Source organism: Protopterus annectens, chromosome 3.part1, assembly GCF_019279795.1.
Source record: "Protopterus annectens isolate FY-2018-M chromosome 3.part1, PAN1.0, whole genome shotgun sequence".
Lineage (NCBI taxonomy): Eukaryota > Metazoa > Chordata > Ceratodontiformes > Protopteridae > Protopterus > Protopterus annectens.
In genome coordinates, this window is record NC_056732.1 from 253,522,579 (window position 1) to 253,666,757 (window position 144,179).

The window sequence follows — 144,179 nt, forward strand, 5'->3', positions numbered from 1 at the left end:
CATAGTGGATACATGGGAAGGGTGACATGCCCTGTATTACACACTGTTAACACTTCATATTTCCTATCGGTCTCCAGTATGCATTTTACTACACATATGTTACGACTCGGGTACACATGTGTGTATGACATAGTTTGACACTATGCTGTGGGTGATACTGTTTATATCGGTCATTGTTTTGCATTCTGGTAGTATACATAACCTCAACAGCCTGATTTTACCCAATCATTAGATGATGTCTTGACAACTGACACACAGATGTAGGATACACAGTAGCATTTGAGTCCTTCCAGTACTATACTATACCAGTAACCAGTGGTATTGCCCGCCACTCATTCCTGGGACCACTCCAGTTTGGCATGTAGCCGTCCCAGGTACAAGCAAACACACTAGGGATATGTCCGTCCAGATCTGGTAATACATAGAGTGGCCTACAATGCATTCTCCGGATGAGACACTTATTCTCCACAAGGGTATCATACAGACAGATACCTGTTGACTAACCCATATTGTAAAGCTATAAGCCAACTATAGCATAGTCATCCACATTTACTATAAATAGTATCCTGACTGTACCACATTGTTAGCAGCCCACAACATGTAGCAGGGGTACCGATGTGTACATACAGCCACATGTTATGTCATCTGTCCTTTGGTATTCACATTTCCAAAGGTATGCTGATGTCCCTCAGTGCATCACATAAGCATGAAGAGGTCTGTATGCATATCCACGGAGGTGTTGTACACCTGTAATGAATGGCCATTATTGACAGACTGTGTTGTGTTTGAACATGTCTGACATATACCCCAGGCATGAACCCTCTCTCACACTATTCTATAGAAACTGTCATAGGTATGTGTGACACAGATGACCTAGGCCACAGATCACTACAGTGGCTGGCCTTGCCACATACATACATATGTGACCTAAGGTCTGAGAAGCAGCAGCACAGACTGTCAATGTTAACAGATGTATTTGTGTAGAAAGCAGGCTTCACACCTATGAACTAATTGAGGTCACATGTACATATATGTATTTGCCACACAGATAACAATTGAGGTCACGTGTACATATATGTATGTGCCACACAGATACCTGAAGTGTGCAATGCACATAGTTGTTTTACTGATTTGTCATGCAGTTGTAAAAGCAAAACCCACAACACATTGACCAACAGTATCACACACATGCACTCAGCAATCGCAGGATTCAAACCCCTACCTAACCTTTTATGATACTAGACATAGCTGCATTAACACAATGTGCTATATGCTACACTGAAAGGTTTCCTTTCCACTGCTGTATTTCTGGGATACTGACATCATCAGACTTGCCAAAGAGGAGATTACCTCTTTGAATGTGTTTTCCCAGGCTTCAAAAAGGGCACTCCTCTCAAAGGAAACCAAACACAACCCCCACACATACACTCAGCAATTGTAAGATTCAAACCCCTCCCTAACTATGTTACAACACTACAGAGATACACATTAACATGACGCGCTATATGCTTCACTGGGATTTCTTATCTCCACTGCTGTATTTGTGGGATACTGACATCATCAGACTTGCCAAAGAAGAATCTACCTCTTTAAATTTGTTTTCCTAGTCTCCAAAAATGGAACTCCTCTCACAGAAAATCACACACATACAACCCCCCACACACACATTAAGCAATTGTAGGATTCAAACCCCTACCTAACTATACTACAATACTACAGAGATATGCATTAACACAATGCACCATATGCTTTAGCGTTTGTTTCTCCTGCTATATTTGTAGGATGCTGACATCATCAGACTGTACATGGTAATGTATGAGCACTTTGTGTTATGCAATCCCAGGAATGAACCATGTGGGTCAGCAGGTGTTAACAGCTTGAACAGGACTCCACAATTCTTAGCTTGTGTGATCTCTCTGTGGACAAATTGCCATTCCTTCATATGACAATACATATTTATGCACAGGCTGTTGATTTTGTGGATAAAACATGTGTCTGTGATGTTGATAAAGGGTTATTCAGAGTCTATGTGAGACATGTGTAGCTCCCTTCAGTGATGTGTGTCCTGGGTGGCTGCCTTGCAAAAAGTCTAGCAGGTTTGGGAACCATGATCTGCCCATGATCATACCACAGTTGGTAGGGCTGTGTGTTTGTCGGCTTCCAATAGCTCTGTTTATGACTTCAATTATGATGGACTCAATGGCCTTGCAGATCAGACATCATAGGCTTATAGGACTATAGTTCCCATGGTCTGTTGTGCACCAACACTTGTGGGGTGTGCCATATGTTGCTGTAACACATTCAACAGTTTCAGATCCTGTACAGATGGTGAAGCTCAACAGACTGTTCAGGTGAAGGGTCTGTTTGTTCTGTAGTTCACTTATGACACATATAGGGAAACAATGTCATCCAATTGATGCCATGTTTTCAGCTTTGGAAGGAGCTGTTTACCCATTCTACATGTGATATCTCCTGGTATGATGATAGGGACATTTGTCAGTGGGAGGTGGGTATGTATGTAAGGGCATGTCTGACAGGATGTCGGCATTGTCAGTCAGGTACAGTTGGCCCTGACTCAGGACATATATGAGTGTACATTACTGTGCATGACATAGCTGAAGGAAGTGTTATGGTTCTGTCTGGACTCCTTCGCAGATAATCTTTCAAAAACACCAACAAACCTGAGCACTAAACCCCTGTTATACTCTTTTACACACTTAACACCCTGCTGATCCCTTGTGATCAGTCAACAGAGAGTATGTCATCATAATATCCTGGCATGTCCAACAGTTAGTTTCTTGTGTACTCTCCAGTCCAGCTGGTGAATATGGGACTTTTGAGGCAATGTTACAACTGCCTTATAAACACAGACAACACTCACCTCCTCCCAACAAACTCATATATATGTGAGAGATGCAACTATACAGACAAACAGGAGGCTGAGCTCTCTCGACCCATGACTGGCACAGTCTTTCAGGTGGTGAAGGTAACCACACAAACCAAAAATCCAGTCTCATATAGACCTATAGCGACAGCAAACAAAATACATGACCACACAAATACATACTCGGAGGCCCTAAATAATATCTGCCTAAGCAGCAGACACCTCCTAAACAGACACCCAAACAACTGCTACCCCACAATAATACCCACATATCACATGGTTCACAAAGTCAGTGTGCCACACAGTCACTGCCCTTAGGGCTAGACAACACACCTACTACACTTGTAATAGGTGACTCTATTGTCAGACACAGTGATGTCACACTCACCAGGCTGAACAAGGAGAAGGACACTTTGGGCTGTCTGTCGGGTAGCAGGTTCAGCCACATTACACATGCACTCAGGTCACTCCAAAGCAAGTACAAATATGGCTCCATCATTGTCCATGCTGGTGTGAATGACCTCAGATGCTCCTCCCTGGACTACATGACAAGAGACATAGAGGAGCTCTCTTATCATGTAACCCAGGCCAGTATGACCCTGACCTTGTGTAGCATCTTACCCTCACCAAGAATGATGGCATAGTATACAGACAAGCTGATCAATTGTAACAGCTGGATAACATATTAGTGTCATTCAAAGGGGATCCAGTGTCTGTCAGCGTGGGATGACAATCCCGATATGCCACGTAGCTTTGCTTTTGACAGCTTGCACCTGTCACCCCTGGACTTTCAAATAATGGCTAAGGCTGTTGCCACCCCCACAGTGACTTTCATGGGCAAGGCTCAAAAGACAAACCCACCTCCATAGACAATACAATGTAAAAGACACTATGGGTAATGCTGCTCAACACCTGATCTACACCTCAGAATGCACACACTCAAGACTCTCCTCAGTATGGGGAATGTTGATATCTGTGCAGTAACTGACACCTGTTTCAGGCTCCCAAAAGCACACCAGCACTACCAGGTTATACTTCATACCATGCTTTTTGGCCACAAGACTCAGACCAACCAACAAATTTAGGGGGGGGGATCCGTATACATCACAGATACACACACCGCCAGGTTAGTAGCATCACAGGCCATACATGTGCAACTAACAGTGGGCAAAACTGCCTTAAAGTTTGTAGCCTGCTACAGACCACCCTCCCAAACTCAGGAACCCCACTCAGCTTTCCTGGGAACACTGGAGAATATGACGGTCTCTACAGACACCATTATATGGGGTGACTTCAACTACCAAACGTTGACTGGGAATCCTACTCAAGCCCCAACACCCTCACCCAACGGTTGCTAGGATTTCTAAACCCAAATGCTATGTCACAACTGGTCACCACACCCACAAGAGGGGAAAACATCTTGGACTTGATCATCACCAGCATGGGGACTCCATGTTCCACACCAGAGGTATGCCCCTCATTGGTAAGGTCAGACCATACATTTATCTCAATGGACATCCATATCCCATCCCCACCCCCATCCTTGGTTCTCTCGGTGAAGAACTTACCAAAAGCAAACGTCATACTTCTCAAAACCGAGGTGGTATCATTCAATGACCCTTGGATAGAGGTGAATATGGCTCAGACCGCTGAATCCTTTACAAACACATTCTATTGACACCTACTGAAATGTATGGATCGTGCTATCCAAAATAAAAACAAGACTCACTCCTCCAAAGGCAGGGGACCTGTCTGCTGGACCCCAGCCATAAATAAGCTATACAACTAAAGGAGGGGGCTACTACATGATAGAGCACAATCCCAAAAAGGGAAGGCATCTCTGATCAGTACTAGCAAGAAGCTATGTTCACTCATAAATTCATCTAAGACCCGCTTCAAAAGGTAAATTGCACCAGACAGTAAGGACAATCACAAGGCCTTCTTTAGTTATGTCATGAACCTGGGTGCCAACTCCCAGATATGCTGTGAGTTACTGTAAAATGACAATACATACACTGAACCCACAGACATTGCCAACATCCTGGCAAACAGGTTCAGTGCAAATGTCACCCCCATCCCCCCTAATGAGCAGATGTCCATCCCAACAAAGTGTAGCCTCCCTGACATCACAGATGATCAGGTGAGTGCTGCCCTCTCCAAAGCAGACAACACAACATCAATGGGACTGGATGGTGTCCTAGCTTGCATCTTACCCAAGCTTCATGACGAACGTAACCCTCACATGAAGTCACTGTTCAATATCAGACTTATTACAGGATATGTACCCAAGGAATGATGTACAGCAACACTTGTCCCACTCCACAATAGTGGTGCCACAACAGACCCCAGACACTATCGCCCTATAAGCCTATCTAGCCTGGTCTGCAAAGCTATGGAGCGTATCATCATGGAACTCATACACACAGACATTGGGAACCTACAGACACTGGATCCTACACAATTTGGCTTTGTTGTGGGCAGATCTTGCCTCTTGAACATGGTCGACTTCTTCAAACAGTTACCAGGTCCATAGATGTAGGGAAGGTAGTCCACACAGCCTACCTGGACCTCGCAAGAACCTTCAAAACAATACCCCACTCGGGCATCATACATAAGCTCACCAGCTTAGATATCGACACATATGTCACAAGATGGATTGCTAACTGGATCAGAGATAGCGCCCACATGGTAAGTATTGCTGGTGCCATGTCTGACTCTACACCAGTTACACGTGGTGTCCCACAAGGCTCAGTCCTGGGACCTCTCTTGTTCAGTATATCTTTCTCTGACGTACAGGCTAACACAGGAGGAATATGGCTGACCATGTTCGCAGATGACTGCAAACTGGGTGCCATATTTGACTCTCCAGCTGGCACAAGCATCCTCCAAAAGGGTCTCACAGAGATGGATAACTGGTTCCAGAGCCATGGACTATGGCTAACTTCCATTAAATGCATAGTCATCCCCTTTGGGAATAACAAAGTGCCCACACATTACCACATAGGTGTTAATACATTAAGTACGGTAGACGTTGTTAGGGATTTGGGGACACGAGTAGTTAGTAATCTTGCCTTTGACAATCACATTGCCAAAGTGGTTAGACAGTCCTTCTATATAGCCCACCTTATCCCAAAAGGTTTCACATCTAGATCAAGTAAAGTTATTGTGCCCCTATACTCATCAGGCCCATGATTGGATACAATTCCCCATTTGGGATGCACCTTACCTGACACCTGCAGCAACTGTAATGCCCACAAAAGTACCTCACCAAGTGGATCTGGGGACTCACACAGATGCCCTGTGTAGTTCGGCTAAAGGAACTCCAGCTCTACTCAGTCTCTTACCAACTACTCAGATGCAATCTGTGCCTGTTATTTACAGCCATGTCCAACACAGTATTAATGGACATGCTCCACCTCAGGATATCCAGATCCCTTAGACCTACATGCTCCAGGGACTTACACCTCAGCACAGATATTAATAGGACATGCTGGAGGGACACATTCATATCCCATAGGCTCCCCTCACTCTGGAATGGGATCCCAGTCCCACATAGGCAGACCCCCCCCCACTGACCCCTACAGGAGACATCTTGATGAGTGGATGGGTGATTGTATGTTTACCCTGGGATCTCTTCTGGGTCCCTGCTAAACAGAGGCATGATAAACTAAACGTAAAAGGCCTATCTTGTGTGACCTACTATTCACAGGCACAGTCTACTAATCTAACAGGGCTGGAAAAGCCAAACACACTCTGGCTAAGCTTATAAATGCCTTAGGGCAGATAGCCTAGTATCAACCTATACACCTATGGTAATGTTTGGGATGCACATTATTTATTGATGATGCAAATTGCACGTTTTCTATCTTCTTTGCTTTCCCACTTTCTACGAACAACCTAAGTATCTGCAGATCATATTTTATTATGACAGGGTTCCAATATATTATATATGTATCTGTTGTCATATAAATGTGTGCACAAGGCGGATTGGTGAATAGTGAGAGGTTCCTGGGTTAACACATGCAACTGCCGGATATGTGTGGCCCACTGCTGTACTCAGACATGGCCTAAGTGTGTGAGCGTGCCCAGTGTGACCTTTCAGTATGTTGCTGTCTGAAGTCCACTACATTTGTTGATGTGTGTGAACATGACCAATATTAACATTTATACTATATGTGTGTTGAAAATCAGGTTTGATTCTTACTGCAGGGCTCACCTTTGTGTCATAACTCGACAGGGATTATGCTGTGCCTGCAGGGTTTCCATGAGATACTTTGCATAGACTTATCAACATTTCTTCATACAAGCTGACCTGTGCAATGCTGTCATGGTTTAGTGGTTCAGTACTGTGACTGTAGTGCACAGTATCCTGAGTTCGAGACCTAGCACTGCTTTATATTTTCATACTGAGCAGACCAGACTGTTTAAGGGCCAGTAGAGCAAATATGAGCATGTTGGATTTTGTTCAGCTATGCCCAATGTAGACCACGCTTGTCCAGCATTGCTCAATGTTAAACAGCATTGCTGAACGTTGCCCAATATTGCACAACATTGACCACAGTTGTGCTAGTGTTAGTGTGTGCAATTGCTTACATATACAAAATGGTGGTGAAAGCTGTTTAGCACTGCTTTATATTGCTTAACACATGACAATCATGCCTCAGGGGGTGCTGCAGGGATGCCTGTGTCGGATGCCCATACTGCACTCACTATACATGTCTGGAAACAGGTAGTGTCAAGTTAGGCATCCCTTTTACTATATGTACGAGTCAAAGAGAGGTATCATTTCCAGGGTTCCTACTGAGCCAGTGTATGTTCTATGCATTGCCTCTTTGCCAAGGCCAAAGCATACTGGGCATGCCTCCTTCTGCCTACTGGGGCAGGCTCAGGTTGTTCCTCTTCCGAGTCACGCTCTGCCTGTGATGGCCTTGGCAATGGTGGGGGGCTGTTTGGCCCAGCCCTATGCTGCTCCTGCTGCAGCTGTTTTCACAGGATCGTATTATGTAGCATAGCACATACCATGACAATTTGTGTACATATAGTTGGTGAGTACTGCAAGGCTCCACCAGATGTGTCCAGGCACCAGAAGTGTGACTTGAGCAGGCCAAACACGTGCTCTATTACATTTTGTGTTTGTGCGTGTACCTCATTATGGCATTCCTGTTCAGGTGTGTGTGCGTATCTGATGGGTGTCATCAGTCATGGCTCCAGTGCATAGCCAGCATCCCCCTCTAAGTGACCATGAGGGATGTCCCCATTGGCAAATGTCTGGTACAGCTGTGTCAGATGCCAGATATGGGAATCATTGTAGCTTCCAGGGCAGCCAGCATACACATTCAGTATTATGCCCTGGGCATCACACTTGACCTGGCAGTTGATGGAGGGGAAGCCCTTGTGGTTGAAGTAGACCCTACCCCGCTCACCGGCTGGTACTTTGATGCATATGTGCATGCAGTCTATTGCACCCACTACCTCAGGGTATTCTGCTATTTGCTGGAAGAGACGCATATGGCTGGCCAATACCTCACGGGAATTGGGGAAATATACATGATCACCGACATGCGCTGACATGGCATCCAGGAACTGGTGCAGTACCCTGGATGCTGATACCTGTGATATCCCCATCATATCACCAGTTGGTCTCTGGAAGATACCTGTTGCTAATATTCTTAGGCCAACACATACCTTGGTTTCCACTGGGATGGGTTCCCCTCTGTTGGTTCTGTGTGTGAGGCGTGGCCTGCACAGCTCAACAATTTGCTGCAAAAGGTCTCTGTCCACTCTATAGCGCTCCACTGTCTCCAGCTCATGTAGCCCCTGATAGGTTACCCTGGGCCTGTACACTCTTATCTGTCTCCTCACTGTGGGTTGTCCAGCAGCATTTGCATTGTCACCATCCTCAGCATGTTGCATATGTCACCTTATAACAGCAATGGCAGCCCCTAACATTTCTTTGTCTCAGTAAAGCTTTTTCAGTTTTCATTTCTATTAGCTTACTGTAGTGTTGCAGTGTCTCTTGAGAGAAACATAGTGGAATGTTGTTTGCAGAGTTTTAAGTGCTGGGCTGGGTTGGGCTAGTGTACTGCCTGTGTAATTGCCTGATTCTGATTGTTTTCACCTGCTAGCTCTGCTAGTACTCCCTGATTAACTTCCTACTATTTGTTGTGCTTCCTTTTTCCTTTCTGTTTCCTCAGGGGGGTTTCCTCAAGGGGGCAGCACCACACACACAAATGCAAACATGCACACACCAGCTCACACGCATGCACATATGCTTACACGGGCTAAAACATGCTTATTCTTGGTAAAACACACGCACACCAGCGCAAATGCACTTACACAACTTTACACAGCCTTAGACATGCTTATTCCAGCATAAAAGTGCACACACAGGCTTACACGCGTGCAGACAGTCTTACTTGGATGTACAGGCACGCACCCACTCGGATACACATTCATCAAGAAACTTTAGTGCTATCCACGGCATACACCTTCAATTTCTTGCCTTTAGCTAGCCTACCTGTTGACACACCTCTTCCAGTGATGTGTAACTGACAGCTGATGCATGCCACTCTGCTCCAATGAGCTTCACTTCTTTCATACATACCCCCTCGTGATGTCACCTATCTTCTACTCTGTTACTCCCCTTATCCTACTCATACATTCCACTGACTGTGGTCATTTGCTATGTAAACTTGCGATTCACTATCCTAACCCTCATTTGCATAGGATTGCCTACTAATGCTTGGTTACATCTCTTAGACTGAGCTTCCCCCCTTAGCAACCTCTACTTGGTAGCCATCTTGTCTTCAGCCTGCCATTCCCTTGCATTGTAAATTAAGAATAACAATAAAATCCACATTTGTGGCTTTTAATTATTGATTTTCTGGTTTTTAGAGAGCAGCGCGTTTGTGCAGCACTGCGCTATGCTTAAATACCTGAGATCGGGATAAAAAAAATTTATTTTATTTTTATTTTGCATCAGTGAACATTGCCAATGGCTGTATTTTTGGCCATTGGCATGCTTCCTCAACTGGATACATCCTTTTTTGGAGCTGTCACGGCTCCGTTTTGCTATTTGCAGAACCATACTCAGTTGTCAATGGAGTACATTTCTGCAAATAACACTACTCTTACTCAGACAGGTTCAGGTTTCCTGGATCACAAATTCACCTCATTTGCATAGCTTTTGCCTGCAATTGAGGTAATTTGCATATCCAAGCCCTGTCTGTGTAAGACTCGTTTAGGAGCTCTGTTGCACGCCCCTACCGGCTGTTCCTGGATCACTCAGCGGACATGTTGGCTGCATGGAGTCTTACTCTACTCTTAGACTCCATGCAATCCTTCGTGAATCTGGCCCATTATCTTTAGTTAAATCTCTGTCCTTATTAGTTAAAATATATACACATAACTAGCAGTTTGGTAATAATTTAACTATGAAATGCATTTCCATTAATGTAAATGGTTTGAATAATAATTGTAAAAGGAGAAGTCTCTTAAAATATTTGAAGATATTTAATGCACAGATTATTTTTTTGCAAGAAACACACCTTATACAAGAAGACAGAAATAAAATTAACACAAATAACTATACAGTTTTAGTAAGTTTGCACTGTAAACAAAAGAAGAGTAAAGTAGCAGTCTTATGGAAAAACTCAGTCTTAATGCCAAAAAGTTTAATTACATATTATGACAAAACAGGGATGATATATTTAATAATGACATCCAAAAATGAAGATATATACTCTACTAAACATTTATTGGATACCTAGATTAAGTGTCAAAGCAGCCAAGCAGCATTTAGAAGACACTGTACACCATGTCTGACCCAGCTATGTTAGAAATGCTACATCTAAAGAAATCCCAATTCCTCTGCACCACATACCCCAGAGACCTCAACCTCATTACCACAATCAACAGAACATGCTGAAGGGACAGTTTCATAACCCAGAGACTGTCCATGCTCTGAAATAGACTTCCCATACATGTCAAGCAGAGCACCTCACTAGCCCTCTTCAAGAGAAATCTTGATGAGTGGTTGGGAAATAGAAAGTTCACCCGGGAATCACTCCAGTGTCTTTACTTGATAGAGGCACTGGGAACAAATGATGGGTGGCACAATTCCAGGGCACTTCTATGGGATAGGCTTGTATATACCCCAGGGCCATCAGCCTAGTACACGCTTATGAACCTATGTTAAAGGGGAAATAATCATAGCAGGAGACTTTAGTTGCCTAATGAATGATGATTACACAGATGCTAGAAGCACATGAAATAAAACAGCAATTTCTAGGGTGCTATCTGATTTTACTGAAACTTTAAATATTGTAGATATTAATGAATATGCTGATCCTTATGCATTATTCTTTACATTACTCTCATCGACATGGCACACATTCAAGACTAGATAGAGTATACAGATCAAGAGATCTAACTACAAAATTTGATAAAGTCAATGTAGTCACATGCCCATTGCCAGAACATAATCCAATTATTTTTTATTTAGATTTAAATACAAAACAAAGAATAACTGTAAATAGAATTCCTTCATACATAACAAATTTAAAGGAGTTTAAGGAATTTTATGTTAAAGAGATACAAACATTTTTAAAAATAAATCTTACTGAAGACATGTCAGAGATATATATTTTGGACTCTTCGAGGTCATATTTATATGGTAAAACATTAACATGGTTTAAAAACAAAAAAGGCAATTGGACAAAACTTACTGGAATTCCAAGCAAGAACTGATACACTAAAGCTAGACATTCAGAGGGGAAACACACATTTAATAAGTGGATTCCATTATTAATAGATGAATATCAAAGTGGATTTATTAAAGACAGAAATAGACATGACAACATTAAAAGAACAATATATTTAATTGATTACACGAATCATACAAAAAATAACATGAATATAGTCAGTTTAGAAAAATAGTGCCTTTGATTCTGCCCACTGGGATTAACTAGGATCAGTTCTAAAAGAATACTGATTTTCTCAAAAAATCATACTATTAATTAAATCATTTTATAAAAAATCCTTAGCATATATAAAGATCGAATCATGCATTTCTAAATCTTTAGAAATCACTAAAGGTACAAAACAGGGATGCTCCTTGTCTCCATTATTATTTGCCTTAGTAATTGAACCTTTTGCAAATTAGATTCAAATGGATAAGAACATTAAGGGTATACAAACTGACAATAGTCAGAAAAAGAAGGTTCAAGTTGTTTGTAGATGATACTTTGTTAACCTTAAAGGATGATAACACCTCTCTAAAGACTCTATTGAATTTAATTGAACACTTTCAGAAACTCTCAGGCTTTAAATTTAATGAAAAAAAGACACAGAAATGACTTCTAAATTCTAATAAGAAAGACATACATAAGGGTTTTTCAAAATATATAGCTGCTCACAATAAAATAAAATACTTGGGGGCTATAGTAACAGATGAAGTAGATAAAACAATAACAATAAACTACTCTAATATTCTAAATAACATTAAAACATGCATTCAAAAATGGAATAAATGCTTTTTTACAATGGCATTATATAATTAAAATGATTATTTTTCCAAAAATATTATACTTCATACAAGTCTTTTCTATACCTCCTCCTAAATTTCACATAAAACAATATAATAGACTAATGCTAAGCTTCTTATGGTATCCAAAACAACCCAGGATAGCTCTGAAACATCACTTAAATGACTGGGAATCAAAAAGAATACGTCTTCCAGATATAAGAAATACATGTGCTGTCATCTAATTTAAAAACAATGGCATTGTGGGTAAATAATGCTTAGTCTGCCAGATGGAAATACATATATGAAAAGATATGGCTAAAATCAGGTGTTCTATTACCATCACAATATACTGAGTTTGTATCAAATAATTTTCTTTGGATGATGAGAGAACATATTAAAAAGATATAAAACCCATATGTATATGAATTCCAACATAAAAGATTGGTCATTATTGTTATATCCTATTGCATGCACACAAAATAACATTCCCCTGGATTCACGAATCCTCTGTGTAGGACTAAATAAGTCTTACTCGGAGACTGCAGTTGAACGGTATGACATCAGCATGCCATGCATATTCATGAGGGCATGCTGACTCCACTCCAAGTCTAACATGGACCGTGCAGGAAGGTAGGGGGCATGTCTGACTGCCGAGCAGTCCAAAGGTCCACGCCCCTGCAAGTGTCTGAATTGTGAAATGTCAACACACGGGAGCAAGTCCGTACAAATGTCTACGTATCCAACACTACACTCCCTCACATTGTAAACCCCCAGTACAGTTATAAAAAGTAAAACTTTTATTTTTTTTTCTAATTCCCGATATAGCTGCCCTTATTTGCGCATGTTTGCGCAGGTGTGCCCATTGCTAAGCTGCAGTTAGCAATTTCGACATTAAAGAGCATAATAAGGAATGTTTATGCAAATTACACCAAATAGCAATAGCGTAGTGGTAGAACCTTCACACAAAGAAGAGGCATGCATGGTTCGAGTTCCACCCCTCCCCTTTCTATTTTATGTTTTAAATTAGTATATGAAATAATTCCTGACATATATGAATAAACTTTTACTAAAAAGCATTGAAATGGCCTATGTATCAGTGAACAAAAAATGCATATTTATAAATATAAGAAGGATCCTGACATGTAATTGCCCATACTTAAGCAGCGCTTTACCCAGCACAATATAGTTTCCCATAGCTAAATTGCGCTTTACCCAGCGCAATATAGTTGCCCGTAGTTAAGCAGCGCTTTACCCAGGGCAATATAGTTGCCCACAGCTAAATAGCGCTTTACCCAGTGCAATCGGTTTGTGTGGAGGTGCGCACCGTGGGGTAACGTGGAGCAACGTAGAGCAAAGTTGCCTAAACACAGCCACACCCCCTAGCTTGTCTAGACAGTAGTAAAATAAAAAGCAATGACAAGGTTCGAACCCAGAACACTGTGCACCATAATCAAAGCAATGAACCACTAAGCCATGACAGCTTAGGGTAAAGCGCCACTGTTAACATACATATACTTATAAATGGTAGATTAACCATTGCTAAGCAGGTCTGCAGTCAGTTTAGAATTTTCAAAAATGGCCAATCACAAAAAAGTGCGGGAAATGTGGCATATTTAAGCTCCATAGGCGGGAATACTTGCCATAACTGATTGTAGCTCCCATCTGCAGTCAGAATGGCTGGTGCTGGAGAGGGTACACACTTTCGAGCGCAATGTTGGGGCATCGAGGAGTCAAAATACATGGTTTGGCTCCTTGTCCACTGTCATGAGTCAAGACTCCTGCAGGGCCAGTTTCAAGGGATGGAGTACAAAGCAGAGGCTTGGAACCAGTTAGCTCATGATCTCACCAGTGCCACAAGCGTCCCTCAGACTGGTGAGCAGGTCCATCACCACCATGCAGACCTGAAGAGATGGAAGCAGGACCTACTGAACCGATGGATACAGGAGGCCCGTGGGATGCAAGATGCCCTACTACTGGGTAGGTAGCCATGGAATGCATATGTAAGACATGCTAATTTAGCCTATATAATGGATAGGTATGTCTCAATATCTCTTCATATACTTCACAGCTGCAGGTGTCCATGCTGCGAATCAGCAAGCCTATACAGATAGGCTGCTAAGGCTGCGCCACCAGACAGGTTAGTAATAATTCTGCATGTATTGTTATATAAAATAGTTGAGAGAGTCTGAAAAAAGTGTTGTAGCCCAATAATAAAGGCATAAAATGCCCTGAATCATTTTACTGCATGTAGTGTTATATAAAATAAGTCAGAGAGACAGAAAAAGAGTGAGGTAACCCATTAATAAAGGTAAAATAAATCCGACTAATATCTCTGCATGTACTGTTATATAAAATAAGTGAGCGATCCTGAAAAAGAGTGTTGTAACCTATTAATAAAGGTATAATACGTCTTGAATAAGTCTTCTGTATGCACTGTAATATCAAATAAATGAGAGAGCCTGTAGCAAAGTGTGTAATGTAGTTAATAAAGGTATAATACTTACAGTGTGTCTGTGTCACTTACTTTGAAATGTTGTTGTACCCTTGCATTAAATAAATAGTACTGTTGTATTAAGTGCTGTAAACCCACAGTTGGGCAGTCCCATATAAAGTGGATGATGGAAGTGCCAGTAGCTGGGAAGCATATATACAGTCCTCAATAGTCAGTTAATGGCTGGCATGCATAGGTAAATCTGGCACACGAGTAGCTTGTTAATGTGTTCCCCAGAAATGTGAGTGTGCTACATGAAATTTAGGTTTCTGTAGAAATGTAACTGAAAATGTCACGGGAACACATCCAGATATGTAGATATATAAATATAAATAAAATAAATAACTATGTAGCAGTAACATCTGCATCTTGGACAGTTAGTATGTCAGATATAGGTCAGGTATATAATGAACTAGCCAAAGCCATTACTCAACCTAATGCATGTTGCCAAGTGTAATAATACATGCAGGGGATATACACCTGCAGTCAATAGGAATGTAGTGTAGACTAAAATTACTTATAAGATGTTAATTGAGGTTTCTTTCTACACCCTACTGTATGTGCATAAACAATGCAATTCCACACCTCAATGGGTATGTCTAATCTCAAAACATTTGTTGGGACATATGTCCTATTGTTCTATAAATATCTGCATTTACTTTGATGCATGTGCCCTGTTCAAACACCACAATCTTGGTGGCCTGTTGCCACCAGTCATGCCTGCATGCCGCTGGAATGTCCACTGTCATTCAATATATGCATGTGTTATGCTCGCTGTTCAACTGTTGGAACCTTGGTGTGTTGGGTTAATGGGAATATTACTGCATGCTGTTACAACTAATTTGGAATGCTGTTGTTTATGTTGTAATTAAACACACCTAATCACAGAACGTATGGGAAGGCCGGTCCCAGCGGACCCACCTGTCCCTCCTCAGCTGGCGATTGCACCTGGCACCAGCAGGTCTGGTGCCCAGCCCGGGCACCCCTCCTCCATTGGTCCTGTGCCACCTTTGGGTGGAAGAGCTGCAGGCGATGGGGCTCATCCCCCCCCGTGCAAGTGTGTGCGGAGAAGGGCAACCTGTCACCCTCCAAAGGGTTTGGGTTGCGGTGTGTAGGGAGATCCAGCGTTCAGTCGCTGATCCCCTACGCCTGTTTGAGGTAAGAGTGGCGTGACTCATGGGTGAGCCTGCCCCTCCTACACATCCCCCAGCACAGCCACCCTCGGGGCTGTGAAGGTGCAGTGGTGACTGCCCATGGGTGGGGATCTCAGTTCCACTGTTACCATCTGTGGGAACATGGGCTTGCGATTTCCAAACATCCGTCCCCGTAAATTGTGTTCACCCACCCCATGTGTCATACTCCACCCCTGTATGCATCTTGTTTGTCTTGTCTGTTTACCTCCCCAACCTACCTCCTGAAATATACCTACTTCCTCTACCTCACTCTCCACTCTCACCTGAAAAAAAGGGCAATCTGTTCCCACAAAAAAATTACGCCCCATACATAGCTGCCCATTTCGCACACATGTCCGCTGGACATGTAAACTGATAAATATAATTGGCAGTACAACATACTTTGTGTTCCTCAACCCTCTCTCAGGGGTGGAAGGTTTCAAATTTCACTCCAAATTTATTGCATATGCACAGCTGTTGCTGGTAAAGAAATGGGCAGCTATGGACCTTCCCTACATCCATCCTGCACATCCTGAGCTGGTTTCCCTACTGTCTTTCCCTCTTTGTGCCCCCCTTTTTCACCACTTTCCTATCTCCCCATTTTCTTTTCTTTCAAAGAAATTAGCGCGGGGGTTATCGGGAGTAAGCACTTTTAATCAGTAGTCAGCGGGTTTAAGCAAGTGTGCGCATGTGTGCACTTAGCTAAGTATTGATAAGCATTGCGCAAACCCGCTTGCAACTGCTTAAAAGTGCCTTAGTCACTCTGCATGGCAGGGCCCTTGTTCTGCTGAGCAGCAAAATAAAACACCTCTGTCAGTCTCAAACCTTGGACACACTACACTGCATGAAGTACCACTAGACCACAGTAGATTTGCAACAAGTTGGTGCTGTAATAAATATATCATGCATTACAATGAGTGAATGTAAAGGGAAAATAGGAATGTCATAAAACAAGTCTTGTTCTGTGGATCTTTACCAGCAGTTGTTGTGGAATTGCATGACATGACTGTGAAAAGAGAACCAGCCATCCTATCAGGAAATAATGTTACAGTAGCACTTTACAAACCCCACACAGTATCAGAGCAGGATAAACACCGGCATATTTGAATAGGGCAGAGGCCATACTTCCCAACTGTGACTGCTTTTCAGGGATATCCCTGATTTATAAACAAATGTTAGCTTTGTCCCTCAGAATCCCTCTGAAAAGTACTGAGAGTAGGCCGAAGAGTGGGGAATTACACTTAATGAATAATGTCAATAAGTAATAGTACACACTGCATGCACGTCAGAAATGGTGTATTAATACATATGCTCTGATTCTCTCACAGTCTCAACTTAATGTCTGTAATATATTACAGGTGTACTCCACTTATATGCACCTTTCCCTGAGGCTGTTCAAATATATACCTGAGTGTATCAGAGGCCTGGCAGAGGCAGAAACACACAGGCATTTCAGCTTGTCTGCATTTACATACTCTGCAAATAGCTTTGGAATGAGTCCCACAAGCATACCCTTATGTAGGAGTACAACACAGAAATATCAAAGGATGTAGCCATGTACTGTTAGCAACCAACTGTGACAATGCCATTGTTCCAGTGCAGAAAAGACTGGTGTTGTGCACAGACATTGAATAATAGGCTAACCTCTGGCTACCATCTGGATATGTCCACAAGTGAGAGCTATGCAGACAGACTACTTGCCTTGTTAGACTAACAGGTGCACAGCAACCCTGTATGTTCAGCAAGATAAACATCACACAATAATATATAATGCTCTCTGTACTTCTGCACCCCTACCCAAAATAACAATATACCTGTGTATTCAGGCTCTACCAAGGATGTAGGGAGACATACTCAGTAATGATATGTGTCCAGTTGTCTTGAGCAGCCCGTGCTAATGTCAACACAAATAAACAACAAACTGTTCAGAAGTGAGGTAATTAATATTTACAGTATAGTAGTTCACAAACAGTTCATGTGCCAGAGGAATACATTGCAATAAGTACTTTTGTATGGCAGTTAATTGTCAAATTAGAAAAGAAAGTACATACTCCCATGTATCTTGTGTAAGCATGTGGAGGGGTGAGTAAAATTCTACACTGACAAGTGTGTACTAGACGCAGCAACATTTAGGTTTGAGTACAACAAGCAAATCACTGGCTACAACCCTAGCTTCAGAGATAAGAAGTATACCAACCTTCTGACTGACACAACGGTGTCCACAACAAACAAGCATGGGCCCCACTTTGAAAAGCTGAAAGGGCTACGCCTACCTAACCTAGCATTTTATAGCAGTGGGCTGCTATGACAGTGAGTACTGCAATTACCACACAGCAGGCTGCATGCAATTAGTAAATGGTGGGCACCAATTGGTGTAGAGGCCATCACATGCACATGTGCAGATACCTAGAAAAGCAGGCTGTACTTGCTGTCTACACATGCAATAATCTCATTGCAGCAAGAGAAAGACAGTGCGAGAGAGAGACAGAGACAGATGCAGAGACACAGACAAAGACAGACAGAGAACCACAGAAAAAGAAAGAGCAACAGACAGAGAAAAAAATTTCCTTTAAAAACAAACGGAATACAGCACTACAAACGAAAGGTATGTAACACATATGTATTTGCTGGCATGTAATAGATGTTTATGAAAAGTACTCTACATACTGTGAATCATCCATATGTGGCAGCAGTATGTATCTCTATGTATCTGTACATGTGCATAGGGCAAGGGACATACTGCAACTGTTTGTGAAGGGTGTACATATATACGTTGTTGAAGGTTGTTCTGTGCATATTTCTATGTAGACTGTAGTGTGTGGCAAAGAAAATAGCATGCAGTGCTGGTATATGACATGTGATGGTTAAACGCTGTGTGTATGCTCTGTCAGTTTTGCAGTGTTGCAGCCAGTAAGGCCTGCTAAAGCTACATGGGCTGAGGACACCTTCAATGCAGTCTACACAATACTGTGCAATATTATTACATAACTGTATATCTCACAACTGTCGCATAAGTGATATTCCCACCATGAATAGTGGACTGTATATGTGCCTATATGTACATCCATATGTACAGCAATGGATGTTTATATGTATGTGTGTATGTATGTGTGTGTATGTATATATATATATATATATATATATATATATATATATATATATATATATATATATACATATATATATATATATATATATATATATATATATATATATATATATATGTAAATATATATATAGATAGAGGGAGAGAGACATGGGGCATACTTACTGTGACAGGTGCCTGGCAACCAAGGTATGGACTGAAGCTCAGTGTTGACACTGCAGTGCCATCCCTTCTTGCCAGAACACTGTACCCATTAATTACCACATAGGTGGTAGTCTACCTAACACTGAAGGTGTGATAAGGGAACATAGGACACAGGTGGACAGTAGCCTCCCCTTTGATAATCACAGTGCCACACTGGTCATGTACTCTGTCTATGTGGTACACGTCATCACAAAAGGTGAGCCATCTAGGGAAATATGGGTCAGTGTTCCCCTCTACTTATCACACTTAAAACCCATTAGAGAGTACAATGCCAACTACAGCAACTGGAAAGGCCACAGACATACCTCACAAAGAGTAATACCGGCCTCAAACAGAAGCCCTATGCAAACCGACTCACAAAACTACAGCTACACTTTGTTGCATAGCACCTACCCAGAGGTGACCTCTGCCTAACATATTGAGCTATGTCACACCCATAGCTGTTGGACATCCTCCAAGTAAACATATTACAATCCCTCCTAGATACACGCTCTAGGGCCCTACACCTTGTCAGCTCACTAAACAGCACATGCTGGAGGGATAGAGTCCTAACTCAGAGACATGCCATACTCTGGAACAAACCACCTATCAAGAGCAAACAAAGCTCCTCATTAGCAGTTGTCATAAATACTCCTTATGATTGTTTCTGAGATAGGAAATACACCCCGGGAATCACCTCTGTGGCTCTGGTTGACAGGAGCAAATGAAATTAAATTGCATGTGTGTCAAAGGCCAGGGTAGTGTATGGCTAGGCTGCTGTATGCCCCAGGGCCAATAGTGTATTACCTACCCATGACACGAAGCACACACACATGTACATAGTGCAATAATTGCTATGTGAGGTTGACTGAGTGTGATGGTGAATGTGTTGGTGAATGTGTGCAAGGTCTGTAAAGGTGTGATAGCTTAGTGTGAAATTGTTTCTGTCATGGTAGTTTGTGTCCTAGCTGTGATCCCAGCAAAAGATGTGTATGCTATTGCTAGGCCAAAACAGTAGTATGGCATACGATGTGACATAGTCCCTTGTTGTCAAATGTGGTGTCCCATTGTAGGCTAAAACAATACATGTATGCTTAGTGAATGGTACTGCTGGTGAATCCAACTCCCATATGAACTGTAGTACTACCTGAAGCTGTAAGTCTAAACAGTACAGTATGGTGTATTTTCACATTGCTTGGAAACACTGTTTTGTGTCTTCCCTGTAGTCCTCACAGATTTCATACCTCAGGCATAAGGTTTTGTAAGTAGTGACACACAGTACTGTATGGTACACAGGTAAAGCTCATCTGGGTTGGCATACATTTGTGTGTTGTATGAATGTCTGACGTGTGTGTGTAATTATGCCTGTACCATGCCCTCAATCATATCTGTGTTACAGGGTATACGTGTTTATCTAGCAACATGTATAGTCTAGTACAGCAGTATGCCACCTATAGCAACAACTGTGCACATATGTTAGGCAGGGGGTTGGCATCAAAGACTACTGTGGTATACTAGTAATAGTGTAACTGTACTTTACATTCATTGCAATGGATGACATCTTTCTTCATCCATTAGTTTGATATATACCTCCATTGGCTAGGTGGTGCATTGTGTCACATACAGTGTGCCATGTACTGTTGTATAGTCTTACATACTGGTTTCACTTTGTTGCTGTGCAAAACATGGTTTAATATATAGAATGTGCAAGGCACTGTCAGGCAGTTGTGGGCTGAGCACTGATATGTGGTATTAAAAGTATGTATCTACTGACAGCCAATAGGTTGCTATATATGGCATTTCAGTGATGTCTGTACTTCAGAATGTTAAGTGTGCCACATGACTTGCTCACAATTATTGTTTTATTGTCTTCCAGGGACATGTCTCACCATTGCAACCCTGCATGTTCCCCTCAAGAGGAGGAAATAATCCTAGCCACCCTACTACATCACCCACTGCTGTTCTCCAGAACCAGCCAGGACCAGCATGGGCGCACTGCACTGTGGCAAGATGCTGTCCATCGGGTGAATGACATAGGCATGCATAACCGGACTTATGAGCAAGTACATCATCACTGCAGTGATTTAATTAGACATGCCCGGCAGCATGCTTCCGATGTCCGCAGACAACAGGTGGTGGTGCAGCATCACATCCACCCCTCACCAGAGTGGAAGAGCTGCTCCACAGCATGGTGGCACCTGGCCAATCACTAAAACAGACATGTGTCATCATGGAGGCCGGAGTTACCCAGTAAGTTGACTCAGAATGTGCAGGTAACATGGCATGTCTGTAGACAACTGTTTGCTTGATTGTTAGAACATGCATATGTCAGATGTGTATTGTGTATTTAGAAGATGTGGAGCCTGGTGTTGTGCAATACTGATAATTTGGAACATAATCTGTATGCCTGTGACTGTCACCCATTGTACTACTGTAAAATTGCAAACTCACAGCAGCAATGCCATAGTTGTTGACACTGACAAACTGTCTCATATCCTTGTAGGTCCCTCTGGTGTGACAGCAAGACAGCAGACCCATGCTGGTGAGTGTTCTACATTTAATATAGCAAATAACATGTGCATGTCATAGGAGAGTTGTAGGCCATATATACATGTAAAACACCTACACAGAATGCATGCTCTGCATGTTCTCTGTGGGACTGTGCACATCCCAGTAACATGAGTAGCTGCCTCAAACACATGCAATACACAGAACATCGCAACCAATTGTGGTACACTGTAGTGGACATTGCATAGGCAGAGTCAATACACATGCACACAACATACACCACTTTGTCATAAACAGTAAGGGTTAATATGATACACATGGCGTATTTAGACACCTGCTGTAATGTCAGACTCCAGTATCCCAAATGTCATCCACACAGCACACATACTATGCCTGAGTGGTAGAGGCCTATCATGGGGTGGTGTGACACTCTTCAACACACAACACATTCATGTTAGGCAATGCTCCCTATTGAACACCTTACATACCCATGTAACAACTGCCTGTGAAATGGTTAATGTAGCCAAAGTGGCGCAGTTCAAGTACAGCAAGATAGTTGCCAGTGTGGCACACATTAGTGGCCTTGAGTAACCACATGATGCTGCCTGATGATGGCTCATGGCACTACACTACATCCAGTTACAGTAACAACAGTACTACACATAGCATTCATTGCTATACACCTGACAGTTGTGTGCATCTGGCCATGGTATGTATACCTATGAGTGATGGTGCACAGGACATTGGAAAGCATTTAATACTTGCACAGCAATGTTGTGTCCATGTACACATTGTGCTCCAGGGTGAGGCCAATCATTGAACAACACACATGCATCAAAGACATGTATACTGTTATTAACAAAGACTCTCTACACTCGCACTGCATGCTGTTGAGCAACACACATCCTGCATGCTGACACGTGTGATAGGACTCTTCGGCTTGTGATAGTGTACTCCAACATCAACCACTAATGAATATGTTCTGGATTGCTGTTGGTGTGTGTGTGTGTGTGTGTGTGTGTGTGTGTGTGTGTGTGTGTGTGTGTGTGTGTGTGTGTGTGTGTGTGTGTGTGTGTGTGTGTGTGTGTCAACTTTAGTGAGTAGTGTATTTGTGTTCATGTGTGCATGTGTGCATGCGTTCATGTGTGCATGTGTTCATGTATGCATGTGTGCATGTGTGCATGTGTTCATGTGTTCATGTGTGCATGTGTGCATGTGTTTATGTGTTCATGTGTGCATGTGTGCATGTGTTCATGTGTTCATGTGTGCATGTGTGCATGTGTCCATGTGTGCATGTGTGCATGTGTACATGTGTGCATGTGTTCATGCGTTCATGTGTGCATGTGTGCATGTGTTCATGTGTGCATGTGTGCATGTGTGCATGTGTGCATGTGTGCTAACATCATGTACAGATTGTAAAGTGTGTTTCCTGTCTTCCTCTCACAGGAGTTGAGGTTGTGTTGGTTGAGTGCAGCAGGGAACCTGAAGTAACTGCCACAAATAGTGGAAATGATGATACATGCATTGTGCACAGGCAGGTTTGACAGGGTCTGTCATTGGTCCGCCAATTGACAGTACACAGCTTTCCACCCCATCTATGTGCACATTCATACATTCCCTCATCACCAATGGCCTTAGCTGAGGGACAGCATACAGTAGGCATTGACCAGGATAGTGTGGTATCTATGACACATGCATCCCCTCACAGCAGCCATACCCAGACTCCTGGAATGGTACCACATAGGCAGATGTCCAGGGGTTCTTGTGGGAGCACTGCTGGCCGTAATGCCCATGGCAGATGTGCCCCCACAGGTCTTACAACCTCAGGTATGTTCTGGGCTGTAATGCAGGCACAGGCACGTATGGAACGGTACACCAGACAGGGACTAAGGGCGCAGAGGGCCCATAACACCACTATCAATGACAGTATCCGTGACCTTGCCGGTGACATCCGTAATTACACCGAGGTCATTGATAGACGTTGTGGGGAGACATTAGATGTCCTCTGCAATGCTGTGTCCATGTGCCAGGACAGTGCAGGATGGATGAGACATCGACGTGGATGTATGCCAGCAACATCATCAGCTGGCAGGCTTAGCGGACAACACACAAGTCACAGCCGCTCCAGTAGTGGCAGTACCAGCCCCAGCAATGTTGGGGCTGGGCTGTCAATAGACCATCCTAGAAGACCATGTGCACGTGGCTCTGGACAGTCCTAGCAGGGACATGGGTCCAGTCGACATCCCTCTGTCTCTGATGATAGTACCCAGTCTGGCTTAGTACCCAGTACTGTCCGTGGCACCCATGCCAGGAACAGGTACTGTGTCCATGGCCAGAGACGGTGATCTGTATTGCCTGGCAGGTACAGTCTGTGGCTGTCCCACAACCTCCCGTATTTGGCAGCCACATGGTGGAACTGTGTGCATGCAGACACACACTCATAAACCAAATGCCTAGGGCTAACACATGCACACACACACACATTACATCAACATTGACCCATGCTGTACTGTTGTCCCTCACACCCACACACACACACACACACACACACACACACACACACACACACACACACACACACACACACACACACACACACACACACACACACACACCACAATCATGGAACTCATAAACAAAGACATTGGGTACCTCCAGACACTGGATCCTTCCCAATTCAGCTTTGGTAAGGGCAGATCTTGCCTCGTGAACCTGGTCGACTTCTTTGAAACAGTTACCAGGGCCATAGACGAAGGGAAGGTAGTCCCCACAGCCTACCTGGACCTTGCAAAAGCCTTTGACACAATACCCCACTCTGGCATCATAAATAAGCTCACCAGCTTAGATATCAACCCATATGTCACAAGATGGGTTTCAAACTGGCTCAGGGATAGCACCCACATGGTCATAATTGCAGGTGCCATGTCAGACTCTACACCAGTTATAAGTGGCATCCCACAAGGCTCAGTCCTGGGACCTCTCTTGTTCGGTATATATTTCTCTGAGGTACAGGCTAACACGGGAGGACTGTGGGTGACCAAGTTCGCAGATGACTGGAAACTGGGTGCCATAATCGACTCTCCAGCTGACACAAGCATCCTCCAAAAGGGTCTCACAGAGATGGATAACTGGTGCCAGAGCCATGGCCTAAAGCTAAATGTCATAAAATGCATAGTCATCCACTTTGGGGAAGAACAAAGTGCCCACAAATTACCACAAAGGTGGTAATCCATTAAGTACGGAAGAAGTAATTATGGATTTGGGGACCCAAGTAGATAGTAATTTCTCCTTTGACAATCACGTTGCCAAAGTGGTTAGAAAGACCTTCTGTATAGCCCACCTTATCCCAAACGGTTTCACATCTAGATGAAGAGAGGTCATTGTGCCCCACTATTCATCAGGCCCATAATTGAATACAATGCCCAATTTCGGATGTACCTTACCTGACACCTGCAGCAACTGTAATCACCCCAAAATTACCTCACTAAGTGGATCAAGGGACTCAAACAGATGCCCTATGCAGTTCGGCTAAAGAAACTCCAGCTCTACTCAGTTGCTTACAGCCTACTCAGAGGCAATCTGTGCCTGATGCATAAAGCCATGTCCAACCCAGAATTAATGGACATGCTCCACCTCAGGATATCCAAATCCCTTAGAGCTATATGCTCCAGGGACTTAAACGTCAGCACAGAAATAAATAGGACATGCTGGATGGACAGATTCATATCCCAGAGGTTCCCCTCACTCTGGAACAAAATCCCAGTCCAAGTTAGGCAGAGACCCTCACTGACCCTCTTCAAGAGAAATATTGATGAGTGGATGGGAGATAATAAGTTTACCCTTGGGATCTCTTCTGGGTCCCTGCTAGACAGAGGCACAATGAGCTAACCATAAGAGGGCTATCTTCTGTGACCTACTATTCAAAGGCACAGACTACTAATCTAAAAGGGTGGCAAAAGCCAAACACACTGTGGCTAGGCTTATGAATGCCCTAGGGCAGATAGCCTAGTATCAACCTATAAACCTATGAACCTATGATAATGTTTGGAGTGCACATTGTTTATTGATGATACTGATTGCAGGTTTTTTATCTTCTTTGCTTTCCCACTTTCTATGAACAACCTAAGTATCTGTAGTACATATTTGATTATGACAGGGTTCCAATACATTATATATGTGTCTGTTGTCATATAACTGTGTGCACAAGGCAGGATTGGTGAATAGTGAGAGGTCCCTGGGCTAACACATGCAACAGCCAGATATGTGTGGCCCACTGCTGTACTCAGACATGGTCTAAGTGTGTGAGCATGCCCAGTGTGACCTTTCAGTATGTTGCTGTCTGAAGTCCACTACATTTGTTAACGTGTGTGAACATGCCCAATATTAACATTTATACTATATTTGTGTTGAAAATCAAGTTATATTTTTACTGCAGGGTTCACCTTTGTGTCATAAGTTGACAGGGATTATGCTGTGCCTGCAGGGTTTGCATGAGACACTTTGCATAGACTTATCAACATTTCTTCATACAGGCTGACCAGTGAAATGCTGCCATGGTTTAGTGGTTCAGTACTATGACTATAGTGCACAGTATCCTGGGTTCGAGGCCTGTCACTGCTTTATATTTTCATACTGGGCAGACCAGACTGCTTAAGGACCAGCAAAGCAAATATGAGCATGTTTACCTGCTTTTGCTCAACTTTGACCGAACCTGCCCAGCATTGCTTAATGTTAACCAACATTGCTGAATATTGCCCAATATTGCTCAACATTGTCCAAAGTTGTGCTAGTTAGTGTGTGCAATTTTGTTTACATATACTAAATTGTGGTAAAAGCTGTTTAGCACTGCTTTATATTGCTTAAAACATGGCAATCATGCCTCAGGTGGTGCTGCAGGGCTGCCTATGTTGGATGCACATAGTACACTCCCTATACATGTTTGGAAACAGGTAGTGTCAAGTTAGGCATCCCTTTTACTATATGTGTGAGTTAGAGAGAGGTATGATTTCCAGGGTTCCTACTGAGCCAGTGTATGTGCTATGCGTTGCCTCTTTGCCAAAGCCAAAGCATACTGGGCACTCCTCCTTCTGCCTTCTGGGGTAGGCTCAGGTTGTTCCTCCTCCAAGTCATGCTCTGCCTGTTATGGCCTTGGCAATGGTGGGGGGCTGTTTGGCCCAGCCCTATGCAGCTCCTGCTGCAGCTGTTTTTGCAGGATCATATTATGTAGCATAGCACATACCATGACAATTTAGGTACATGTAGTTGGTGAGTACTGCAAGGCTCCACCAGATGTGTCCAGGCACCGGAACCGTGACTTGAGCAGCCCAAACACATGCTCGATTACATTTTGTGTTGGTGCGTGTGCCTCATTATGGTGTTCCTGTTCAGGTGTGTGTGCATTACTGATGGGTGTCATCAGCCACAGCTCCAGTGCATATCCAGCATCCCCCACTAGGTGACCATGAAGGATGTCCCCACTGGCAAATGTCTGGTACAGCTGTGTGAGATACCAGATATGGGAATCATGGTAGCTTCCAGGGCAGCCAGCACACACATTCAGTATTATGCCCTGGGCATCACACACAACCTGGCAGTTGATGGAGGGGAAGGCCTTACGGTTAAAGTAGACCCTACCCCGCTCACTGGCTGGTGCTTTGATGCATATGTGCGTGCAGTCTATTGCACCCATTACCTCAGGGTATTCCGCTATTTGCTGGAAAAGATGCATATTGCTGGCCAATACCTCACTGGAATTGGGGAAATATACATGATCACCAACATGTGCTGACATGGCATCCAGGAACTGGTGCAGTACCCTGGATGCTGATGCCTGTGATATCCCCATCATATCGCCAGTTGGTCTCTGGAAGGTACCTGTTGCTAGTATTCTTAGGCCAACATATACCTTGGTTTCCACTGGGATGGGTTCCCCTCTGTTGGTTCTGTGTGTGAGGCGTGGCCTTCACAGTTCAACAATTTGCTGCATGAGTTCTCTGTCCACTCTATAGCGCTCCACTATCTCCAGCTCATATAGCCCCTGATAGGTTACCCTGGGCCTGTACACTCTTCTCCATCTCCTCACTGTGGGTTATTCAGCAGCATTCGCATTGTCACCACACTCAGCATGTTGCATATGTCACCTTATAACAGGAATGGCAGCCCCTAACATTTTTTATCTCAGTAAAGCTTTTTAAGTTTTCACTTTTCTTAGTTTACTGCAGTGTTGTAGTGTCTCTGAGGAAAACATGGTGGAAAGTTGTTTGCAGAGTTTTAAGTGCTGGGCTGGGCTGGCTATGGTACTGCCTGTGTAATTGCCAGATTCTGATTGTTTTCACCTGCTAGCTCTGCTAGTTCTTCCTGGTTAACTTCCTACTATTTGTTGTGCTTCCTTTTCCCTTTCTATTTCCACAGGGGGCAGCGCCGCGCACACAAGTGCAAACACGCACACACCAGCTCATGTGTGTGCACACATGCTTACATGGCCTAACACTTGCTAATTCCTGCTTAAACACATGCACACAGGTGCATACGCGCTTTCACACATTTCAACAACCTTACACATACTTACTTCGGCTTAAACGCCTGCACACAGGCGCACGCGTGCACACACAGTCTTACTCGGATATACAGGTGGTCACCCATGTGCAAACACATTGCAGGCACTTCAACAAGAAACTTTAGTGTTATCCATGGCATACACCTTCAATTTCTTGCCTTTAGCTAGGATACCTGTTGACACACCTCTTCCAGTGATGAGTAACTGACAGCAAACACATGTCACTCTGCTCCAATGAGCTTACATTCTTTCATACATACCCCCATCATGATGTCATCTATATTCTACTCTGATACTCCCCTTATCCTACTCATACACTCCACTGACTGTGCTCATTTGCTATGTAAACTTGGGCTTCACTATCCTTACCCTCATTTGCATAGATTGCCTACTAATGCTTGGTTACATCTCCTAGACTGGGCTTCCCCCTTAGCAACCTCTACTCAGTAGCCATGTAGTCTTCAGCCTGCCATTCCCTTGCATTGAAAATTAAGAGTTTCAATAAAATCCCTATTTGTGGCTTTTAATTATTGGTTTTCTGTTTTTTAAAGTGCATCAAGTTTGAGCAGCGCTGCGCTACGCTTAAACTTCGGAGATCGAGATAAAAAAAATTAAATTTTTTTTTATTTTGCAATGGGGAACATTGCCAATGGCCGTGTTTTTGGCCATTGGCATGCTTCCTCAACTGGATGCATCCTTTTTTTGGAGCTGTCATGGCTCCGTTTTGCTATTTGCAGAATGGTACTCAGTTGTCAACGGAGTACATTTTGTAAAATAACACTACTCTTACTTGGACAGGTTAGGGTTTCCTGGATCGTAAATTTACCTCACTTGCATAGCTTTTGGCAGCAAATGAGGTAATTTGCATAACCTAGCCCTGTCCCATGTAAGAGTCATTTTAGGAGCTCTCTTGCACGCCCCTACCGGCTGTTCCTGGATCGCTCGGCAGACATGTTGGCTGCATGGAGTCTTACTCTACTCTTAGACTCCATTCAAGCCTTCGTGAATCCAATCCATTAAAACTTTTTATATAGATATAATCAAGACTCTTAGCCACTTGAACTGACTTATTGGCATCAGTTACTAGACTCTGGAAAAGTTTTAACAATGGAACAAATAAGAAACAAATTTGATTTAGGTAATGATCTATGACTAAGCATACAGGATATAAGATAATACATTTTAAACAGAATAGAGACAATACAATTAACAATCAGAGCAAATATACTTAAATTTATAGAATACTCATTCTTTTCAACAATGCAAGCTGTTCATGGAAAAGATTACTTATTAAGTGTCCACAAAATAATTAATAAAATCAAATTATATTATACAGAGAATCTTTGGGACTACTATAAAACAATAAATAATCATATGCCAAATGACAATGACAATAAATTAATGTTTCTCTCCACAAAGCAAGCATCTCTTTCATTGCAATGAAAACTGTTCACTTAGAAATTTATTCATAGGTCCTTTATAACACCACATAAAATGGAAATGATGTTTACACAAAATTTATAATGATGGAGATGTGAAAGGAACCCGAGAGCAGATTAGAGGCATATGTTTTATGACTGTCATTTACTTAAACCTTTTTTTGGGATAAAGTTAATTTTTTCTTGCAAATAGTTTTTTAATGATAGTTTTCATTTGTCTAAATCTTTGATTTTGTTTAATACTCCCCTACTCCAATGTGTTACTAGAATAAAGTTTTCACTATTATGGACACTACTGGTTATACACACAAAACCATTAGTGCAAACTAGAAAAGTGAGACTTCATCCAGATATAAAGAATACAGAAACATTGTATTGAATGTATCATGAATGGAAATGAGAACCATTTGAATAAGAACAGAAAGAGCCACATATTATTTCAACTCATGGAAGAACGTGAACAAAATAATGGAGAGAGATGACCATAATACCCCATGAAATGAAGTTTTAAATGTAAAAATGTGTAATCTCTTTTAAACTTAGGCACCTTTATAAATAGTTTGTTTAGATTTTATAGTTGTTGACTGTATATAGTTGATAACTTGTGTAACTTATATTTATATTGCAAAGTTATGAAATTACATTCATTTTGCAAAACCAATAAAAACATTTAAGGAAAAAAAGAAAAAAGATGACGTGTTGTGACTAATTGCAATGTAATCTCTACACAGGATTCAAACAATGCCTTATGCACCTTATTTCTCTCAATTCACTGCAATTACACCACGTTCCACATAATATGACATCTGTCAGGTGCATTTACTGGAGTAACTATTAGCCCTGTTGGAGGGGATCATGCAATGTTGCCAGGTACTTTTGTTCTACCTAAGGCAACCTAACTAAATTTTTAACCTTTTCCTTAGGTAGTGTGCCCTGTTTGCATGCTATCAAGTAAGACGCAAATGCAAAAGTCATTAGAAAATAAATATGGGTATATGTAGCAGTGACCAAAGCAAGAAATGCATTCAAGTGGAAAATTCTCCTTTCTCTCATCCCCTTGCAACATCAGGCATGTACTTTGTGGAACACATTATCAGAATTGCAATTAATGGCAAATAATGTGAGAGTGGACAGACAAATAATTGCATGCTGTCATTAATAGTGACAACAGCTGATTTTTAAACACAAGAGTATCACAGAATGTGATTAAATATGTATTCTGACAGCCCTCTGTTAAAGTATCATTTAGGTGAATACAAACCATGCTTCAGATTTCCTTTATCCATAAGCTCACTGCACTTACACCTTGTGCCACATATAAAGTTACCTGTTAGGTGTATTTTCTTACCTGAGTACTATCCAGAGAGCTAACATGCATGCAATGCTGCTGGACTGGTTTGCGCCACCTAAAGCAACCCAAACTAAAGTTTTCACTTTTGTCCTTAACCCATGAAAATGCCTTTTCTGTTGTCTAGTGGTATACAAATGCAGAAAGCAATATTTAGCAGAAGTATCCAAATAGCTTTCGTGGAATAACAAGTTGAAGACACATGAAATGAATCACAATGTATGGTCACAGCTTGAAATGAATTACAGTGGCATATTTAGCCGTCACACATTTCATTGCCCTGTCTGATGTTTTCAGAGCACAGCCATTACATGGTTAAGTAAAGGTTGTGGATTCTGATAGACATCAATTTTCCTACATGTATGTGTATGGGATCTTAGACTTTGACCTATGTAGTGATTGTATATGCTATCCTTTGTATCTCAGCCAGAGCCAGGGCATACTGTACACACCTCCCTCTGCTACCACCATCTGCAGCTGATGGTTATCCCTCAGACTCCTCATCAGCACCTGCTGCAGTAAGTGCTGGCCCTGCCCATGGTCCTTGAAAATGTGGTCCTTCTCCTTGCTGTCCTTGTTGAAGGTATTTCCTAAGAATTAAATTGTGTAACATAGCACAGACTGTGTTTTGGCACAGGTTCTTGGGTCATACTGAAGTGCACCTCCTGATGTGTATATACACCAGAACCTTAATTTAAGCAAGCAAAACACATATTTTGTGATATTTCTAGTTTGAGTGTAGGTCTCATTGCATCCTTGTAAATTCCAAGAACAACTCCAACCAGAAATCAAGCCATAGAAAGTTTATTGTTTAGTGCTTTCATCTCTGAACGCAGAAACTTCCTGAGAACAACAATAAAATTGTGAAACAAACTTATATACCAATGACATCATCAAAAATCTCAACTGCATAATTAAATACTTAAATACTAATTGAGTATCTCATAGAATTAACCTTTTGAAGGAATACCCCTACAAACACTGATGCAATATATACATGAAGAATAATGATTTAAAAATATATAAATGTATAAAAAGAAATGAGTGAAATAAAATAATAAAATTGGTACAGAATATGATGTTTAACCAGTGTCATAAAATATGAGTTTCAATAAGGAAACAATAGAACATTGATCATTTAAACCAGGACTAGTAGTGGCATCCAACGTTAACTGCCATTTATGTTCAGCCTTATCCAAGTGTGCATCTATCCTGCTTCACTTGCTCCAAGACCAAAAAATTAAATGATGACCAGAATTCAGTTCCCCACACTTGAATAAGGCATTGGAAGTTTTCCTATTGTTGATGTCAACACAATGCTCATAAATTCTCCTTCTAAAAGTTTTGCCAACATAAAAACTTAGACATAATAGACACTGAGCTAAATAGACAACATTATTGGACAACTACTGTTATGAATATTGATGACTGATGTGTCTTTGATCAGATGACACCGGGAACAAGTTCCACACTTCCGTGTGCCAAAAGGAATGTTGGAACCTTTGTTCCTACCATTCCCATGATTGCTTTCAAAAAAACATTTGAAAGATTTGTCTGTTTATACATTATGTAAGGTTTGACACCCAACTTGTTCAAAAGACCTGCACCTTGCTCAGTGCGGTTGAGTGGATTTCTCATGAGTGACATGAGAAAGAGTCTCCAGTGCATAACCTACATCTCCAACTAGATGCCTTTGAGGAATATCACCCCTATTAAACTGGTGTACAGCTTGCAAGTGTACCATATGTGTGAGTCATGGAAACTGCTTGGGTTACCTGCACAGACATTATAGATGATTCCTCTGGCATTACAGACAACCTGACAGTTTTTAGAGTGGAAACCTTTTCTGTTGATATACCTCCTTCCTTGTTCACCAGGTGAGGCTTTTATTTTTGTGTGTGCAATGTATGTCCCCCAACACTTTTATAAAGTGTTCTACTGTATAGAATTCCTGCATGGTTCTTGTCTCTCTCCTGTGGTATTTACGGAAAACAGATACACTCCTTGCATGTAGTAGCATTACAGTTAGAAACTGATGCAAGACTCTAGATGTGGATTCCTGTGATACCCCTAATATATCCCCTGATGCTCTCTGGAAGGTTCTAATGACTAGTATATGTAACGTTATACATACTTTTCTTTCCACTGGGATGGGCTCTCCATAATTTTCCTGGGGCCTGAGGATGAGGCTAGCTTAGCAGCAAAGAAGCTTACTAGTCATTGCAGATTAAACCCTTGAATAACTAGCTTAAGAATATTGACTGTTTTTTTTTTTACATCATTACAAAGGTTAAACAGCAATACAAGATGTTCTGTCTTTCTCCAAACAAAAATAAATAATCTAAAGGGAGATGCATATTGCTATTTAAGTCAGCTATTTATCCATAAGATTGCAGTTGGTCCTCTGGCACAGAAGCATGGTGTCCATTTGCACCATTTGTACCTGACTTCATCTGTCAGCTTGGCCACCTAACAGTCCAGGTTAGATGGTTAGGTGGCCAAGCTGACAGACAGCTGAAATGATTTTAGCCAACCAGTAAAGGGAGGAATAAGTGGCCAATGCCTGGTTATGTTCATCATAGAAGATTCTGCAGCAATCTCACTTGGGAAGAAATACTCCTAGCAGTGGGTAGAAGCATTTCACCACAGCATGCTTACTCCTTGAAGGGCCACAAGGACATTTCCAGGATAAGGTGTATGGCAAAGAACAAAATTATTAAAGAACTGGCAAACAAGACAACTACTTCCTTTCCAGTGACTCTCCATTCTCTCAAACTCATCTATCCATGTGTTCTAGAACTGTAATGTCTGAAGCAGCAGGTTCTATTGTTCGAATGATACTACATCAAATATTATAACTGCTGTCCTGTAACACAGTGGCTGGTCAGCACTGCTCTAATTTGAAAATCTGTCCCACAAATAAAGTCACTGGATCATCTAGATGAGGAATGCTTCTTCAAGAAATAGGTTCAGTAATTTTGTAACTATTTGGGATACACATCCTTAAAACAGACTTCATATCTGAGTAGCAAGAAAAGGACCTGTTTTTGCTTGAATATATTTCATCCCAAACTCTGAAAAGTCCATGCTTTCTAAAATTTCCTATAGAACGTTCTGATTCTTTAGCTTATTGGCCATGTTGCCCTCGAACATACAGCTGACTGTCTAGTGACTTAATGCATTAGAAGATAATACCTAAGTAATATTTGGGTTGGTAGGAAGCAGGTAAATCGAAATGTTTAATTTGCAAACCATTTGTTTTCTTATTTCTGCAACAGCAAATAGTACAACAAGCAGGAAGTCACTGAAACAACACCCTAATGCAGACCATTACATTTGACTGTCAATTGAACTCTCAGAATGTCAGTTTCTATAAACAGTAATGGGCTATTAAACCTTTATGATAATGCCACACATGATATATTATTAAACAATAAAAGATAATTGGTATACAAAAATGAGCATGCTGATCAGACAGCCTAACCAGCATGCTTGTTGTAAATCAAGCCTATACCAACAGAAAAAAGTCTGACTGCTGAAGTAACTTTGAGCAGTCAGACTTATTAGTATATGCTGGATAACAGCATTCCAAACCTATTCTACCAAGGACACAGCAAAATATGAGAAAAATCATGTACATTCTGCAAAATTAAAATAACAGTCATATTTGATTTTCCTCATATTTTAGCTGTCCTTTGTAAAATCTTTTTTTTAATGCAACAGGGATATTGTTTTTTTTCCATTGCGTCTCTTGCACTGATGTACTGTGCAAGCATGGGAAGGCAAGTACCATATGCATGTACAGTACATCTGCAAAGAAATGACAGTGTGGAAGGAGACTAAACTGCCATTATACAAACACAATTATTTTAAGAAAGGTAAGCAGTCTCTTTCATAAATAAGATTATTGCATAATAGCAATTATCCATGTCTGTGTGTGGGTATATCAGGATTAATCCCCACACACCTGTGAATTATTGCTTAATTATAATAAACAAAAGGTGCTTCTTATTGCAAAACTTTATTGTCATATAGTACTGCCCTACCTACCAAACACAGCTTAATAAGCTACATTACCTTTATGGTTAGGAGAGTTCCACAACACTTTTAACTCAGCATATACCATGGCCTCAAACCTACACATAATAAAGTGAAAGCACCAACAGAAATAAAGGCGTCTTTAAAAAGATAAACATATCTATTTCATATTAAAATTAAAATTAAGATATCCTTACCTGAGCAATTATTATTATGTAAAATGAATACTGAAAGCCAAAGTAAAGCAGAGGTATGAAATGGAAATTGCTTCTATAATATTAAACATCACATCTACTTCCTTAGCGCTTGTGTCTCACAGAACTTCATTTGTACCCTCAGAACTTAAACAAATATCTAAAATAACCCAGTATCTAAATAAGGAACACTATAAAGAATAATGTTTGATTTAACAGTTACCAGGAATGCATTCTTTTTGAACTTCTTGTGACTGTTTCCCAGATAATTCTACATCTAGCGAACCACCTTGAATAATGATTTAAAAAACAGAGAGGAAAAGCAATGTAATTATAAGTTATCCACTTTTGTTATATTGTGGGTGCATTTCTTATTCTGCTAAATTACGTTTCATTTAATTCTTGACTAGCAAGTATATAATTTATATATAAGTATATAAACGTGACTAGAGTTGAAACTGTCTCATACCTTACCAGAACCACTATGTTGATAACTAAAGTGTATGCATCAAACAAAAACTTGTAAACATAGTAGTCATTGAACACAGCTGTTGTACAATATCTCCAATACACTATAATTACTCTAGGTACATTTCTGTCTCTTCATGGGACCATTATTCATTACTCAGGTAATGACTTTTTGGCAGTGAAGAGTTTATTCACTAGAGTAGTTTAGTGATAGCTTTCCAGGGTTAAGTAAATGATCGTTAGGTGGTTTTATATAATTTATGTTTATATTTATATTTGTTTTTTTCACTGTTCTTTTCCATATAATAAGTAAGTTATGGAGCTTCCATCTAGGAATCCATAATAATGGTGCATGCAATTCAATTAATGTAGGTTAGTCAAATAATTCCATTATAGCAGAAATTCATACTTTACGTATGTAAGGAAGCATTGTTTGATCACAACAGGGTAGCCTGAAGGAACAAACTGGAGCACTCAATGTGGGCAAACATGAATTATCCACTACCCTGCGATGATGTACTATTATACAATGACATCATTTTTGTGTGATGTAGATTCCATTTGTCTTCCATCTCCTGTGCTAATGCAAAACAGCAGGAATGGATTCATAAAATGCAATGGGCTGGATTCATGAACATCTGCACTTAGTGCTTATTGTGCACACAATAGTGCATTATGTGGCATTCATTAAGCAGCTCAGTATGTTGTACATGCCCTGAAAACTAGAGAAAGTGGCCCAATATGTTAATGAAAACATAAGTAGCTGCAGTGCATACTAATTAAGCAATCTAACATGTTGCACCTATTCAGGAACAGTATAAAGAGAGCATGTACACGCGGATCTCCCTTTTGCCCAGAAATTCAAACCTCTTTGGTATACAGCCATGGAGAAATTTATAAAAAATGCTAGGTGTTGCTGCTGCCATCATTAACCTGCATGTACAACAGGCTTTAATTTGAGGTGTGCTGCTGCTGCCACTGCCAGCTCTCAACTGAGAAGAGAAAGGGTGCTCAGACCCCGTTTGGCTTATCATGGACTGCATGATACAGAAAATGTAAAATGATATAGGGTGAACAAGGATACATTAGAGGAAATATGCAACTTCTGCTACTCTCAGCTAAGGCCCCCAGGGAAATTGTGGAGCACCCAGCCCATTGGAAACCAAGTTATGTGTAGCATTACATATACCAGCTACAGGTGCATTCTAGAGTCTCCCTGTGATATATTAGTGATGTCACAGGCCTCAGCTTCTAGAATCTTACATAATTTTCTTTTTTTTTTAAAACAGGTTTATTGTTTTAACATACAAGAGAAATATCATAACAATTTTATACAAGTAATTAAAAATAAATATGATTATAACATTCAACAAAACAACTAAAGTATTTACAAAGGCATCCACTACAATCAGTTCAATTAATTAAACTAAAATACCATGCTATTGAAATTAGGATTTTTTTATCAAATTTTGTAAATTATCCCATACAATATAATAAGATGTTTTTCTAGTTGTTCTTGACCTAATTGTGTTTATTTCCATATGGCACACTATATTCATAACATTTTTAAATTCATTGAACGAAGGAGGTGTATCTGAAATCCAATTTCTGGTTATTATTTTCCTAGCCACTGCTAAAATAGACCATAACAAGGGAAGCTTAACCTTTTTAACACTTTGAGGTACAGGTGTGTTGAATAATATAAGAGATTTAGAAATAATGAAATTATCTGTAAAACGAGCCTGCAAAAAATCATTAACTGATTTCCAGTATTCTTTCAATTTTATACAGTCATAAAACATATGGGCCCAGTCAGCATTAATTTCTACATTACATCTCTTACATACATTATCTTTATTATTTATTTTACTCATCATCAAAGGTGTATAAAAAGATCTATGTAAAAATTTCCATGTATAAAGTCTCCAGACAATGGAAGATGTAGTTCTATAAGCAGATTCCAATATATATTGTTTATCTTGTTGATTTGGTGGGTCCCCATTAATAGAAGTGAAATAATTCCAGTATGTATCTACACTGTAAAAAGTTTCTTGTCTGATGATTTTATGTATGTATGAAAGTTTACCTTTATCAGAAACTTTATGTTGTAAATTTAATATCAAGTAATCAATCAGTGTTGGAATAGATTATTTAACTGTTATAGACATTAGATCTATTCTATCAATGAGATGTTGTCTAAAGGTCTGAACCTCTAACCAGCAAGTTTCTCTTAGATCAAATTCTTGTTTTAAGAAATCTAGATTTTTAACTTTATTATCAGATATCAACTGATACCAGTACTTTAGATCATTATCTATAGCTAAATGAGTTCCTTCAGAAGTAGATAACAAAAGCATACCCTGAGTATACATTATAGGGAATATAATAAAATTCCATTCCCTATACTTAGGGTGCTTGAATATAAAGTTACGATAGCCAATAATAATATTTAATGGGTAACAAACCATATGTTTAGGTGTAATAGGTGAGGTACAAAATTCCTTTAGTAACCATAACATGGAGTTATTTACAATCATATTTTTATGTGTTAAGGAGATTTTCATGAAGTGCATACTAATTAGCTCCCAATAATCTTTCCATTTTGCGACATATGACTGATCTATTAATAAAGTAATAACTTTTACAATAGAAGAAATAGTATATAAATTAAAGTCTGGAAAAGAAATACCCCCTTGAGACCAGCTATTAGTATGTTTCTTTAATGCAATCCTAGGTCTATTAGGTGCCCATAGGAAATTTAACATTAGTGTATTCAGTTTCTTGATAATTATTTTTGTAGGTGGAAGTATTATTGATTGTATTAAGTATAAAATCTTGGGGAATATTATCATTTTAATAATTGTAAGTCTCTCCTCCATAGTAAAAAACATATTATTCCAGGTATTAAAAAGATTTTGTATATTATGAAAACAGGTATTATAATTATTATATATAATAGATTTAATATCTTTAGATAGTATTATACCTAAATAAGTTATCTGACTTGAATTGGGTACATATTTAGTAAAATTACTAATGAGAATATTTTTTCGTGTATATATAGGTAGTATTTTATTTTTTTCTTCATTGAATATTAAACCAGAAATACTTTTAAAATTCATCATTTTATCAAATAGAGACTGCATAGAAGAATTAGATCCTGCTGATGTAATTAGAACATCATCTGCAAAAAGTTGAATTTTGGATGTTGTATTTTCATCTATTTCAAAACCCTCTATGTCAGTACTGTTTCTGATCAAATTAGCCCAAGGCTCCATTACTAAAGTGAATAATAGTGGAGAAAGTGGACATCCTTGTTTTGTACCTTTAAGAATGGGTATTTTTGTGAAACATATGTTCCTACCTTAATATAAGCCAACGTTCCTTTATATAAATGCTCAATTAGATTTACAAATGCATCTGAGAAGTTTGTGCACTTCAGTAAGGTAAACAGATAGTCCCAACTTACTGAATCAAATGCTGAACTTATATCAAGACTAATAAGTGTTAAATCTTTCTTTTTCCTATTTGCAAAATCAATTAATGTTAAAGTTCTTCTTATATTATCAAAAGTATTTCTATTTACAATGAAGCCTGTCTGATCTATATCTATAATGCCGGAATGATTGTCTTCAATCTATCAGCAAAAATACTCATAAACATTTTATAATCAACATTAAGTAATGAGATGGGCCAATATGAAGTACATCTAGTTGGATCTTTATTAGGTTTTAAAATTGGCAAAATAAATGTATATTGCCAAGATGGGGGGGGTTATTAACTCAGTTTGGGCCAAAATAAAAACCTTATGTATTAATGAATATGTACTTTTAGAAAGGATTTTATATATCTCTGGTATAATACCATCATTACCCGGTGCTTTGTTTGGTTTAAGCTTATTTATTTGTGTAATAACCTCTGTATATGAAATACTTTTGTCCAATAGTTTAATCTGTTGTTTATTAAGCTTTTTATTCATGTTTGTGGTTATAAACTCCTTTATTTTATCTTTAGGTTCCATGTTAATGTTATTATTGTTAATATTGTGAAAGTGATTTCTAAATTCATCTAATATTTCTGGTAGACTAGAAACATTTTTCTTTTTCCTTAGAGAGAAGATTTCTTTGATATGGTTTTGTTTATTCAACCTTTTTGTTTTATTTTTAAGTCTATATAAGTATTTGAGGCTTATTGAGTAAGACAAAAACTTGTATTTCTCTAGTTATTTTAACTTTATGAGTTAAAATTTCTTTGTATTTGTCATTTAGTTTGTTTATTTCTTCAATGACTTTCTTATCCATAATATTTTCTTTATTATTATGTTTATAAGAGTCTAATTTACTTTGAATATCTAACAATTCCTTATCCCAAGATTTCCTTTTATTATTATACCATCTTATACTTTGTCCATATAGATATGATTTTAAGGCATCCCAAACATAGACAATGGAGACTTCAGGAGTATTATTTATGTCTAGAAAATGTTGTACTTCTGAAAGTATATATTCTTTATAGTCTTTTAGTTGAGTTAAGTATGCTGGTATCCTTTTGATCTGAACATTATGAGTATTTTTATCATGAATTCAAAAACAATTGAATTATGATCAGATATAGGACATGAAATGATTTTGGAATTAATTAAATCTGTTACCATCTGGTTAGAAATAAAGACCCTATCTATTTTTGAATAAGTTTTGTATCTGTTAGAAAAAAAGGTGTATGGTAATGATTTTGAATCTATCTGATTATTAATATCATTCAAATGATAAGAATTAACAAAATCATTTAAATGTTTTGCATTAGATGTAATTCATCTTTTTCCTATAGTGGTAGTATCACTTTCATGTAGTATACAATTAAAGTCACCAGCTAAGATAATATCTCCTATAGAGAATGATATAATCTTATCAAGATGATGTTTCACTGTATTAATGCCAATTCCAGGTATCCAATATACATTAATTAAAGTGTAAGTCTTCCCATTAATTTGTATTGTAACCATACAAAACATTCCTTTGTCATCCTGATAAGACTTAATGGTTTTAGGAATAGGCATACTTTTATTCCATAAAATAGCCACTCCTCTTTTTTTCTGAGTGTGCTCTGAACTAACCAATACTGTACATTTGTTTGTGGCTAGTTTATCAATATATTTTTTCAAGAGATGTGTTTCTTGCAGGAAGACTAAGTTGGCCTTATGTAAATTAATGTATCTTATTAGGCTTGCCCTTTTACACGGATTATTCAATCCATTGATGTTTAAAGAAATTCCTTTTAAAGATGTCATTTGGCATTTTTAAAACTTAAGAATCTTATGATCAAAATAACAAATAACAACATAAGTAATGTTACATCTCCTCCTTTAGGTGTACCTTTAAATATAGCTGTATTTATTGAATCTCTTATGGGATTTTGTATAGGATTCAATTTTGTTTGTAGTGACAATGAGCGCACAAAATATATTGTGGATGTCAAAACTATATACATATAACAATGAACAAGTGAAACTAATGTAAGGATTAAACCTTGCATCCAGCCTGGAGTTAAAAACTCCAACTTAGAGTAATATTTACCACTCAAGTTAACCCCCCACCCTAAGCAGCAGTACCTCAGCTACCACCTTATCAATTTAATACTGGTTATATTTAACTTAAATTAACAGCTTTCAATTCAATTATCTAGCAAGACAAGACTACACATTTGATAAAACAGCATCATATAAACTAAAATAAACTTTTTTAAAAAAACTATTCATACTACTATATACATCTATGTAATATAATACACTTGTATTCAAATAGCATTCAAATAAACTTGATATTAGGAACCAAGAGGAGAGAGAGAAATAAAAGACGTGAAAGAGGGAGAGAGAGTGAAAGAAAGAGAGAGAAAGTATGTAAAAATAAGTTCTAACATTCATTTAAATGAAAAACTTTGGCTAATCTGGTTCAGACATTACATATATTAAGATGCATCTATTTTCTGTCATGTAAATGCAGTTAACAGCTTCCAGAAAAAAAAACTTGAATTGCTTGTATATGAGCATTTTACTCATACTCATTATTGTCAATAGAATAAAATATTACATTTATAGAAGTTGTTATAAATCATACTGCATAGTTATGCAAATTCTCAGAAACACTTGCATTATTGTAAAAAAAAAAAAAAATCTGCATTTTGTATGTCTATACTACTGCTTTAAAATATATCACAAGACAATTTCTTCCAGAATAGAGTTATAAAGTTATTTATGCTTGTCAATCAGATGAATTAAATGAGTTATAGTAATGTATATGTCTTACATCATTTTCTAAATGCAGTGCTACAACATGAAAGGAATAATATCTATTTTCTATGTACTCCAGAGAACAGAGCAACAATCATGCAGCAATCAATGTCATATCACACTTTGCTGAGGTTCTAGGGGGCATAGAGTATACTCACATAGAAATAAACTCCCCAGCCAGTGAACAGAGAACGAGGTACATCAACAGAAAAGGATAGCATGCTATCAACTCTCAAGTTGTCTGTAATGCCCAAGAGATCATCTACAATGTGTGTGCAGGTAAACCTGGCAGTTTCTATGGCACACACATATGGCACTACTGTGACCTATACCCACAGTTTGCTAGGGGTGACTTTCCACAAGGGAATCTAGTGGGGGATGTTGGTTATGCACTGAACCTTGACTCATGGCACCCAGGAGAAGCCTACACACCCCACTGAGCAATTAAATAATGATGCCCATGCTCAAACTAAGAATTTAATTGAACTTTTATTTGGTTATCTCAAATCAAGGTTCCAGTGTCTAGACACATCAGGAGGTGCTATGTAGTACAACCCAGCAACATCTGCCAAAATATTCCCAGTCTATGCCATCTTTCAAAACATAATTTTCTGGAAACAACTTCAACAAGGACAACAAGATGCAGGACCACAGTTCTCATGTAGGTGTGCACAATATGCCATTGCTCAGGCTAGGAGGCAAAGGATAGAACTCACAATTACTACCTAACTGAAAACCAAAGATCCTAAGCATATACAAATATTACAAGTTTTGCCTGCCAAAGATCTCAGCCTTTACTTAACCATGTAAGGGTTGTGTTCTGTCTACATTAATCAAAGTCACCCCCCCCCAAAGGGCATACCTTGTAGTTGCAAGTATTAACACAGTAAGCACTGAACCTTTAAAAAATAGATAAACAAACATGATTTCTCTCATTTAAAAATATTTGTATCACTAAGATAAAACATGGCTCAACTGTACAGTAATGTTAACATTAACTCACAACTGATTTATGTTATATACATATATGATTATTCCCAAAACTGTGCAACACGCATTTCACTTGACCAATGCAGTTATTAACTATCTATTATGACTGCATTATTAAGAACATTACAACAAATACAACAAATAGAACGAGGGTAAAAACTGTATAACCAGTCTTTTACAACTGATCAGGAAAAATAATTATCATTTAAACATTTTTTTTTTTAATATGTGCAGTGAAAGCAAGTATATATATTTTTTCAAATGTCTTTTTATTATTTGCCATAGTATCAAAACAAAGTATCAGGTCAAAACTGTTGATGCTACAGTTTTATACAATAACAGATTATTTAACTAGACAGACATTTTAATAAAAAGTACAGCAATTTAGAATAGATTAAAGAGTGGAAAACTACCTTAATGTTGACATTATGTTTATGACTCAACCAGAAGGTATGAGTATAAAGTAAAAAGTTTCTTACACTTGATGATAATCTTCTTTTTCTTTCGGATTTTCCCAGTTAGGGGTTGCCACAGCAGATCACCTGTCCGCTCATGATTTGCAGTGGAGTTTTATGGTGTCGAGTTGCCAGCCCGGCACCCACCCTTCCACAGAAGGCACACACATGCACATACTCACACCTAGGGCCAATTTAGTGTCCAATTCACCTACAGCATGTCTTTGGGATGTGGGAGGAAACCGGAGCACCCGGAGGAAACCCATGCGACCACACGGAGGACATGCAGACTCCGCACAGAAGGCATGTGATGATAATAATAAAAGAAATGGTCCTGAAACTTAACACCAACACAAAAAACTAAGCTACCTATACTGTATATACATATATACAAAAAGTTACCACCTTAGTTTATGTTGTTACTACTCTTGAAGAGAGAATACATTTAAAGTCATTATGAATCTTTAAAATATCATTCATGATAAAATATCAATCAGGTTTTTACAATAATTTTGATGGTATGTTAGTTTCTTCTGGCTTTTAGTATAAAGTCCCAGCCAATATATGTTTTTTCGCCATATTTTTATACTCTGTTCAAGTAAGCGTGGATCTGTCCAAACAGTTTTTAGCTATGTAAAATTTGAATAGGTCACATAGTGTTACTGTGATGTGTTTGTTGAGATGGCTGTTAGTGCCCGTGAAAATGTGTAATAATGATGTTTCCCCTGACAGAGTAGATTTTGAGTAACCCATTTTTTCTAGTAGGAATCTTAAAGAGCACCAATGAAAGCAAGTATCTGACTAAGTAAGCATTAGCTATCTACTGTGTACATCAGATCAAGGCAACCCAAAGTCACAAAGAAATGTGCAAAGGACAAGGCACAGTCAACATCACTTGCACAGGATGGGTTTACCGAAGGGCAAGCCTGACACCAAAGAAGTGAATGTGTTTGAATAAGAAAACAATTTTTCAGCAAGTATACAGTTTTAAGGGCCAGTCACTACAGATTGCTATCATTCAGTCATAATTGTTTATATAAAATGCATCTGTGTGAGGTGATATGGGCAAGATGATCTTTAATATGTGTGGGGGTCTACATCAGTATACCAAACATTCACTTACCTGACTTTCATATTGCTGAGGTGAAAAAGTTAACAACCGCATAACACCGATGTCCCAAAACACTGACTTTCCACTCCAGGTAAGTGACCGCCTGGCCATCCTGAAAAAACAGTAAAACCGAAGGAAAGTAAACCCACCCATATGGAGGGCTTCACCCTTCACACCCCCTAGCTAAATATACCAACTCTGAGATCGCACTACTGTGGGATAAGGGATAAAGTTCAACATGGTAGCCAAGCGGTTACTTACCTGCAGTGGAAAGCTGGTGTTCTGGTATGTCGGTGTTATGCGGTTGTCAGCCTTTTCACTCTGGCAATATGAAAATCAGGTAAGTAAACGTTTGGTCTACTGAAGTAGACCCATGTGTGCTGATGTTCTACTTAGATCACAAATACAGAGTGTTGAGGAGTCCAGAATTTTTGTGGCACTCCTTGTCAGGCACTACAGCTGTAGGATGCTCTTGGGGATTATACCAGATCTTAGTATAAGACTGAGGCTTGGAGAAGCTTGGCCAAGGCTGTCTACAGTGCAACTGGCATTCCACAAACTAAGGAACAATGTTCTCACCATTACAGTGACATGAGAAGGTCCAAGCCAGACCTCCTGAGATGATAAGAGGAAGGATTTAAGACAACAAACACATCTGTTGTGTAATTATAGTTACCCATCACAATTCAATGGTATAGCATGGATTAGCTAGTGAGTGCAGTCATTCATTATGCTTTAATGTTTTTTTCTACTGTACAGTTACAGAAGAGAATAGCACAGAACCTTGAGATGCATCAGGAGAGACTGACTCACCAGAGAGATGCACAGGGTAAGTATGCATCAAGTTTGAATACAAGACAGATAACTTTAGTCAAACAGGCCATATAATCTTGAGCAGGCATAGCTAAACATTTATATGAAGAATATATTCTTTCTCCAATAGCTTTTGACGATTACATTAGCCAGTGAATACACCATCTGTGTTGTGCATGTGTGTGTGTATGTCTGTGTGTGTGTGTGTGTGTGTGTGTGTGTGTGTGTGTGTGTGTGTGTGTGTGTGTGTGTGTGTGTGTGTGTGTGTTTGTGTGGGTTCAATTCCCTGAAGCAGAAATTAGCTTTTATTACAGGTTAGCATTTCTAAAATATTAACTGCAGTATTGAATGGCATTAAAATTCAGTGTTGATAACAGTAGTTATTAACCTGGAAAGCATATATTCAGTATTGCACAGTCAAATAAATGTTTCCATTTCTTATTTAACAGCACTGAGATTGATTTATTTTCTAACACATTAATCCCTTCACATCATATCTGGATGTGTCAAACGTGAACATATTTATGTGCTATATTTATGGACTAAAATAGTAAAATAATGTGACATGCCTTGATTTCATTCTCTGTTTTGCCTCCCTCAACCTTACCTCTCTCTCTCTCTTTTTGTGGGGGGGTGGGGGTGGGGATACATTGCTGTTGAATGCAAATGTCCAAGAACACAGGAAGCTCGGCTGACTACTGCATTTCAGGCCACCATACCTCCAAAGGTGGCACCACTACAGGCAGCACAGGCATCCAACACATTTAGGTCACAAGCTGTTAGACATGCTTCCACAACTCCTGCTCTACCTGCTCCACCTGTGTCAGGTAGCTGTCTACCAGTTACTGGTACAGTTTTACCCTCTGGGAACAGTGCCAGTGGAGGTAGTGATTTTGTTACCTGGCAGGTTCTGACAGGAATGGTGAATTACATAATGAATAGGGGTCTTGTTATTCAATTTGGCAGAGTTAAAAAGGTCCTGCATCAGGTTGCCAAATTGTTGCCACATCCAGCACTGACCCAAGAAAATGCCACAGCAGACAGTGATGACAGTTCTAAGGGTGAAGACTAGATTCTCACTGTGCTCAAGTTGGAAGTGAATGCACCTCCAATGTCCCCTGCTTATTTCCAGTGATGGTGTCTCCAATGTTTTGTGTCCATCACTATCCCTGCTGTCTTGTATGCCCTGTATGTCTACACCTACTAGTTAACCTTCCCTACTTTCCTGATGTACCTTTCAACTGTACAGATTTTCCGAGAATGTCCAGATTTTTCCTTCATAATTTTGGTCTATTTTTCATAAAATTGTTGTTTTCGGGCAAATTAGTAGCAAATCATTAAAGACTGAAGTTAGAAAATAATGGTAGACATATGAGTTTTAGACTTCATACCCTTCAGAAAATTCATGCTAATGCAAAACATCTTGCTCTATCAACTTTCTAAGCTTGTAAGAGCAATATTTTTAAAATATCCCTATTTTGGGGCATTGTCACACTTTTATTAATGGCTTTGTCCAGATTCCTTGCTTTAAGAGGTTGAGAGGTAGGCCTGATCCTCTTATTCATAAGCATTTTCCCCAACAGTACTCCCTCACCAAGAAAAATAAAATAAAATAAAATGGGCATCTGTCCCACAAAAAATAATGCTTCATACATCATTCTCCATTTGCCCATGTATCATCTTGACACGGTTGATTAGGTCCAATTGTCTATACAACATTATTTCAATTATGTTACCCATCTCTCCAAATTCATCAAATGTTCTGTACAATTCTTCATACATGTTCTGAAGTAGTGTTTAGTCATGCTGTTCTCTTATCACCATCCTGCAAATTCCAGTATTTTTAATCTTCTGTCCTCCTCCCTGCTTACCCCTGTTTTTCACCACTGTCTTTTCAACCTGTTTTACATGTTTAATCTGGTCAAAAAGTGAATCACACACAACACACATGGCCTGAAATGACCCATCAAAAAGCTTTCATTTTTGTGCTCAGAATTTGCATGGAACTTGACACTAAGCACCAGTTCTGATGATGAATGGCATTTCATGTCCTATGACACAAACTTGTGAATGTTTGCCATCACATGCACTCGTTATGTTATCTTCATGCAAATATGCTTAGACCTGCTGTGCTATAGGAATACAGAGTAAAGGTACTACTTTGAAACAGTTACTCTGTTAGCAGCTATCAGGCGGCTGTGTGTAATGAACTAGGAAATCTTATGTGGTGTGTTCAGGTAATTCATGTTAGTAGACTGCTGTTTTTGCATCTTGACAAGGGTTCAATTCTAGATATGTGTCACAATATCATGACTGTTTTATTAAACTATTTTATGTTTCACTGTTAGCCACATTTTTGAGCCACCATTATCCTGCTTCTGTCAGAATCTACTTGCTTCCTGCCTCCCCCTCATCATCTCTATCTCTCTACCTCCTTCTGTGTTATCAGTCTGAGTCCTCAGCATTTGAGTGATGTCTGGCACTGACTAGCAATGCTAACTAACAGTAAAAGGCAGTTCACATCTTATAGCAAAATCTTGAGAGTTTTTGTCTTAGACAGCAATAGCACAGTTAACTTCATGCAAACATGATTAAGTTCACTGCTCTATAGAAAAAACAGTCTAAAAGTAATAAAGTAAATTATAGTTACTCTTTCACAGGTATTAAGATGCTCTATGAAATGTACAGACTAAGAGATGTTACAGATGATATAACTATAACGAAAGCTGCTCCCTACATACTTCCTCTGTTGTTGATGTCCCTTACAATGTCTAATTTAAACTTATTAAAATATGACTTCTTATGTGTTGAGCTGATGTACACTAGTATTTTATACTGTCAAAGGTTTGACTCCATAAGTATGTCATCTGATTATGTAATGTTTGTCCATATTAACAGTATGTGTGTTACTGTGTGCTACATATGTTAATAATTCAACACTATCCTCATGTCCTCATCATAGTTCCAGTCTCCTACCACTTCCTAATCTAGGGACCTATGTTATGAGACATTCTTGTGTGTTTGTATTGTTTACTTGATGTTATGATAGTGTTTGATGCAATTCCTTCTGAGCATACCAGTATAATGATGTTGTCAGATGCACTCACTTCAGCAAAAAGACCTTTCACTAATGAATACCATGAAATATTTGTTGACATTTGTTGATCTTTGTCAAGACTTAACCGAATTAGCCTCTGTAATGTTGGGTTTGCCACTGTCTACTCAATGGAGTTAGTGACCTACAGGCAGAAGATAATAACATTTCCCACAGGCCAGTGTACATTTAGTGTATGTGCTACAGGTCAATTAGTAATATGCATTAATGCTTCACCTGGGTGTGTTCTATTTTAACGTAGTGTTTGAGACGTCCCTCTTCTGGGCCAGAAATCCAGGAGCCTCAGTCCTCACCACTGACACTGGTGAGGGACGTTCACTTGGAACAAAAACAGATACACACAGTATTTCCAGATGCAGCTCTCTGCACCAAACATAATTTCTCTTAAGAGCACACAGGGAACAGATTCCCATCCTGGGGTTGAGTTTCCTCTCTCTCTCACCAGGCCCCAAATAAGACTCTATGCTGACCACAGCTATAGAGTTGAGTCCTAAGCTGAGTGTTCCAAGTCAAGTCCTCCACTATCCTCTCTGTGAAACCAGTGCTCTGTGCTGCTGCTCCAAGTAGCTGACACACACACTCTTTAAGATTTGATTTTCACACACACACACACACACACACACACACACACACACACACACACACACACACACACACACACACACACACCTGGGAAAAGGCTAGCACAGATTTACCATCTACCCCCCTCTGCCTAGACTATAAGGTGGAAACTGCTACTATAACATTCCAAAGCCAGCTACCCTAAGGTTCTTACAATGGTAGTGTTTGACGAATGTGGTAAGGTTTTCAGAAGCAGCCACAGTGTCACCATATAAATACAAGTAATCTCAAAGGTTAAAATATTCTCTAAAAGACCAGCAACAATGAGAAGTTTAAATACATTTAGTAATATATAATAAAAGAACATGAGAATACGAAATATCTATTGACATTAAGCACCAGAGTTTCAATCACATGAAATATTAAAAATAACACAGATGGAAAGGTTTACACAGATACAGAAAAACAATAAATCTGACTATATTTTCCTGACTGATCTAAAGAATAACTGTTCCCTAGTTCACTTACTAGAACAAGGCAGGATGATGTTGGTGAGCGGTCTTCCTTCTTGTCAGTTTTCACAAATGGACTGTTAGAAACCACAGCAGAACCAAATATCAGTTTTAGGAACAACAGATCACACAACCAGGAATCCAATTTTCTAAACAGCAGTATTTTATTCAGATAAAATCTCTCTTAGCACTTTGGCTAAAAAGCCTTTTCAGAGTATAAAAAGACAAATAACACACATCCTTTATATACAAAACAATTTCTCTAATTACTCAATAAAATAACTAAAGTAATCATGTCATTACAAAACATTTACCCAATCAAACCTCTAAAATTACATATTCTGTATTAAGTCCCTTAGCAACTAATGTTTCATACTTTAATATAAAAATAGAGTATTTTAATAGTTTAATTTTAAAAGGGAAGTACTGAACCTATCCAACTTAACCTGTTCTAATATACTGACCTGAAGTCCTTCCACATCACTATCACAATATTATTTAAAATGTGCAGCAACTGGGCTTGCCATCTTGCACTTCTTTATGTCCCTAATATGTTCTAAAAGTCTAACTTTAAATGCCCTTTTACTTTCACCAACAGACTGTCAAAAGACTGCCCTGAAACTTCTGTGTCATCTAGTATTAAAGCATCATTTCAGCACTGGTTTACAAAATTACATCACATACACCTGGTTACTTGACTTTTGGTTCCCCTACTACCCCCTTTACTAGAAACTGAACCAGACTGTAGCACGTGTGCCATCATATACACACACACACACACACACACACACACACACACACACACACACACACACACACACACACACACACACACACACACACACACACACAGCTTTGCTAAGATGTGTTATAGGATCTGGAAGCTATAAAACCATTTAAAAAAAATACACCCTTCCAGGCTAGTAATTGATTCACCCCTAAGGACAATACAGTAGGATTCCTAGTCCTGTTTTTCACAGACATTTTGTCTCTGGCTGCAATCAGAACTGTAAGATACTCCCCGGGATTCATGAAGCTTGTGCCAGGTGCAGGCGTAGCATAGGCGGTATAACGCCAAATATGGCTGTTGAGCGATTCAGGTACGATCCAATTCCACGTGCACTACCGGCATACACCAGAACTGCGCAGTTCTCAGCTTAGGTATGCTAATCACCCCATGCAAAGTGCCGGACCATGCAAATGAAGGTATATAGCGATTCATGAAGTGGTGCAGGTGTAGCGTAAGCCCACGGAAATGTAAACCAAAAAACACAGTTTACATTTTCCCAGACAGAACATTGGAGCTATGGAAGCAGCCCAGACTCATGTATTACAAAGTTAACATATGCCAATGGCTAAATACACAGCCAATGGCATAAGAAAAGATGCACAACACCTAAAAAGCAACATTTAATGTCATGTCCACAGTAACACAAAGTACAACCACAGGGCATGCGTGCGCAAACTGGAACACAAAGAAAATATATACAAATGTCATAAAATCGCAATGTAATACAAATCAGGATTTCACCATAATACACAATGGTATGCATGGTACACCACAACCAAGCTGCAAGGGTTGCCAAGTGTCTGTGACAGTGTTTGGCATGGTAACTATGAATTAGTAGTCAATGCCATGCAAATGAGGTAGGCAATACTGAATCGCAAACATCCCACTGGATTAAGGATGTACCATACGGTGCAGTGCTATAACACCGAGGAGTGGCTCAGAGGTATACATGACATCAGCAGTGAGGTGTGCCACCATAGCTGTAAGCACATTGGAGCAATGCAAATCTGTCCTGGCCATTGCTAAGCAAAGCTGCAGGACAGGGGTGGGGAGGTAGGTATAGAATCGTTTAGCTGAGAGCACACATGGTGCCCAAAAGCGCATGTGTACAAGGATGAAAACGTGTCCAAAACCCGGTAAGTGAATGCACGCACCACAAACCATAGCACAAACAGGAAGGTCAGGGGAAGAAAAGGAGGAAATGCCATAGTAGGGTAATTGGAGTACAACTGACCAATCATCACCTATTAACTCACAGCGGGCAATTGACGGCAGCTGACAAGTCTGGGAGGCATCAGATTGCAAAGAAAGGAGAACTGTCACAGCAGAGCAAAGCAAACCTACAGTAGACTGGCAATAGAACACATTATGTAAGCTAAGCCAGGTCTAGGAAAGTACAAATGAAAACAGGCTGCTGGATGCATGCCAGAAAATGGTAGGTGAAATGTGAAGAAATGTAAAGGGAAGGGCAAGAGGTAATCCACGGCAGCCAAACATAATTCAACACCAAAGGCACCATAATAGTAGTTACTGTAGTAAAACACATAAGATACCCTGTAGCTACGATCGTGCATACACACCCTATGACATCATTGGTGTTCACAGCACAATAGTATAAAGAGTGAAAGCACCCTACACACACCTGTGTATTCCCAAACACTGCACCATAGGTGCAAACATACGGGGAACTTTTAAAATGCACATGTTGGGAGCTGCCATAGCTGTGATTCATCACCATGTGTTAGAGACTGATGGTATTGTGGAGGATGATGCTAACAACCACTGCAGGCCCCAGAGGAGGAGAAGAGTGTTCAGACCAAGGGTAACCTACCAGGGGCTACGTGATCTGGAGATAGATGGGCATTACAGGGTGGACAGGGACATCTTACAGCAAATAGTTGAGCTGTGTCGGCCATGCCTAAGAACCAGAAACAACAGAGGGGAACCCATCCCAGTGGACACAAAGGTATGTGTAAGCTTGTGAATACTAGCCACAGATACCTTTCAAAGGCCAACTAGAGATATAATGGGGATCTCACAGGCATCAACATCCAGGGTACTACACCAGTTCCTGGATGCCATGTTACCACATGCCAATGAGCATATATACTTCCCCCCGAACTCAGGAGGAGTTGGCCAGCAATATGCATCACTTTCACCATGTGGCACACTACCCAGAGGTACTGGGTGCGACAGACTGCACGCACATACATATCAAGTCACCACCTGGTGAGCATGGTAGGCATTACATAAACCGCAAGGGATTCCACTCCATCAACTGCATGGTCATGTGCAATGCCCAGAGCATTATCATGGATGTGTGTGCTGGCAGCCCTGGAAGCTACCATGGCTCCCATATCTGGCATACCTTACAGTTGTATCAGGTATTTGTCAGGGGGGACATCCCACATGGCCACCTTGTCGGGGATGCTGGCTATGCACTGGAGCCGTGGATGATGACTCCCATCAGAAATGCACACACACCCGTGCAAGAATGCCATAATGAGGCACACGCACAAACCAGAATCATCACAGAGCGTGTGTTCGGGATGCTGAAATCACGGTTCCATTTCTTGGACACATCTGGTGGAGCCTTGCAGTACACTCCAGTCACATGTGCCCACATCTTCATAGTATGTGCCATGCTACATAATATGATCCTGTGGAAACAGCTGCAGTAGGGATAAAATGGTGAAGGCCCTCATAGCCCACCACAATTGCCAAGGCCATCACAGGCACAGAGGGATTCAGACCATGAACCCAATGTGCCAGCCCCAGTAGGCAGACGGAGGCATGCCCAATATGCCTACACCTTGGCAAAGAGGGAAGGTATAGTGCATACTCTGACAGTGTAGGCCCTACGGACTGACACATCTCTCCACCGGCACACAGTAAAATGGATGGCACACACACACGACCACCTGTAAATTGTAATGTATAGATGGCCTACTGTGTGAATCCTACATAGGCAGCCATCAAACACTGTACACACAACAGTTATTGGAACAAGGAATGTCAATACCTAAACAGTACATGAGCCTATCAGCATATGTTGGTGCTGTGTGTATAGGTTCCTAGGTACATCGGTAGGTGCACGCCCGATTGTCAGACGTCATACACCAAACGAGGCAAACAGTGTCTGCTCTCACCACAACATCGAGTAACCAACTGTTGCTCAGTGGAGCAGAGGCAATCGCGAGATCACATGTGCAAAAGCACTGTTCTGCACACACTCTGCATGGATTCCCTGCTGCATTAATGAGGGGCTCCACATAATGTAATCATGGATGTTGTGTCAAGGCATGGGGTGTACCCATGACAGGTATTCATCACCCCAGCATGCTCCACCTATGGTTGTTTGAAGGTGTAGCACATTATCGTGTGTGGCTCACTGTGATATACATACCCAATGCTGGAGCACATCCAGTAAACATCACATGGACATACCAGTAATTGGACTCATCCATATGCAAACTAACTGAGTTACCCATGTGAGTGCAGTATGGAGTAACAGCCGTAGTATATTTCACATACAAAATGCCATAACATGTGTACAAATCCCAGATGGCCAAGTGGTAAATGCAGTGACCGTCATGCATGTTCCTGGTCCCACGTCCTGTAAGGGATGTAACTTAATCCCGAAGGCACGAATAATGCATGTCAGATGCAGGTCATCAGATCATGTTTAGCACACATTAGCGGGAATTCATGCATGTTCCTGGTCCCACGTCCTGTAAGGGATGTAACTTAATCCTGAAGGCACGAATAATGCATGTCAGATGCAGGTCATCAGATCATGTTTAGCACACATTAGCGGGAATATGCGTTGCCCAGTGCCGGTAAGCATTGCTTAAATATGACTATACGGATATGCGCAAAACAGGGCTAAGCTTCTCTGAATATCGTGCTGATCATGGTCAATGATGTCCAGAACAGGTGAAACCAGAATTATTCACCCCTGTAGTAATAGCGCCTGCTCTGAAGGGTAAAACGACTACTGCCAGGAGTAGAACACGCAATCATGTATACAATCACCTAACACTATGGTAGCCAAGATGTTCCTATGGCAGGTGTGTAATGTGACAGGTTCAGACACAAACGTGCGGAGTCCAGGAAACAGTATACAGTGACAAGTACACAATGAAAGGTGTAGTTTGCCTGTCACTTTCCCTGTCAGATATATATATATATATATATATATATATATATATATATATATATATATATATATATATATACACACACACATATATACATAAATATAATACAGATAGAAAGGGTGATAGAGAGATATATGTTGATATATACAGATTCACCGATATCTGCAAATATATAGATAGGTCAGCGACATTCATAAAACCTTGGAGATACAAATAAATAGGACACCGCCAACTATGGAATGTGTCACATACCGACACGCGTAACCACGAGACTGAAAGACTGAAAGAACACAGTACTGGAACACTAGAACCGCGAGTAATATTATCACGATATGAAGGGACATTTAGTTACCACAGCCGGTGTTGCGGTCCATGTAGGTACTGTGTTCAACTGTGTTTGTGATTGCCGTAGTCTGTGTATGTGTGTGTTGAGAGTGCCGTGTGCGTTTCCGTGTGACTGTAGTGTGTGTGTGTGTGTGTGTGTGTGTGTGTGTGTGTGTGTGTGTGTGTGTGTGTGTGTGTGTGTGTCTGCATCGTGTGTCTGTTAGTGCCAACTCGGAGGTAGATCATTATGGTAGGTGTGGTTATAGCTAGCCGTAGGCATACGGTTGCCACCTGTCACACACTAGGAGGGACAGTCCCTCCCTGGGCAGTTGTGTCCTGACATAAAACATTACAAAGGGCAACTGTCTGAGATTGTTGGACATTATTGCCTCGTGGTTTTGGCATCTTTTCAGACTTGTTGGCTGTTGGTGAAGCACCAACCAAGAGGAGAAAACGCTGAGAGAAGAAAGGAGCCACTTTTGAGATTTTAAGTATTTTGCTTCAGATTATTTGTTAAGTTTTTCTGCATTGCCACCTACTTTTGAGCATTTTCTGGCTTTTTAAACTTGATTTCTGTGTTGGTAACTGTATTTAGTACCCAACCTAGAGCTGATTACTGAATTTCCTGCCTGCACTTATTTTTAAAATCGTTTTTTTTTTTCTTAAAACTTGCATTTAATCTGTCTCTGGCCTAACACTCAAGTGTGGGGTCATTTACTGCACTGTTCTAACTTGTTGATACTTGTGAACCTTTGCTTTCCTTAAAAAAAAAACAACAAAACAAAAAATCTTGCTTTTTCCCACTTTTCTGAGATTTAAAAAAGTTCAGTTTCAGATTTGCTGATCTGAACTGTTTGTAAGTTTCTTGGAGGCCATTATTTGCTTGGGCTAAAGGGAAGTCTCTGTTTTCATCAGTGGCAGTGATTAACAATGAGCAGCCTGCCTGCCCCTGTGGGATTGGTTAATGCCTTGAATCTGTAGTTTTATTGGCCATTTTGGGTCAGTTCCTAATTCATTGATCTCCCTCTCTTAAAACCCTCTTTTGCGCAGTTTTGCGCGTTTTTGCGCATAGCACAACATTGGGCAGCACCGCCTAATTGGGTTTAAACTATTCCTGGCTCCACGAAGTCTGCTCTTCACTTTTTCCCTTAGAACTGCTCTATCTCTCAAAGTAAACATCATATTCTCATTCTAAGGCCCCTCACTGGTCCAAATAAGTAATTTTACAAGTTAGCACTATAATAAACCATAAGCACTAATTAGTCTTATACTCTCTATGATTACCTTGTCCCCTATTGGTCCATTTTAATTCAGTTCCCTATATTACTCTAGCATGTCCAAAGGTCAGTCAATGGTTTCCTCTCCAGTCCAGCTGGTGAATCTGGGAATTTTGAGGCAATGTTACAACTGTCTCATGTACACGGACAACCCTCTCCTCCTCCAAACAGGTTTGAATATATGTGAGAGATGCAACCATATTGCCAAACTGGAGGCTGAGCTCTCTCATCTCAAAACTGGTGTAACCAGTCAGGAGGAGAAGGTAACCTCAAACAACACAGTTCCAATATCACATAGTCCCACCACAACAGCAAACCAAACACATAAAAACACAAAAACATACTCGGAGGCTCTAAATAAAAATCTACCTAAGCAACAGAGACCTCCAAAGCAGACATCCAAGCAAACACTACCCCAAAACAAAACACGTACAACACATAGCACACAAAGTCTGTGTACCAAGTAGTCACAGCCCTTAAGGCTGAATAACACACCTGATACTCTTTTAATAGGTGACTCTATTGTCAGACACACTGACGTCCCGCTCACCAGGCTGAATAAAGAGAAGGTCACAGTGAGCTGCCTGTCGGGTGCTAGGATCCGCCACATAACGTAAGCACTCAGGTCACTCCAAAGCAAATGCAAATATGACTCAGTCATTGTATATGCTGGCATGAATGACCTGAGACGTACCTCCCTCGACTTCATGAAAAGAGACATAGAGGAACTCTCTGATCATGTAGCCCAGGCCGGTATAACCCTAACCTTGAGCAGCATCTTACCCTCACCTAGAATGATGCCACAGTATAAAGACAAAATGATCGATTTTAACAATTGGCTAAAATTTTGGTGTCATTCAAAGAGGATCCAGTGTCTGTCAGCCTGGCTTGCACATGTCACCCCTTGGCTTTCAGATATTGGCAAAGACTCTTGCCACCCCCATAGGCAAGGCTCAAAAGTCAAACCCACCTTTATAGACAGCACAAGGAACAAGAAACTAAGGGTAATGCTGCTAAACGCCAGAAGTCTTAACCTCAAGATGCATGCACTCAAAGCTCTCCTCAGTATGGAGAACATCGATATCTGTGTAGTGACAGAAACCTGGTTCAAGGCTCCAGAGAGCACCGCAGCACTACCAGGTTATACCTCATATCATGCTTTTCGGCCCCAAAACCTGGACCGAACCACAAAAGGAGGGGGAGTTTCCATATTTATCAAGGATACCCACACCTCCAGGTTAGTGGCATTGCACGAAGTATCGGAGACCATCCATGTGCAACTGACAGTGGGCAAGACTGCTTTTCAGTTTATAGCATCCTACAGACCACCCTCTCAAAGTCAGGAACCCCACTCGGCTTTCCTGAAAACATTGGAGAACATGAAGATCTCTCCGAACACCATTATATTGGGCGACTTCAACTACCCAAACATAGACTGGGAGCATTACTCAAGCCCCAGCACCTTAGCCCAAAGGTTCCTGGAATTTATAAACTCAAATGCTATGGAACAACTAGTCACCACTCCCACAAGAGGGAAAACATACTAGACCTGATCATTACCAACATGGGGACTCTATGCTCCATACCAGAAGTATATGCCTCATTGGTAAGATCAGACCATAAATTAATTTCACTGGATATCCACATCCCTACCCCACCCCCAGCCCAGAAAACCACAGTGAAAAACTTGTCAAAAGCAAACTTCACACTTCTCAAAACTGAAGTGGAATCCTTCAAGGCCCCAGAGCCAGTGGAAACTACGGCCCAAACTGCAGAATTCTATATAAACGCATTCTACGGACATCTCCAGGAATGCATGGATCATGCTATCCCAAACAAAATCAAGACCCAATCATCCAAAGGCAGGCGTCCAGTCTGGTGGACCCCAGCCATAAATAAACTGTACAACAAAAGCTGGAAGCTACTACATGATAGAGCAAAATCCCTAAAAGGGAAGGCATCTCTGATCAGTACTAGCAAAAAATTACGATCCCTCATAAAATCCTCCAAGGCCAGCTTTGAGAGAAAAACTGCACAGGACACTAAAGACAATCATAAGGCTTTTTTCAGTTATGTTAGGAACCTGGGATGCAACTCCCAGACTTGTTCTGAGTTGATTCTAAACGACAAAAAATACACTGAACCCACAGACATCGCCAATATCCTGGCAGACAGGTTCAGTGCAAACTTCTCCACCCCCCCCCCTCAAAAGAGCAAGTATCTATCCCAGCAGAGTACAGCCTCCTAAACATCTCTGATGCTCAGGTGAAAGCCGCCCTCTCCAAAGCAAAAAACACTGCTTCCATGGGACCAGATGGCGTCCTGGGTTGCGTCCTACATGAACTCCAAGAAGAACTAATCCCTCAAGTAAAACTGCTGTACAATCTCAGCCTCACTACAGGATATGTGCCCAAAGAATGGCGTACAGCAACAGTGGTCCCACTCCACAAAGGTGGAGCCTCTGCGGACCCTGGAAACTATCACCCCATAAGCCTGACTAGCCTAGTCTGCAAGGCTATGGAGAAGATCATCATGGAACTCATAAACAAAGACATTGGGGACATACAGACACTAGATCCTACCCAATTTGGCTTTGTCAAGGGCAGATACTGCCTTTTGAACCTGGTTGACTTCTTCGAAACAGTCACCAAGGCCATAGATGAGGGGAAGGTAGTCCACACAGCCTATCTGGACCTTGCAAAGGCATTTGACACAATACCCCACTCGGGCATCATAGATAAGCTATCCAGCCTAAACATAACCCCCTATGTCACAAGATGGGTCGCAAACTGGCTCAAAGACAGAACGCACAGAGTCAGAGTTGCTGGGGCCATGTCAGACTCGAAACCAGTCACAAGTGGCATCCCACGAGTTTCTGTCCTGGGACCTCTCTTGTTTAGTATTTACTTTTCTGAGGTACAGGCCAACGTGGGAGGACTATGGCTCACCAAGTTCGCAGATGACTGCAAACTGGGTGCCATAATCGACTCTCCAGCTGACACAAACATCATTCAAAAAGGTCTCACAAAGACGGATAACTGGTGCCAGAGCCATGGTCTAAAGCCAAATGCCAAAAAGTGTACGATCATACCCTTTGGCAAAAACAATGTGCCCACAAATTACCACATAGGTGGTAAACCATTAAGTACAGAGAAAGTAATTAGGGATCTGGGGACCCAAGTTGATAGCAATCTCTCCTTTGACAACCACATTGCCGAAGTGGTTAAAAAGACCTTCTACATAGCCCACCTCATCATGAAAGGATTCACATCTAGATCAAGAGAGGTAATCATGCCCCTTTATTCATCCCTCATCAGGCCCATCATAGAATACAATGCCCCCTTTCGGATGTACCTTACCCGACACCTGCAGCAATTAGAAAGACCCCAAAAGTACCTCACCAGGAGGGTCAAGGGACTCAAACAGATGCCATATGCTGCTCGGTTAAAAAAACTCCAGGTCTACTCAGTTGCATACCACCTACTTTGAGGCGATCTATGCCTGACATATAAAGCTATGTCCAACCCAGAGTTAATGGACATGCTCCACCTCAGTAAATCTAAATCCCTTAGAGCCACGTGCTCGAGGGACTTGAACCTCAGCACAGAAATAAATAGAACATGCTGGAGGGACAGATTCATAATCCAGAGGCTCCCTTCGCTCTGGAATAGAATTCCAATTCATGTTAGGCAGAGCACATCATTGACTCTCTTCAAGAAGAAAATTGATGAGTGGATGGGGGATCGTAGGTTTGTCTCGGGGATTACTTCCATGTCACTATTAGACAGAGGCACAATAAACTAAACTTTAAAAAGGGCACAGTATACTCAAATCAAGGGGTGGCGTAAGCCAAACACAATCGGGCTAGGCTTATAAATGCCCCAAGGCAGATAGCCTAGTATGAACCTATGAACCTATGAACCTATATATTATGTAATAGTTGCATTAAATAGTTATGCCTGTATGTAAGAAACGTAAATGTTACAAGCAATATGATAAGCAGCCAAAGTCCTACAACAATAAGTATGTATTGAGGATAAACATATGTGCTATCCTATGTACTGACCATGGGTATGTGTCGGCCTGTAAACACCGATGTGTGTCCCGCAAGTGTCCCACAATTGCCATTTGAAAAGGTGGCAACCCAAGCCAAAGAGGTTCAGTTACCAACACAACTGCAATGACTGCAAATGTCTGGGACAGAAAACACAGGACAGCTGTCATTTAGTAACATCCCTTTACATATTGCTGTAATTCCGGAGGTATGGAAGTATCAACCTCACCTGCATACTATATAGAAACCAATTAACAATGACCCAATGTATAATCCTGTAACAAAAGTCTCCTAACTAATAGCTCTTTAATTAGGGAAGGAGTCCAGACACATATATGGAATATGTAGAAATGCAAGCCCCACAAACCTGTATATGCTACGTGCACCCACCTACATCCCCCCACACATGAAACTATAGCAATACAAACTGTAATTACAGCACAAACATCCAGTCAGTCGATTACATCTGCAGAAGCATTAACATACCTTGTGAGAGACACATTTAAAGGCACCATGTGAAATCGTAGCCGTTGTATAATGGAACAAATGGCAATGTTACAGGTTTTGTTTGCAATAGTCTCTTATCAGATGGTTGGGATGACAGGTACACTCACATGTAGAACCACATACTCTAGCCATCACACACGATCCACGGGGGACATGAATCCAAACTATACGTGTCTCTACACATAGCAGTTGCAATTACACACAACAAAACACAATACATGCCGTCTCCCCGAAGGTAGGGCAAATGGGCAACGCCCAAGTGGAGAATTCTATTATACCCCACTGTTGCCACATAATTGGCGAATGGAGTAGCTGGACAGCTGATGTGCAAGTAATAAGTCATTCAGGAGCACCAATTGGTGGCAGGAAACCACATGTTACAGGTATTGACGTATATAAGGATGACTTGCCAGACATTCAAACCGTATGCTCATACCATAGAACTGTTTAAACAGTGTAAGAGAGATAGTTACGAAAGTCCAGAACAATAACAAGGTTTGTAGAACACTCGGTATGTACGTGTATGTATAGCCTGTTTTGTATTAATTATGTTAGTGTATGTATAGCCTGTTTTGTATTAACTAAAAGTGTCCGCAATGCATAAAGTGGGAAAAGGTATTATGTAGTGATGTCTTGCTGAGCATAGTAACGCTTATAGAAATTGTGTGTCCTGCAGTGGGCCACAAGGTAAACATCACAGACACCACAAGGGATGCTACATGAGGGCTTTAAACAGAACAATTCCATACCACCCGCCGTCAGTGGTAGGGTATGTCCAACAAGTACGTGCCATAGCAGGGGATAGTATATGTTGATATACTGTCACAGTAGGCATGTGTATGGGCATATAACGAAAATGACATGTCTAAGGTGGTCCTGCTGTGCAAGTATGCTTTGCATTATGGGATACTATTTAAAATATGTGTAATGTACAGTATTGTAGGTAGATATGTCAGATATTCTACACAGCATAACAGGCATATCATGCATACCAAAGGTATTGTGTATTGGCATGTACAATATACAATAACAGGATACATATGGCTTGTAGTCACGGGACGCTGTAATAGCATGATAGCTAATCTAAATGGAAGGGCTACTCAATTAACCATGCACAAAGGACATGTAATAGCTTCACAGGTTCATAGTGGGGTACTATGCAGTCTAGCAAGTCTATGTGTAAGCACAACTACAGGGTTCACACCAGCGGCACCTCTCAAGGGTAGTGTCCTGTCTATGAACAGCAGAGTCATGTGTTACCTGCACCTCTGCACAGTACAGCCACTGCAGTGATCCCTGGTGTACATGTGTCTCCCATCCACCAAGTGAGGTATCACATGAACAGTGCTACTGAGTGTCCCTGTGTGATGTACATAGGAATCATGTTCCAAAGCATGGTGAGTGTCTGGTTTGGGAATGTAACCCTCAAGCACATCCCACTCATCGTGGCATGTGTGCACATATCCATGAGCATGTTGCTCACAGTGGCTTTTGCATATGTCGCTTATGTGGAATATATCCATGAATATTGTGGACCTGGGCCTTGTCTGTTCAGCAGAGGTCACTCCTGAGTATGTAGTATGCAAATGTGTACAGACGTGGTGTCCGTAGGTCTGCCGCATACTTAAACCGTCGGAGCTCAATAAACGCCATGGCGTGTTAATGTTGTGGTATTTAAAGCCATAGCTGTTGTGTAAGGTACACCCTAAATGGGGTGTTGTACCCTTGAATGTGTGTATACATCTGGAGTTCAGAGGTTCAATGGGTGCCTATGTTCCAGCTACAAACCCAGTACAGATAAGTGTGGCCACGTAGAAGGATATCCACGCCACAGTGGCAATATGGTTATCAAAGGAGTGGGTGCAACATACATGTGTACTACGATCACGTACAATGTGACATGTATGTAGGGGACTACCACCTATGTGATAGTCAGTGGGTGAATGGTGTAATGCACAGGGGATGTTCATGCACCTTGTGTCATGCAGCTTGAGGCCATGATATTGATATCAAGTATCTGTCACAGGGACACCCTTATGGAGTGGGTCAGTATCAGCTGATGGATCAATCATGGCACTTTGTATGCAGTTGTCTGTAAAGCTAGGCAGGGAAAGTCCCTCTGTGCTAGCCTGTTCCTCAGGGAAGCATATACTGAACGTGAGGGGGCCTATAACTGAGGACTGTGGTACGCCAAGTGTAACTGAAATACAGTAGGTACTATGGTATGCTACCCTCATTGTGTGTGTCCTGTCCATGCGCCACTTTGCATAACATCCTGAGACATATGGGTCGATGTGCAGGTGGATGTGTATGTTGTCAATACCAGAATGGAGAACGGTGCTGAAAGGCAATGAGAGGATAATGTAGGCTGGGTGTACCCCCTTACTGTCATCAACTACCCTGGTAACTGTATGAAAGGAGTCCACCAGGTGTAGGAGCCATGCTCTGGCCCTAACAAGTCCAACCTGGGTGGCATCAAAGGACCGGAGCCCACCAATGTCTCTGTGAATGACTTCCATGATGATGTGCCCCATAGCCTTGCAGAGCAGTCCAGTCAGGTGTGTAGGGCAATAGTCCCCCTCGTGCATTGTGGCACCACCTGTGTGGAGTGTGATAACTGTTGATGTGTGCCATTCAGGGGCCACAATGTCTGATACAAAGTTATTACTGAATATGGTGGCCAAGTGGGGAGACATGTCATTCAGAGGTTTGTGTAAATCACAGCCTGGGATGTTGGATGGTCACATGGGGGATGGGGCCAGTGTTCCAGGCCATATAGAGTGCAGGTTAGTACTGTGTAGGTGTGACCACAGGGACACCGCAATGTTGCTGCATGGATTGTGGCCCTGTAGGGAGTGAGAGGGTGTAATGTTAGCATTGAACCCTTCTGCCAGCATGTTGCCAACATCACCTGGTTCTGTAATGTTCCTGAGTAACTGTTGTATGTCAGAGCAGATGTGCGTATTGCCATTGACTACTGACATACCTCCATAATGCCTTGTGGTACACCCTGGAATGTGTCGCAGTAATGTTTACATAGCTAGTTTTGGAGTATGTGATGAAGGATCCTGTAGCCCTACTGAGGCTGACCACTGAGTTACCCCACCCATGGCATTGTACTCCACTTTGCAACAGCCTCCACCTGTTGTTGTAAATTATGTCCATGGAACTGGACCCCCCAGAGTGGCGTCCTTTATCTGGTGGGTACCATCATGGCTCTGTGTGGAATAGCATGATCCATGCAGTCATGTAAGTGCTAATGAAGTGCACTGGCGTATGTTTCAGCGTTTGTATGTGCATTGTCCATCTGCACGGGTGTCATGACGTTAACTACTGCTGTCATAAGATGTCTGTAGTAGGCGTTGTAGTACTCTTGTACTGTGTATGCCGTGAAGGGTGTGGTGCCAAGATGTGGATAACAAGGGTGATTAGCATATGTCTGTATTCCATTCCACTGTGTGTGCAAAGCATGAGTGATGCATACTGAGGAATGTCTGCACTAACATCTGCAACTGCCAGATATGTCTGGTCTACTGTTGTTTGCAGACATGGGCTTCATGTGTGTAAGTGTGTGAGCATGCCCAGTATGACCTGTCAGTATGTTGTTGTCTGACATTGCCTTCATTTCTCCAAGTGTGTGAGCATCCACAATACGCCCTTCTGTACTGCATGTCGGGATCAATTCCAGGTAGTTTGTACTCCAGTGCAGACCTTTGTGTTGTACACCTACAGGTAGCAAACTGTTTCTGCGGGGTATCCATTGATCATATAGCAATATGGGGACAAAGTGTGCAGGGGATAGTGTGTACTGTAGGTGATTGTGTCTGTGCTGCTTCTGCTACATGGTACTGCTGCTAGCAGAGCTATTCAAACATGTGTACTGTTATTCAATGTGATGTTTTCTGTCCGCATGTACTGTCAGGTGGACATTCCTGCTCACAGTGATGTCTTGGGGGACACGGATGACTGCAGCTGTGGGTGGTATTGTGGGCAGATGCCAACATATTCATGGTAGCTTATGCCATCCTGGAGGGGGTGCTACAGATACTTGCTGCTGGGTCGTTGTATCCAATTCAGCACCTTGGTACAGTGCTGGCAAGGGATCCCATACATCTACATCCAATAACATGACAGTATAGCCTTATATTGCTGTGGCAATACCTCACAGCTATACAGATTCTCACAGGTTGCCCAGAAGCAGGGGCCATGATTCAGGACATTACCCTACTGTGGTGTATGGGCAGGTATGTAGGCATCCATTTATGTCTTTACAGCCAGGGATAGTGTGTGCGCACAGCTTTGTGTCGGACCTTGCACATTCCATGCTGGCCACACCCCCTCAGTTATTCTCTCCTCTTCGTTACATTATGCATACATTCCCTGATACTTTCCCTATGGTAATCACCCCATCACAGCTGTGTGTTGGTGTTGGTTGACAGTTCATGCAGTGGGACATGGTGGACATGTCACTGTGGTTTGTCCACATGGCCTTGCATATGGAGTATGTGGAGTGTGTTGTGTCGTTAATTGGGTGTACATGACATAACATGTATTGGCATTATGTGTGAGACACAGGGCTTTGGCAGAGGGCTGTGGGCCATTGGCTGTTGAGGCAGGCCAGATGTGGTAGGCTGTTGCATTCTGTCTTTCCTACAGTCCCAGACTGCCATACAGTATATTCCCCTGGGGTGACAGGGTAGGTGTGCTAGGTGTTCATGCCACCTAGGGTTCTACCTACAGCTGGCGACACACCTGCATGGGACACTAGCACTGCATGCTGCATTCCTTTGCTATTGCCACATACAGCTGGGGTTATATTGTACCCATTCCCCACAGCAGGGGTACAACCAGGGAGGTACCTGTGGGTGGTGTTTGCGTGAACTGGGTGCATGTGTGCTATGGACACTACTTGCATCTGACACACAGATATGCATTGGGCATTCCAGTTATGCTTGCATGTGCAGGTGCATCAGCTGTTTCCTACTACATCAGTCCTACCTCCTTTATGATCTGCAAGTGTTTGGCCAGACAACACCAGTATCCCCTACACAGGACCAGATAATGTGATGAATTCTTATTTGAACTATTCCAAGGGTGTGCCCATTTCACAGTGACACAATATATACTGTATGTCTGGGGTACTTTCCCCTGTGTACTGCTTGTATATGTAGCCCAAAAGCCATGCCATGTCAGTCTTTCAGATGGTGACACATATTACCACCATACATTTGCAATGGCTTTTTGCTAGCTTGTGTTATACTGGTGGGTATTGTGTTTGGCACTGCAGTTGTGAGGACTTGTCCCTGTCATCAGCGTTAGTGAGCAATGGCCACCAGGTCTTACATCAACATGCATACATACCGACCACTCTCACACAATATGAAACACACACCAACCTAACACACACATACCTGCATATTGTGCAGATGCTACTACCTATCCTGCTACCTTGGCCACCTCTGTGCATCTTTGCTCCACTGGTATTATACCTACACATACATGTTCCTACATTTCTACATAGGGTTGTGGGGGGGAGGCGCACCTGACTGTTACAACATGTGTACATCGGATTGGGGGGCACACCAGACCATTACTACATACATATATAGGGTTGGGGAGCACACCTGACCATTCCTACATTCCTACACAGTATTGGGGAGGCACACCTGACTATTTCTACATTTCTACACAGGATTGGGGGGCACAACAGACCGTTACTACATAAATATGTAGGGTTGGTGGGAGCACACCTGACTGTTTCTACATTTCTACACAGGATGGGGGGCACACCTGACTATTTCTACATTTCTTTACAGTATTGAGTGGAGGCACACCTGACTATTTCTACATTTCTACACAGGATTGGGGGGGCACACCAGACCATTACTACATAAATAAGTAGGGTTGGTGGGAGCACACCTAACTGTTTCTACATTTCTACACAGGATGGGGGGGGCACACCTGAATCTTTCTACATTTCTTCACAGGATTAGGGGGACACACCTGACTGTCTCTACATTTCTACACAGGATTGGGGGGGACACCTGACTGTTACTACATTTCTATACAGGACTGGAGGGGCACACCTGACTGTTACTACATTTCTACACAGGACTGGGGGGGCACACCTGACTGTTATTACATGTCTACGTAGGATGGGGGGCACACCTGACACTTGTACACATTTGCTATGACTGTACTGGTATGTCCTCCATTTCATTCTGTATTCTAACCTATCATGCTGACTAGAGGCATATCAGTGTACTACAGGTCTTAGCTTTGACTGACCTACATATTAGTTTCTGACTTTCTACCCTTCAGTACTAATATCCCACTGCTTGACCTGCTGTAGTCTGTCTGTGTAAGCCTGGTGGGGAGGTTACCCATATGCATCATACAGAGACCATAGCACAGCCTTTGTTTGTGTTTGACAACACCTGTCCTGCTGGCTGTGACTGTTGTTGGGTATGTGACCCTCCCTGACTGACATGTGTGAGTCACTTATCCTGTGGGTGTCCCAGTATTGAGGGTGGTGCTGCAGGGCTGCCTATGTCGAATGCACATAGTACACATGGTTGAGCACAGGTAGTGTCATATTTGGCATCCCTTTTACTGTATGTGAGTGTCAGAGAGAGGTGTTATTCCCTGGGTCCCTCTGGTATCAGTGTATGTGCTATGCATTCTTTGTCAAGGCCAGGGCATACTGGGCATGCCTCCTTCTGCCTACTGGGGCAGGCTCAGGTTGTTCCTCCTCCAATTCACTCTGTGCCTGAGCAGGCCTTGGCAATGGTGGGGGGGGGGTGGCCCTGCCCCATGCTGTTACTGCTGCAGATCTTTCTGCAGGATCATATTGTGTAACATGGCACATATGATGACATTTTGGGTACATGTAGCTGGCGAGTACTGCAAGGCTCCCCCTGATGTGTCCAGGCACTGGAACCATGACTTGAGCATCCCAAACACATGCTCTGTTATAACCTTGGTTCAATCATGTGCCTCATTATGGAGTTTTTGTTCTGGTGTGTGTGCATTTTTGATGGGTGTCATCAGCCATAGCTCTAGTGCTTATCCAGCATCCCCCTCTAGGTGACTGTGAGGGATGTCCCCATGGCAAATCACTGGTACAACTGTGCCAGATGCCAGATGTGGGAATCATAATAGCTTCCAGAGCAGGCAGCACACACATTCATTATTATGCCCTGAGCATCGCACACGATCTGGCAGTTGATGGAGGGGAAGGCCTTGCAGTTGATGTAGACCCTACCATGCTCACTGGGTGGTGCTTTGATGCATATGTGCGTGCAGTCTATAGTCACCCACTACCTCAGGGTATTTTGCTATTTGGTGGAACAATTGCATATTGCTGGCCAGCGCCTCACGTGTGTTGGAGAAATATACATGCTCACCGGCATGTGCTGACATGGCATCCCAGAGCTGGTGGAGTACCCTGGATGCTGATGACTGTGAGATCCCCATCATATCCCCAGTTGACCTTTGGAAGGTACCTGTAGCTAGTATTCTTAGGCCTACACATACCTTGGTATCCACTGGGATGGGTGCCCCTCTGTTAGTTCTGTGTGTCAGGTGTGGCTGGCACAGCTCAACAATTTGCTGTAGGAGGTCCCTGTCTACCCTATAGCACTGCACTATCTCCAGCTCATGTAGATCCTGGTAGGTTACCCTGGGTCTGTACACTCTTCTCCGTCTCCTCACTGTGGGTTGGTTGGCAGCATTCACATCCTCACCACCCTCAGCCTCTTCCACAAGTTGTTCTATGATAGCTATTGCAGCTCCTATCATTTTGTTGTTTTGTCTGTTAAAACTTCCCCGCTTGTATACACTGGTGGTGTAAAGTATGGAAAAAAACAGAGTGGAAGGTGTTTGCATAGTTTATAGTAGTGTTCTGGCTTGGCTGGTCTGCTGCCTGTGTATTTGGCTGATTCTGATACATTTCAGCTGCCAGCTATGCTAGTTCTCCTTGATTAACTTCCTACTAATGTTTTCCCTTCCCATTGCCTTCCTGTTTAAGCCCAGGGGCACGGTGCACAAACACAGTTCTCAAATGTGCACAGAGCTGCTATTTCCTAGTTTACCTTTTTTTTTTCTTTTAAAACCTGGTGCATAGCACGCACACCCACTTAGGCAGTGTAAAGAGTGTTAGGCAGACTCAGGCACACGCCCTTGCTTAGCTGTGCTAAGCTAGGAGCAAATCTGAGTATGCCTGACACACACCCCTATGATGTCAGCTAACTCCTAGGCTTGCACTAAGCTATTCCTGCTCCTACACTGTTGGGACCTGACTAGCATGCTGGGGAAATCTGGGATTCACTATCATTCCTCTCATTACATGTCTCACACTGAGCCTTCCCCCTTAGCAACCACTACTCACTGGCCATGTTGTCTTCTGCCTGACATTGACTTTAATGGCAGAATAATGATTTCAGTTAGAATGCTTATTTTAGGCTTATTTTCTTAATTTTACCCCGATCCCGTTTGAGTGCCGCTGCCCTAAGCTTAAACTGCCAGGATCGGCTAAAAAAAAAAGAAATAAAAGTTGATTTTTGTTATTTTATAAGCTGTTTCCAATGCCAATGACCTTATACTTGGCCATTGGCATGCCTCTTGACTGATATGCACCCTTTATTTAAAGCTGTCACAGCTCCATTTTGGAATTTCCAGAAATGTACTTGGTTACTAACAAAGTAAATTTCTACAGATTACACTAGTCCTGCACAGCTGGTTTTTCGCTTCCCGGATCACAAATTTACCTCATTTGCATGGATTTCTCCTGCAAATGGGGTAATTTGCATACAGGGGCTGAGTCCATGCAGGACTAGTGCAGGAGCACTCGTGCATGCCCCTGCAGGCTATTTCTGTATCTCATGGAAGACATATTACCTGCTAGGGTTTCTGCACTAATCCTGCATGCCATGCAAGGCTTGACAAACCCGGGGGATTGTTTTCAGATTAGCAATATTGCAACTGTTGTTAAAGGCATTCATTCAGAAAACTGTAGACATAATATGACCTGAAAAAAAAAACATGTTGATGTGATGCTTAGAAAAAAAAATGTACTCACTAGAGTACAAAAAGTATGCCTGGCTACACCCTCATAGTTACCATCCCATTTGGAAAACAAACAACTTATTAAAATGGCAGCATGTTAGACTGTCTTGTTTGGTGTCAAAAAATGAGTTTTTATGAAAGAGGTTGATATATTAGACAAAATGTTTTGAATAGGAGTTACCCCAATGAATTAATTAACAAAATTGTTCAACATGTGATGAGTCAGTGTAATAAAAGGTATTCCCCTAGTCTAAAAAGAAATGGAATGGTTGTTGAAAAAAGAGGCAAACAAATAACCCTTAATGGGAGGCCATGTTAATTTGTTACTGTCCATTTATGTCCAGGTTAGAGAGGTAATTAATAAGAACTGGAAACTATAGCTGATCTTTTTAATTTAAAAGGCACACTTAGCAATAAACCTAATTCTGTGTACAGAAGAGAAAAAAATATTATCTAGTTGGAAAACTTTTTATTAAACCAGAGCGATATGGGCTATATGCAGAGCTTATGCTCAATGCAGATACATTTATGATGGAACCAACATATCCACTGTATCTCACCCCAGGATTTTAACTAACAATGGGAGATTTAATTGCTACACCCATGCGGTGGTTTATGTCGCTGCTTGACTTACCTGTGACTTTTTTTAATTTTGAGCTTAACCTGCCAATACACATGAGAAGTCATGTAGAGCTCTACACCTATGTAAAACAGAAAGACCATTGAAAATTAGAATATTTAAGCAGTATTCTATTAAAAAGCAAGATTTCAGTAATGTCTTATACAGGCACTCCATTCAATGTAAGGGTTTTAAAAAATTCTTATTTTTTTAATACTGGAAAAAATTCCTTATCAAGGAATGGTGGTTTGTGGGTTGCTAAATTGGATTCCCGCAAAAATTTTGGCTGAATGATAAAATTGTTCTTAACAGTATTCTAGCACTAAAAGCGGGTAAAATTTAGGAGTTATTTCTTCATATATCATTTTTATTTACACATGTATCATCTTTGATATATATTTTATGGTGTTATAAATACATGTTTGATCTTATGGTTCCTACATACATTTTTTTGTATGTATTTTTAATGTGAATTCTTTAAATCACTTATTTTTATTGGTTAAAGTTTTCTATTGGTGGAACTGGGATTACATGGTTGTTTTTAAATTTTTAAATATTTAAATATGGTTACTTTGCATTTATCTACAGGTTCTGATGAAGTTCCTTCTAGTTGGAACAAAAGCGCTTAACAACCTTTCTACTGTTTTTGATTGGCGTCATTTAAATGAATATATGTATTGTGGTGTGACTCTCAGCACATGTGTTTGTGGTTACTTGCCTTTGATATTCTATACGCTGTTGTGTTTTTTTATTGTGGTAAACAGATGTGATCCCTTGCATGTTGCAGCATTTTATTTAGAAAATGATGTAGTATTCTTGATGCTGATGCCTGTGACACCCCTGTGGAAAATATCAGTAGCTAGTATACATAATGCTAAACATACCTTTGTTTCCATGGGGATGGATTATCCATGATTTCCCTGTGGCCTGAGGTAGGGGTGGCACAGCTTGCATATTTATTCCAGTGTTTCTCTGTCCACTCTGCATCTTTCAGCAATTTTTGTACCATGCATTTCCTGATAAGTCAAATAGGGTCTAAATACCCTTCTTCTTCTTCATGGCCACAGGCTGGCAGTAGCAACACCCTGATTTAAAGGTTGATGCACATATAGCATAATGATAGCAGCAGAATGCCTAACATGCTTTTTTGTTCTAATTGTAATCATGCTGTATTCCAAAGAGTTTTGGTGTGCAGGGCAAAAGCCTACATTAAGTGTACACAATTTCTTTTAAGCTTCCTGAATAGCTTTGTGTATTGGATTGCTTAGTTAACATGTACTTTGGCTCTTTTTGCTGTCATTAACATATTATGTCATTTCCCTTCATTTGGCAGCACTACACATCATGCACAGCTGTGTAATGTATACCAACTAGTGCACTAACACGAAAGCTATACTTCATGTAGCTGCAAATGAATCTGGCCTGTAGTTAAGAAAAGTGGTAAGAAGTCATCTTTGTCAATTAAAAATTGAAAACTCATCTTTTGAATGAAATATGAAACAGACAATCCACCCCTCTGCGATTGTAGTAGCTCAGGTGCATAAAAAAGATCCAGCACAACCTATCCAAAAGTGAAGGAGTTCAATTATTTCATAAAATATAAAAATACAAAAACTAAAAATGCATTTTGAACATTAAAGAGCTCTGCCATACAGTGAATAACAGTTCATTTTCATAGATGCCATTGAAACAGTAAACCTATGATTTCAAATCACAACTTCTGTGCCCAATCACAAAAAGCAACAAATCTGCATTGTAAAATATGCAGTTAGATTGTGGCAAGCACTTAGCAGAAGCCATGATTCAGTACCAAAATCTGATGTCCATTTGCAGTTTTGCTATATATCCATGTAGAATATGAAGGATAATTAAGAATAATGAATGTTGCAATTAATGCAATACAGCAGGCCAGAGTTCTACAGGTGAAGTTGGAAGACTATCTTCAAATGCATCTTAACATCTGCAGACATCCAGCATGGTGACAAGCAAGGCTGCAGTTAAGCCAGTTCTCAGATCAGAAAATGCAAGACAAATACAGACTAGGTAGAGAGCTGGTGCAGTCTGTGTGCAGGATTTGTGGGGCTCATATGCCCTCACACAGCTTGTAGGATAAGCCTGCCCAAGTAGAAACAAAGGTGTGCCTGAGCCTTGGCATAATGGCTTCTGGATATCTCATCAGCATGTGGTTGATATCATAGGAGTGTTGCAGACAGCTACAGGTTGTATGCTAGGACGGTTCCTAGCAGTGATATGCAGCAAGGCAGATGGGTTTACCAGCTTCCCAGGTATGCCACTTGAGTGCCAAGTGGTGGAATGGTTCTGTGTCATAACTAATTTTCCTCATACCCTTGGTTAAATAGATTTCCCCTACCTACCAGTCAATACAACTACTAGAATGGATGCCAAACTGTATTTCAACAGAAATGGGTGGCATTGTTCAGTTGTCAAGTAATATGTTTGGCAGATAGCCTTATTATTAATCTGATGGCAATGCAACTATGGTTATGTGCATGGTGCAACAGGCAGCACACTTGCTTTTGGTGCAGAAGGCCTTGGGTTCTATTCCCACACTAGACAGATAAATTCCTGACACTGTAGTGCAGCATAAGGGAGATGCTGCACTCTTGAGTGTGTCTTTCTTCAGATAAAACTATAAACCAAGGCCACCATCTGCTTGAGGTGGTGGTAGCTCATGTTTTTGTAAAAGATCCCACAGCACCTATCAAAAGGAGTAAGGGAAGCTCCCTAATACACTGGCCAAATTTCCCTAGTAGTATAAATGCCATCTTTTGTATCCTTTGAAATAAGGCTACTAAATTAGTGAGACTAACCTGGTCAACAATGGATAAATAAAACAAATGTAGCTGAAACCACTATTAAACAAGATGGAGAGAAAATGTTTGTGCTATGGAGTGTACAGTAGTGACAGGGTATGTGCATGACATCCCATCCAGGAATTCTATGGCCCTGAAGGCAATCTGAATGTAACCATGACTGACACACCTAAACAACATTCAATTGGTACACTTGTATACTTTATTGTAGTGTTCATAACCAATGCAAAGTCAACCTGTGAGGCAAAGTCCACAATATAGGATTAGTTGGGTACTAAGCATGTTAGTGAAGGTATGACAGCACATATATCTCCTGCATGTATGTTACTTCATATGTATATGGAAGTAAAAACTTGTTCATAGGTTCATAGGTTGGTACTAGGCTATCATCCCTATGACCTATACAAGCCTAGCCATAACAATTCCCTGACTATTTCTTCCCACACTATTTACTTTCCTGGACCCCTGTCTAGCAGGGTGACTGACATGCTCCCCTGGGTGAATTTCCTTTCTCCCATACAATTGTCAAGGTTCCTTTTGAAGAGGGTCAAAGAGGCACTCTGCTTGACATGTATGGGCAGTCTATTCCAGAGTCTGGGGAGTCTCTGGGTCAGGAACCTATCCCTCCAGCATGTTTTGTTTATTGTGATGACAAGGTTTAGATCCCTGGAGCATGTGGCTCTGATGGATTGGAATTTCTTTAAGTGTAGCATGTTCAACAGCTCTGGGTTTGACATTGTCTTGTATGTTAAGCAGAGATGACCTCTGAGTAGATGATATGTGACAGAGTATGGCTGGAGTTTTTTAAGGTGGTCAGTGTAGGGCATCAGCTTTAGGCCTGTGATTCTTTTAGTGAGGTATTTCTGCAGCCTTTCCAGTTGTTGCAAATGTCTGGAGAGGTACATACCAAATGGGGCATTGTATTCTATAATGGATCTAATGAGGGATGAGTACAGTGGGAGAATGACCTCCTTTTTTCTGGATGAAAAGCCCTTAGTGATCAGGTGTGCCACATAGAAGGATTTCCTGACTGTTGTGGCGATGTGGTTATCGAAGGTGAGACCACTGTCCATCTGTGTCCCTAAGTCTCTTATCACACTTTCAGTGTTTAGTGTGCTGCCACCTATGTGGTAATTCATGGGTACATTTTTTTTTTCCCAAAGGGGATAACTATACATTTCTTGGCATTGAGCTTGATCCCACGGCTCCTGCACCAAGCAACTGTTTCTGTAAGGCCCTTTTGTAGAGTATCCACATCATTTGGGGATTCAATAATGGCTCCAGTTTGCAGTCATCTGCAAACTTTGTTAGCCAGAGTCCCTTAGTGTTGGCCTGTACTTCAGAGAAGCAGATGCCAAACAAGAGAGGTCCCAGGACTGAACCCTGAGGTACTCCACTTGTCACTTGTCTGGAGCTGGATTTAGAGTCAGCTGCTTTTACAGTGTGGGTTCTGTCAGTAAGCCAGTTGGCAACCCATCAACTGATGCAGGGATTAATGCTCAGCTTAGTAAGTCTATCTATGATTCCAGAGTGGGGGATGGTGTCAAAGGCCTTGGCGAGGTCCAGATAGGCTGCATGGACTGCCTTACCCTCATCCACGGCTCTGGAGACTGAATCGAAGAAGTCAATCAGGTTCAGGCGACAAGATTGGCCCTTCACGAACACAAACTGTGTGGGGTCCAGTGTTTGAAGGTTGCCAATGTCTTTGTTTATAAGTTCCATGATAATACGTTCCATGGCCTTACAGATCAGGCTCGTCAGACTGATGGGGTGGTTGTTCCCGGGATCCAAGGTGGATTCCCCCCTTGTGGAGTGGGATAACTGTAGCTGTGTGCCACTCAGTGAGCATGAAGCCTGAGGTGAGGCTATGATTAAACATGACAGTTAGGTGAGGTGCCAGTTCATTTTGTAGTTCATGTAATACACAGCCCGGGATTTCATCTGGTCTCAGGGATGCTGTATTCTTAGCTTTGGAGAGTGTGATTTTTACCTGTGTGGCCGTTATTACCTGAATTTGGCAATATCCTTGGGATCAGTATATTTAATGCCATTCTGCTGTAGCTCAGAGCAGATCTGAGCATTGCCATTTAGATTCTTGACATAGTTATAGAATGCCTTGTGGTTGTCTTTGGAATTTTTGTCAATTTTACGGAGGATTTTATGAGGGATCTCAGCTTCTTACTGAGGCTGGTAAGAGAGGTTTTTGCATCCTGGGATGTTCCTCTTTTCCTGCAACAGTTTCTTCCTTTTGTTGTAAAGTTTGTTTATGGCAGAAGACCACCAGATTGGCTTTCTTTTTTTGGAGGAGAGCATCTTGGTTCTATTGTGGATGGCACGATTCATGCATGAGTGGATGTGCTCGTACAGTGCCTTAGTGTAGGTCTTGTGTAATCACATGCTGTAGACTATGGAATGCTTGTGTCACACTGATGAAAAGTTTACTCATTTGCAAAACTTGTAGAAAAACATGCCATGTCAAAACACAGGTATGCCATTCCATGTATATCTGTGTATCGAGATGTGGCAAACAAAAAAAACATTTAGATTAGTAATAACTTGCATTATAACAGTGACAGCATGAATGCATGTGATGTATAGTGTAGCAGAATATTAAATATGCTGCCTATAAAATGAGGTATACTAAACTATGTTATATACCTTACATTGCCATAAGAGGTTAGAATTACATCAAACCTGCGAACAATGTATGTGACATTTAAAATACAGTGACATGCATTGAGTGAAATAACAGAAAACCAGTATTCCTGTGAAATCAGACTTGTCATAGACCACTAACTAGCACAGTGTACTGTGGTCAATACAGTGATCATGACTGCCATAGGTGAAGGATGATGTGACATCAACACACACACACACACACACACACACACACACACATATATATATATATATATATATATATATATATATATATATATATATATATATATATATACACATGCAAATGGGATACCTGCTAAGTTAACAACTAACATAGATGTGGTCATGCTTGCTGATGGCTCACATCATAATCTTGGCTGCCTCTTCCACATGAGGGAACCTTAGACCCACAGTGTTATAGCAGAGATATGGTGGTAGAAACCTGTGCAGGATGTGACACAGTAGGGGTCTGTGCAGTGACACGTGGTATGCTTTATGAAGTGTCAGTTTCAATCAGGATATGTCAACCTACAACAGCTGTACATGCACAGTGCAGGACAGGCTCTATGGATGACCATGGATATAGCACACCAGAGGTCTCCCTCTACCCAATGATGGCATACAAGCAATAAATGTCAGGGCACATATGGCCTTTGTACTACTGCAGCACTGCTCAGGCACAGCTGAGTCAAACTGCTCTGTAGTGCAGACAATCAATGCCATACTGTCTTGCTTTTCAACTAGTGTTGCCATGGCATCATCATTCCTGCTCTATTGATTCTTGTACAGCACGTTGATGTGATGTGCTACATGATCAGTTGTATGAGTAAGTGCTTGTAGCTTTGTGCCAGGATAGTGCTGTGAATGATAATGTGCCTGTAACACAACCACCTAGACACACGGTATCCTACAGACAGCTACTGTCTGCTGTGGAGGAGCCAAAGCACCACTGTCAGGCATGTGAGGACAGTTACCCAAAATCATCTCCTTAACAAGTAGTGATGCTCCACTACTAGTGGATTAGTTGGGTGCACTGCCCAACATGTTAGAAGAAATACCTTGGGCTAAAGGTCTATCAATATTAGAGCTGGATAAATTGAACCCAAATGCAGTGTCCTGTGTGTCATTGGCTGTACTGTTTCTCTCTTCCACATCATGTCCTGCATCAGGATTAATGAACAAATCCTAAAAGGAAGCAAGAAATGAATGAACTGCAAGCACATGGGCTGAAAACAGAAGTGCACATTACAGAAATCTGCACAGGAAGACACTTTGAAAGTAAACTTCACTCACAGTAATGTAATCTTACACATACCTGATCATTGCGTCTGTGACATGACAGCAGAAGAACTGTAAAGCAAAATACATGAGCACCATGGCAGCACAAAAATATATATATATACTAATATAACAGATAGGGCAACACTTACCTGGCATGTTGTCATCCATTGCTACTTGACACATACTACTGGAGAGTGGGCCTGTGGAAAACACAATGTGCAACTTATGCTAATATGTGAAAAGTATGACCAAATGTTTCTAATGTATTGCAGCTTAATAAATGTGAGGTATAGCCTTCTACATCAGTGTAAAAAAACACATACCTAGCGGTCATATCTGTGGTCTGGATGCAAATGACGGATGTTTAATGGGTCTATATCACTTCATTGAAAGCCTAATTCCATGAATGCCTATTCATCGAACCCTAATCATCAAACACCCTTTTGTAGAGCATTTGCATCATCAAAACTTTTTCCTCGGGAATGAAACTACTTGGCCACCAGAGCAATTGTAACAAACAACACATTATTTTAAACTCGTCAAGGTGGGGGATTCACCCCCCCCACACCACCACTAATTATATATACCCACTCTGAGATTGCACTACATCAGGAAAAAGGGAAAATTTGTAATGACAGCCAACTAATTCCCTTCCCTAGAATAAAGTTTTATTCACACAAATTCAGTGAAAGGGTGTTCGATGATTAGGGTTTGATAAATAGGCATTCGCTGAATTAAGCTTTTGACAGAGTGATAGAACCCCCCCGTAACACAGGACATGTGAGCATCAAGGCAGCACAGAAAAAAAAAAAATATATATATATATATATATATATATATATATATATATTGATATAACAGATAGGGGAACACTTACCTGTCATGTTGTCTGTCATACATTGCTACTTGACATATACTACTGGAGCGTGGGACTGTGGATAACATGCAACTTCTATTAATCTGAGAAACATATCACCCAATGTTTCTAAAGTGTTGCAGCTTAATAAATATAATGCTTCTCCTCTACATCAATGTAAAAAACACATAGGGCAGGATTCACGATGGCTCGCACGGAGTCTAAGAGTCGTGTAAGAATCCATGCAGCCATCGCGATCCAGGAACAGCCCGAAATACCGTGTAAGAGACCAGCTAAAACGTCACTTACATGGGCAAGGCATGGATATGCTAATTACCTCACTTGCAGGTGAAAGGCATGCAAATGAGGTAGATTAGTGATCCATGAAGCTAAAACCAGCCCGTGTAAGAGTCGTGTTAGGTGCAGAAATGTACTCAGTTGACAACTGAGTACATTACTGCAAATAACACAATGGAGCCATGACAGCTCCAAATAAAGTGTGCATATGTATCAGGCAGCATGTCAATGGCCAAATATGTGGCCATTGGCACAGTAACCCGATGCAAACATGAAATAAAATATTTTTTTTTTTTGGCGATCGGCGAGGTTTAAATGCAGCGCAGCCCCGTGCAAACGGGCTGCACTATCTAAAACATAAATATAAAGGTTTGAAACCCACAAATGTGGGTTTTATGCAATGCATGGATTTGCAATGCAGGGACTAGCAGACCGAAAACAACATGGCCACCGTTTAGTGGTTGCAAAGGGGGAAGCTGAGTGTAAGACACGTAACTAATCATTAGTAGGCAATCCTATGTAAATGAGTGGTAGGATAGTGAATCACACTGTCACATAGCAAATGAGCACATTGCGTGTAGTGTAAGAGTTAGATAAGGGGGAGTAACAGAGTAGGAGATAGGTGACATCACAGGGGGGAATTTCAGAAAGAAATCAAGCTCATTGGATCAAAGTGGTATGTGAAAGATGTCAGTCACACAGCATAGAAAGAGGAGTGTCAACAGATAAGCATGGGAAAGTCAAGAAATGGAAGGTGTACACTGTGGCCAACACCAAAGTTTCTTGCTGTGCGTGCATGCACGCGTGTGCGTGCTGGGAGGTGCGAGTAAGACAGAGTGCGTGCTTGTAAGGCAGAGTAAGCATGTAGGTGCCTGTTTAAAGATCTGTAAACCTGTTTGCACTGGTGTGTGCACGTTTTAACCTGAATAAGCTGATTCTAGTCCGTGTAAGCATGTGTGCGAGCATGGTAGCCACTGTGAACATGTTTCCACTGGTATGCGTGCTGCTCCCCCCTGAGGAAACAGAGAGGAAAAAGGAAGCAGAAGAAATAGTAGGAAGCTAGCAGGAAATACTGGTAGAGCTAGCAGGTGAAAACAATTAGAAGCAGGCAATTACACAGGCAGAATACTAGCCCAGCCCAGCACTTAAAACACTGCAAACATCATTGCAGTATGTTTCTCTCAAGAGACACTGCAAGACAGGAGCAAGCTATTAGAAGTGAAAACTGAAAAAGCTGCACTCAGACCAAACATGCTAGGGGCTGTCATAGCTGTTATAAGGAGACATAGGAGACTTGCTGAGGGTGGTGACAATGCAAATGCTGCCAGACAACCCAGAGTGAGGAGACAGAGAAGAGTGTATAGGCCCAGGGTCACCTACCAGGGGTTACATGAGCTGGAGATAGTGGAGCACTATAGAGTGGACAGAGACCTCCTGCAGCAAATTGTTGAGCTGTGCATTCCACACCTAACACACAGAACCAACAGAGGGGAACCCATCCCACTGGAAACCAAGGTATGTGTTGGCGTAAGAATACTAGCAACAGGTACCTTCCAGAGACCAACTGGTGATATGATAGGGATATCACAGGCATCAGCCTCCAGGGTACTGCACCAGTTCTTGGATGCCATGTCAGCACATGTCAGTGAGCATGTATATTTCCACAATTCCTGTGAGGTATTGGCCAGCAATATGCGTCTCTTCCATCAAATAGCGGAATACCCTGAGGTAGTGGGTGCAATAGACTGCACGCACATACGCATCAAAGCACCAGCCAGTGAGCGGGGTAGGGCCTACATTAAGTGCAAGGGCTTCCCCTCCATCAACTGCCAGGTCGTGTGTGATGCCCAGGCATAATAATGAATGTGTGTGCTGGCTGCCCTGGGAGCTACCATGATTCCCATATCTGGCATTTGATGCAGCTGTACCAGACATTTGCCAATGGGGACATCGCACATGGTCACCTAGTGGGGGATGCTGGATATGCACTGGAGCCGTGGCTGATGACACCCATCAGAAATGCACACACACCTGAACAAGAACGCCATAATGAGGCACACGAACAAACATGAAATGTAATAGAGCGTGTGTTTGGGCTGCTCAAGTCATGGTTCCAGTGCCTGGACACATCTGGTGGAGCCTTGCAGTACTCACCAACAACATGTACCCAAATTGTCATGGTATGTGCTATGCTACATAATATGATTCTGTGAAAACAACTGCAGCAGGACCAGCATAGAGCTGGGACAAACAGCCCCCCACCATTGCCAAGGCCATCACAGGAATAGCGCGACTCGGAGGAGGAACAACCTGAGCCTGCCCCAGTAGGCAGAAGGAGGCATGCCCAGTATGCCCTGGCCTTGGCAAAGAGGCAACGCATAGCACATACACTGGCTCAGTAGGAACCCTGGGAATGATACCCCTCTCTGACTCACTCATATAGTAACAGGGACGCCTAACATGACACAACCTGCTCTCACACATGTACAGGGAGTGTAGTATGTGCATCCGACAGAGGCAGCCCTGCAGCACCACCTGAGGCATGATTGCCATGTGTTAAGCAATGTAACACCATCTAGTATATGCAAACATGAAGACCCTGCCTAACATCTCACCCTCACCAAGCATGATGCCACACTATGAAGACAACAAGATCAAGTACAATAATTGGCTGAAGTATTGCTGTTAGCAAGGGGGAACAAATGGCTGACAGCCTGGGATGACATGCTGAGCAAGACATGATGCCCCACCTGCTAGGGATGGCACACACACAGCACACCTGGCTGTGTGGATACTGGCAAAGGCTGTTGTCACCCCCACTGTGCCTTGAATAGGTAAGGCTGGAAACACAAACCCACCACCATAGATAGCACAAGGGATAACAACCTAGACGTAATGCTACCCAACGCCAGAAGTCTAACCTGCAAGGTGCATGCAGACCAAACCCACCACAGCATGGAGAATGGTAATATCTGTTCTGTAACAGAAACCTGGGTCAAGGCCCAGAAGAGCACCCTAATACTACCAGGTTATGCCTCATACCATGCTCTACAGCTCCAAAACATGGAACACACTACAATAGGGGTGTGGCTATCAGTAATTGCCAAGGATAACCACACCCCCAGGTTGGTACCACAGCAAGAAGCAGCATGGACTATCCACGGGCAAGTAACAGTGGCTCAAACTACGTCCCTGTTTGCAGCCTGCTACAGACCATACTCACAAATCCAGGAACCCCAGCCAGCCTTCCTGAAGACACTGCAGAGTATGAATGTCTCAACAAATACCAAACAAGGCACACACAAAGTATGACATAGGTGGCAATCCATTATGTATTGAAGAAGTAATCAGGGACCTAGGGACACAAGTGGACGGTAACCCGTAATGTGACACTCACATTGCCAAGGTGGCCAGGAAGACCTGCTATATTGCCCACCTTAATATGAAAGGATGCACATGTAGATCAAGAGAGGTCACTGTGACCCCATATTCTTCCCTTATCAGGCCCATATGTGACAACAATGCCCCAGTTCGGATGTACCTTACCTTTCACCTGCAGCAGTTAGAAAGACCCCAAATGTACCTCACCAAGAGGATAAAGGGTCCAAACATTCATCATCTGCTGCCTGGCTGAAGAAACCACAGCCCAATTCACAAGCATACTGCCCAGTCAGAGGCGATGTATGCCTGATGTACAATGCCATGTCCAATCCAAAATGAATGGACATGCTCCACTGCAGAAACCCCAAATCCAGCAGAGACACCACAATGAGATATCTGAACCTCTGCACACAGATAAATAGGATGTGCTGGAGGACAGATCCATAACCCAGAGGCTCCTTACACTCTGGAACAGAATCCCAGTCCATGATAGGCTGAGCTCCACACTCATACTCAACAAGAGAAATCTGGTGAAGTGCATGGGAGATAGTAGGTGTACACTGGGGGCCATCCCCGTGTCACATCTAGTAAAGTAAACCCTAAATGGGCATAATATGCACATTGCAAGGGGTGTCAAAACTCACACACAGTCTGTCCATGCTCAAACATGGCCAGGGCAGATAGCCTAGTATGACCTATGAACCTATGACGATACAAATTGTGCAGGACACAAAGGATTATCACACAGCTGTCCTAACTGATGGTAGGAACCATGGTGATAATCCACAGATATGCTCTGCAGTACTCAAATATCACAAACAATACACCAAACCCACACACATTGCCAACATCCAACCTAACAGATTCTTTGCAAACTCCCCACCAGCACCATACTGCCAAATATCTATCCCAGCAGAGTGCTGGCCCCCTGACATTGCAGATGCTGAGGTAACAGCCAGCATCTACAAAGCACACCACACAGCATCAATGGTACCAGATGGTGTCCTGGGTTGTGTCCAACAAGTACTGTAAGAAGACTGGAACACCAAATAGCACTACTGCGCACTATCAGTCTTACCACAGGATATGTACCCAAAGAGCAGTATACAGCAACAGTGGTCCCTCACCACAAAGGTGGTGCCTGAATGGATACTGCAAACTATCACCCCTCAACCCTGTCTATCTAGGTTGGCAAAGTAATGGAGAGGATGATCATGGATCCTACGAATAACGAGATTGGGTACCTACAGACATTGGACCCTACCCAGTGTGGCTTTCATAGGGCAGATCCTGCCCCTTAAACATGTCTGACTCATGTGAAACACGCATCAAGGCCATTGATGTGGGGAATGTGGTTCACACAGCCTATCTGGACCTTGCTGAACCCTTCCATACAATACCCTAGTTGGTCAGTACAGATAAGCTCACCAGCCTAACTATAAACCCCTATCCAAGTAGATGGGTTGCAAACCAGCTCAAGGACAGAACTGACCGGGTCAGACATGCTGCAGCCATGTCAGACTGCAAACCAGGTACAACTGGCATCCCACAAGGCATGGTCCTGGGGCCTCTCTTGTATGCTATATATGTCACATAGGTACAGGCCAACATGGAAGGACTCTGTCTGAACAGGTTCGCAGAAGACTACAAACTGCCCACCATATGACACCCTCCAGCTGACACAAGCATCCTACAAAAGGCACACATAGAAACAGACAAGTGGTGCCACAGCCATGTCAACAAGCTAAATGCAGAATAGTGTATAGTCATCCCCTGTGGAAACACAGTACATGGCCAGAAATTACCACATAGGTTTTAACCCAGTAAGTACATCAGGAGCAATAAGAGACTTGGGATCACAAGGTGATAGATATCCTGCATGTGACAACCATGTGTCTGTAGTGGTTACAGAAACATACCATATACCCACCTAATCATGAAGGTAAGCAAAGCTAGGTCAGGGTAGGTCAATGTGCCTCTCCAGTCATCCATCAGCAGCCTCACAATTGTGTACAATGGCCCTTGAGGGATGTACCTTAGCAGACACCTGTATCAACTGGAAAGACCACACAAATACCCCACCAGGAGGATCGCAGAGCTGTAACAGATGCCATGTGTTGCCTGATTAAACAAACTGCAGCTCCACACAGTGCCATACCACCTGGCTGGAGGTGATCTGTGCCTGATGTATAAAGCCATGACCAAGCTGGTATCAATGGACATTTGGCACCATGTAAAATCTGAATGCTGGTGACCTATGCAGATGACAAGCCTGAACCCCAGCACAGACATAAACAGGACATGCTGTACCGATTGGTCCATAACCCAGAAGCTCACTCCACTCATGACTAAACTCCCAGTACAGGTTATCCAGGGAGTCCCTCATTGACTGTCATCCAGAGGAATCATGATGACTGGATGGGAGATGGTAGGTGCACCCTGGATATCACCTGTATGTCACGGGTAGACAGAGGCACAGCACACTATCCTTGACATATGTCATGGCAAACACCAGTAAATGGGTGTTGAAGGACAAACTCTCTCTGACTAGCATTGCAAATGGCCTAGGGCACATGGCCATTGTTTGTCACTGTCCACACAAGTTGTGGAATACATTAACAATGGCGGACAATCATGTACTATGCTGTCCATATCTGAACAAAATGCAACATGGTCATATCTGCACAACTGGCCCTCAACCAGTCTAAACACTGATGATGTCAGCACCCGATAAGTACAGCAGGAGAAAGAAAGTCTCCCATTAATGCAAATAGTGCACTCTGCTACTGCGTTTCTCACAAGTGTCTTAACATAGTTAGGTAGGGGTTTGAATCCTACAAATACTCAGTGTGTGTGTGCAATTTATGTGTAGGAGAAATGTCCCTTTTGGCAACTAATACAACACAACACATGCTGCATATTCCACTGTCTAAACACTGATGATGTCAGCACCCTATAAGTATAGCAGGAGAAAGCAAGCCTCCCAGTAATGCAAATAGCGTGCTCTGCTACTGCGTCTCTCACAAGTGTCATAACAGTTAGGTAGGAATTTGAATCTTGCAAGTGCTCAGTGTGTGTGTGACTGTGGGGGGGAGTAGTGTGTGTGCAATTTATCTGTAAGAGAAATGTCCCTTTTGGCAACTAGTACAACACAACACATGCTGCATATTCCCCTGTCTAAACACTGGTGCTGTCAGCACCCTATAAGTACAGCAGGAGAAAACAAGCCTCCCAGTAATGCAAATAGTGCGCTCTGCTACTGCATCTCTCACAAGTGTCATGACATGGTTAGGGAGGGGTTTGAATCCTGCAAGTGTTCAGTATGTGTGTGACTGTGGGGGGGGAGTAGTGTGTGTGCAAATCCATGTATAAGAGAAATATCCCTTTTGGCAACTAGTACAACACAACACATGCTGCATATTCCCCTGTCTAAACACTGATGATGTCAGCAACCTTTAAGTACAGCAGGAGAAAGCAAACTTCCCAGTAAGGTAAATAGTGTGCTCTGCTACTGCGTTTCTCACAAGTGTCATGACATGGTTAGGTAGGAGTTTGAATCCTGCAAGTGTTCAGTGTGTGTGTGTGTGTGTGACAGTGGGGAGGAGTAGTGTGTCTGCAATTTATGTGTAAGAGAAATGTCCCTTTTGGCAACTAGTACAACACAACACATGCTGCATATTCCACTGTCTAAACACTGATGATGTCAGCACCCGATAAGTACAGCAGGAGAAAGGAAGCCTCCCAATAATGCAAATAATGCACTCTGCTACTGCGTCTCTCAAAAGTGTCATAAGATGGTTAAGTAGGGGTTTGAATCCTGCAAGTGCTCAGTGTGAGTGTGGGGGGGAGTAGTGTGTGTGTAAGAGAAATGTAACTTTTGGCAACTAGTACAACACAACACATGCTGCATATTCCACTGTCTAAACACTGATGATGTCAGCACCCTATAAGTATAGCAGGAGAAAACAAGCCTACCAGTAATGCAAATAGCATGCTCTGCTATTGCGTCTCTCACAAGTGTCATAACATAGTTAAGTAGGCGTTTGAATCCTGCAAGTGTTCAGTGTGTGTGTGACTGTGGGGGGGGGAGTAGTGTGTGTGCAATTTATGTGTAAGAGAAATGTCCCTTTTGGCAACTAGTACAACACAACACATGCTGTATATTCCACTGTCTAAACACTGATGATGTCAGCACCCTATAAGTACAGCAGGAGAAAACAAGCCTCCCAGTAATGCAAATAGTGTGCTCTACTACTGCGTTTTTCACAAGTGTCATGACATGGTTAAGTATGGGTTTGAATCCTGCAAGTGTTCAGTGTGTGTGTGACTGTGGGGGGGAGTAGTGTGTTTGCAATTCCATGTGTAAGAGAAATGTCCCTTTTGGCAACTAGTACAACACAACACATGCTGCATATTCCCCTGTCTAAACACTGATGATGTCAGCACCCTATAAGTACAGCAGGAGAAAACAAGCCTCCCAGTGATGCAAATAGTGCGCTCTGCTACTGTGTCTCTCACAAGTGTCATGACATGGTTAGGTAGGGCTTTGAATCCTGCAAGTGTTCAGTGTGTGTGTGACTGTGGGGGGGGAGTAGTGTGTCTGCAATTTATGTGCAAGAGAAATGTCCCTTTTGGCAACTAGTACAACACAACACATGCTGCATATTCCACTGTTTAAACACTGATGATGTCAGCACCCGATAAGTAGAGAAGGAGAACGGAAGCCTCCCAATAATGCAAATAGTGCATTCTGCTACTGCATCTCTCACAAGTATCTTAACATAGTTAGGTAGGGATTTGAATCCTGCAAGTGCTCAGTGTGTGTGTGTGTGTGTGTGTGTGCAATTTATGTGTAGAAGAAATGTCCCATTTGGCAACTAGTACAACACAACACATGCTGCATATTCCACTGTCTAAACACTGATGATGTCAGCACCCTATAAGTATAGCAGGAGAAAGCAAGCTTCTCAGTAATGCAAATAGTGTGCTCTGTTACTGTGTCTCTCACAAGTGTCATAACATAGTTCGGTATGAGTTTGAATCTTACAAGTGCTCAGTGTTTGTGTGCATGTGGGGGTGAGTAGTGTGTGTGCAATTTATGTGTAAGAAAAATGTCCCTTTTGGCAACTAGTACAACACAACACAACACATGCTGCATATTCCCCTGTCTAAACACTGATGATGTCAGAACCCTATAAGTACAGCAGGAGAAAGCAAGCCTCCCAATAATGCAAATAGTGCGCTCTGCTACTGCGTCTCTCACAAATGACATGACATGGTTAGATAAGGGTTTGAATCCTGCAAGTGTTCAGTGTGTGTGTGACTGTGGGGGGAGTAGTGTGTCTGCAATTTATGTGCAAGAGAAATGTCCCTTTTGGCAACTAGTACAACACAACACATGCTGCATATTCCACTGTCTAAACACTGATGATGTCACCACCCGATAAGTACAGCAGGAGAAAGGAAGCCTCGTAATAATGCAAATAGTGCACTCTGCTACTGCGTCTTTCACAAGTGTCTTAACATAGTTAGGTAGGGGTTTGAATCCTGCGAGTGCTTAGTGTGTGTGTGCAATTTATGTGTAGGAGAAATGTCCCTTTTGGCAACTAGTACAACACAACACATGCTGCATATTCCACTGTCTAAACACTGATGATGTCAGCACCCTATAAGTATAGCAGGAGAAAGCAAGCCTCCCAGTAATGCAAATAGCGTGCTCTGCTATTGCATCTCTCGCAAGTGTCATAACATAGTTAGGTAGGGGCTTAAATCCTGCAAGTGCTCAGTGTGTGTGTGACTGTGGGGGGGAGTAGTGTGTGTGCAGTTTATGTGTAAGAGAAATGTCCCTTTTGGCAACTAGTACAACACAACACATGCTGCATATTCCACTGTCTAAACACTGATGATGTCAGCACCCGATAAGTACAGCAGGAGAAAGGAAGCCTCCCAATAATGCAAATAATGCACTCTGCTACTGCGTCTCTCAAAAGTGTCATAACATAGTTAAGTAGGGGTTTGAATCCTGCAAGTGCTCAGTGTGAGTGTGGGGGGGAGTAGTGTGTGTGCAATTTATGTGTAAGAGAAATGTACCTTTTGGCAACTAATACAACACAACACATGTAGCATATTCCACTGTCTAAACACTGATGATGTCAGCACCCTAAAGTATAGCAGGAGAAAACAAGCCTCCCAGTAATGCAAATAGCATGCTCTGTTACTGCGTTTTTCATAAGTGTCATAACATGATTAAGTATGGGTTTGAACCCTGCAAGTGTTCAGTGTGTGTGTGACTGTGGGGGGGAGTAGTGTGTGTGCAATTCCATGTGTAAGAGAAATGTCCCTTTTGGCAACTAGTACAACACAACACATGCTGCATATTCCCGTGTCTAAACACTGATGATGTCAGCAACCTATAAGTACAGCAGGAGAAAACAAGCCTCCCAGTGATGCAAATAATGTGCTCGGCTACTGTGTCTCTCACAAGTGTCATGACATGGTTAGGTAGGGGTTTGAATCCTGCAAGTGTTCAGTGTGTGTGTGTGTGTGTGTGTGTGTGTGTGTGTGTGTGTGTGTGTGAGAGATGGTGGGGGGGAGTAGTGTGTGTGTCAGCACCCGATAAGTACAGCAGGAGAAAAGAAGCCTCCCAATAATGCAAATAATGCACTCTGCTACTGCGTCTCTCAAAAGTGTCATAACATAGTTAAGTGTGGGTTTGAATCCTGCAAGTGCTCAGTGTGAGTGTGGGGGGGAGTAGTGTGTGTGCAATTTATGTGTAAGAGAAATGTACCTATTGGCAACTTGTACAACACAACACATGCTGCATATTCCACTATCTAAACACTAATGATGTCAGCACCCTATAAGTATAGCAGGAAAAAACAAGCCTCCCAGTAATGCAAATAGCATGCTCTGATATTGCGTCTCGCACAAGTGTCATAACATAGTTAAGTAGGAGTTTGAATCCTGCAAGTGTTCATTGTGTTTGTGAGAGTGGGGGGGAGTAGTGTGTGTACAATTTATGTGTAAGAGAAATGTCCCTTTTGGCAACTAGTACAACACAACACATGCTGCATATTCCACTGTCTAAACACTGATGATGTCAGCACCCTATAAGTACAGCAGGAGAAAACAAGCCTCCCCATAATGCAAATAGTGTGCTCTGCTACTGTGTTTTTCACAAGTGTCATGACATGGTTAAGTATGGGTTTGAATCCTGCAAGTGTTTAGTGTGACTGTGGGGGGAGTAGTGTGTGTGCAATTCCATGTGTAAAAAAAACGTCCCTTTTGGCAACTAGTACAACACAACACATGCTGCATATTCCACTGTCTAAACACTGATGATGTCAGCACCCGATAAGTACAGCAGGAGAACGGAAGCCTCCCAATAATGCAAATAGTGCATTCTGCTACTGCGTCTCTCACAAGTGTCTTAACATAGTTAGGTAGGGGTTTGAATCCTGCAAGTGCTCAGTGTGTGTGGGTGCAATTTATGTGTAGAAGAAATGTCCCATTTGGCAACTAGTACAACACAACACATGCTGCATATTCCACTGTCTAAACACTGATGATGTCAGCACCCTATAAGTATAGCAGGAGAAAACAATCTTTTCAGTAATACAAATAGCATGCTCTGCTACTGTGTCTCCCACAAGTGTCATAACATAGGTAGGTATGAGTTTGAATCCTACAACTGCTCAGTGTTTGTGTGCATGTTGGGGTGAGTAGTGTGTGTGCAATTTATGTGTAAGAGAAATGTCCCTTTTGGCAACTAGTACAACACAACACATGCTGCATATTCCACTGTCTAAACACTGATGATGTCAGCACCCTATAAGTACAGCAGGAGAAAGCAAGCCTCCCAGTAATGCAAATAGTGCACTCTGCTACTGCATTTCTCACAAGTGTCATGACATGATTAAGTAGGGGTTTGAATCCGGCAAGTGTTCAGTGTGTGTGTGACAGTAGGGAGGAGTAGTGTGTGTGCAATTCCATGTGTAAGAGAAATGTCCCTTTTAGCAACTAGTACAACACAACACATGCTGCATATTCCCCTGTCTAAACACTGATGATGTCAGCACCCTATAAGTACAGCAGGAGAAAGCAAACCTCCCAATAATGCAAATAGTGCGCTCTGCTACTGCGTCTCTCACAAATGTCATTACATGGTTAGGTAGAGGTTTGAAGCCTGCAAGTGTTCAGTGTTTGTGTGACTGTGGGGGGAGTAGTGTGTCTGCAATTTATGTGCAAGAGAAATGTCCCTTTTGGCAACTAGTACAACACAACACATGCTGCATATTCCACTATCTAAACACTGATGATGTCAGCACCCGATAAGTACAGCAGGAGAAAGGAAGCCTCCCAATAATGCAAATAGTGCACTCTGCTACTGCGTCTCTCACAAGTGTCATAACATAGTTAGGTAGGGGTTGGAATCCTGCAAGTGCTCAGTGTGTGTAACTGTGGGAGAGAGTAGTGTGCGTGCACTTTATGTGTAAGATAAATGTCCCTTTTGGCAACTAGTACAACACAACACATGCTGCATATTCTACTGTCTAAACACTGATGATGTCAGCACCCTATATGTACAGCAGGAGTAAGCATGCCTCCCAGTAATGCAAATAGCACACTCTGCTACTGCGTCTCTCACAAGTGTCATAACATCGTTAGGTAGGGGTTTGTATCCTACAAATGCCATGTGTGTTTTTGTCACACAGTTTGTCCATATGTGAGGGGTGTTGTTCCCAATATTGCACGACATACATTATATCAGTAATGTCAATTCACACATGATGTATGTTTGTGCCACATACACATATGTACCTGTGACTTTCAATAGTTCCCATGTCCGAAGCCTGCCTCATGTGAATACATGGAATTTGCATTAGACAACTGTATAACTGTGGTGTTCTGTGCTGGGGCTGCATGTGGTATGTGAATATACAGTGTGAGTTGTAGATGGTGTCATCCTACCAGCGAGGGATACACGACTGGTCTAGAGCATATAGTCCACATGTTGGTGATGAACAGGTGCAGCATGTTTTCACCTCTTGTGGGAGTGGTAACAAGTTGTTCCATAGCAATGCAGGGAAAGAATGCTAGGAACCTTTCAGCTAGGGTCTTGGAGCTAGAGTAATGCTCACACTCTATGTTTGGGTAGTTGCAGTCCACCCATATAATGGTGTTTGTAGAGACCATCATATTCCCAGTGTTGTCAGGAAGGCCAAGTGGGTTTCCTGGGTATGGGAGGGTGGTGTGTGCCAGGCTATGAACCTGAAGGCAGTCTAACCCACTGTTAGTTGCACATGGATAGGCTCTGATGCTTTGTGCTGTGCCACCAGCCTGGGGGGTGTGTGTATCTGAGGTGCCTTTGGATACATCCCTCCTGTTCTGGTTTGGTGCATGTGTAGGGGACGACAATCATGGTATGAGGTATGACCTGGCAGTGATAAGGTGCACCTGGGAGCCTTGTACCAGGAGTCTGTTACTGCACGGATATTGCTGTTCCCCATGCTAAGGACAGTTTCCACTGCATGCATCTTGAGGTTTACACTGCTGGTGTTGAGTAACATTACTATTAGTGTCCTATCCCATGTGATACCTGTGTAGGTGGCTATGTAATGTCAGCCTTGCATACAAAGGCACTATGTGTGTAGCAAGAGCCTCTGCCATTATACAACGGCCCATGAGTGACAGGTGCAAGCTTTCCCTAGCAAAGCAGCGTGGCTTGTCCAGCATGTAATCCCACGCTGACAGGCATTGGATCCCCTTTGAATGTCACCGAAACATATGGCAGTTGTAGAAACTGATCATCCTGTCTACATATTGTGGCAGCATTCTTGGTGAGGGTAAGATGCTACTCAAGGTCAGGGTCATACCAGCCTGTGCTGCATGCTCAGAGAGCCCCTCTATGTCCCCTAACATGTAGTCCAGGGAGGTGCATCACAGGTCATACACACTGGCACAGACAATGACTGAGTCATATTTGTACATGCCTTGGAGTGACCTGTATGCTTGTGTTATGTGGTGGAACATAGTGCCCGACGGGCATCTCAGCGTGACCTTCACCTTGTTCAGCCTGGTGAGCAGGACCTCAGTGTACCTGATGATAGAGGTACCTATTACAACTGTAGCAGGTGTGTTCTCAAGCCGTATGGGCTGTGACTGTTTGGCACACAGGCTTTGTGAGCTATGTGTTGCATGTGCTCTGCTCTGGCGTAACGTTTGCTTGTGTGTCTGCTTTGCAGGTGTCAGCTGCTCAGGCAGGATGCTATTCTGAGAGTCCAAGAATGTACCTGTGTGTTTCTGTGTTTGGATTGCGGTCGTGGCAGGTCTATGTGAGACTGGTACTGTATTCACTGTAGTATCCCACTCCACCTGACAGGGTATGCCAGTACTGAGTTAAGAGAGCTTAGCCCCCAGTTTGGCTATGTGGTTGCATCTCTCACGTGTTGTAAGTGTATGGGAAGGGGAGGGGGTTGTCTGTGTACATGAGGCAGCTGTAACATTGCCACATGACTCACAGATTCACCAACTGGACCAGAGAGTAGATTGACAGGTGACCTTTGCACATGCTACCATAGCATTGTGAATCCCATACTAATTAACGACACATAGGGCCAATGGGAAACAAGGTACTCAAGGTGAGTATGTGAGGGTGTAGTGCCCCTGATCTGTTAGTGCTGGCATATATAAATGCTGTCTTGAGCAAATGCGAGGTAAGTCATATGCAATGTGTTACAGGCAACTTACATGCAAACAGGACAAACAGTGACGTTCTGTCAAGTGAGACATGGACATCAGTACAGTAAGCAATACAGATGTCACTAGGGATCCACAGAGGTGCTGTAAATCTGCATTGCAGGTGGAATCAGTGTTTCAGGGACATAACAAGCAAACATGCATACAAACAAAGCTATAGTCAGCAGGCCTGTATGTAGACTATGCTACAGCAAACAAGGTGTACGACTTCCAGTAAGTAACAGTGCATATATGCAGGCAATATAAGCCTGTACCCAGACATTCACAGGTCAGACGGGCTGGGTCCAGCCCCACTCCCAAGTGTACAGACCATGTACCTTCGTAATGTAGAATAACTGGCCTGAAACCCAAGTGCTCATACCTGTAATAATACACATTTCAAATAACAGACACTGAGCCCTCACTCAGCAGTTCCTGACTTAGTAGGATGTATGCTACCTGTCCTGGCACCACAGTATCCTTGACATGTATGGAGACTCTCCCTCCTGTCATAGTTAGTTCTGTATTTTGGGGCTGTCATGCATGGTATGAGGTGTGACCTTGTAGTGCTAGTGTGCTCTTGTGAGTCTTGAACCTGTTGTGTATTACTGCACAGATATCAACATCCTCAAACATCCTCATTGCAGAGTTGAGTGTGGACAGCATGCAACTTGCAGTTGACATGACCATCATTGAATATCAATATGTACATTTTCATATCCCCTATGCTACCTATGTAGGTGGCCATCTCTTGACAGCCTCACCACCAGTATGCAAAGATGTGCAGACAGTACACTATGGTAATTACTATGGGTGTACAAAACAATACAATGACATACATACTGTAACTGCATCAGACATGCTGGGATATACCCACAATGATATCATTACACTGCACTTTTGTCAACATTATACTATTACTACACTTCTATGTAGTCACCATGTGCATCAGCACCATGTTAACCTGTTCCTGCACCGATGTTACAGATTGCAGGAGGTGGCACAGTTTCATCATAATATGCACAGGGTGTGTACTTGGTATGCCTGAGTCTGCCACTGATACAACCAATTGACATGTGTGTGTGTGTGTGTGTTGGTGAGGGACAGCAGTACAAGATGGGGCAATGTTGATGCAGTGTGTGTGTGTGCATGCAGTAGCCCTAGGTGTTATCAATTTGCATGTGTGTATGCATGCACACAGTCCCACCTCATGGCTGCCATATACAGGTGTGTACCTGCCAGGTCATACAGATCACTGTCTCTGGCCACGGACACGGTACCTGTGCCTGGCAGGGGTGTTACGGACCATATCAGGCACTAAGCCAGACTGGGTACTGTCATCAGAAGCAGGTGGTTGGTGACTGGAGACAAGTCCCTGTTGGGACTGTCCAGATCCACGTGCACGTGGTCTCCTGGGGCAGTCTGATGACAGCACAGACCCAGCATTGCTGGGGCTGCTGCTGGCACTATGGGAGCGGCCGCGGGCCTGTTGTCCGCGACGGCTGCCAGCTGCTGCTGTTGCTGGCATACGGCCATGTCGACGCCTCAACCATCCACCATTGCCCTAGCTCATGGACATGTAGTTGTGGAACAGATCTAATGTGTCCCCCCAACGTCTGTCAATGACCTCGGTGAAGTTACGGATGGCAGCTGCAGCATCACGCATACTGTCATTCATAGCTGTATGACATGCTCTCAGCTCCCTCAGACCCTGTCTGGTGTACCGTTCCATACGTGACTGTGCCTGCATTACAGCCCAAAATATAGCTGAGGTTGAAAGAACTCTGTGGGCATGTCTGACAGGTGCGGTACGCCCACGGATGCTCCCACGAGAACCCCTGGACGTCTACCTGTGTGGTACCATGTCAAGACCATGGCCATGGCTGATGTGTGGGTATGCATGTGCCACCAATACCACATTACCCTGGTCAATGCCCACTGTATCCTGTCCATCACCTAGGGACATTGGTGACAAAGGATGTATTGGCAGGATGACTGTGTGCATTGATGGGGTCGACAGCTGTGTACTGTCAATTGGCTGACCAATGACGGACCCTGGCACACCTCCCTGTGCCATTACACAGGTATCATCATTATCACTATCCACAGCAGCTGATTCAGGTTCCCTGCTGCACAACACCAGAGCAGCACCAGAACCTGTGGGAGTAAGACAGGAAACACAGTTTACAATGTGTACACAATGTCACCACTGATACACTCATGCACACATGCACACATGCACACAGGGCACATGCACACATGCACACATGCACACATGCACACTCCTCAGTATATGAGATATCAACACACAGACACAAACACATCTGCAATCAAACACATAGCACTACTGCTTTAGCTTATTATTACTATTAGTATCAAGAGTATTGAATGTATTGTTATTACGCACTCACCATCATGGATAGGCTGCCTTGCTGTTACACCAGAGGGACCTGCAGAAATGAGACATTTATTGTCAGTGGGCACAACTGTGCCATTGATACTGTGAGTATGATACAGTTCAGTAGTGCAACAGTTAGCTTCCACAGGTCTACTGCTGATATTGAGAATATCATTCTCTTGCACAATAATTACCAAGATTACAGCTACAAACCGAGGACACACCTCACACATGCATAAACTAACAGTGTACAGAACAGTCAACTATACACATGGCATGTTACCTGCATGCTCCGTGTCCTGCTGCTGGGTGGCTCCAGCCTCCATCATTACGCATGTATGCTGCTGCTGTTGCTGTTGGGCTGGAGCCACAACACATAGGAGTAGTCTCTCCAGTCTGGTGAGGGGGGGGATGTCTAGCCACCCCACCACCTGTGGCAAGCTGCTGCCTGTGGATATCCGACGCACGCTGATGGACATTTCTAATTAAATCACTGCAGTGATGGCGTACCTGCTCATATGTCCGATTATGTGTGCCTATGACATTTACCCGACGGACCAGGTCTTGCCACAGTGCAGCCCTCTCCTGCTGGTTCTGGCTGGTGTGGGAAAAGAGTATTGCGAAATCCTGCACCAGGGTCTGGTGTATCTCTTCCTCCTCCGCAGCAGAGTACACAGGGTTTTGCTGGTGAACCATAGCCCTGAAAAGGAGAAGGAAAATATGTCAGCAATATATGTCAGCAAACTATGGCACACATAATACACATAATACTCGACTGTAGTGATATAACTTAACCCCCATATATAGCATCTTTCTGTCTATTGGAGGATACACATGTAAATGACCAGATATCAGTGCTCAGCCGACAACTGTGCAACAGTACCTGGCACACGCCATACGACAGACTAGTATACTGCAGCAGTCAGCACACTGGTTCAGGTCCAATGCACAACCTCAGACTGGGGGTTTGTATCAAGGTACTGTATGGGGAACATTATCAACCCATGCACTGCATGCAATGCACGTTACATATTTCACTGGTAATGCACACTACTCTTACTTGCCATAACCCTACCTACACCACAGTCACATACAGGGTAACACAGCACAACATATGGCAATGTAGTATGTGTTGATCGCAATACCTCACACATCTGTCTCTGGCCTCACACCAAGGACACACACTACCATGACAGACAGACAGTCATGGTGAGCAATCACACCAGTACATAACATGCACCCAGTCACTGGCACACTCATTCCATCTCACATATTTGGTTTGCAATGAGTTCATGGGTGTGCATTATGTCTTAGGTAGGTAGTATGCTATTGGCCCTGGGCCTACAGCAGCATACTGTTATGCTACCCTGCCCCTTGTGATACATGTGGTATGATCGTACCTGCTCCTGTCAATCAGTTACACAGGGTGACTCATATGGCATACTATATATCTGCATAACATTCAGCAGGGGTATGTCTGACATCTACTCATGTGGAGCCTTGCTTCTTAATTCTGTGTGGTTTACTCCAGGGTATGTCGTATCTGTGGGTAGGGACTTGTACCTCCACCATGTGCTCTATACTGCGGTGACAAGGACAACAGACATAGGTAATCTGGGTTGTGGATGTTGGAGGTGTTACCATGGTTGTTGGACAACTGTCATGGGTGTAACCTAACTATGTATATCCAGCAGTGGTAACCTCTATGTAGGTAGTCTGGGTGCACTCTGTGGTCTTGTCAGACACTCTGCATAGGTAATGTGTTTGAGTACATTGACACAGTTACTTACGTATGTCTGTGTCCTTCTCCATATCTGTAGCTGTCATGGGAGGTACATACCATGTAAGACATTGTGGGGTGTAGAGGGGTACAGTGACCTACATGCCCATAGCTGACACACCATGTCTGCTGACACATTCCATGCACAGGTATTACAGGACTAGTGTGCCACTGTGTATATCAATGGGGAGCCTATTGTACACTTGTTGCCCCTGTTCCCCCCTGACACATGCAGTGGTGGGCAGGCATGCACATATGTGGTGGTTACTGGTGTCAGTGTTTTGGAATGGGGTATGGTACTCCAGTATCCACACTGGTGTTCACTCCATGCCTTTGTCACCAGGCACCTGTTGCAATACATCTGCACACATGTACCTCACTCAGTATATATATATATATATATATATATATATATATATATATATGTATGTTTGTATATATATATATATATATATATAATATGTATATATCTGTATATAAATTTATATATATATATATATATATATATATATATATATACATATATATATAGATATAGATATAGATATATATATATATATATATATATATATATATATATATATATATATATATATATATATAGATATAGATATATACATATAGATGTGGGAGAAAGGGGGAGAGAGAGAGAGAGACAGAGGGAGAGAGAGAGTGAGAGGGGGTGGGACAGAGAGAGAGAGATAGTCATATACAGACATATCTGTTGTCAGTCAGATCTGTCTGTATATGTATATGTATCTACATATATCTATATATGTATGTGTGTATTACATATATCTGTACGTACATATTCTATCACTCTCGATGTCTGTGCAGTAAGTGGAACCTGGTTCAAGGCTCCTGAGAGCACACCAGCGGTACCAGGCTATACCTCGTATCATGCTTTTTGGCCCCAAAACTCGGGCCAAAACAAAAAGGGAGGGGGAGTGTCCATATTCATCAAGGACACCCACACCTCCAGGTTAGTGGCAACACATGAAGCATCAGAGACCATCCAGATGCAACTAACCGTAGGCAAAACTGCTATACAACTGGTAGCATGTTGCAGACCACCCTCCCAATCTCAGGAACCCCAGTCAGCCTTCCTGAAGACATTAGAGGATATGAATGTCCCACCAAACACCATCATATTGGGAGACTTCAACTACCCTAACATACACTGGGTGCATTATTCTAGCCCAAACACCCCAGCCCAAAGGTTCCTGGAATTCATAACTTCAAATGCAATGGAACAGCTAGTCACCTCTCCCACAAGGGGAGATAATATACTTGACTGGATCATCACAAACATGGGGACAATGTGCTACACACCGGAAGTATACCCCTCAGTAGTCACATCTGACCACAAACTAATCACCCTGGATATACATATCCCACCTCCACCCACAACACAAAAGACTACAGTGAGAAACCTCTCAAAAGCCAACTTTACACTTCTTAAAACTGAGTTGGTATCCTTTAAGCCCACACTGGGCCAGTGGAAACCACATCCCACAATGCAGACTCCTTCACAAATGCTTTCTATGGACATCTCCAAGAATGCATGGATCATGCAATCCCAAATAAAACCAAGACGCTCTCCACCAAGGGCAGGCGTCCGGTGGACCCCAGCCATGAACAAATTGTATAACAAAAGAAGGAAGCTACTGCACGACAGAGCAGAATCCCATAAAGATAAGGCTTCTCTGATCAGCACTAGTAGAAAGCTACATTCTCTCATACAAACATGCAAGGCCAACTTTGAGAGGAAAATCGCTATGGACACTACAGATAACCACAAGGCCTTCTTCTGCTATGTTAGAAACCTGGGCGGAAACCCTCAGATATGTTCAGAGTTAGTTCACAGTGACAAAAACTACACTGAACACACAGATATTGCCAACATTCTGGCAGACAGGTTCAGTGCAAATTTCTCCCCTCCCTCACCCCCAAAAGAGGAATTACTTACCCCAGCTGAATGTAACCTCCCTGTCATTCCAGATGTCCAGCTGAGAATCGCCCTCAGCAAAGCTAGAAACACAGCATCAATGGGACCCGACGGTATCCCGGGTTGTGTGCTACGTGAACTCCAAGAGGAGCTAAACCCGCACATAAAATGCTATTTAACTGTAGCCTTACTACAGCATATGTACCTGAACACTGGCATACAGCAACAGTAGTCCCACTCCACAAAGAAGGCACCTCTACAGACCATGCTAACTACTGCCCCATAAGCTTAACCAGCCTGGACTGCAAAGCTATGGAAAGACTCATTATGGAACTCATACACAGAGACATTGGGGACATACAGACACTTGATCCCACCCAGTTCAGCTTTGTAAAGGGCAGATCCTGCCTTTTGAACCTGGTTGACCTTTTCAAAACAGTCACTAGAGCCATTGACGAGGGCACAGCAGTCCGTACAGCCTACCTAGACTTGGCTAAAGCTTTCGACACAATACCCCACTGTGGCATCATAGACAAGCTCAACAGCTTAAATGTAAATCCATATGTCACAAGATGGGTTGCAAACCAGCTAAAGGATAGAAACCATAAAGTCAAAATCGCTGGTGCCATGTCAGACTCAGAGCCAGTCACATGTGGTGTCCCACAGGGCTCTGTCCTGGGACCCCTCATTTTCGGCATTTATTTCTCAGATGTGGAAGCAAACATGGAAGGGTAGTGGCTGACAAAGTTCAAAGATGACTGCATACTAGGCGCCATAGTCGATACACCAGCTGACACATACATCCTACAGAAAGGCCTCACTGAAACGGACAACTGGTGCCGGAGTCATGGCCTTAAACTGAATGCCAAATAATGTATAGTCATCCCCTTTGGGAAAAACAAAGTACCCACATATTATCACATAGACAGTAACCCACTGAGTGCAGACAAAGTAATCAGAGACCTGAGGACACAAATCGATACTGACCTCTCATTTGACACCCATGTTGCCAAAGTGGTTTTAAAGACTTCCTACCTTGTCCACCTTATCATGAAGGGATTCACATCCAGATCAAAGGTGGTCATTGTACCCCTATACTCCTCCCTTATCAGGCCCATGAATGTGTACTATGCCCCATTTGGTATGTACCTCACTTGGCACTTGCAACAGCTAGGGAGACCCCATAAGTACCTCACCAAGAGGATCAAGGGTCTCCAACAAATGTCATATGCTGCCAGACTAAAGAAACTCCAGCTCTATTCCATAGCATACCGCCTACTTAGAGGTGATCTGTGCCTGACGTACAAGGCCATGTCCAATCAGGAATTGATGGACATGTTCCACCTCATAAAATCCAAATCCATCAGAACCACAAGAGCTACAGATTTAAACTTCAGCACAAATATGAATAGGACATGCTGTAGGGACAGATTCATAGCTCAGAGGCTTCCCATACTCTGGAACAGAATCCCAGTTCATGTTAGGCGGAGCCCCTCACTGACTCATAGGTTCATAGGTTCATAGGTTCATACTAGGCTATCTGCCCTAGGGCATTTATAAGCCTAGCCAGAGTATGTTTGGCTTTCGCCACCCATTTTAAATTAATTTTGCTATGCCCTTTTTCGAGGTTAGTGAATTCTTCATGTGAATTCTTGATGAGTGGATGGGAGATCATAGGTTTACACCAGGGGTCATCTCTGTATCACTACTAGACAGAGGCACAGTAAACTAATGCTATTATGTAAGCGGGTCTTCACTGTGTCACTACTAGACAGAGGCACAGTTTTCTAAATCTATTCTTTACACTGTCTGCAGATAGCCTAGTACTAAACTATGACACTGTGAAACTATATATGTCTATGTATTTCTACATCCCTCTCTATCTATGTATACATATATGCAATTATATATATATATATATATATATATATATATATATATATATATATATATATATATACATACATATCTCGATATACATACGTATACACATGATAGATATATATATAATCCTTTTTAGTTCCACATATGTATACACACAGTAATGTACTGATGAACATCCATTACTGTACAACCTACTTGTACATTGCACTACAACCTACATTGCTATGTGCACATAGCTACCTTCACATACATATGTATGTAGAGCCTTCAGTGACAGTTGCAGTATGTCCCCGGCCCTATGCACTTCTTCATATACATAGATACAGACCAATAACACATATGGAGGGTTCACAGTATGTAGACTATTATATTAGTACTTTACATTACCTGTGTTTGTTGCAGCTGTTTGCGTAGGCTTTCAGTTAGTTGGCCTGCTGTCAACTTGTTTGTTTTGTTGTTACTTTTGTTTTAATTTTTTTTATTTCTTCCTTTCTCTTTCTCTTTCTCTTTCTCTTTCTCTTTCTCTTTCTCTTTCTCTTTCTCTCTCTCTCTCTCTCTCTCTCTCTGTCTCTACCTCCAGAGGGTGCAATGAAAGTATTGCATGTGTGGACTGGGAGTACAGGATGCTTTTGTAGGTATCTGCATATGTCCATGTGATGGCCTCTGCACCAATTGTTAGCCAGTATTTACTAATTGCATGCAGCCTGTTGTGTAAGTGATTGCAGTTCTCACTGTGATTTCAGGACAGTGCTAAAAAAGGTCTGTTAGGTAGGCGTAGCCCTTTCAGATTATCAGGGTGGGGACCATGCTGGTTTGCTGTGGACATTGTTCTGTGAGTGTAAGGGTTGGTGTGTCTCTCATATTTCAGGCTGTGTTGTAGACACTGCAATGCATCTTGTACTGTAAGCTGAGTATTCCTTCCTCCAGTTTCCTCTTCTCCGTGTGTATGTAAACTGACACCTACGACTAGTAATACTGTGTATATGGGTGTGTGTGCTTTCCTGTGGGAATTGTGGTGTAACTGGTATATAGCAGTGGCTCTTGCAATCTGTTGCTATGGCTTCAATATTTGCCCTTTACATTCACTCCTTGTATGCCTGCTAGGTGTCATTCCTGTAATGTGTTGCTATGGATTTCCTATTTTCCATTTACATTCACAGCTTGTAATGCTTGCTATATCTGTTTGGGCAGCAATTCCCTATGTGTTTGTTGTGGTAGGGTGTTACTGCCTGCAGTGTGGTCTGGCCATGGTGTGGGCCTTGACACTTACAAGGGTATTTGATCATGCTGCTGAGCAGGCCTCAGATACTCTCAGGTGCATCTTTTATCAGCCTCATGGAATGGTACATATCAGTGGGATACTCCAATGAAATATTCTGATATTCTGCAGTTGTGACTGTGGGTTATTTCGAACATATGTATTACTACAACAGAAGATCTTGCCAGTAATCCAGATAAACACTCTAGTCCAAAACGGAGAAATAAAATTATCAAAAAATATATAGGAACCAGAGCGAAGCAGAACTCGAGTATAGTAAAACGAGCTTTTATTAAAACACAAACAGACTGCAGGTCAGATAAGCGCTTTCACTCAACGAGCTTCATCAGATCACAAAGACCAAGGCCCATAAACCTCTTGTATATACAAAGGGATAATTAGTACTAGCCTATCACATACAGCTCCTAATCAACATAACAGATATGATAATAAATACAAGAATGACAATCACAACATATATACACGTATATGAATGCATGTGAATATAAAAAATATATATGAAACTATGTATAAGAGTATATATAAATGTATAAAAACATATAAAAAACATATCTGCATGAGCATAAATATATATATGCATACATCTGTATATTAAATAAAACATCATACTTATGAAATGTGAACTCATGTAAAATGCTGTATACACTAAGGTACACATGTCTTGACATTATAACTTGATATTCCTACGTTTCCTGAGTGTTGGTTTAATCGAGGCTCTCTCATTTAAACCAAAGCCTCTATCCGCTCTCAAACTGATGATCCATTTGCTCTCTCTGCTCTCAGTATGATTCCTAATATCACCTCCCCGAATATTGGGGGTGACAATCTCAAGAGCTCTAAATAAGAAGTTATGTTCACTCCCAAACTGCATAACATGCTTGGCTAGGGCATTATATAATGATTCCTTTCTTATATGATAAATGTGTTCACGAATCTTTTCTTTAAACTGACGATTCATTTTTCCAACATAGAAGGCATTACAGACTTGGCATACTGCCAAGTATACTATATTAGAAGTGTTACAATTAGCATCTACCTGTGTATTAAACATAGTATGTAAGTCTGGGTGTAAAAAACAGGTGTTCATGTCTATAAAGGCACAATAACTACAGTGCCCGCATGGTTTGGTGTGTGTAAGGTTAAAATGTTGTCCTTGTTTCCTAGAACAACAAAGCATCCTTCTCAGATTAAGTTTATTCCTAAAGAGGAACTGAGGCTTCATTCCTACTACCTTCTTGATGGTTTCATCAGTACAGAGAACTGACCAATGTTTAGTAACAATATCTCTAATAGCTGAATAATCAGTAGTGTAAGGTATAGAGATCCTAACCGCAGACCCCATATCATGTACAGCTTTCTCAGTAGTTGTTCTCCTAGGTCCAAAATAAGGAGCTGCTGTATCTAACCTAAGTTCCGTGATATTCATAAGGTTATGTTCAGCCTCATGGGAACTATAACCATGATCAATAAATCTTTGCTTCAGGTTGGCTACCTCAGTGATAAAACCTGAATCAGTTGCATTCAACCTAAAGGTCCTCATTCCTTGACCTTTAATAATGTTTTTAAAAATATGTTGTGGATGCATACTCGTTCGCATCAACAACGTGTTATGATGACATGCTTTACGATACACCCCTGTGTTGATCAAACCACATTCAAGTCTTTCTATAAATAGGTCTAAAAACTCAATCCTAGATCTAGAATAGTTCATAGTAAATTTCAAAAAATCTGTAAGCTAATTCATTGTGCTATGAAATGATGCTAACCCATCTTCACACCCTCTCCATAAAACAAAGACATCATCGACAAAACGTAGATAAAACACCACATGTTGTTCAAAATCACTAATCCTAAATAATGCTTCATGTTCCCACTACGCCAAGAACATATTAGCATAACTGTTGGCGCAGGGAGTACCCATAGCAACTCCTCCCTGTTGTTGATAGAACATATCATGAAAAACAAAAATGTTGTTCTCTAAAATCAACTCTAGAAAATGTGCCAACAAATCAATTTAAACTAGTGAATAATCACTATGTCTTGAAAGATAATCTGTAATATAAGTAATCCCTAACTCATTGGGTAGAACCGTGAACAAGGACTGGATGTCAAAAGTAACAAAAACCAAGCTCTCTGTTTCATCTATGTTACCCAGACAATCATAGAGATCTAGCAAAAACTGTTTAGAATCCTTGAGTACTGTTTGATTGTTGTTAAGAATAGGACGTAGATGTTTCTCAACATACACAGACATATGTTCAGTAATCCACCCCTGTCTCATCGGGGGGTTACTAATGTCTTTGTGTATTTTAGGAAGTCCTTGTATTACCAGAATCAATGGGGTTCTAATTAAAAGGTAATCATATAATTCTTGGTCTATAACTCTGCCTTTAAACATGTCTAGCAGAGTATCTGATACATATATAATAGTATCCTGCACTACTCATTCATCAACTTCCTTGTAAAACTGGTCACTTAGCAGAGCTTTCATGGCATCATAATATTGACCAGTATCCATGATAACTATCCGTCCGCCTTTATCGGCTGGCCTTATAACTATGGACTGTGATGCCTGTAACTGTCGAAGGCTCTCTCTCTCGGGGAGAGTCAAATTACCCTTTCTTCTATGGGTTGTTTTGCTGAAATACTCATATAAATCATCCTCTGTTAGCTTCAGATAAGCCTCAACTAGAGGGTGGTGTGAAGGAACAAAACTACTCAAGTTCTTAAATCTTGGTAGTCCCTCAAGTCCACCCATGCCATCAGCACTCCAGCCCTCTTTGTCAGTAAAAATTAATTTAAGCATTACATTCCGACAAAAGAGTCTCATATCAATAACAGTATCTGTAAAATTACTATGACTACTCGGAATAAAATTGAGGCCTTTATTCAAGAGGTTCTCATCGTATTGTGTTAATATATAACTTGATATGTTACAAATCAGTGAGTATTCACTAACTGCAGGTACCAAAACTGTGGAAGTCAAACCATCTATGACTACCTCAACTTGTTCCTCCACATCTTCTTGATGGTTTGGTGCGGCACAAACTCATCCGACAGTTTCCGTTTCTGTCGGCCTCTGCTCATCGACCTGCCCCTCTTCATCCCTTTCTCCTTGCGTACAGGCAAAGGAAAAGGGATATCTCCTCCTACACCTACTGTGGTATTCACTACATTAAGAGTATTCTTTGGTCTTACGACACCATCATTAACCTGAATATTACTCATGGGCATTCTGTTTATAATCTGTACCTTAGGGTTCAGATTCAAACTGTTTGCCTCATCTAACTCGTTACTCACTACTACAGGTGTAGTAACATTAGTATCAGGAACATCATTGCACTCAACATGAGTAATACTAATAACATCATCTGTGTCATTAGACACCACAACATTCCGTGTATCAACAAGCACATCATTAGGCGTATTAACCATTCTAGATTCATTCCTATTAGATGTATACATAATTTCCCTATTGCTCAAAGGTCCACTATGCAATGCATTATGTTCATTAGATAACACATTGCGCTTATTAAAAGTAGTGCGCTTATCTATATTGTCATGCGCTTCAGTAACCAAGCCATTGCTGTTCACATTATTGACATCATTCTATCCGTATCTAGGCCATACAAAAACATGGCCTAATTTGAAATCATTATGGTCTCTAATGATCTTATTCCTCTTTTGCTGGAGTAGCTTCCGTTCTAAAGCCGAAACTCCATCCAAGAGGCTTTCAAACAATGGTTGAACAGCAGTATTTGGGAATGTATTAAAAATGTTTTGTTGTTGTTTCCTAATGCTCTCCGTTAGAGCTGACTCCTCAGGAGCAAAAAAGTCAATAAGCAGTTGTAAATATTGTCTGCTTACCTCCAAATTTATACGCTGCCATTTCGTTAAAAGTTCCGGGTAGTGTTCACCCTGGTTGGGCATGTTGAACACCCGTAGTCCTCTAGGTGCAATATGTTTGTCTAAACAATGCTGAAAATGCAAACGTTGAGTCTGCAGACGCTTTAGTCGGAAAAAGTCTTTCTCCAAGGTATCAAGTGAATGCTGCAACTTCTCTAGGTCTGCCGTCATTCCGTTGTCGTCATCAGTGTGGTCCACACCCTCCAATTGCCAAGAGTTCACCTTAGAGCACGCGAGGTATTGTTCAAACCTCTTGTGCAAATAGACCGCTGAGCCCAGGTCTACACCCCGGGGCTCATAGTCTAGTTCAATGTTATCCAAATCTTGCATGGCTCTGCTTCCAGAAAGGGCAAGGATAAAACTAGAATAAAAACAACAGAAGATCTTGCCAGTAATCCAGATAAACGCTCTAGTCCAAAACGGAGAAATAAAATTATCAAAAAATATATAGGAACCAGAGCGAAGCAGAACTCGAGTATAGTAAAACGAGCTTTTATTAAAACACAAACAGTGTGCAGGTCAGATAAGCGCTTTCACTCAATGAGCTTCATCAGATCACAAAGACCAAGGCCCATAAACCTCTTGTATATACAAAGGGATAATTAGTACTAGCCTATCACATACAGCTCCTAATCAACATAACAGATACGATAATAAATACAAGAATGACAATCACAACATATATACACGTATATGAATGCATGTGAATATAAAAAATATATATGAAACTATGTATAAGAGTATATATAAATGTATAAAAACATATAAAAAACATATCTGCATGAGCATTACTACACCATTTGTGACGTGCAAGTGGTGCATACTTTCAGTAATTCATAGTTACCATTGCATGTGTAGTAACACCTTTCTGCCTACTGTTAGTACATTTCACGGGGTGTCAGTGGAGCACAGCTGACATTTGTTTTCACATCAGGGACATCTCTGTAACTCAGTCACAGTTGCTATGTCTGGGCTCTTAACTATTCAACTATGACAGTGTTTATCCTGCTCTGAGTATGTGTGTGGCTTGCCAGATGCTACTGTGACATTATTACCTACTAGCTACCAACTAGCATGGCTGTTTCTCTTCACACAGTACTATTTTACAAATCCACTAGATTTGACAGTAAATATACATGACATGCTTTGTGTACTAGACATGCTATATTCCCTTTACATTAATTCCTACTATTTCATGATATATTTCTTTCAGCACAATGTTCTTGTATAGCAGTTATGGCTTAGTGGTAAGTCATGCAGACTAGTGTTTCCTGGGTCGAGACTGACAGAGGTATTTTATTTTGCTGCTGTGAAAACCACAAGCCTTGTTATTCAGAGTGACTAAGGCACTTTTAAGCAGTTGTAAGGGTTAGCTGGTTTTGTGAGCTCACAGATGCAAGACTGTCGCTTAGCTTCGCGCACACACTCTTAGCTAAGCGCACAAAAGCACACACCCGCTTACTACTGCTTAAAAGTGCTTACTCTCGCGCACACCCACGCTAATTTCTTTGAAAGAAAAGAAAATGGGGAGATAGGAAAGTGGTGAAAAAGGGGGCACAAAGAGGGTAGGACAGTAGGAAAACAAGCTCGGATTTTGCAGGAGGGATGTAGGAAAGGCCCATAGCTGCCCATTTCTTCATCAGCAACAGCTGTGCATATGTTTGTAATTTGGTGTGAAATTTAAAAACTTCCACCCCTGAGAGAGGTGTGAGGACAACCATATTTGTTGTACAGCCAATTGTAATTGCCAGTTTACATGTCCAGCAGACATGTGTGCAAAATGGGCAGCTATGTATGGGGAAAAACTTTTTTGTGGGCACAGAGTGCCCTTTTTTTTTTCAGGTGAGAGTGGTATGTCAGGTACAGGAAGTCAGTATAGCTGGGGAGGTAGGTAGGGGAGGTTAACAGACAAGACAAACAAGACGCATACAGGGGTGGTGTATGACACATGTGGGGGGATACACAATTGACGGGGATGGATGTTTGGATATCTTGAGCCCATGAGCCCACAGATGGCAACAGTGGAACTGAGATCCCCACCCATGGGCAGTTGCCACTGTGCCTTCACTGCCCAGGACGGGGCTGTGCTGGGGGCTGTGTAGGATGGGCAGCAGGCACGCCCGTGAGTTGTGCCACCCATGCCTCAAGCTGGTGTAGGGGCCCAAGCACAGCATGCCTGATCTCCCTACGCACCACAGTCCGGACACTATGGACGGTGAGTGGATGTTCTCCTCCAGCCACACTTGCAGTGGGGGGATGAGCCCCATTCCCTGCAGCGCTTCCACCCGCAGGTGGCACAGGGCCACCGGAGGAGGGTCCGGCCTGGGCACTACTGCCAGGTGCACTCGCCAGCTGAGGTGGGAGAAGTGGGTCTGCTGGAACCCGCCTTCCCTGTCGTCCTATGTTTTGCATTATTTTATGACAGTTTGGGTTAGTAACGTACAATACCATTCACAATTAGTTGTAACAGCATGCATTAGTATTCCCATTAACCAAACACCCATAAATTTAAGCCATTGAACAGCAAGTATAGCACATGCATAATTTGAACAACAATACACAATCCAACAACATGCAGGGTTGATAGATGGCAACAGGCCATCAGGTTTGGATGTATGAACAGGGCACATGCATCAACGTACATGCAAATATGTATGAAGCAACAGGACAAATGTCCAGGGGAGTTAATTGTGAATACACATACCCATTTCATGTGGAATGGATTATTAGTGGTTATAGGGTAGGGTGAAGAAATATTTCATTAACAACTTCAAATACCTATACATATGCTGTCCATTTCTACTAGCTGCAGATATATACACACTACAGGTCTGACTACAGTTTCCTATGTGTAAACTTATGCATGTTGGTGATTGGAATGTTACTGCTACATTAATATACATTTCATTTTTATTCATACACATTCATACCTGGCTCTGTTCAGCTACAGCATCCTGCTACATTTGCTTTGTATGGCTCTAGACAACTGTGGATGTTTGGTATTTCATACAACCATACTATCTGCATATTGCAAACTTACAGCAACATATCTAAATTGTGGGACACACATTCCAGCTTCAGTACTTTATTCCACACATTTTGCTGTTTGGTTGTGCCTGTCACATTCATTTAATTCTCTACTGACTGCAGTATACTTTATTCAGGAGTTATATTACAACTTTATTGGTGGATTCATACCTCTTTCTCACACTCTCACTTGTTTTATTTTTACATTTCAGGATGGTACTTAATTCTAGGCTTTATTGACATGTTTACTTGGTTAAAACAATCCTTTCCAACAGTCTCACTTGTGTCATGTTTCAGACTTTAAATGGGGATATATTTCACACGTGTTTTACTCAGCTTGTGTAGCTGTAATTTTCAGCCTGCTGCAGGTTATGTACTATTATATTACAGGTGGAACATCTTTATTTCAGACTTGTTTCATTTTTATTTTTGGAATACAGGCTGCATCACACTTATGTAATCACACAGTACTAGCAGAATCTCTCTTACACTGTTACTTGCACTTTATATTAATAGGTGACTATACTGCACTCTTTTGCAAGCTGTCATGCTTATATTTTTTAACAGTTACAGGGAGAGAATTACTAACCTGCCTGGTGGCGCAACTGCACAAGCCTATCGGCATAGGCTCGACAATTCGCGGAACGGACATCTGCAGCTGCAATATAAATGAAGTAGTATTGGAATACACATCTCCATAATATCAGCTAGGTTAACTTTCTACATAAATATTTACATGTAACTTACTCAGTAGTGGGGCGTTGGGCATTTGCCAGGCCTCCTGGATCCAATGGTTCAGTTGGTCCTGTTTCCGTCTCTTCAGGTCCGCATGGTGGTGACGGACCTGTTCACCAGTCCTTGGTATTCCTGTGGCACTGGTGAGATCATGTGCCAACCGGTCCCACGCCTCAGCCTTGTATGCTCCCCACAGGACCTGGCCCTGCATGAGTTGGGCCTCATGATCGTGGATGTTAAATAAAATTAAGAATTCAATACACAGGAGGTTCAGATTCAAAAGTTTACTAGTGTACACCAGGAGGCAAAAAATGTACAAGTACAGAATTTTGTCTAACATGAAACAGGAAGCACACAAGTTTATATAGGTTTACCATTCAAGCTGTGCCCACCTTACTGATGTGATATGTCACAGGGCATCTACATCACTTATAGCTTATAGTCCTCTATTCATAAAAACTGCTGATGCTGTATATTTTAAAAAAGTTTTCCTCTGGCAACAATACGGCCTTGCTATCCACTTGGTCAGACATAATGTCTTTCTGTAAAGTTACTTCTTCAAGGTTTCATATCAGTTCGAATACAATAGCAGATTCAATCTTTTAATACACATCTATGTTCACTGTTACACTTTCCCACCAGCTGCATGCTATCTCAGTAACACATATACAATGCCAAATCATCCCAGCAGGAAAGAGCGGAATATTTCATTATTTCACATATCTAATTTCCTGACCCAGCAGATAATCATTTGTGAAATGCATAAACATTAACACTTGCTAAGCTAGCATCTGCCAGGGTTGAAGGTCAGCTTGCTTCAAGCCATGCTGCAGTTTCAAAACTACTTACATTTACACATGAATTAATCCTTTCTGTTATATGATTAATAGAATAAAATGTATTATATACTACTTTGCTTTTAAACTAGCATTTCTCATATATTCAAATACACATTTTTCTAACATTTTCCCCCTATTAATACTTTTTATTCTATTTTGAAGTATGCATAGTGTCATTTCATCTCCTAACCTTTTCCACTTAGGATTTTCAGCTAGGTGAGTCATTCAATCTATACTTCAGAAAAAATGTCATCTGAGATCAATTTTTCAATCTCAATATCTTGGTACAAAGTTTCAGTAACAGATACATCAATAAAATCTTTGATTAATCTTTTCATGCAGGGAATTCCACAGCAAACACATGCTCCTATTAGGAGTATACCCACACAAATGGCAATCAGAATATTCATTAGGATGGAACCCCACCCCCCAAATAGATTCTGGAAAAAGTCCGTCAGTGGGTTTGGGCCTGGTTCAGTCATGGCTGATACTTGCTGAATTACCTCTAGGTGATTATCAATTTCATGCCTGTTGTCTGGTATGTACGCCCAGCATTCTTCTTTGATAAGCGCGCACGTACCACCTCTCGCCGCTAGGGTGAAGTCAAGAGCCATTCGATTTTGTAGCACAACAGTTCTCATTGCATTCAGTTCATCATTCACCAGTTCTAGGGCAGAAAAAGTTGCATTACTCATTACTTTGAGAAGTTTCAACAACTTCCTCAGCTCCCAGATCGATTTGACTGCTCCATAGGCTGGGAATATTCCTGCCCAAGATATAACACTGTCACTCAAGTCCATATGTGTCAATTTACTTTTGTCTTTCACGGTATTGTGATCTTTCCAGCCAGCTTCGATCTTTCCAACTGGATTCACAGGTTTTTCAACTGTACCTTCGGGTTTTCGGGCTGCTTCTCTCAGGTTTCGTATCTTACCCAAAGGTAATTCTGCAGTATGTCTTATTGCCGGAACCAAATAACCCAAAAAACAACTGCTGGACCAATTCGCATGTAACCATTTATATGCCTTTTTCCCACAAATAAAATAACAGTTTTCTACTTTAGTACTAATACGCATTAGCCCTGAATGAAACATTTTCTGATCTATAAATGACAATTGTTTAAACAAAACAGGATTCTTGCGAATGTCATTCATGGTTGTTTTCAATTAGTTCAAATATGAGTCATAATTAGTATTGCAAAAAGTATTGCCATTACTATTCTTAATATAACACCGGTAAGATAGGGTTATATTACAATTGCTCCAGCCCACCTGGAGAGTATCATTTTTGTAAAAACATACAATTCCCTTTTGTGTGACAGGTAAAAATAAAGCAATTTTGTCCTGTGATCTCACAGTTCCTGTATCGAAGAGTAAATTCTCCCAAGTCTCATTTATCCCCAAAGGGACAGCGGACATTATCAGTCCTCCATATGCTGTTGGTGTAGCTGTACAAACCCAGATATTTGAAATGTTCATAGTCTCTGCATATACACGTTTCATGGCTAGGTATGTGTTAAAATTTGGATGCCAGTCTATAGACGTTTCGTCACGCCTTCCCACTTTCACTTGTGTGGCTGTGTGTAGGATAAACCACAACAAGAGAAAAATTGTCACAATTACAGTCAATAAATGTATACTCAACAAAATGATTATGCAACATCTCTGGGGTTGATCTAAATTTCTAGTCACTTTGTTTTTGGCCATCTTGGTCTGGTTGTGTATCAGTCACAAAGTTTTTATCAAGTTGAAAGTTCTTTACCAGTTTTCAGTGTGTCAAATGAACCCAGGACGTCCTCTCGGCCACTCTAACTGCAGTAGGCGTTGCCAACAGAACCTGGTACGGTGCTTCCCACTTTGGACTCACCCAATTCTTCCTCTTCGTCACTTTCAGCCACACCCACGTTCCGGGCTCCAAGACTGCTTCTACCGGTCTGATCTGTTCCTTATCTGAAAAAGAGTTAAACTGAAAAACAGATTTATTTGTTAACAGTTTCCTCATATAACTAGCTAATGAACTGTCAGCCTCTTGTTCTGCAGGCATGAGAACTTTCCACTGAGGCACATAATATGCTCTCCCAAAAATCATTTCAAAGGGAGTCAAACCCTTCATGTTTGGAACCATTCTCATACTCAGCAGTGCTAAAGGCAGACAGTGTATCCAATTCTTTTGGGTCTCCTCAACTAACTTCCTTAGTTTATTCTTAAGGGTCCCATTGTACCTTTCCACCAGTCCTGCTGACTGTGGGTGGTAGGCACAATGGTTCTTTAAGGAGATACCAAAAAATCTCCCAAGTTGCTGAATTGTCTGGTTCACGAAATGTGTGCCGTTGTCACTATAAATCCTTTCCGGAATGCCAAATCTAGGGATTACTTCTTTTAGCAGGGCTTTCGCCACTGTTGCTGCATCCAGGTTTTTGGTTGGAAAAGCTTCTACCCATTTGGAAAACATGTCTACAATAACTAAACAGTATTTCTTCCCTTCACACTTACTCAATTCTATGAAATCCATACAAATAGTATGGAATGGATATGGTGGTATAGAAAAACTTCCTTGCTTGTTTTTAAATGCCCCTTGTGCATAGTGCTTGTTACAAGTATGACAAGCTGCACAAAATTTTTTGTGTAATTTGTGTATCCATATGTTTGGAATATTTGGTTTACTAACTGTACCATTCCCCCTGTTGAGACATGGCACTGACCATGGCTCAACAAAGCTGCATATCTAAATAAATTAGATGGCAATATCATTTTTCTCTCTTTGGAAATGTACAGTCCATTCTCAAGAATTGCACCTCGTTTTACCCATTTTTGTTTTTCTGCTTTTGTAGTAAGTGTCTGCATTGTTTTTAACATGTCTAAATCTAAAATCTCAGAGGGTTGTAATTCCTCATTCAAAAGTAAAGTTTCTGAGTCTGAGGCTGCTTGCTTTGCAGCTGCATCAGCTTGTGCATTGCCTTTTGAAATCTTATCCTGTTGTTTTGTATGAGCTACAAATTTACAAATAGCTACTTTCGTAGGTAACTGAATAGATTCTAATAATTCCAAAATAAATTCCGCTTAATTAATTGGTTTTCCACTAGATGTTATCATTCCTCTATTTTTCCATTGTTGCACAAATACATGTACTGTAGAAAAAGCATACTGACTATCAGTATATATGTTTACACACTTGTTTTTTGCTAAAGTACATGCCCGTGTCAAAGCTATCAATTCTGCTGCTTGTGCAGATAAGTTATGTGGTAAGGATTGGGCTTCTAGAATTTCAGTGTCTGTAACTACTGCATACCCTACCAGATACTTTCCTGTAGGACCCCTTCTGCATGAGCCAATGAGCCATCCACGTAATATGTCACCTTGGCATTATCCAAGGGCATATCTGTGAGATCTTGTCTAGGTAAAGCTAACTGCCCAATTTCCTGCAGGCAGCTGTGTAGTGTGCCATCCGCAGGAGTTGGAAGTAATGTTGATGGATTTAATGTCGTACATCATTCAATTGTCATATGAGGTTGGCTCAACAGTATAGTCATACATAAAAGGTGTCTAGCAGGAGAAAGGTATGCTACTTTTTCTTGCAGTAAAATTATTGCAACTGCATGAGGCACTCTGAATGTGAGTGGGTGGAATAACACCACTGAGGCTGAAGCTTGTACTGCCATTGCAGCTGCAACTACTGCTTGTACACAGCGAGGCAAAAATCACACCACTGAGTCTAACTGCGATGAATAGTAGGCTATGGGGTGTTGCTTGTCCCCATGTTGTTGCGCCAATACTGACTTCATATATCCTTGCTTGCAATCTATGGTCTGAAAGAACCGTCTGTGATAATTTGGAAGTCCTAAAACTAATGAAGAAGCTGTCAACTGCTTCAACCTGCAGAAATCCATTTCTGCTTCATGTGTCCATTGTAAAATATCTTGTACTGCCATTGGTGTCTTATATATCAAGTCAGTCAGTGGAGCAGATTCCAAAGCATAATTTGGTATCCAGCTCCGACAGAAATTAGTTGTACCCAAGAAAGACATCATTTCCTTCTTGGTTGCTGGTTTGGGTGCTTGCAAGATTGCTGTTTTTCTTTCCTTGTCTTGTATTCTACCTTCATTGGATATTACATATCCTAAGTATTTAATTTGTTTTTTCCAAAGTTGTAACTTACTTTTGTTTACTTTGTGTCCTTGTGTTGCTAAAAATTTCAATAATGCTACAGTATCCTCCCTGCATTGTTGCTGGGTGGGGGCTGCTAGCAAGATGTCATCTATGTAAAGTAGAATTTGACTACCTCCCAGTGGGGTAAACCCTGCCAGGTTGCTAGCCATTTCTTGTGCAAATATTGTTGGGCTCTCACAATATCCCTGTGGTAGATGTGTATAGGTATACCTTTTACCCTGAAATGTAAATGCAAACCAATATTGACTATCAGGATGTATAGGTATTGAAAAGAAAGCATTGCTGATATCTACCACAGAGAAATACTTCAGTTGTGGTTTTAAATCATTTAACAAAGTATGTGGGTCTGGCACCGTAGGTGCTCTAGGTATTACTGCATTATTTACAGCTTGCAAATCTTGAACCATCCGCCATTCCCCGTTTGCTTTGTTAACAGGAAATAGGGGTGTATTACATGGTGAATCAGGAGATTCTACCAGTACTCCTTATTTGAGTAATGCTGCTATTATAGGCTTAATTCCTATTTCTGCATCCTTTCTCAAAGGGTATTGTCTTTTCTGTGGTCTGAATGCTGACTTTGGGGTAATTGTAACTGGTACTACATCTGACTTGCCAGTTGACCAAAGAGTTGTCGGAATTTCACATAAGGCCTTTTCTTCTTCTTCTTCTAATAAAAATGCTAATCTGCTGTCCTCACTAGTTTGCAAGTGTACAGCTGGATGTGTTTGTGTCAACCAATTCAGTTTTTGCTTTTGTATCCCTTGTTCTGATAGTTCTAAATCAGTCTGTTTCTCCCATCTTGTTACTTTTTCTCCTAAGTCTGCCCATTTTACACTTTTGTTCTTTGTCAAGCTGACATGTGGTAATCGATTTGATCTATATAATGCAAGGAATTCTTGAGGTAATGAACAGCTAACTACAGTGTTCCCCTCAGTATCCCAGTACAAAGTACGCAATACTAGTCTAGTTGCACGATTTCTGAACAATTCTTGCTCATACTCTCTATCAGGTCCTGGTGTAGTACAGTAGTATAGAGTACAGTGTAACAAATGCTGTCGATCAGTGTTGAGGGAGGGGGCTTTACTGATGGCTACATTCATCAGTTCCTCGGTTACTGCCCATAGACCAGTCGTGACTAGGTCCTGGCTGTACCAGTAAAAAGTTTCACCCTCCGATTGCACTACAAAGGTATCCATTTGTCTCTGCGCCTCCATACCTTGTACAGTTGGAACTACTGCTATGCCAAATATCTGCATAAGGTCCCTACCCAATAGGTTTACTGGACACTTTGCAGAAACAACAATTTTACTTCTCTGGGTCATACCTGAAACAGGGTCAGTTATTGCTATATCATGGGAAAGTGGTTCCCTGTATAGCTGTCCGTTTGCTGCTTTTACTAGTATATAATCAGGTGATTCGGAATGTTCTGGTAACTTGGAGGGGTGTATCAGGGTCCGTGACGCTCCTGAGTCACACAGGAATTTGACTTCCCTTCCCTCCACCAGAAGTGTAACTTCCGGTTTCGTATCTGCTAAGTAGAGCTCTAAGCTCAATAATGCTAAGTCCAAAATTTCACTTTCTTCATCCTCCATATCTACTTGCACTTCCTCTATTCCTTCTATCACATTTACATTTGTTTTTTGTTCATTAACTTTTCCTGATGATTTCTGACTTTCGCATGATGTATCTTCACTATCATATAGTCAGTCCTCATCTCCCTTATCTTCTGTTATTACATTTTTGTTTTGCTTACAATCCCTTGCTAGATGTCCTTTTTTACTGCACTTGAAGCATTCACCTCTCTTTTTCCTCTCTTCAAAATCTTCTGATCGTTTGTCAGACTGTTTGTTTCCCTGAGCATTCTTCTTGCCCTTTTTACCAGATTGTAATACAAATACTTCAGCTCCATCTTCAGCAGTGAAGACTTGCGCCTTCATTTTCTTTTTACTATTAAAATGTCTTTCAGCATGTCTAGCATATTCAAGTAAGGCTTGTAGCCTCCCTGTTCGATGGTCTATCATATGCTTCGTAATGAAGCTACTAATAGGTGCAATGCAACCTTTCAAAAATGCATTTTTCAATTGTTGTTCATACGGGGAATCATTCGTTTGGTTCTCAGGAACCGTCATACCACTATGATTATTAAAAGATTATAATAATCTAGCATAGTACCCATCTATTGTCTCATTTTCCTGTTGTATGCATTGATTAATGCAAGTCCAGTCTGCTCTAGGTTTCCATTTCTCAGAGATTCGGTCTGTAAGACCTTTCACTCTGTTGTCTAACTTTGCGTCACTATTTGGGAGTGGTTTAAGCTCTGCTTTACGAGGATTCCAGGTGCCACAAATCATGTGCCAATCTGGACCTATAATTTGTCTTACTACTTTTTCTATTTCTTCCCCATTCAAGTGGTAACTCAACCTCATGCCTTGTAAATCTTCCAAAAACTCTGTAAAATTAACTTTCGGATGGGGGGATTCCCTCAGTAGCTTTCCGGATATCCTCTGGTGTCCATGGTCTATATACTGAGTGTTGGGTTTTGCCCTTCCTGTCCTGCCTGAGGATTTGGAACTTCTATAAGTGGGCATATTTCTTCCTCACTCTCATCCTGTAGGTTTCTCTCTATTTGATATGATTCTGCGTCCCTATGTATTTTACGTGTTCGGGACCTACTTTCAATAGGATCTCTAACAAATGGTTGTTGTCTTGCTGAAACTTCAGGATAACGCGGAGGCGGACCAGCCTGTTCACTTGCTTCATATCCTGAAAAGGGTAAAGGAGGGGGCAAGGGAGGAGGAGGAGGAGCTGTTGCTATTACCAAGTTATTATCTTCTTTGTCTAAAAATAATGTTTTTGAATTTTTACGTTTTTGTTCTCTACGATTTACTTCCTCAATCCACCTGTGTGCCTGAGGAATGCCTAATTGGCGTTGCTTTTTTGCCTGACCTCCTGCATCAGATTTAAGCTGCTTAAGGAGTTTAACTAGTGAAGTTTTATCTAGTTTACCATCAAATTCATATTTGTTAACCCATTTCGTATAATACCTAACGTTATCGGAACGTTGTAATTGCATGTATTTTGCGTCTTCGGTTAGGGGCGGATCTCGCAATGTTTTAGTGCACTGATTTCCTGTGGCAAAGAAAATGTTACGTAAACCTTTTTATCACGTGATATCAAGTTCTCAGTTCCTTTTCATAGTTTGTCTAGAATAACTGCCTACCTTATTCTGTTACCCTGATCTATGACCAAATATACAGTACTTCTTTTTGTCCCTGATCTGCAAAACAAATCTTGACAACAATATACTGTAACCTAGTCCTTGATTTAAAACAGAAAAAAGGCAAATTCTTCCTACCTGAGCCTCCGGTATTGAACCTTCCAATATCCGCTCTTTGGCCACAGATCAGAAAGTGGCCAGCCTCTTTAAACGACAATTCAGTTGGAGGTCTTTTCACCCAAGAAGAACCATTTTCGGTAACTTTTCCTGTGCAGTATTCGACCACCGGTAGACTCTGATCTGCAGCTGTCCGAGGGAATTCCGGCTCGAAGGACCAAACTGTTAAATAAAATTAAGAATTCAATGCACAGGAGGTTCAGATTCAAAAGTTTACTAGTGTACACCAGGAGGCAAAAAACGTACAAGTACAGAATTGTGTCTAACATGAAACAGGAAGCACACAAGTTTATATAGGTTTAACATTCAAGCTGTGCCCACCTTACTGACATGATGTGTCACAGGTCATCTACATCACTTTAGCCTACAGTCCTCTATTCAAATAAACTGCTGATGCTGTAAATTTTAAAAAAGTTTTCCTCTGGTAACAATACGGCCTTGCTATCCACCTGGTCAGACATAATGTCTTTCTGTAAAGTTACTTCTTCAAGGTTTCATATCAGTTTGAATACAATAGCAGATTCAGTCTTTTAATACACATCTTTGTTCACTGTTACACTTTCCCACCAGCTGCATGCTATCTCAGTAACACATATACAAGGCCAAATCATCCCAGCAGGAAAGAGCAGAAGATTTCATTATTTCACATATCTAATTTCCTGACCCAGCAGATAATCATTTGTGAAAAGCATAAACATTAAAACTTGCTAAGCTAGCATCTGCCAGGGTTGAAGGTCAGCTTGCTTCAAGCCACACTGCAGTTTCAAAACTACTTACATTTACACATGAATTAATCATTTCTGTTATATGATTAATATAATAAAATGCATTATATACTACTTTGCTTTAAACTAGCATTTCTCATATATTCAAATACACATTTTTCTAACAGTGGACGAGGAGCCAAACCATATATTTGGACTCCTCAATGCCCCACCTCTGTGCTCGGAAGCAACTACCCTCTCCAACACCTGCCATCCCGACTGCAAATTGGTTCCACAATCAGTTATGCTGTGTATTCCTGCCTATGGGGCTTATATATGCCGTTTTCCTGCACTTATCTGTGATTAGCCATTTTGGAAATGTATCAGCTTCACAAAACCTGCTTTGTCATGCTTCTCTTTCCATTCATTCCTATATATATGCTATTACTGCATTTCTAAGGGCAACTGTCATGGCTTAGTGGTTCAGTACTTTGACTATGGTGCATGGTATCCTTAGTTCGAGCCTGGCCATTGCTTTTTATATTTTATGACTGTCTACACAGGCTACGAGATGTGTCTGTGTAAAGGCAGTTTTGATACAGCTTGCTCAATGTTGCCCGCCGGTTAGCTTGTTGGCATGGTGCGCAGCTCCGTGCAAATGGGTTACGCTGGTTTACGCGTCATTTGGCTGTCAGCAAGCATATTACGCTCAGCTCAGCTATGGGCACACAGTTTCAGCATGTTAACATGCTGCTCAACCCCGGGCACTCATTTTACACCTGTTAAACCACTGCTCACCTACGGGCAGATATACTCAGCTTGTTAGAGTGTAGCTCAGCTATAGGCACTTCTGACATTTTTTTTTATTATCACACATTTCTTCAAAATACATGGCCCATTTCATTACATTTTACATAAAATATAATTTTATATATGTACATATATGTCAGGGAATTGTTTTGTGCTTATTTCACTAAAAATAAAAATTGATGTTGTGGGGGCTTGAACCATGACTGCCTCCTCTTCAGCCAACGTCTCTGCTGCTACGCTATTGCTTCTTGGCTTACTTTGCATATTTAGATCTTATATGCTTTTCCACTGACTGCTAACTGTGGCTAAGTGACCGGCACGCCCGTGCAAATGAGCGCAATCATTGGCAAACATCTTTAAAACTTATAAAAAAAAATATAACATGTTCATTTTTACATTTTATGTTTATAGTCTGTGGGGGCATGTGTTGTGTTGTGTTTATTGACATTTACGCGGACTCTGTCATGGGGGTTTACTTTAGGGACTGTTACTCTTCTGGGGGTGTGTCCGTTTGCAGGGCTCGCCCTACAGACACACCCCCTACTGTCTTACATGGACCGTGTTAGCCTTGGGTGTGAGGCAGTATGCCCTCATGAATATGCATGGCATGCTGACGTCACACCATTTAACTGCAGCCTCCGTGTAAGACTTGTAACTCTTACACGGAGGCTTTGTGAATCCTGCCCATAGGCAATTGTCATCTTGGTGGCCTGGATGCATGCCAAAGACCTGTAACGTGAGAGGGTCTATAATACCATGTCGACAGGGCTGTTCATTGAATGCCCTTATGTCGACACATGTACACCAAAATACCTAAATGTCCAATGGCCACAAAAGCAATTTTTTTTCAAATTGTCATCTATTACTTTGCAACCTCGTAAAGCACACAGTAGTCTGAGATGGGATGTTGACATAATAGTTAAGGTGTTTACTTTACAAACACAAGATGCAGGGTTTGATTTTCACCTGGGGTAATTGGCTAGGCTGAAAATGGCCCACAAAGACAATTAGCTTAGTACTAATGAATGAAAATACCTTCCTCAGTCTGCTGATTTAAGAAGTTTAATGATTTTCTACGAATTTCTGGCATCTCAACCCTATGCTTAAAGGCAGAAATTATAACTGCATGCAAGTTAAATACCTTTAACTAAAGCATATTATGAAAAAGAATGACAGCCTTTAAGACTTGTGCTCTGAACAGGACAACATATTTTTATTTCTCCTTCCTATCTGTTTTAGAAACCTATTACAGCTTCCTTCAGTATGCAAGTCATGAACCATGCATTTCTAGATCTGGTTCCCTGACCTGCTAGTCTACAACACCTTTGGCCAGTAGGTACACATCATGCATACAGAGGGCCTCAAGCAGTATATTGTTCTCCTGGCTTGTGAACTTCTCCATTCATCCATGAGTGGTAATAGCTGTACTTTTGCGCCAATTTATTATAAATGCATTTGTCTTTGTTTACTGGGAAAGTCTGCCTGGGTAATACCCATTTTCATTGGAGGTCCAGGGAGAAAAGCTCCATTTGCTTATGTTGCATTAATAAGTTCCAGTTAAACACAGAATAGTTGCATTTCTATCTACATTTATACACAAACAGTAGTTACACGTATACATTCTAAAATTTTACAGAGGTGGAAGCTACTAAAGAGAAAGCCTACATGTAACTTAGTGGTTTGCACAGGCCACAGTTATGTAAAAAAATAGTTTTGTCATTTCAGTGAGAGGTTAAGTGTATTCTGTTTAAGGGAGAGTATTTGGAGAGTATTGTATTGTGAACACAAAGTCTCAGCCTTGAGATGAGCATGTGCAGGACCAGGATTGGATAAGATGTTGTTTAAGCGATAGTTTAAAACTAGTGAGTTTGTTGGAGAGTTTTGTCTGTGTGTGTATACTACTCCAGAGTTTGACGACATATTGGGAGTAGAGTGAGTCTCCTGCAGCATTATTTGACTTATTTATAAGTAATAGGATTTTGTTGCTAGAGCAGAGAGGTGCCTTACTGGACAGTAGGTCAGTAATAGGTTATGTAGTGTAGGAAATTTTTCTGGATGATGAATGAGTTTGTGTGCTATAGTTAGTTGCGAGTATATTAGCTAGCTATGTAGTTCAAGCCAGTTTAATTGCTTTAAGCTATGACAGTGGTGGGTCCTATGAGGGAGATTAGTGGCAAATCTGGCTACTTTACTGTAGCAGGAGGCAAGTTTCTTTCTTTGAGTATCATGTAAGTTTATTAGGATAGGAGCAGCATGTAAGAGAGATGGCAATAAGAAGGTGGTGGCTTTTCTTGCAGTATCTGTAAGGAATCCATTGATCCCATAAAGACAGACTAGTTTCTGGTAAGTAGATTTAATGGTGTGCAGTATATGCTGACCATACTTGAGACTGTCATTTATTATAACACATAGAAGTTTATCGTGAGTTACAGTTTCAATGACAGTATTATTTGCTGACTTTCTGGCAAAAATTGCTTTTGACTTTGTCAATTTTTATGAGGTAAAAAGTATTAACTTTGTTTTTTTTGGAGATGAGTAAGAAGTTTGATTCTTTGAGCCAGGTTTCTACAGAGGATAAAAATTTTTGGGTAATGTCTTGAAGCTTATTTATTGTTGAGGCCACACATATTAATGTTGTCTGTTTTGAAGGTCGTAAAGACTCAAGAAAGTATGTCTTCAAGGGCAAAGGTTGAGTGAATATTATTAGGGGAGATGTAAGCATGTCTGTGTTATTTCATTTAGCTATGGCATTTGTGTAGAGGTGGATTTCATGGTATCCTTTCTACATGATAGTGATAACTGTACCCCATTTCAGTCGAGCAATGTCACCTTCATTTATTACTGCTTGAATATAAGACTTCCTCAGCTGGTAAATTAGGTGTGAGGCAGATTACAGTGAGAATGGTTATATCTGGGGAATGCATAAGTAGTGCCAACCATGCAGTTCAGCATGTTGTTGCAGAGACTTTGGAAGTTTAGAGTGACTATTCTTAAAAAGCCGCTATTGGAGTGATTCAACTACTGGACAGTTTTAGACATAGAGCCATGAGATATAATTTCACCTGATAAGCCAGGATTAGGATGGATATCTTCACAGTGGATAGGTATAAAATGTCTTGTTTTTGTGAAAGCATAGAAAAGTAATATCTTATTTTTAGGACATTTTAGAAAAATGCTGTTTATTTAGGGCTGGTATACAAAGTATTTTTGTTTTACTAAGTAAAAGGGTTATATGTGAGAAAGTTCTGGTGCTATGTTAAGATGATTAGTAGGATAGCTGAGAGTGTGGAAAATTTGATTGGCAGAGTAGGTGTGGTTGAATTGTAGGAGACTACGGTAACAAGTGTAGTAAGAGATCAATAGTAGTAAAGAGAAGCCAATAATAGCAAGGCTGAGCTGGGTGGGTTAACACCAGATGGGACGATGAGTCTCGGGAAACAATCTATAGAAAATGGAGCACAGACCTATATTTCAGCCCAAAGATAAATTCTTTGCATGGGGAAACATAGTGAAGCCAATCTACAAACTATGTGCTAATTTCTTATTCACTAGCGAGAGTGAAATTAAGGAGAGCCTCTGTGTTTGAGTGGGGGTAAGGATTTATTTAATTCCTGAATGGGAAATTTCAAGCTTTACCCCGAAAAGAACTGTGCTTGCTTTACCAGTAATGGCACCCAGTATGCATCGACTAGCTGGGGAGGGGGGTTCCACCATCCTCTGTAGGATGTATCTATTTTCACTCTACAGCTATAGATAAGATGTAACATCATGCTAAAAGTAGAGTAAAGCATTTTAGGCAGCAGTATAGCTTCAACAGGAAATTATGGCTTTTCAGTTCCATTGTGACTTGCTGAAATAAGGGATGATTGTTAGTGCAACATCCTTCCTGCACTAGCTGGAATGCAGACAGGAATGGTGGAACAAGCAGGAGGGCAGATATGGTACAGTACCCTGCAGGTTTGCAGCTCCATCACAATACCTCATCTTATATTTGCCTTGGTATCCTATGCAATAGTCTATGTCCCTCCACAGGTATACATCACTGAGATGTGACTGTGCTGGCCCTGCATGTTACATGCATGAGTGTCAGGGTGCCTCGTTATCTAGACACATTCACATGACTGTATGCTGTGTTACCACCACAATCTGTGTCATATCTGAAGTGCTATACCCTTGTGTGTCCCATCTTTATATATGTGTCAGTTACACAAACTACTCACTGCTTCTTTATACACAAACATTATGTTAGTGCAACAGCTACATTGCCAGCTGTCCTTCCTTGTCTCAACATTGGTCCACATCCACAGCACTTTTAAAGTTATTCCAGTAAAGTCCATTCCTATTTTTAAAAGCAGTCCTCTGCAAGCTGTCTGTGGTGTTTTATATCACTGCAACACAGGACACTCACTGTATGGAAAGAATAATGAGGGTCCGTGGTGCTTTATATCACTGCAACACAGGCCACTCACTGTATGGAAAGACTAATGAGGGTCCGTGGTGCTTTATATCACTGCAACACAGGCTACTCACTGTATGGAAAGAATAATGAGGGTCCGTGGTGCTTTATATCACTGCAACACAGGCCACTCACTGTATGGAATGAATAATGAGGGTCCGTGGTGCTTTATATCACTGCAACACAGGCCACTCACTGTATGGAAATACTAATGAGGGTCCGTGGTGCTTTATATCACTGCAACACAGGCCACTCACTGTATGGAAATACTAATGAGGGTCAGTATTGTTAACGTCTGTAAATTGTTTAGTCTGACCACTGCACTATCCATACCTGATAGCAGGAAACATACATGCACCATGTAGGATGAACCACATGACATGAAAAGGCCAGGGAGCAGTAAGCCACACTAATAGGTTCATAGGTTCATAGGTTTATACTAGGCTATCTGCCCTAAGGCATTTATAAGCCTAGCCCAGATTTTTGTGGCTTACGCCACCCCTTATGTTAAAAAATACTGTGCCCATTAGTTTGTTGTGCCTCTGTCCAGCAGTGACACAGAGATGATTCCAGGGGTAAACCTATGATCTTCCATCCACCGGTCAAGATTTCTCTTGAACAGAGCCAGCGAGGTGCTCTGCCTCACATGGACCGGGATTTTATTCCACAACATAGGGAGTCTCTGGGTGACAAATCTATCCCTCCAGCATGTCCTATTTATATCCGTGCTAAGGTTTAAGTCGCTTGCTCTAGTGGATCTGGTAGATTTGGATTTTTTGAGGTGGAGCATGTCCATTAATTCCGGGTTGGACATGGCCTTGTATGTCAGGCACAGGTCACCTCTGAGCAGATGGTATGTGACTGAATAGAGCTGGAGTTTCTTCAGTCTGGCAGCATATGACAGATTTTGGAGTCCCTTTATCCTTTTGGTGAGGAACTTTTGGGGTCTCTCCAATTGCTGTAGGTGTCGGGTGAGATACATCCCGAATGGGGCATTGTACTCGATCATTGGTCTGATAAGTGAAGAGTACAGGGGAACAATGACCTCACTTGATCTGGATGTGAATCCCTTCATGATCAGGTGGGCAATGTAGAAGGTTTTTCTAACCACTTTAGCAATGTGAGTGTCAAAAGAAAGGCCACTGTCAACCTGGGTCCCCAGGTCCCTGATAACCTCTTCTGTGTTTAGTGGATTGCCACCTATATGGTAGCTTGGGGTTACCTTGTTTTTCCCGAAGGGTATGACTATACATTTTTTGGCATTTAACTTCAGGCCATGGCTCTGGCACCAGCTATCAGTTTCCGTGAGACCCCTCTGAAGGATATCTGTGTCCGATGTACTTTCCACTATGGCTCCCAGTTTGCAGTCATCTGCAAACTTTGTCCTCTCTATGCATAACACCAAACTGTATCTTTCTTTCATTATTCTTCTAATACTTGCATGCCTACTTCACTCACTTGAATATTTTCCATCTGCCATACATCAGCTTCATTGTAACTCAGAAATTCCTCCTGCTATTCTGTTCACAAAATTCTATTGTTCTTTGTGTTGTACAATATATGTATGTATGTTTACAATTCCATTTATCTCTATATTATGCATGTACTGATGAACTTGTAACTCATGTAAGAATTTTTTTACATCTCCTGTATAAAGATTGTAAATATATTTGTATGTAACTGGAGCTTTTCTCCCCAGTCCTCTGCTGAAAATGGGTACTTGCTGATCCAGTCAAACTTTCCCAGTAAACAAATGTCAAATAAATAAATAAAAAATAAATGCAGCACCATGCTGTGCTATGTTATGCAAGAATGATACTAGTAGAGAAATATATATATATATATATATATATATATATATATATATATATATATATATATATATATATATATATATACTGTGAGTATAGAACTGTGTTGTTAAAAAAGAAGGTTAGAGAGTGGAGTTGTGGAGTTAGAGCTGCCTATGTTAAATAAATTGAAACCTGGGTGGTTGAAATAAAGTTTTACATTTCTAGTGAGGCAGAATAAAGATATTATTAAAATTTGTTGCCAGGTATTGTTGAGTGTTTGTGTGTGTGTGTGTGTGTGTGTGTGTGTGTGTGTGTGTGTGTGTGTGTGTGTGTGTGTGTATGTTTGTGGGGGAAGGGGGGTTAGATGGATGATTCAGTTAGGAAAGGACTGTTATCAGGTTGGAAGAGGTCAGAGTGACTGTGATTGGTAGCTAAGTGGAGTGTGATATAATAGTAGAAGTAGAACAGAGATTGGCTGATGGTAGGTGTGGATCACTATAAATTTAGATTAAGAAGTGTGTGTGTGTGGGGGGGGATTAGTGTTAGGAGAGGGAGCTGAGTGCAGCCAAACCTAGAGAGGCTGAGTGGAGCAGGTTGACTCCAGCTGAAAAGGCAAGTGTCCAAAACAATCTATGCAACATGGAGCACAAGCTTGTATTTTAGTCTAAGGGACAAGTCTGTGCATGGGGAAACTTAGTAAAGCCAATCTGTAAACCATGTGCTTATTTCCCATTCATTGAACACAGTGATATTAAGAACATCCTCTGTGTTTGGGTAAGGCAGGGATTTATTTAATTACTGCCAATGAAATTTCATACTTTTCCCTGAAAAGGGTTTGTTGGAACAGAAGCAGGCTTTAGCATTAATGACACCCAGTATGCACCAACTAGCTGGAGGAGGCAGTTCCATCATCCCCTATAGGAATTATCTATTTTCACTCTACAGTTATAGATAAGATGTAACACTGTCTGCAGTAGAATATGCTGTTTTAGCTAGCAATGTAACTTCAAAATGATTATGTTTTTTCAATTCTTTTGTGACTTGCTAAAATCAAGGCTGACTTTTAGTGCAATGTTTTCCTGCTCTAGCTGAAAGAGATGGATAAAGATGGAGTTGGTTATCAGTCCCGTGTACAGTACATGGTGTTACCAATCCTACAATTAATTAGGGTAGCACTCTACAATATATCTGATTGCTTTTTGCTGTCTCTTTTTTGCAAGACAGCGCTATTGGGTAGCTAGTCCATGAGACTGGGGCATAAGTGCATCAAAGTAGTTGTAAAGCTTTATATAGAAAGGCGGGCAAAGATATTGAAAAGAACAATGACTAATATTCAGAAAAAAAGAGAGGGAAGTCTATGAAAAAGTAGGGAGTATAGGTTCAAGAGTTTTAGTAGTGAGTCTGAAATTAGAGCTGTGATACAATTATAAAGAATGATGCAGAACCCATAATTTTAAAAGATGTTCAAGGAAAAGCTATGGTATACAACTGGGTACATGTCAGATGGGGAATGCTAAAGAGTGAGGTTATCAGCTGCAGATGAGCCTGAAAAGATTGAATGTTAGTTCTTTGGAAGATGAACTGGGTGATAGTAAGGCTGAAGTTTCAATGTTTTGAAGGAGTGTGTATTAAAAAGAAGTATGTGACACAAGTATAAAATTGATATATTTTATTACACAAAAATAACGGTGTCAAAACTGCATTTAAAATCCTGTGGGTAGAATTGCAGTGTTCTGTGCATTTTGTAAATGAGCTTGCTTTTATAATTCCTTGAAGGTTTTATGATGAAACATCAATATGGAAATTAACATATGGCCTTTAATACAAAAGTAGCCAATGAAAGAGTTCATAGGGCTTTCACTGTGACAGTCTGACTTCTTTAAACAAACCTTTATTATCAACTGTAGCACATCAAAAAATGCCCGCATAAAACAATGTGAAAAAATGCATATTTACAACATAAACATAAATCCCCAGGATTCACTAATCCTCCGTGTAAGACTAGATTAGTCTTACAGGGAAACACTAGTCTAAGAGTAAGATGGCAGCACACAATGCATATTTATGAGGGCGCGCTGCCACAACTCTAAGGCTAACACGGAGTCTGCACGAGTGCAGGGGGCGTGTCGGACTGCCGAGCAGTCCAAAAATCCATGCCCCTGCAAGTCTCTTAATCAGGAAATGTCAACTTACATGAGCGAGTCCACTCAAATGTGTACATACCCAACACTACACTCCCCCACATTCTAAACCCCTGTACAATTATAAAATGTAAAACTTTTATTTTTTTTTATTTATTATTCCCGATATAGCTGCCCATATTTGCGCGGGTTTGCCCATTGCTTAGCTACAGTTAGCAGTTTAGACATCGAAGAGGATAGTAAGAAACTTATATGTAAATTAAGCAAAATAATAATAGTGTAGTGGTAGAGCATTTGCACAAAGAGGAAGCATTCCCGGTTCGAGTCCCACTGCTCCCCTTTTTATATTGTGTTGGAAATGTGTATATAAAAATAATTCCTGACATGTATCATTTAAATTTTAGGAAAAAGCATTGAAATGGCTTATGTAGTAGTGAATGAATTTTATATATATATATATATATATATATATATATATATATAAGAAGGTGAAATGGTTATTCATACTGATGGATGCATAAGTAATGTATCTTAAGCAATGTGAAGCACTGCTAAGCAAAGTTTACCAGTATTAAGCATATTTAAATGTAATTGCTCATAGCTGAGCACTGCGTTAACTAGCGCAATGGTTTTGCGCGTAGCTGCGCATCGCGCAAACTAGCGCAAGCTGTTAGCGCGGAGTTGTGCTCTGTGGTAACTAGCACAACTTCAGGCAACTCCGAGCAATGTAGAGCAATGCCGAGCAAAGTAGATCACCATCGGGCAAAGTTGAGCAAAGTCGGTAAAACACAGCTACATCTCCTAGCCGGTCTGGCCAGTAGTAAAATTAAAAGCAATGAAAGGCCTCAAACCCGGGATACTGTGCATCATAATCACAGTACTGAACCTCTAAGCCATGACATCTTTTCATAAGCATGCAATTTCAACACACACACACATATCAATGGAAGTTTACGCATTGCTAAGCAGGTGTGCCTTCAGCTGAGTTTTTTCAAAATTGGCCAATCACAAATAAGTGTGGGAAATGATGCATATTTAAGCTCCATATGCAGAAATACTTGCCATAACTGGTTGTAGCTCCCATCTGCAGGCAGCAATGGCTGGTGCTGGAGAGGGCTCTCGTTTTCGAGTGCAACGTTAGGGCATTGAGGAGTCAAAAGTAATGATTTGGCTCCTTGTCCATAATCATGAGGATAGACTCCTGTGGGGCCAGTACCAGGGCACCCAATACAAAGTGGAAGCCTGGGACCGTCTAGCTCATGAACTCACCAGTCCCACAGGTGTCCCTCGGACTGGTGAGCAGGTCAGACACCACCACGCAGACCTGAAGAGACGCAAGGTGGATCAACTGGACCAGTGGATCCAGGAGACCTGTGGGATGGAAAATGCCCCACTACTGAGTAAGTAGCCATGGAATTAAGTATGTAAGAATTGCTATTCTAGTGTATACTATGGATAGGTATGTCTCAATATCACTTCATTTACTTCATAGCTGCAGGTGTCCGTGCTGCGAATCAGCAAGCCTATGCAGATAGGCTGCTAAGGCTGCACCACCAGGAAAATTAGTAATTATTCTGCTTGTACTGTTATGTAAAATAAATGAGAGAGCCTGAAAAAAGTGTTTTAACACAATAAATAAAGGTATAATAATTCTTTAATAATTATTCCGCATGTACTGTTATATAAAATAAATGAGAGAGCCTCTAGAAAAGTGTTTTAAGTCTTTAATCAAGGTATAATACCTGGAGTGTGTCTGTGTCATTTTCTTTGATATGTTGTTGTACTCTTGCATTACAGAAATAGTACTGTTGTATTAAGCGCTGTTAACACACAGTTGGGTAGGCCCATATAAAGTGGATGAAAGGAGTGCCAGTAGCTTTTAAGCTTATTTACAGTCCTCAACTGTTGGTTCATTCCCAGTATGTACAGGTTAATCTGGAACATGAGTAGCTTGGTATTGTGTTCCCCAGAAATGTCATTGTGCTGGCAGAAATGTAGGGAGCTGTTAACATATAACTAATAATTTCACCTAAACATATCTAGATAAGTATAGGAAAGTAGAGCTGTCAGTGCACCATGTCAACAGTAGTGTGTCTGAGCAACTCACAAAATATGTAGCAGTAACATCTACATCCCGGACAGTTTGTATGTCAGATACAGCCCATGTATATAAAGATCTAGCAAAACCCATTTCACAATTTAAGGATAATTGGGTAGTGTGATAATACATGTAGGGGACATATAACTGCAGTTAATAGCAATGTAGTGTAAACTAGAAGGATATATAAGTTGTTAATGGAGTTAATATTTCCACCCTACTGTATGTGCATAAAAAATGCAATTCCACACCTCAATGGGTAAGTCTAATCTTAAAACATTTGTTGAGACATATGTCCTATTGGTTTATAAATATCTGCATTTATTTTGATGCATGTGCCCTGTTCAGATACCACAATATTGGTGGCCTGTTGCCATCAATTAAACCTGCATGCTGTTGTAATGTCCACTGTTGTTCTATATATGCATGTGTCATGCTTGGTGTTCAACTGTTGGAACTCTGGTGTGTTGAGTTAATGGGAATACTTCTGCATGCTGTTATAACTAATTGGGAATGGTGTTGACTGTTACTAACCCATATTTTCATTAAATCCTCCTAAACATAGAACGTATGGGAAGGCCGGTCCCAGCGGACCCACCTGTCCCACCTCAGCTGGCAATGGCACCTGTCACCAGTAGGTCCGGTGCCCAGTCTGGGACCTCCTCCGTTGGCCCTGTTCCACCTTCGGGTGGAAGTGTTGCAGGAGATGGGGCTCATCCCCCCTGTGCAAGTGTCGGTGGAGGAGGGCCACCTATCACCCTCCGAACGGTCCGGGCTGTGGTGCGTAGGGAGATCGAGCGTTCTGTCGCTGATCCTCTATGCCAGCTTGAGGCATGAGTGGCGTGACTCATGGGTAAGCCTGCCCCTCCTACACAGCCCCCAGCACAGCCACCCTCTGAGCTGTGAAGGTGCAGTGGTGACTGCCCATGGGTGGGGATCTCAGTTCCACTGTTGTCATCTGTGGGCTCATGGGCTTGCGATTTCCAAACATCCTTCCCCATCAATGGTGTTCACACACCACATGTGTCATATTCTGCCCCTGTATGCATCTTGTTTGTCTTGTCTGTTTACCTCCCCAACCTACCTCCACAAATATACCTACTTCCCCTACCCCACATTCCACTCTCACCTGAAAAAAAAAAAAGGGTAATCTGCTCCCAAAAAGAAATTATGCCCCATACATAGCTGCCCATTTTGCACACATGTCCACTGGACACATAATCTGATATTTAATTGGCAGTACAACATACTTTGTTGTCCTCACCCCTCTCACAGGGGTTGAAGGTTTCATATTTCCCTCAAAATGTATTGCATATGCACAGCTGTTGCTGTTAAAGAAATGGGCAGCTATGGACCTTCCCTACACCCGTCCAGCACACCCCGAGCTGTTTTCCCTACTGTCTTTCCATCTTTGTGCTGCCTTTTCACCACTTTCCTATCGCCCCATTTTCTTTTCTTTCAAAGAAATGAGCATGGGGCTTAGCAGGAGTAAGCACTATTAAGCAGTAGTTAGCGGGTTTGCACAGGTTGTGCCTGTATGTGCTTATGTGCGCTTAGCTAAGCATTGCTAAGCATCACGCAAACCCACACAAACCAGATTACAACTGCTTAAAAGTGCCTTAGTCACTGTATGCCAAGGCCCTTGTTCTGCTCAGCAGCAAAATAAAACACCTCTGTCAGTCTCGAACCTTGTACACACTAGACTGCATGAAGTACCACTAAGCCACTGTAGACATACAACAAATTGGTGCTGAAATAAATATATCATGCATCAGAATGAGTGAATGTAAAGGAAAAGTAGGAATGCCATAACACAAATCTTGTTCTGTGGATCTTTACCAGCAGTTGTTATGGAATTGCATTACATGACTGTGATAAGAGAACCAGCCATTCTAGCAGAAAATAATGTTACAGCAGCACTTTACAACCCCCACACAGTATCATAGCAGGACAAACACTGACATATCCAATTAGGGCAGAGGTCATACTTCCCAACTGTGACTATTTTTCAGGGATGTCCCTGACTTTGAAACAAATTTTAGCTGTGTCCCTCTGAATCCCTCTGAAAAATACTGACATTAGGCAGAAAGGTAGGGAATTACACTTAATGAATAATGACAATATGTAAGCGTTAGAAACTGCTTGTACTTCAGAAAAGGTGTATTAATCCATATGCTCTGGTTCTCTCAAAGTCTCAACTTAATGTCTCTAATATTTTAAAGGTGTAACTCACTTTTACCTACTTTTCCCTGAGTCTGTTTAAATATGTACCTGAGTGTTTGAAAGGCCTGGCAGAGACAGAAACACACAGGCATATTAGCTTGTCTGCTGTTACACACTGTGCAAATAGCTTTGGAAGGAGTTCCAGAAGCATACCCTTATGTAGGAGTACAACACTGAAATACCAAAGGATGTAGCCATGTACTGGTAGCAACCAACTGTGACAATGCCATTATTCCATTGCTGAAAAGACCGGTGTGGTGCACAGACAAAGAATAACAGGCTAACCTCTGGCTACCATCTGGATAGGTCCACAGTTGGGAGCTACGCAGACTACTTACCTTGATAAGCTAACAGGTACACAGCAGCCCTTTAAGTCCAGCAAGATAAAATTCACACAATAATACATAATCCTCTCTGTACTTCTGCACCCCTACCCAAATGCACAATATACCTGTGCGTTCAGGGTCTACCAAGGATGTAGGCAGGCATACTCAGTACTGAAATTTGTCCAGTTGTCTTGAGCAGCCTGTGCTAATGTCAACACTAAAAAAGCACAAACTGTTCAGAAGTGAGTAAATTAATATTCACAGTATAGCAGTTCACAAACAGTTCATGTGCCAAAAGAATACATCTCAATAACTACTTTTGTATGGCAGTTAATTGTATAATTAGAAAAGAAAGTACATACTCCCACATATCTTGTGTTAGCATTTGGAGGGGTGAGTACAATCCTACACTGACAAGTGTGTACTGGAAGCAGCAACATTCAGGTCTGAGTACAACATTCAAATCACTGGCTACACCCCTGGCTTCAGATATAAGAACTATACCAACCTTCTGACTTAAACAACGATGTCCACAGCAAACAAGCATGATCCCCATTTTGGAAAGCTGAAAGAGCTATGCCTACCTGAGTTAGCAATTTATAGCATTGGGTTGCTATGACAGTGATTACTGCAATTACCACACAGCAGGCTGCATGCAATTAGCAAATGGTGGCCACCAATTGGTGCAGAGGCCATCACATGCACATGTGCAAATACCTATAACAGCAGGCTGTAATTGCTGCCCACAAACTCAATCACTCTATTGCAGAGACTGAGAGAGAGAGAGAGAGAGAGAGAGAGACAGTGAAAAGCAAAAGGAAAATGGAAAATAAATAATACCAACTCATACAAAGGAAAGATATGTAACAGATATGTATTTACTGGCATGTAGTAGATGTTTTTGAAGCATACTCTACATAATATGAACCATTAATATGTGGCAGCAGTACATATCTATGCACAGATGTCCTGCTTAACTACTGCCATTGACAATTCAGTGTGTAGCTGTGTGCAGTGGGACATAACTGTGATAATATGTAGCTCAGCATTAAATGTCAAACATCTGATCCACGTTCTCTGTGTTCTGTACAGTAGTGTGGACAATGGCTGTTTGGAGGATTAATGCAAATATTTATATAAACATGGATGTGACAGAGTAACACATGCATGATAGTCATATTAAAGTTTAGCTTAGCATTGGCAACTGCTGTACCAGGCTAGTATGCTAATCTAGCATTTGTAGCTATATATACCCCCTCTAATGTTATTGTGTGTTCACATGTGACACCTGTTCATGTTGCAGCAAGGCCCAACAGTTCATCTGTGAAGTCCAGGGACTTACAACAGCATGGACCTTGTGTGTGTATGGCACACACATACAAAGAGATATATATGTGTCATATATATTAACATCTGTATATGTGCATAGAGCAAGGGACATATTGCAACTGTTTGTGAAGGGTGGACATATATATGTTGGTGAAGGTTGTTATGTGCATATTTGTATGTAGGTTTTAGTGTGTGACAAACAAGACAGCATACAGTGCTGGTATATGACATGTGGTGTTTAAACACTGTGTGTGTTTTGTTCAGTTTGCAATGTTGCAGCCAGTGAGGCCTGCTAAAGCTACCTGGGCTGAGAACACTTTCAATGTATTTCTCACAAGACTGTGTGATATTATTACATTACTGTATACCTCACATCCTTTGTATAATTGATATTCCCACCATGAAAGGTGGACTGTATATTTGCCTAAATGTATATGTATATGTACACCAATGGATGTGTATATGTATGTATGTATATATATATATATATATATATATATATATATATATATATATATATATATATATATGTGTGTGTGTGTGTGTGTATAGAGAGAGAGAGTCATATATAGTCATACACACCCACATCTACTTGTTGCAATAGATTCTATGTAAAGTTGACTGAGTGTGATGGTCAATGTGTTGGTGAATGTGTCAAAGATGTGTATTTGTGGGATAGCTTAGTGGGAAACTGTTTCTGTCATGGTATTATGTGTCCTTGCTTTGATCCCAGCAAAAGCTGTGTATGCTGTTGCTAGGCAGATAAAACACTATGGCATACAGTCTGATGTAGTCCCTTGGTGTTAACTGGGGTGTCTCATTGGAGGCTAAAGCACTACATGTATGCTTATTGATTGGTACTGATGTTGAATCCAAATCCTGTATGAACTGTAGTACTACTTGAAGCTGCAGGCCTAAACAGCAAAGTATGGTGTATGTCCACATCGCTTGGAACCACTGTTTTGTTTGGTCCCTGTAGTCCTCACAGATTACATTCCTCAGGCTTAAGGTTGTGTAAGTACTGACACACAGTGCTGTATGGTACACACGTAAAGCTTATCTAGGTTGCCATACCTTTGTGTCTTATAATTATGTCTGATGTGTGTGTGGGTATGCCTGTAACATGTCCTCTGTCATATGTGTGTTACAAGATATAACTGCATATCTAGCAATATTTATACTTTACTACAGCAGCATGTCACCTATATTCACAATTGTGCACATATTTTGGCCACGGGTTTGCCATCAACAAGTTGTGTGGTATAATGGTAATACTGTAACTGGACTTTACAAACATTGCAATGGATGACATATTTCTTTATTCATCCGCTTGATCTATACCTTCTGTGGCTAGGTGGTGCATTGTGTCGCATACAGTGTGCCATGTACTGTTGTATAGTCTTATATAGTGATTTTATTTTGTTGCTGTGCAGGACATGGTTTATTATATAGAGCATGCCAGGCACTTTCAAGCAGTTGTGGGGTGAGCACTGATAAGTGGTATTGAAAGTGTTTAATCTCAGTCAGCTAAAAGGTTGCTATATATGGCAGTTCAGTGATATCTGTACTGTATAATGTTAAGTGTGCCATATGACTTGCTCAGACATATTTTTTCTTTGTCTTCCAGGGATCATGGCCCACCATCGTAATCCTAGCTACAGTAGTGCTGAGGATGACATTATTACCAGCTGTCTGATTCAGCACTACAGCCTTCTATTCTTGAGAACCAGCCAAGATGAGCATGAGCGTACTGCACTGTGGCAAGATGTTGTCTGGAGGGTAAATGACATAGGCATGCATAACCAGACATATGAACAGGTACACCATCACTGCAGTGACTTACTTAGACATGTCCGGCAGCATGCTTCTGATGTCCGTAGACAACAGCTTGCAACAGGTGGTGGGGTTAACATCCAACCCCACCTCACCAGAGGGAGGAGCTGCTCCTGAGCCTGGTGACACCTGCCAAACAACAGCAACAGCAGACATTTACCTTGATGGAGGCTGGAGCCACCCAGCAAGAACACATGGAGCATGCAGGTAACATGTTATATCTGTAGACTACTGTTACCTCTATTGGTAGACCATGCATATGTGAGATGTGTACTGTGTAGTTAGAAGATGTGGAGCCTGTTGTTGTGCAATACTGATCATTTTGAACATAATCTGTAGGCCTGTGAATGTAATGTAAACTGTTGTACTACTGTAAGATTGCAAACCCAGAGTAGCAATGCCACAGTTGTCGCCACTGAGAAACTGTCTCATATCCACGTAGGTCCCTCTGGTGTGACAGCAAGGCAGTGGACACATGCTGGTGAGTGTGTTCTACATTTATTATTGCAAATTAAAAGTGCATGTCATAGTTAAGGTGTAGGCCACATACACATGTAACACACCTACGCATAATGCATGTTGTGCATGTTTGCTGTGAGACTACGCACATCTCAGTAATGTGATTATCTGCCTCAAAAACATGCAATACACAGACTATCTCAAACAAATGTGGCTACACTGTAGTGACTATTGGATAGGCAGAGTCGATATGCATGCACACAACATACACAACTATGTCATACACAGAACATGTTAACATGCTACACATGAAGTATTCACAAACCCTCTGTAAAGTCATACTCCAGTATCCCTAAATGTCATCCACACAGCACGCATAATATACCTGAGGGGTAGAGGCCTATTATGGGGCAGTGAAACACTCTGCAACACACAACACATTCATGTTAGGCAATGCTCCTTATTGGCCTCCTTACAAACCCATGTAACAACTGACTGTGAAATGGGGAATGTAGCCATCGTAGTGCAGTTCTGGTACATCATGATAGGTGCTGGTTTGGGACACATTTGTAGCCTTGAGTGACCACATGATGCTTCATGATGATGGCTTATGGTACTACACCCCATCCAGTTACTGTAACCACAGTACTACACATAGCTTTCATTGCTATACACCTCAATGTTGTGTGTGTGCAAACATATGCACCTATAAACAATATGCATACCAATCACCATTTGCACAAATGACACATATATGTCTTGTAATGCTATTGAGTGGCTAGGTCATATGACACGCATTGGGTATGTGTGATGTTTAAATATGCAGTTGTGTTTTAGCATGCCATGTCATGGATGACACTGGCATGTCTACAATATGATCTACACTCACCATAACTACTGTACATTGGCTATGTGGACCAATGGTATTCCATCAGTTATACATGCGCCACTGATCTTGTGTGCATACACATCATGCACAAGCTAAAACTCTGTCCACTATTATTTGCTAAAGACACAGAGGCTCTAATCAGAAGTGGATATCTATGTGATACACAGATACGCATCCAGCCATGGTATGTATACCTGTGAGTGATGCACAGTACATTAAAGAGTTTTTAATACTTGCACAGCAATGTTGTGTCCATGTATACATTGCATTCCAGGGGGAGGCCAATCACTGAACAACAAAACACATGCATCAAAGCCATGTATACTGTTAGTAACAAGGACTGTCTACACTCGCACTTCATGCTGTTGAGCAACACATGTCCTGCATGCTGACATGTGTGATATGACTGTTTGGCTTGTGATACTGTACCCCACTATCAACTGCTATTGAGTGTGTTCTGAGATTGCTGGTGGTGTGTGTGTGTGTCTGCTTTAGTGAGGAGTGTATTTGTGTGCATGTGTGCATGTGTGCATGTGTTCATGTGTGCATGTGTGCATGTGTTCATGTGTTCTGACATCATGTACAGGTCTTAAAGTGTGTTTCCTGTTTTACTCTCACAGGTGCTGAGGTTGGGCTGGTTCAGTGCAGCAGGGAACCTGATAGCACTGACACAAATAGTGATAATGAGGATAGGTGTGTTGAGGCACAGGCATGTTTGTCAGGGTCTGTTGTTGGGCCACCAATTGACAGTACACAAGTCTCCACCCCATCCATGCACACAGTCATACTGCCTATACATCCATCATCACCAATGCCCTTAGCAGAGGGACAATGTACAGTCAGCAATGGCCAGGACAGTGTGGTATCTATGGCACATACATCAGGACACAGCAGCCATAGCCAGATGTCTGGAAAGGTACCACATAGGTAGATGTCCAGGAGTTCTCGTCAGAGCACTGCTGGTCATCATGCCCCTGGCAGATGTGCCACAACTCTTACAACCACATGCATGTTCCAGGCTGTCATGGAGGCACAGGCACATATGGAGCGGTGCACCAGACAGGGACTAAGGGCACAGAGGGCTCATAACACCTCTTTAAATGACAGTATCCGTGACCTAGCAGGTGCCATCCGTAATTACACTAAGGTCATTGATAGACGTTGGGGTGAGAAATTAGATGTCCTCCACAATGTCATATCCATGTGTCAGGACAGTGCGGGACAGTTGAGACGTCAACATGGAAGTATGCCACCAACATCATCAGCTGGCAGTCGCCATGGACGTCCATCAAGTCATAGCTGCTCCCATAGTGCCAGTACCAGCCCCAGCAATGTTGGGGGTGGGCTGTCCATAGACCGTCCTAGAAGACCATGTGCATGTGGCTCTGGCCAGTCCCAACAGGGACCTGGATCCAGTGTACATATGTCAACCTCTGAGGATAGTACCCAGTCTGGATTATTACCTGATACTGTCTGTAGCACCCCTGTCAGGCCAGCGACGGTGATCTGTAAAGCCTGCCAGGTACAGTCTGTAGCTGTCCCACAAATCCCCATATATGGCAGCCACATGGTGGAACTGTGTGCATGCAGACACACACACATAAACCAGACACCTAGGTTAAACACATACCCGCACACATTACATCCACATTGGTCCATAACAGTACTCTTGGCCCTCACACACACACTTACACACACATGTCGATTGCATGGCTCAATGTAGGCCTCTGGCAAACCAACAACACATCCTGTGTATATGATGAAACCTGTGCCACCTCCTGTCATCTGTAACATTGATGCAGGAACAGGCTAACATGGTGCTGATGCACAGGGTAACAGAATAGCAATGTTAGCATGTTGTCAGCAGTAAAGTGTAATGATATTCTTGAAGGTCAATCTGAGCAGGCATGATGCATTAAAGCTATAATTATCAATGTAGTATTGTTTACACCAGTGTTTATTCCAATTGTGTATTGTCTGCCAATGTGCCACTTGGCTGATGTGTGTAGTTTTGTCATGTGTTAGAGAGTGGACAGTAAGTGTGGGATGTATGCAGCAGAGAGTTGCAGGTGTACATTTGTGAACACGGTTGAGGTGCACTGTCTGCATGTACATGCATATTGAACACATGGGCAGGGTGGCATGCACTGTATAAGACAGTGTTGACACTCCACAGTTTCTATTGGCGGCCAGTATACATTGTACTACACACATTTTGGAACTTGAGTACATGTGTGTGTATGACATAGTTTGACACTGTGCTGTGGGTGATACTGTTACTATCTGTCATTGGTTTGCATTCTGGTAGTATACATAACCTCAACAGCCTGACCACAAACAATTGTTAGATGATGTCTTGACAACTGACACACAGATGTAGGACACACAGTAACATTTTTAGCCTTCAAGTGCTATTCTATGCCAGTAACCAGTAGTATTCACCTGCCCTCAGTCCTGGGACCACTCCTGTTTGGCATATAGCTTTCTTAGGTACAAGCAAACATAGTAGGGATATGTCTGGCCACATTTGGAAATGCATACTGTTGGCTATAATGCATTCTCCAGATGACACACACATCCTCCAGAAGGGTATCATACAGACAGATACCTGGTGCCAAACCCATGCTGTAAAGCTATAAGCCAAATAAAGCATAGTCATCCACTTTTACAAAACATAGTATCCCCAGAGTACCACATAGGTAGTAGCCCCCAAAATGTTGAACATGTACTGATGTATACATAGAGCCATGTGTTACATCATCTCTCCTTTGATAATCACATTTCCAAAGGGTTTTGGAAATCCCTCTGTGGATCACATAAGCAATAAGGGGTCTGCATGCATATCCACAAAGGTTGTTGCACACCTATAATAAATAGCCATCTTTGACAGATTTTGCTGCTTTTGAACAGGTTTCAAATATACCTCAGGCATAAACCCTCACTCACACTATTCAATAGAAACTGTAATGAGTGCATGTGAAATGGATGATGTAGGCCAGGGATCACTGCAGTGGCTAGGCTTGTCACAAGCATACAGATGTGACCTAAGGTCTGGAAAGTGGCAGCACACTCTGGCAAAGATAACAGATGTGTTCATGGAGAAAGCAGGGTTCCCACCTATGAAATAATTGAGGTCACATGTATGTATATGTATTTACCACACAGCTACCTGATGTATAATGCACATACTGTTGTCATTGTGATATGTCATACAGTAATAAAAGCAAAACCCACATCACATTGACCAACAGTATCACACACACACACAGTCGCCAAGTGCAAGATTCAAACTCCTACCTAATTATTTTATGACACTAAAGCAATATGCATTAACACGATGCACTATACACATTAGTGGGTGTTCTCTTTTCCACAGGTATATTTGTAGGATGGTGACATCATCAGACTTGACAAAGATGAGTATACCACTTTTAAGGTGTTTCAGTAGTCTTCAAAATGGTTGCGCCTCTTCAAGGAGACACACACAAACTCTCTTATACAGTTGGCAAGTGCAGGATTCAAACCCCTACCTAATTACTTTATGATACTAGAGAAATGCACATTAATACGACACACTGCATACATTACTAAGTGTTCTCTTTCCACAAGTATATTTGTAGGATGGTGACATCATCAGAGTGGACAAAGTGGGTTACACTAGGTGACATTAGGTGGGCTACATAGAAGGAATTTCTAAACAGTTTGGCAATGTGATCATCAAAGGAGAGTTTACTTTCTACCTGGGTCCCCAGGTCCATAATTACATTCTCCATACATACTGGATTACTACCTATGTGGTAATTTGTGTGCACTTTGTGTTATCCAAAGGGGATGATTATGCATTTTTTAGGCATTCTGCTTGAGGGCATTGTTTTGACACCAGGTATCTGTCTTTGTAAGACCCTTCTGGAGGATGTCTGTGTCAACCGTAGAGTCGATTATGGACCACAGTTAGCAGTCATCTGCAAACTTGTTCAGCCATACTCCTCCCATGCTTGTCTGTACCTCTGAGCAGTATCTACTGAACAGGTGGGGTCCCAGGACCAAGACATGTGGGATACCATTTGTGACTGGGTTAGAGTCGGACATGGCACCTGCAACTCTGAACATGTGTGTTTGATCTGTGAGCCAGTTGGCCACCCATCCTGTGACATAGGTGTTAATGTTCAAGCTGGTAAGCTTGTCCATGATGCCAGAGTGGGGAATGGTGTCAAAGGCCTTAGTGAGGTCCAGGTGGGCTGTGTGGGCTACTTTCACCTCCATCTGTGTCCTTGGTAACTGTTTCAAAGAAGTCAACTAGGTTTAGGAGGCAGGATCTGCCTTTAACAAAGCCAAGTTGGGTAGAGTCCAGTGTCTGGAGGTTCCTAATGTCTCTGTTTATGGGTTCCATGATAATTTGCTCCACAGCTTTGCAGACCAGGCTGAGTAGGCTTATAGGACAATAGTTTCCAGGTTCTGTTGTGGCACCACCTTTGTGGAGCTGGATGACTGTTGCTGTATGCCATTCTTTGGGTACATAGCCTGTGGTAAGGTTGAGTCTGGACAGTGAATGTAGGTGAGGGTGTCGTTCCTTTTGGGGCTGGTGTAAGACGCAGCCTGGGACACCATCCAGTCCCATTGATGCTGTGTTCTTAGTTTTGGAGAGGGCTGTTTTACCTGCATGTCCATAAAGTTTGGGGCTCTGCATTCTTCTGGGAAGGACACAGGCCCTTTTGGGGGTGATGGGGGGGAGTTTGCAATGAACTTGTCCACCAGGATGTGGGCAATGTCAGTTGGTTCAGTGCATTCTTTGCCATTTTGCAGTAGCTGACAGCATATTTGAGAGTTGCCACCTAAATGTTTGGTATAGCTAACAAAGGCTTTGTGGTTGTTATTCTTACATTCCTTGGCAATTTGTCTTTAGAAACTGCCTTTGGATTATTTTATGAGCGATCATTGTTTCTTCCTAATAATGATCAGTGATGCCTTTCCTTTTGTGAAGTTTGTTCTATCATGTGTTTGTTTCCTCCTTCTGTTGTATAGCTTATTTATGGGCTACGACCACCAGATTGGTTTCTTATTTTTGGAAGAGTGCGTCTTGGTTTTATTTGTGATGTCTCGATCCATGCATCCTTGTAGATGCTCATAGAATGCACTTGTAAATGATTCTGAAGATTGTATAGCATTATTCTATAGCAAGGGGACTTTGGAACTTTCCACTTTGGTCTTGAGAAATGTGCAGTTTGCTTTTGAAAATTTCTTCACAGTGGTTTCCTTGACTGGTGGAAGGCGGGATGTGGATGTCCAGTGTGATTACTTTATGATCTGATATTACCAGCAAGGGGTTTATCTTTGTTGTGGAACACGGGTACCCCATATTGGTGATGATCAGGTCCAGTATGTTGTCACCTCTAGTGGGCATGGTGACCAGCTGTTCCAGGGCGTTTGAGTTTTTAAACTCTAGGAAGCATTGGGCAAAGGATGTTGTACATGAGTAATTCTCCCAGTCAATGTTTGGGTAGTTGTAATCTCCTCATATAATGGTGTTTGGTAGGACCTTTATATTTTCCACTGTTCTCAGGAATACTGAGTGAGGTTCCTGAGACAAGGCAGGTGATCTTCAGCAGGCTACAATCTGATAAGCAGCTTTGCCCAATGTTAGTTGCACTTGCATGGTCTCCAAGGCCTCATGCTGTGCCATTAACCTGAAGATGTGGATATCCATAAGGTAAATGGATACACCCCTTCCTTTTTTATTTCAGTCTGGGTTTTTGGGCAGAAGATCAGAGGGATTGTGAGTGTTTTATGTGGAGCATGTCCAACAGCTCTGTGCTTGACATAGCTTTGTATGTTAGGCAGAGATCACCTCTGAGTAGGCGATATGTGAGAGAGTACAGCTGGAGCATTTTGAGACGGTCTGTGTATGGCATGTATTTCAGGCTGCTAATGCTCTTTGTGAGGTATTTCTGCAGGCTTTCTAGTTGTTGTAGATGTCTTGTGAGGTACATAGCAAAAGGGGCATTGTACTCTATTATAGATCTAGTGAGTGATGAGTAGAGGGGAACAATGTCCTCTTCTATTCTGCATGAGACACCTTTTGTGATGAGGTGTGCCACGTAGAAGGATTTCCTGACTACTCTGGGGATGTGATTATCATAGGTGTGTCCACTGTCCACCTGTGACCCAAGGTCTCTTATCACAATTTTAGTGTTAAGTATACTACCGCCTATGTTGTAGTTCATGGCTACAGAGTTTTTACCAAAGGGGATGATAACACACTTTTTGGCATTGCGCTTGAGGCCATGGCTTTGACACCAGGCATCTGTCTCAGTGAGGCCCTTTTGTAGGATGTCCACATCTTTAGTAGTTTAAATTATGGCTCCTAGTTTGCAGTCATCTGGAAACTTCATTAGCCACAGACCTTCCATGTTAAAGTTTACTTCAGGGAAGTAGATACCACTGCACTTGTCACTGGTCCAAAGTCATACTTGGAGTCTGCTACTTTCACAGTGTGTGTTCTGTCAGTGAGCCAGTTGGCAACTCATCTTGTGACATAGCAATTTATACCTAGTTTAGTGGGTTTATCTTTAATTCCAGAGTGGGGGATGGTGTTGAAAGCCGTGGCAAGATCTACATAGGCTGTGTGAACCACCTTACCCTTGTCTATGGTTCTGGTGACTGCTTCAATGACGTCTATCAGGTCTAGGAGACATGATCTGCATTTTACAAACCCAACATGGTTGGGGTCCAGAGTTTGGAGATTACCAATGTCTTTTTTTATAAGTTATATGATGATACATTCCATGGCCTTGCAGAGCAGGCTCATCAGGGTAATGGGGTGCTAGTTCCTGGGGTCCATGGTGTCTCCACCCTTGTGTAGTGGGATAACTGTCACTGTGCACCATTCAGCAGTCACAAAGCCTGAGGTGAGGCTATGACTGAACATGGTATGTCAGTGTGGTGCCTGTTCCTTCTGTAGTTTGTGTAGAACACAGCCTGGGAAGTTATCTGGTCCCATGGATGCTGTATTCCTGGCTTTGGAGAGTGTTTTTTACCTGTGCAGCCGTGATGACAGCAACTTTGCAGTCTTCCGTTATAGAGATGTGTTCTTTCATGGGTGAGAGGGGGGTAAAGTTAGCACTCATCCTATCTGTCAGGATTATGGCAATATCAGTTGGGTCTG